General features: G+C 36.8%; 18 protein-coding genes, 1 long non-coding RNA gene and 1 pseudogene across 32 annotated transcripts in view; 13 read left to right on the forward strand and 7 right to left on the reverse strand.

Annotated features, from left to right (window-relative positions):
- Positions 1-11,164: 11,164 nt before the first annotated feature.
- LOC109181485 (myosin-1-like) lies at positions 11,165-23,654 on the forward strand. 5 transcript variants are annotated; one of them, XM_019331270.1, is made up of 23 exons: positions 11,165-12,350; positions 13,488-13,589; positions 13,683-13,826; positions 13,911-14,061; positions 14,153-14,180; positions 14,877-15,042; positions 15,165-15,228; positions 15,352-15,365; positions 15,458-15,542; positions 16,756-16,850; positions 17,073-17,211; positions 17,410-17,528; positions 17,637-17,789; positions 17,870-17,959; positions 18,994-19,071; positions 19,852-20,010; positions 20,361-20,567; positions 21,154-21,359; positions 21,447-21,582; positions 21,737-21,866; positions 21,959-22,105; positions 22,495-22,562; positions 22,794-23,615. In XM_019331270.1, exons 1-23 carry the CDS (start codon positions 12,009-12,011, stop codon positions 23,451-23,453), a joined length of 3,483 nt encoding a protein of 1,160 aa, XP_019186815.1. In that variant the 5' UTR covers positions 11,165-12,008; the 3' UTR covers positions 23,454-23,615. The 5 variants fall into 5 exon arrangements, with proteins under 5 accessions (XP_019186815.1, XP_019186814.1, XP_019186817.1 ...); XM_019331269.1 differs by having other exon boundaries at positions 11,166-12,350; positions 16,756-16,859; XM_019331274.1 differs by having other exon boundaries at positions 12,285-12,350; positions 13,475-13,589; positions 16,756-16,859; positions 22,794-23,654.
- Positions 23,655-29,272: 5,618 nt separating this feature from the next.
- On the forward strand, positions 29,273-32,786 carry LOC109181487 (transmembrane protein 53). Of its 3 annotated transcripts, XM_019331277.1 has the most exons (7): positions 29,273-29,444; positions 29,581-29,714; positions 30,100-30,223; positions 30,443-31,233; positions 31,351-31,456; positions 31,873-32,078; positions 32,326-32,786. In XM_019331277.1, the coding sequence occupies exons 4-7, from the start codon at positions 30,485-30,487 to the stop codon at positions 32,594-32,596; spliced, it is 1,332 nt and encodes a 443-aa protein (XP_019186822.1). In that variant the 5' UTR covers positions 29,273-29,444; positions 29,581-29,714; positions 30,100-30,223; positions 30,443-30,484; the 3' UTR covers positions 32,597-32,786. The 3 variants fall into 3 exon arrangements, with proteins under 3 accessions (XP_019186822.1, XP_019186821.1, XP_019186823.1); XM_019331276.1 differs by having other exon boundaries at positions 29,273-29,714; XM_019331278.1 differs by lacking the exon at positions 29,581-29,714.
- Positions 32,787-35,255: 2,469 nt separating this feature from the next.
- On the forward strand, positions 35,256-37,372 carry LOC109181488 (F-box/LRR-repeat protein 20). Its single transcript, XM_019331279.1, has 2 exons — positions 35,256-35,629; positions 36,324-37,372. Exons 1-2 carry the CDS (start codon positions 35,266-35,268, stop codon positions 37,214-37,216), a joined length of 1,257 nt encoding a protein of 418 aa, XP_019186824.1. The 5' UTR covers positions 35,256-35,265; the 3' UTR covers positions 37,217-37,372.
- Positions 37,373-38,349: 977 nt separating this feature from the next.
- On the forward strand, positions 38,350-41,896 carry LOC109181486 (probable RNA helicase SDE3). The gene is made up of 4 exons (XM_019331275.1): positions 38,350-38,392; positions 38,665-39,531; positions 39,746-39,967; positions 40,798-41,896. Exons 2-4 carry the CDS (start codon positions 38,704-38,706, stop codon positions 41,713-41,715), a joined length of 1,968 nt encoding a protein of 655 aa, XP_019186820.1. The 5' UTR covers positions 38,350-38,392; positions 38,665-38,703; the 3' UTR covers positions 41,716-41,896.
- An 89-nt stretch (positions 41,897-41,985) lies between these two features.
- Positions 41,986-44,312, reverse strand: LOC109181491 (serine/threonine-protein phosphatase 2A activator). The gene is made up of 3 exons (XM_019331280.1): positions 43,605-44,312; positions 42,409-42,904; positions 41,986-42,316 (listed from the first exon to the last, which is right to left on the reverse strand). Exons 1-3 carry the CDS (start codon positions 44,272-44,274, stop codon positions 42,310-42,312), a joined length of 1,173 nt encoding a protein of 390 aa, XP_019186825.1. The 5' UTR covers positions 44,275-44,312; the 3' UTR covers positions 41,986-42,309.
- A 968-nt stretch (positions 44,313-45,280) lies between these two features.
- Positions 45,281-49,051, reverse strand: LOC109182160 (E2F-associated phosphoprotein). The gene is made up of 4 exons (XM_019332245.1): positions 49,026-49,051; positions 47,037-47,238; positions 46,786-46,951; positions 45,281-45,766 (listed from the first exon to the last, which is right to left on the reverse strand). The coding sequence occupies exons 2-4, from the start codon at positions 47,086-47,088 to the stop codon at positions 45,523-45,525; spliced, it is 462 nt and encodes a 153-aa protein (XP_019187790.1). The 5' UTR covers positions 47,089-47,238; positions 49,026-49,051; the 3' UTR covers positions 45,281-45,522.
- Positions 49,052-52,023: 2,972 nt separating this feature from the next.
- Positions 52,024-54,822, forward strand: LOC109182159 (E3 ubiquitin-protein ligase RING1). Its single transcript, XM_019332244.1, has 2 exons — positions 52,024-53,160; positions 54,511-54,822. Exon 1 carries the CDS (start codon positions 52,098-52,100, stop codon positions 53,082-53,084), a length of 987 nt encoding a protein of 328 aa, XP_019187789.1. The 5' UTR covers positions 52,024-52,097; the 3' UTR covers positions 53,085-53,160; positions 54,511-54,822.
- Positions 54,823-58,032: 3,210 nt separating this feature from the next.
- On the forward strand, positions 58,033-59,102 carry LOC109180959 (thioredoxin X, chloroplastic). Of its 2 annotated transcripts, none has more exons than XM_019330688.1 (2): positions 58,033-58,529; positions 58,743-59,102. In XM_019330688.1, exons 1-2 carry the CDS (start codon positions 58,176-58,178, stop codon positions 58,893-58,895), a joined length of 507 nt encoding a protein of 168 aa, XP_019186233.1. In that variant the 5' UTR covers positions 58,033-58,175; the 3' UTR covers positions 58,896-59,102. The 2 variants fall into 2 exon arrangements, with proteins under 2 accessions (XP_019186233.1, XP_019186232.1); XM_019330687.1 differs by having other exon boundaries at positions 58,057-58,529; positions 58,683-59,102.
- Positions 59,103-62,502: 3,400 nt separating this feature from the next.
- LOC109182310 (transcription factor TCP7-like) lies at positions 62,503-63,958 on the forward strand. Its single transcript, XM_019332448.1, has one exon. The coding sequence runs from the start codon at positions 62,667-62,669 to the stop codon at positions 63,423-63,425; it is 759 nt and encodes a 252-aa protein (XP_019187993.1). The 5' UTR covers positions 62,503-62,666; the 3' UTR covers positions 63,426-63,958.
- Positions 63,959-65,866: 1,908 nt separating this feature from the next.
- Positions 65,867-70,626, forward strand: LOC109182139 (E3 ubiquitin ligase BIG BROTHER-related). Its single transcript, XM_019332212.1, has 8 exons — positions 65,867-65,992; positions 66,088-66,392; positions 67,460-67,772; positions 67,873-67,913; positions 69,534-69,575; positions 69,680-69,801; positions 69,873-69,981; positions 70,283-70,626. Exons 2-8 carry the CDS (start codon positions 66,111-66,113, stop codon positions 70,328-70,330), a joined length of 957 nt encoding a protein of 318 aa, XP_019187757.1. The 5' UTR covers positions 65,867-65,992; positions 66,088-66,110; the 3' UTR covers positions 70,331-70,626.
- A 1,837-nt stretch (positions 70,627-72,463) lies between these two features.
- Positions 72,464-78,240, reverse strand: LOC109182138 (annotated as a pseudogene).
- An 8,399-nt stretch (positions 78,241-86,639) lies between these two features.
- On the reverse strand, positions 86,640-88,395 carry LOC109182140 (60S ribosomal protein L44). The gene is made up of 4 exons (XM_019332213.1): positions 88,233-88,395; positions 87,237-87,416; positions 87,019-87,093; positions 86,640-86,929 (listed from the first exon to the last, which is right to left on the reverse strand). The coding sequence occupies exons 1-4, from the start codon at positions 88,233-88,235 to the stop codon at positions 86,870-86,872; spliced, it is 318 nt and encodes a 105-aa protein (XP_019187758.1). The 5' UTR covers positions 88,236-88,395; the 3' UTR covers positions 86,640-86,869.
- A 2,761-nt stretch (positions 88,396-91,156) lies between these two features.
- On the forward strand, positions 91,157-103,806 carry LOC109181841 (ENHANCER OF AG-4 protein 2-like). 4 transcript variants are annotated; one of them, XR_002054286.1, is made up of 13 exons: positions 91,157-91,674; positions 92,769-92,845; positions 94,569-96,434; positions 96,520-97,027; positions 97,572-97,680; positions 98,832-98,944; positions 99,051-99,241; positions 99,459-100,158; positions 100,257-100,731; positions 101,333-101,425; positions 101,532-101,621; positions 101,826-101,948; positions 103,464-103,806. XR_002054286.1 is itself a non-coding variant. In XM_019331773.1 (12 exons), the coding sequence occupies exons 1-11, from the start codon at positions 91,564-91,566 to the stop codon at positions 101,585-101,587; spliced, it is 4,299 nt and encodes a 1,432-aa protein (XP_019187318.1). In that variant the 5' UTR covers positions 91,157-91,563; the 3' UTR covers positions 101,588-101,621; positions 103,464-103,806. The 4 variants fall into 4 exon arrangements, 3 of the variants coding, with proteins under 3 accessions (XP_019187318.1, XP_019187321.1, XP_019187320.1); XM_019331773.1 differs by lacking the exon at positions 101,826-101,948; XM_019331776.1 differs by lacking the exon at positions 103,464-103,806 and having other exon boundaries at positions 101,803-102,248.
- LOC109181843 lies at positions 97,906-98,795 on the reverse strand. The gene is made up of 2 exons (XR_002054287.1): positions 98,496-98,795; positions 97,906-98,355 (listed from the first exon to the last, which is right to left on the reverse strand). It is a non-coding gene; the product is annotated as an uncharacterized LOC109181843 (long non-coding RNA).
- Positions 103,807-104,507: 701 nt separating the features above from the next.
- Positions 104,508-106,419, reverse strand: LOC109181842. Of its 2 annotated transcripts, none has more exons than XM_019331778.1 (3): positions 106,002-106,419; positions 105,379-105,509; positions 104,508-105,301 (listed from the first exon to the last, which is right to left on the reverse strand). In XM_019331778.1, the coding sequence occupies exons 1-3, from the start codon at positions 106,239-106,241 to the stop codon at positions 104,644-104,646; spliced, it is 1,029 nt and encodes a 342-aa protein (XP_019187323.1). In that variant the 5' UTR covers positions 106,242-106,419; the 3' UTR covers positions 104,508-104,643. The 2 variants fall into 2 exon arrangements, with proteins under 2 accessions (XP_019187323.1, XP_019187322.1); XM_019331777.1 differs by having other exon boundaries at positions 104,508-105,328.
- A 197-nt stretch (positions 106,420-106,616) lies between these two features.
- On the forward strand, positions 106,617-109,798 carry LOC109180870 (putative late blight resistance protein homolog R1A-3). The gene has a single exon (XM_019330569.1). It carries the CDS (start codon positions 106,787-106,789, stop codon positions 109,580-109,582), a length of 2,796 nt encoding a protein of 931 aa, XP_019186114.1. The 5' UTR covers positions 106,617-106,786; the 3' UTR covers positions 109,583-109,798.
- Positions 109,799-110,387: 589 nt separating this feature from the next.
- LOC109182233 (mitochondrial import inner membrane translocase subunit TIM17-2) lies at positions 110,388-113,649 on the forward strand. 2 transcript variants are annotated; one of them, XM_019332344.1, is made up of 3 exons: positions 110,388-110,490; positions 112,158-113,031; positions 113,288-113,649. In XM_019332344.1, exon 2 carries the CDS (start codon positions 112,298-112,300, stop codon positions 113,003-113,005), a length of 708 nt encoding a protein of 235 aa, XP_019187889.1. In that variant the 5' UTR covers positions 110,388-110,490; positions 112,158-112,297; the 3' UTR covers positions 113,006-113,031; positions 113,288-113,649. The 2 variants fall into 2 exon arrangements, with proteins under 2 accessions (XP_019187889.1, XP_019187890.1); XM_019332345.1 differs by lacking the exon at positions 110,388-110,490 and adding an exon at positions 110,501-110,525.
- Positions 113,650-115,535: 1,886 nt separating this feature from the next.
- Positions 115,536-118,138, forward strand: LOC109182232 (endoglucanase 5). The gene is made up of 4 exons (XM_019332343.1): positions 115,536-115,730; positions 115,834-116,046; positions 116,356-116,643; positions 116,830-118,138. Exons 1-4 carry the CDS (start codon positions 115,536-115,538, stop codon positions 118,024-118,026), a joined length of 1,893 nt encoding a protein of 630 aa, XP_019187888.1. The 3' UTR covers positions 118,027-118,138.
- Positions 118,139-129,931: 11,793 nt separating this feature from the next.
- On the forward strand, positions 129,932-133,342 carry LOC109181625 (phenylalanine ammonia-lyase). Its single transcript, XM_019331480.1, has 2 exons — positions 129,932-130,405; positions 131,395-133,342. Exons 1-2 carry the CDS (start codon positions 130,020-130,022, stop codon positions 133,142-133,144), a joined length of 2,136 nt encoding a protein of 711 aa, XP_019187025.1. The 5' UTR covers positions 129,932-130,019; the 3' UTR covers positions 133,145-133,342.
- A 52-nt stretch (positions 133,343-133,394) lies between these two features.
- Positions 133,395-139,345, reverse strand: part of LOC109181624 (chromodomain-helicase-DNA-binding protein Mi-2 homolog) — an 8,679-nt gene continuing 2,728 nt past the window's right edge. Inside the window, exons 6-16 of one of the 2 annotated variants that reach the window (XM_019331478.1) lie at positions 139,267-139,345; positions 139,015-139,157; positions 138,630-138,923; positions 138,092-138,232; positions 137,681-137,935; positions 137,279-137,419; positions 136,901-137,200; positions 136,565-136,738; positions 134,788-136,092; positions 134,470-134,683; positions 133,395-134,257 (exon numbers count right to left, since the gene is read on the reverse strand). The exon at positions 139,267-139,345 is cut by the window's right edge and continues 112 nt beyond it. In XM_019331478.1, the coding sequence (XP_019187023.1) occupies positions 133,590-134,257; positions 134,470-134,683; positions 134,788-136,092; positions 136,565-136,738; positions 136,901-137,200; positions 137,279-137,419; positions 137,681-137,935; positions 138,092-138,232; positions 138,630-138,923; positions 139,015-139,157; positions 139,267-139,345 (3,714 nt within the window). In that variant the 3' untranslated portion in view covers positions 133,395-133,589. The remainder of the gene's footprint in view (positions 134,258-134,469; positions 134,684-134,787; positions 136,093-136,564; positions 136,739-136,900; positions 137,201-137,278; positions 137,420-137,680; positions 137,936-138,091; positions 138,233-138,629; positions 138,924-139,014; positions 139,158-139,266) is intronic. The other variant, XM_019331479.1, reaches the window with a different exon arrangement.

The raw sequence follows: 139,345 nt of genomic DNA on the forward strand, positions 1-139,345 counted from the left end.
TGGTCTATAGGCTTTTGGTTCCGCCTTTGCAGGTGTCTTTGAGATAGACCAGGCCTCAACGTTGGTGCAAGCGGTAAGAAGTTGCATCCTGGCCCGGGCTGAACGGTGGCCGGGTAGGTGTTTCTCAAATCCGTTGGCAGAGTCCAAGCTTGCTGCTGGCCCATAGTAGCTAATCCCGTTAGGGTGTTGGTTCGTGCTGGCGCTGATCGGGGTTCGGTGCTATTGGCTGCTTCGTTCTATGATTGCCATATCTGCTGGCTTGTGTTTGCCTGTACTTCTATGTAATGTTTTGATTGAGGCCTGTGTGCCGACTTTAGCTTTGTCATTTCGTCATGTTGGTGCGAGTTGCTGCTTTAACAGGGCAGCCAATAGCACCTCAGGAGGTGGTGCGGTCATTGCTAGGTCTCCTCGACTACGATGGCCGTGAAGGCAGCTGGATTATACTTGCATTTATTCTCGGGCAGCTGTGTTTGTATTTAGTTATAGTCTTGGGTCTAGTGTTAGTTATCTAGCATGGGACTTGGGGAATGCATGTTATAGCCCCGGGGGCCTACTTTATGTTATCTCGTTTATTTTCTAGCTTAGTTTACTTAGTTTTATTTAGTGGGATTCTGGTCGGCTGGCCTAATCCCTTGGACTTTGTACTGGCTTTGGCCTTTCTTTATTAATAAAGTATCATTTACTTAAAAAAAAAAAAAAAAAAAAAACTCTAAACCCTAAACCCTAAACCCTAAACCCTAAACCCTAAACCCTAAACCCTAAACCCGAAACCCGAAACCCGAAACCCGAAACCCGGACCCCAAACCCTAAAACCCTAAAACCCTAAAACCCTAAAACCCTAAACCCTAAACCCTAAACCCTAAACCCTAAACCCTAAAATCCTAAACCCAAACCCCAAATTCCAAAGCAGCTCCGTCTTCCTCATCACTTCCTATGACCAACTTTCTCCATCGGCGAGATATGAACCAGCGGCAGTAGATGGAGTCAGCAGGTCGGCGTGACTGGCGGCAGAGCAACTTGGACCTCCTTAGGCGTGAACAGCATCGGCGTCCCTTGTTTTCGACAAGAGCAGAACATTCCGACGACCTCCTCCATCTTCTCCCTCCCTCTGTGCGTGACCAGCAGCGGTGGACCATCAAGAAGTCCAACGTAGCATCTCCACGACCCATGGACCTCCGGTGGCGACTCTGACGAACAGAACACCGGCTAGGCAGCAGCTGAACGAAGCAGTACCCATCGGCGGCATCCCCTGTTTCCAGCTAAGCTTGGCAGTTCGGTGGCTGATCAGTGTAGCTTGGTAGCCGGCGATACCCCTCTCCCGGTGAGCATGGTGTTAGTGCGTGTGTGGAGGCGTGGCTTTGAATCCATGGGTGAGACTCATTTCTCTATATTAAAGCTTGAGTATGATGAAGCTTATTATTTATGTGGATATTGATATTATGATAATGGTTAAAGATGAGATTAGCTATTAGAAAACCCCAAACCCTAAAACCCTAAACCCCAAACTCTAAAACCCTAAACCCCTCCCTAAAACCCTAAAACCCTAAAACCCTAAAACCCTAAAACCCTAAACCCCAAACCCCAAACCCCAAACCCCAAGCCCCAACTAACTTGCGCACTGCCCGAATTTTCTCTCTGGCGATTTGAGAGAAAAAAGGCGACAAGTCTCCCGAAAATAAAAAATTCCAATTTTCGACGCCGGCAAGCCCTTGATCGGCGATCTGGTTCGGTAGACGTCTCCGCCTCGTTGAGGCAGTCTCGGGAATGGCCTCCATGTGGCCTGAAGCTGTGGAGGAGACACGCCAACAGATCAAAAAGCTCACGGACAGTCTACGTCGCGAGGGCTTCGTTTTTCTCCGGCGGCGATTCGGTGTCTACAGAACGGCGATCCTCTCCCAAAGCCTGCCATGGCCTTCGTCAAGGCCCCAGCTATCTCCCGCACTAATGAGGTGGACCCCATTCTGGGGCATGATATCTCATGGCCAAGAGGATGAAGTGATGAAATGAGTGAACATTGAGCTCATGAGCAGAATAAGCAGGATGGGAAAATGGTTGAATCTGGTGGGAATTTTGTATATGGCATATGGCTGAGCTTATTATGTTGGGGCCTAAGGATATGAGGGCCGAATGGGCTTGTGTTGAAGTGAAATTTTGGGCCAGGGAAATATTTTGTTGAGATTGGGCCATTTGAAACTGGGCCTTTAAATTCTGTTGAGGGGCTGGATTGAGACTTGCAAGCTGAATTGGGAATTGATTTGTTGGGCCCTAAATGGGCATGAAAAGAATTCCACCTGCAGTTTTTGGATTGATTGGTTCTGGGAACCAATTCTGTGGGGTCGTATGGAATAAGATGGCAGATTGGGCCTGGTCTATAAATAAAATGATAAGATGATGGCTGATGGCCGATTGGAATGTTGAAAGTGGTATATGAGGGAGGCATAAGGATGGTCCACCAAAGGTGGTGGGCCAATGGACCATGGAGCTGTTGGAGTGGGATTTATTTCCCGCATGGACTTGTGGAAGTGGGCTTGAATGGGCCTGTAGGAATTGTGCTCTGAAATGGCAGTTTGGGCCGAATGGCCTATGAAGGCATAAGAGGCGTTGGGCCATTTATTTCTGGTGAGGGGCGTGAGAGATAAATGAGGTGCAGTAATCATGTAAAAATTAATATGCTAGCATAAACCTATGGGCCGATTGGGCTATGATGATTTTTGGATTTATGCCTTTGGGCTTGAGGAGCGGCAGAAATGTTACAGTTGGGTCTTTGGGCCCTTTGGGCGACATGGGCTTGAGCCCTTGTGGGCCATGACGAATGGGACAATGGGTCTAAGGGCTGGAATTTGCTGATGGCCGTGAGCTTGTGATAAATATTATTATGGTGAGGGCTTGCTTGTTTGATTTGAAGATGGGCCGAAAGGGATTTGCATTGGAGGGATAAGGGGGGTCCACCTTGTTAGGTGGACCTCTTTGGCATGGTGGTGCATTATTGAAGCAAAGCTTATTAAAGTGGAGCTTAATAATGCCATGGAATAGATTCCACTATGAAAAATGATATTCCATGTTTCTTTGGGGGAATAAGGGAGGTCCACAAGATGGGTGGACCTCATGAGATACATGGTTTTCTTAGGCGTGTTGCCTTTGGTTTTTTTAGGTCATTATGGCCCTTGTGCTTATTATACTATTTTGTGTAGTTTTTAGACCTTTTTGATCCTTGTGGAGTTTTTTAGACCATTAGACCACCCTAAACCCCAAACCCCAAACCCTAAACCCTACGGTTCATTAAGCAAAAGGAATTATTTTGTGGATGATAGAAGGTTCATGAAGCTGGATGCACTGTAATTCTATGATTTTCTAGGCAGAGTTAATTGTGGTCTAATAATATTGGTCCACCTAGCTTGGGGGTCAATGGAGCTTAATGCATTATTGAGCTTCTGGAATGGAGTTAAGTGGCTGCTAGACTCAAGAACAATCATTATTACATGGACCATGATCCACATTATTGTGGACCATAAATAAAAAGTATATTTTTAATATACTAAAAGTACATTATTTGTATACTAAAAGTACATTATTCGAGGGTACATGAGAGCATCCTTATCAGTGGGGAGAATGTAAGAGTGATTAAGAAAGAAAATGTGGGAGGGGAGAGAAAAAAAAATGAATTAAAAAAAAATATAAAATTAAAAAATTAAAAATTAAAAAAAAAAATCAAGGGCGTTTCTCTTTTTTTTTTTTTCTTTTTCTTTTAATTCTGACATTATTTTCTCATTTGCAGAAAAACTCTTTTTCCATTATCTCATCCGCACATCAAGTATGCTCCTTTGCTTGAGAGGTTTCATTCTGAAGAAACTTGAAAAAAGACACTACAGTGGATGCTCTTAGTTTATTACTAAAAGTACATTATTTTATATATATTATCAAATAATGTACATTCAATACATAAATAATGTACATTTAATATATTAAAAATTTACCCTATATTCATGATCACACAAGTTGTGTGGATCATGATCCATACAATAATTTGCCACTCAAGAAGGATTTGCTTGGTGGGATTTATTTCCGCTGGGCTGAATTAAAATGGTGACATAAGGATGGGCCGTTGCTGATGTTGGGCTGGGAAATAAAATGGTGACATTAGATCATGGCCTGGGCCGTGGTAAATAGCAGCTGGGCTGCTGTGGATTTGGACCTCCTGATTTGGGAATTATTTCCCAATTGTCATATGAAGACCGTATGGGCCTTTGGTTTATGAACCCTATTAGCCTTTAATTTTCAAATATTAGGCATTGTTGGCCCTTGTTGATTTTTGTCTAGGGCTTTTTAGCCCAAAATTTGTCTTAGCTTAGTGAGCCCATTTTGTATCAAGGCTTTGGCCTTGTTTTATTTTAGCTATGAGTCACTTTAGGGCTCTAGCTTGTAAATATTTTTGATAATTCAATAAAATTCCATAGTCACTTTAGGGCTCTAGCTTAGTGAGCCCGTTTTGTATTTATACTCAAATATGTAGTAAACAATTTATTATAAATATTAAGTCACCAACAAAAAAAAAATGTAAATTTGATAAGAATAATATATATGCCATTACTTAACACTAAAAAAAAAATTATTTTTGATGATAATGAAATCAGACACACAGAACAATTTTCAAAGTAAATCTACCAAATAATAAATTGCAACTTACTTGGATTAAGTGAAAACCATAATATTGACACCCATGAGGCACATATAATGAATCTCAAGTCATGAGTCACCCATGAGTCCACTAAATCTTTGTCCCACATCAAAAATCTGTAACATAATAACATGTTATTAGTGAAGTCATGTTCCAACCAAACAAACATTATTTTTAGAAATTAACATAAGTTATTCATTCTAATGATCATATGCTTTTATATTAAACTTGCAAATGCTGTCTACCTATAAGCTGTAATAATTAGTTAAGTTTCTATATGCTTTTATATATTAAAAAATTTTATATATCAAGATCGAGCTCGAGTTCGAACTCGAATAATCGAGCTGCTCGAGCAGCCCGAAAATTACCGAGCTCGAGCTAGAGCATCAGTTCTCGAGCTCGAACTCGAGCCGAGCCTCCATTAATGAGCTCGAGCTCGGCTCGGCTCGTTTACACCCCTACCCTTAAGTAATCCAACAACCCTTCACTAAGAAGCTGTCAAAAAAACATTTGTGTGGTCATAAACACTTTCCTAAAGTTAAGAGCTGATCAAACTAAAAAACATAAAGCATTTAGCTTTTGCCTTTGTTCTAACTGCTTACATTATCAGCTATAGGATAGACATTTGATATGTGATACATAGTCACAACAGTTAAAGATGGTGGGGTAGATACTAAGCTTGAAGAATTGTTGCTTCAAACAACTACAAATAACTTTATAGACTTAAAAAAAAATAAGAAATAAATTCGTGTAAAGGGTCTTTAGCCTTAAGATTTCAAGCACAAGAACCATATCATGCATTTTTTTTAACGTACTTTAAAAAAAACAAATTCATTCAAAGAGTTTAATCGTAGGAATGCAAGCACAAGGGACATATCATGCATTTTTTAATAGACAAAAAAAAAAAAAAAAAAAAAAAAAAAAAAGAGTTCAATCTTATGAATTCAAGCACAGGAACTGATCTTTATTGACTTACACCTAAAAAAGCTGTCAAATGGGTAGACAATTACAAGCAACACATGAAATGTAAAAAAACTAGTTGAATTTCAATATACATTAAAGAAAACCAGTATGCATATGTTAAAACTATAATATACACGCACAAATAAATCATGCAAACAGCACATACAAATGGCCAGATTCCTGGAAAACAGTGGCATCATATCATTTGCCCCAACCTACAATCAGATAATTATAAAAATGAATTTTTATAGTAAGGCATTAAATGAAGAAATAATGATTGATTAACATTACGAATGTGTACTTTTTTTTATTTTTTAATGACGATTTATAGTTGTGACCAGTTCACTGCAATCTAAAGGGCGCATGCATTTCTTAAAATGTTTATCCATTAATTCAATATTGAAATGTATATTAAAAAAAAAAAAAAACGACCAAAAGTTGTATTACTACCTAATATTATGTGTTACATAATGGGCTAACCCAAGGGTTACACCTAAGGTTACGCGCTAAGATTTCTATATTTGAATATTTTGAAGCTTCCCTCTTCTCTAGATTTCCCCAACAACACATAAGGGATAAATTAGAGAGAAATAAACATTTCTTCTTCCTATACCCCCCACCAAAGTGTGAAAAAGATGTTAGCCATTGAAGACATGTGAAATAGAGAGGATGTCACTTGCAAGTAGGGCTGCAATGCTAAAGCTATGTTGCAATAGTGAGAAACAACTAAATCCCCCCACCCCAAAAAAAGAATTCATTAGAGAGTATCTCTATATGAAGATATACTAATAACAGGAGTGATATTTTATTCTTGAATGACTATTATATTTCCCAAGATATCTAAACGTTACAAAAGATATAGTAGTCCTCAAAAGTTGAAAGTATATTCATAGTTTCCTACCATAAGTTCAAACTTAATTTACAAATCAGCAAAAGCAAACAGTATATTTTCTCATATTTAATTAACCCCTTAACTTTTTCATGGGAGTTTTTCTCATATTTGAAGTTTTTCTCAGACAAGAGCCATAATGTTTTCTCCATACACAGAACTACTAAACATGTTTAAAATGTTGGTAAATTAATTCAAGGAAAAATCAAAGAAAATAAACCTTGGATATGTAAGGTATGAGCTTGAACCTTGAATTTCTATATGCATTATCTCCTTCAATATTAAGGTATGAGTTTTTATTTCTGAATTATTTTGATTGAAACATATGCTAGGAAATTGAAAGAGCAGTTTTGAACATCTAATCATTAACAGAAGTAGGTGGAGATGGCTTACGGGATTAAGCGTGTTTTGTTCTTTGAAGCTTTATTCAAGAAAACCATAACGATCGAGACCGGCTATGGAATTTCTCTCTATCGCCGACGTTATCTCTCTTCCCCAGTAGCTGGTTTCTGAATATGGAAAAGTCCATCTTGAAGGACGCCACCGCATTGCTCAGAGACAAGAGCGTCATCGCGTGTTCGGCCTCCTCAGCCACGCCTACCGGTCGCCAGTTCATATCCAGGACCTTTACGCCCGGCCCGTTCGACAACCCCGGCTAGGTGCCCACTGTCGCAAAGAAACAAACCCACATCACATAAGAAAAACAACCAAAAAACATATCAGACCGTGGGCTCAAACAAATTAAAAACGAAAACCCTAACATGAGAATCAACTTCCTCCTAAGCTCAAAGCCAACACCGTGAACGACCGATCTAAAGAAGAAGAAGAAGAGCCTATTTAGGTCGTCGACTAGTGAGAGAGGAATCCAGACCGCCACCGTCGTCAATGGCAGAAGCTGTTTAGGTTGCGTTGAAGAGCTCGGCCGTCGGCCGTAGATGTTATTGGAGGCCAACATTTGGGAGGGGAGGGGAGGGGATACTTAGTAGATCTGATCATCTTACAACATGCACACCGACGACGACCAAGACACTGAACAAACACTTCAAAAACCCATCAGCACACAGGAAAGAAAAGGCCAAAAACCCATCGTCTACCCCCCAACCCCCACGGGAAAAAGACTAAAATGTGTAGAATGGGCTTCTAATTTGCCAAAATATGTGCTGACTTTTTTTTTGACAGAAATATGCAAAACTCTATTGCGAGTTGCGTTTTTGAAGGTATAGTATCCGTATTTTTTTTTTTCGTTAAATACGTAAAACGCAACTAGTAGTTGCGTTTTCCGTATTGAATACAAAAAACGCATCTCCCAGTTGCGTTTTCACAATACGTATGGAATACGTTAAAACGCAATTGGGAGATGCGTTTTACGTATTATACTTTTAAATACGTAAAACGCAAGACCCAATTGCGTTGTCTTTACCGGCGTATATCACCGGAGAATTTTACAAAAACGCAAGAACGAATTGCGTTTTTTGATCTTTTAATGGTACAGTGCACGCTCTTTCAATTTCCTCATTCAACTCTGCTTCTTCTTTTTGTTCTTCAATTTATTCTGTTTTTCTATCTTCGGTTGTGCTTTCAACAGGCCATGGAGGATCAAAACTGCAACGTCATATATGAAGAGGTAAAACTCTCACTCTTTCAGTTGTTCTGAAGTTATATATATATATATATATATATATATATATATATATATATATGTGTGTATGTATATAATCAGCTATATATGCATGATCAATTGAAAAAAAAATAATTAATTTGTTTAAGTTAAATCAGGAATTCGTGTTGAACTCGCGAGGAATGAAGCTTTTTACGTGTAGATGGCTGCCGGTGCAGTCGCGGCCGGAAATTTTTAACATTTCAAAAACGCATTTACAACTTGCGTTTTAACTATTCGCACCAAAAACTCCATTGCGAATTGCGTTTTGTGGTTCTCACCGGCCTTCAAATTCGCCGGAGCCGGCCGGTACAAAAAAATGACAAAAACGCAACTTGATTTTGCGTTTTACGTATAATACGTGAAACGCAAACGTAAGTTGCGTTTTGGGGGATACCGTATGCGCTGAAAAATGCAAGAGGCAGTTGCGTTTTACGTATACGACGTTTTACGTATCGTATACGTAAAACGCAACTGCCTCTTGCGTTTTACACAAATACATGAAAAATACAAAATACTCCAAAAACGCAACTCCGAAAGGAGTTTTGCATATTGTTGTCAAAAAAAAAATACGACACATTTTGAGAATTTCGCCTTGTTGACCGCACATTCTAGTCTTTTTCCCCAACCCCCACACCCCATTGCCATAAAATCTAGAGAAGCGCGCAGATACCAATATAAAGGGAGAGATTGTCAAAAGCTTAAATCGGAAGCTTCCACACACGAATAGGACTTCGTGCATGACTACGTTCAAACTTAAAACAAGTGAAACAACAAATCTCAGCCATCCAATCTCAAAAATCCAAAGACCAAAAAATGTCCCTATGTTTCTCAGCCATGCTTTTCCTTATATTTTTTTGTTTAAACTTTCCCTAATATAATTTTTAAACAATCAATTTCAACAGTAATATATAAATTTTATAATTCCAAATAAATGTACACTTTTAATATTATAATGGTTTATAATTTAATCATTAATTTTTTTATTTAAATATATAATAAAAAAATGTTATAACACGATTAATTTATTAGTTATTTTAAGAGTTAATGCCCATTTTGATCATCTTACTATTAGGTAATACTTGATTTAGTCTCAACTATTAAAAGTACTCAATTTCGTCCTTTAACTTTTAAAATCACACCCAAATAGGTCATTCGTTACAATTGTCATCTATCCATGGTTATTTTGAGGGCAAATAAGTCATTTTATTTGCTCCAAACCCGTTTATCATGTCTCCATTCTCAGCGCACAGCTTTCTTCGACATGGAACACTTCTTCCACTTCCTCCTTTCACTCATCTCCTTCCTATTCTTTGTCTTCTTCCTCGCTGCAAAACACCAGAAACCCACTAAACCCAGCTTCAAATTCTACCCACTAGTCGGAGCATTACCGAGATTCACACTTGGAGTGAAAGGTTCGCAGTTGTACTATGGTCAATCTAGAAATGACGCAACGGTCCTGTTCTCTGACAAAGAATGCCCAGTATGGACTAAAGACGTTATAATCAACCTGAGATGCATGGAGTATTACACCGCATTCCTCGAGAGAAAAATCGAGAACCCATTGGAGAGTCGCCAAGCAACCAAACTTTTGCGATGGTAAAAGCCTCATACTGGCTATGTGAAGATCAATACAGATGGTAGTGTGACACATGGAAACGGCAAAACAGTGTGTAGTGGTGTTTACGCGATGAGAAAAGAGACTTGATCCTGGGATTTTCAAGAAATCTTGGCAGATGCAGCCCATTCGAAGCAGAAGCACGGGGGTACTCACTAGCCTATTAGTAGCAGAGGAACTTGGCCTTGAATCTGTAATATTTGAATCGGATGCACTAAAAGTTTTGGGATGCATTCGCGGGCAAAGAATGGTCAAAGGAAATGGGAGAAACTTCATCAAGAACCGCCACCACTTTCTGGAATTGTCCACCGACGTCCTCGCCGCTTACCCCACCAACACCGCCGTCTTCTGCCGCCCCGGCAAGGTCCAGGATTTCCTCGGCGTCGGGATTTTCAACCGACGGCGACTAGTGGAAGACCCAGTGCGAAACTGCCAGCTACAAGTTCAGCACCAGATCACTCCGGAATTTCGCCATGGAAACGGCCAACACGAAGTTCCACACCCGCCTTGGTAATGGCTCCAATGCGTAACTCTCATGAGCTTCTCTTCGTTCTTCTGACCCACGAGAAGAAGGGACAGTCCCTTGCTATACCCAGAAGCTGAAGAAGAGAAGGAACCCCACCTTCTACTGCCAATAACATAAGTTCTTCTCATCTGGGCACCATCCAAAATTGTCGTATATATGCGTATCAGTGTATGAATAATATCATAAGGACGGTTTTGCCCCTCAAAATAACGGCGTATAGATGGAAATTGTAACGGAAGACCAATTTGTGTACCGTTTTAAAAGTTAGAGGACTAAATTGGGTACTTTTAATAGTCTGGGACTAAATCAAGTATTACGTAATAGTCGGAGGACTAAAATGTGTATTAACTCTTCTTTTAAAAAGTCAATAACCAGTACTCCTCATACATGTAATCATTAGTGTGTGGACCATGGTCCACATAAGTTGTGTGAACTATATTTTGTATACTGTAAAATAATGTATATTTAGTACAAAAAGAATGTACATTCAGTACAAAAATAATATACATTGTATTTAAGAGATGTACATTATTTTTGTACTGAGTGTATATTATATTGTATAATATACATATTACATACAGTACAAAAATAATGTACATTTAATATATTAAAAATGTACTTTTTTATTGCGATCCACATAACACTGTATGGATCATGATTCACGTAATAATTTGCCGCATACGTGAGAACCGGCCCAAAAACCGTAACCCAAAAATCGAGTCCCATTTCAGCATGCTTCCAGAAATAGGCCGAAATTCTAAAGCCCGTCTAGGGGAGGGGGACTGGGGGACTGGGGGAGGGAGGCCGAAATTCTAAGATTCTGTTACTTACTACTTACAGAGTGAAGAGAAGCAAATATCGGAAAAAGGTGCTCGCCTTCTCTACACGCTTTGTGATTCTGCCGGACGCTCTCTCTGAGCCTGCTGTTTCTCTAGGTCCGTCACTTCTCAAAGTCTTGCCGGTTGTTCTCAGGTACTTTTTGATCGGAGTTCTGATTGGAGAATTGAGTGCCGCCCTTCGACTTCATTTGATAATTTCTTCGTGTTTTCTACGAGATCAATGTTCTAGCACGCTGTTTCAGATGTCAGGTTTGAATTCTTAGTATTTATAAGGAGTTATTACTGCTGGCGAAGCATTATTGAAGCGGATTCAAGCTCGGGAGTGTTCGATTTTTTTGTTGTCTGATCAGTTGTTGTTAAGTCTGTTTACTGTTTTTGGAGAGATCCAAGTTGAAACCTTCGGATTCTGATCCGGAGATTCTCATCTGATTGAAATATTGAATGACTATTCATATCTGGTGACTTATTATTTAGTTTCATTGGAATTTGAGATTTTCTGTGTTTTGAATATTATACTTTGTTAATTCACCATTATAGTTTATAGTTTAGAGTCGATGTTGGTGTGGGGAATGACAATATGACATGATTGACTAGTGAGGAGCCACCATTTGGTGTTTGCTGTTGTTGGTGGTGTGTGTATAGCATGCTATATACTTGTATATTAGGTTCCCCCATTAAGTTAGGCAGAGATAGGCCTAGTGGGAACTTTGAGAAAGTTTGATTTGCTTTTTCTGAAGGAAAATAAAGCAGAAAAGGTTAGTTTTATCCAATTATTAGAACCTGGATCATCTTGATCTCTTTTTTTAAAAATAATTTCTTCAAAGGAGAAGTGGTTAGTAGAATGGCACAGAGAGGTAAAGGTCTTCATTCAATCAAATCTTTACCTGTGGATTTTGAATTTGTGAAGTCTGATTCTTCAGAGCAACTTGATGTGGGAAATGATACTGGTTATAGAATGACATCAAATAGTATACCAGAGAATGGGGAATTTTTGAGTAAGGTTAATGGCAATGTTAATAGGGATAATGATGAATCCCCTTATAGAAGTTTGAGCTTTCCTATGGATGAAAGGCCTTTTGCAGTTTTAGATGATCCGAATATTGCTACCTCTCATTTACTTTCATTTGCCCCCACTGCTGTTGAATCAAAGTGGAGTGACACCAGCTCATATGCCACCAAAAAGGTATCCCTTTAATATTACCTTTTGCTTCCACTTTTCATTATGTTCCATTCACTGATATTTTGTTTCAGACTGTATGTGACTTGATTATTTGATTTTCCGAAGTTGTAGAATCGTTCTTGTTCATTCTCTCTATTTGTATATTTGCAAACTTGTGTTGCTTCAGTACGAGAGCACATTAATCAATCTGCCTTTACTTGGCTCTTATGGTTGTTGAAGAATGCTTCTACAAAGCAGGCAGTCTCTTGTTTATCAGTTTGTATATTTGCAAACCTGTGTTGCTTCAGTACGAGAGCACATCAATCAATGTGCCTTTACTTGGCTGTGATTGCGATATCGCTCTATTTGGCGCACCTAGCTAGTTGTTAGAAGCTGAACACTGTTAAGATAAGTGATGAGATTAGAAATGTTTTCTAAAATTAGTTGTTGATTAAGTTGATATATGTAAAAAGACTCCAAATGACATCTTTATATTAAAAACACAAAATAACGAGCATAAAAAACAAAAATAAATTGAAAGTTGGGAGTTGTTTTTCTCCAAATGCTATGTGGGATAGTGTCTGAAATTAAGAGCTTTTTTATTTTTTAAACTATTATTTACCAAACACAATTAAAAGTTCAATTATAGTTTAAAATAAGCGATAAGCTCTTAAAATGTCATCGCCAAACAGAGTCCATACAAAAAACGTTGACTTAGATAATTTCATTCTTAGAGTCTTTTTTGGTATTGTAAGAAAGTGGCATATCATTTCTTCAACTCTGTTGAGCTGAAAAAACATTGAGAGCCTTTTATCCCCTGAAACATATTTGCTTTTATCCCTTGGCAATTGTCTACAATGGTGTTTGTAAGTCTTATTAACACCAGGGATTCCATTTTTAAAAAATTATTATTCATGTTAACGGTACTTCTTTCTTTCCTTTCCCCCCACTATCACAAAATATTCTCCCTATCAATTCTCTTTTTCAAAATAGAAGTTCCTCTTTTTAATATATTTAATTTAATTGTTGTTTATGTGAAGAAGCAGAGGATTTACGTGCTCAAATTCTTTGACATTATTTCTGCATATTGGTTTTTAGTCAGTAGAACCTGTCATATTTTTATTGATTGTGTCACCTATTTATTAAAGTTTCCCTTTTCAGAAGTCACATTCTTGGTTTCAACTTCCCAATGGGAAATGGGAGCTTGCGACGATCATTTCCACCTCTGGAACTGAGTCAGTGATATCATTTCCTGAGGGAAAAGTGAGTTTAACTAGTTAGGTTTTGTGTTTGGTCTATAGTAGTCAAGTTTATAATTATTGTCATTATTTTTTCTTTTTGGTGGCTTGATTGCAGGTGTTGAAAGTGAAATCTGAAAATCTGCTACCAGCTAATCCTGATATCCTTGATGGGGTTGATGATCTTATGCAACTAAGTTATCTAAATGAGCCATCAGTTTTGAACAATCTTCAGTATCGCTACAGTCAAGATATGATATATGTAAGCTAATATTTTCAAAGGGTGTATATGTTAGTCCTGCTTATTGAGTACTGTATTTCGCTAATAACATCATGTCTTTTCCAGACAAAAGCTGGACCAGTTCTTGTAGCCATTAATCCATTTAAGAAAGTTCCATTATATGAAAATGATCACATCGAAGCATATAGGCGTAAATCCATTGAGGGTCCACATGTATATGCTATAACAGATACAGCAATGAGGGAAATGGTGCGAGGTACTTTGACAATCTTCTCTGAGAATAAAATATTATAATGTCTAGTTTGGAAATAAATTCTTCAGAATTCTGACATTTTCTTTTGATGCAGATGAAGTAAATCAGTCTATCATTATAAGGTTAGCAAGTTGATATCATTTTGTTATTTTCTTGTAAATGTCAGGTTAGTTTGTTCATATCTCTCTAGCTTTAATGCCTCTATTGCTCGTATTAGTGTTCTTTTGTTCTCTATTAGTCAATTCACAGCGTTACCTGATTGAGCTCATTCCCATATGGGCATTCAACTTATTTAGATTGATGTTTTGGTGTAAATTACTAGTTTTTTAGTGAGTGACAAGTTATGTTCTCCCGTCACGGGCATGAAAACAGTCAAACATAAAAGAAAAGAACAAATAATGGAAATTGGGTAAAATCACTATAGTCGAAGACTAAATTGGGTATTAATAGTGGGGAAATTACCAAACTACAGTTGAAGAGGACTCAGTTAGGGAAAGCCATCGAAGCCGAGGACCCAATTAAGCACAAAAAGATGTTTAGGACTAAGTCAAGAAAAATCACTATAGTCGAGAACTAAATTGGGTTGGGTATTAACTCTTTTTCTTTTTCTGTAGTCAGCAGATCACCAAAGCCAAGCAGATGCCCTACAGCAGCATAATTTTAATCTTAATTTTTTAAGTCGTGGGAGTGGGGAGGAGTTTCACTAGATATCTATTGCACAAATTCACAAAATCATGCTTTGTTGTTTATGATAAAGTTTGTTGTTTTATTTTTTATTTTTTTTAAAAAAATCTATTCACTTTGTCTGATTGTCTCAGTGGGGAAAGTGGAGCAGGCAAAACAGAGACAGCAAAGATAGCAATGCAATACTTGGCTGCACTCGGAGGTGGCAGTGGAATTGAGTATGAGATTCTGAAAACAAATCCCATCTTGGAAGCCTTTGGTAATGCAAAAACATTAAGGAATGATAACTCAAGTCGATTTGTAAGTTAATTTTCATTGTTCTTACATGTTATAAAAAGCCTAATGAAATACTTAATGTAATCAATTAAAGCTCGGAAGTTCCCTTTGCTAGATTTTGACAAGGTACAAAAATTCATTGACAGGGAAAACTGATTGAGATTCACTTTAGTCAGACAGGAAAGATATCAGGGGCAAATATTCAAACTTGTAAGATCACATACTGTAAAGTTTCTTAAGTTGGATTTGCTATTTACTCTTATGAGGCCACTGGTGACTAACATATCTGATTCTTCTTTTTCTGGTCTGCAAATGTGACTCCTTAATTTGCAGTTCTACTTGAAAAGGTATTTATTTCTCCCATTTGTCGTAATTGGTATATTCATTTGTTTCTTACACAAATAAGTGAAATAGCTTACTCATAAGTTATTACTTGCAGTCAAGGGTTGTACAGTGTGCGGAGGGAGAAAGGTCATATCATATCTTTTATCAACTTTGTGCAGGAGCACCACCTCTGCTCAGAGGTATAAATCTATAATGCTACTGTTTATTTTATTTTTATTTTTATTAGATTTGGCCCAACACAAGCCCCCCACAAGCCAGCTGCAAAAGGTGTGTAGGTTTGTGTTATGAGATGTGATCAAATTTGGGTAAAGTCCCAAAGGCACAATGACCAATCGTCAATTTCCTTCACAGTTCATTAGTTCAATAAGTCAGTACAAATGTACAATGTCTTGTAGCTGGTTTGAGTACAACTTTTGCCAAAAGTATCCCCATAACAACATGCTTTATCCTATTTAAAGGTTTGACCCTTCACTTGTAACTGCCAATTCAACTGCCCATGACCTTGGGACTCGTTTGAGGACCCTTCACTTGTAACTGCTAATTCAACCTCCCATGACCTTGGGACTGGTTTGAAGACCCTTGACTTGTAACTACTAATTCAATCATCCATGACCTTGGGACTAGTGGGAAGTTAAGTCCAATCATTATCTTGACTGTAACTTCTGTGCCTTGTGGCCCTTGCCCATCATAACTTATGGGAACTGCTTCCATCAACCATGGGCCTTAACTGACAGAAAAGAAATGCTCAGTCACCCTACTTTGTCACTCAACAACCGAGTGCCTATTCAAAATTTGGGCCTCCAGGACACTACGGTTGGCACCGTCCTCCTGGACTGGGTTGGGACAGTACACATTGCCCCATCAATTGTTATTTCAATGAACATTGTATAAGTCTGGCAATCATGTTGTATACCTGGTAACTTGCTTTTGGTAGTTCAGGCACTTTTGTAATCTTGTATTATTAGAATAAGCTTCAAATCTGCCTTAAATGTTTTGGGAAAACATTTAAACTTAAACAGATTCTTTCCTAAACATTAACTACCAAACGTAAAGGATTGGCAGGAAGGAAATGCTTTGTGTTTTTCCTTCTGGATATGTACAAATCTATCTCCATTTGTTTTCTGTTACCTGCTCTTTTCTTATTATTTATCCCTTGTAAAATAAATATGAGCATGAGGTGAGGATGGAGAATTAACAAATGTAAAACATGTTGGAACTTGAAGATATTTGTATAAGGTTCTGGATGAAATACCATAAAATAAAAATTTAGTTCATAAGTGCATAGTGTTGCATCACATGTATTATGATTTAGAGCATTTGGCTTTGGCATTATGCTGCTGTTAAAAATGAAGTTTCTAATTCTTTGCTGTTATATGGGTGCCTTCTTTGCAGGGAAACTAAACTTGAAGGGGTTGAATGATTATAAGTATTTGAGGCAAAGCAATTGTCACTCCATATCTGGGGTTGATGATGCTGAACAATTTCAAGTTGTAGTGGTAATATATATATATATATATATATATATATATATATATATATATACTCTTTTTAAGTGTATTTTCATTCTTATATCACTGAAAAGGATATCCCTTTTGCAGCTGTTCAACTCTATTATCTACTTTATTTTCTTTTGATGTGAAGCCATATTGTATCGGAGGCTAAATTTACTCCTCTTTTTTTTTTTTTTTTTTTTTTTTTCTTTTTTCCAGGAAGCTCTTGATGTTGTCCATGTTAGCAAAGAGGACCAGGAGAGTGTATTCTCAATGCTAGCAGCTGTGTTGTGGCTAGGGAATATCTCTTTTACAGTTGTTGACAATGAGAACCATGTTGAACCTGTTGTTGATGAAGGTAAAATATTCAGGACCTTCTAAGCATTTTTGAGCTGCTTGAAAGTAAAAAATGGCTTGAGGGATTTAGTAAAAGCAAAATATCTTTGTAATAATGACTGTTAGTGTTGCTCTGGTGTTTCACTCGATTAGTATATACAGCTTTAAGGTGTTTATTGTGAACTCCAGTTCTTGAAGTGAACTTTTTCTAATGCTCCAGGGCTATCTACTGTTGCTAATTTACTGGGTTGTGATGTTGAGGCATTAAAGCTGGCTTTATCAACTCGAAAGATGAGGGTTGGAAATGATAATATAGTTCAAAAGCTAACTCTAATTCAGGTAAGGATATATTAATTCAAATTTTATTCAGTTCTACATGGTAATTGGTGACACTATGTTATAATGGTATGCTACACATTTATTGGTTGTCATGTTTCTATCATTCAGGCCATTGACACAAGAGATGCATTGGCAAAATCAGTTTACGCTTGTTTATTTGACTGGTTGGTTGAACAAATAAATAAGTCACTTGCAGTTGGCAAACGACGAACTGGGAGGTCTATTAGTATTCTTGATATTTATGGTTTTGAATCTTTTGAGGTTTGTTCTTCTGCTGTCTTTTCTTTATCTGTTTCTTGCTTTATTGTCTTCTAATTGCGTATTATTTTGCTCTCTTTCAGAGGAATAGCTTTGAGCAGTTCTGTATTAATTATGCCAATGAAAGGTTGCAGCAACACTTTAATCGTCACTTGTTTAAGTTGGAACAAGAGGTTACTTCAATTTCTTATATGTCCTATATTTAATAGATTCTATTCAAGCTTTACTGTTCAGCTGGTGGCATGCATGTCCTTTTTCTAGAATATCTACCTAAATCTCTAGTATAGGCATTGTACTTTTAAAGAATATATAATGGAAACACTACTGAGACATTTTTGGTGGAATATAGAGGTCAGATCAAGAATAAATGATTTTTTTAATTAGTAGTAGCAGCAGTAGGAAGCATGGGCATCAATTGCTTAGTAAATGCAGGGCCAGTATAATTCTCCCTCTGTCCCATTTTGTATGTAATATTTGGATAATGAGGTTTGATTTAAGTAATTTATATTTCAATCTTTTATAATGTATAATTTAGTATTAGTGAATAATATTTTAAAACTACAATAGAAGTTCTATTAAACAGAAAAGACAAAATTTGCAAATTATATAAAATTGTTAAAGAAAATAATCAAAGAAAAGGAATTGGTTTGACCAATGAGTACTGAGTAGTAAATAGGGCATATATAAAATGGGAAAGAGGGAGTCGACTTAAATCTGCAACTAGGGTTGCCTAATCCTTACATTCAACCTGAGAATAGAATCTTCAGTGCTGGTTGAGAATTTCTGTCAGTGCTGTTGTTAACCCTTTTTAATGGATGGTTTCACTGTAAGAAAATTTTGGATTACTTTTTTCCTTGGCGATATCATGGGTTTGCGGGTTTCCATTTTGTATGGCTGGTCCCCTACTGTTCTCTTGGAGCTTTACAAGTGCTTAAGGATTCTGCTTGCTCTGCATTAACTTTGGTGTATATAAATGCATTTTCACTCATGATAATTAATGAAGTATTCTTATTCATAAATGGCATTTAGATTCTTAGAGAATGCAAGAAGTTGAGGTGCATTCTCTGTGTTTTGTCTCAATATAATCAGTTGTAGACTTGTAGCAATGATTAGAAGTGCCTATGAAAGTTCTCCAAGGATTCGAGTTCGTTGCATATCCATATCTCCTCTTGATTTTGTTCTTTAAGCTTTGAATTATTTCCTCCAGGAATACATTCAAGATGGCATTGACTGGAAAAGAGTTGATTTTGAAGACAATACAAACTGTCTAAATCTTTTTGAGAAGGTAGGGAATTACATTTTATAACTAAGAATGTCCTCTGCATGGAGACAGAGTACCTAAAGCTATAAATTAATGATTACTGAAGGAAATTGTGATTTCCAGCCCCCCACCCCACCCCACCTTCTCCCAAGAGAGAGAGAGGAGAGGAGAAAGGAATGAGATTGTAGTAGTAGTAGTTAATATGCAACTTATATTCATAAAATTGCAGGGGCATTGGAACTTAGTGAAAGCTTTTCATTCGTTGTTTATCATAACCAATTTTTGCTGCAAGGTTATTCTAAGTGAAAATTAGCTACTCTGCCCAGTTATCTTCTTATGTTACCTACAACCTCTAATCAACAACTTACTCATTGTTACCATCCAACTGTCCCAATTTCTTTTTCCAATTTGGTTCTTTTTTCAACCCAACATACAAAGGTCAATGTTATCGACCACCATTTAGAAAACTGGCCACCATAACCACCTACTGAAATCATTCCTAGTATAATTATCATCTGCAACTGTCCCAAGTTCAAACAACTCTAGATATATGCTTATGATTGTGAATAATCAATTTCTAAAAATCATCTGGACTTCACATATGCAACTGTGGAAGGATGAGGAATAAGGCAAACAAGAACTGTATTGGGTTTGGGAATGTTTTCAAAGGGAATTATTAAGTAAAAGGGGTATTTGATGGCATTGCTATGGTGGCTGTTTATTCTTCTTTTTTTTTTTTCCTAGTCTAAAATAGTAAAATGATGTATGCAGCTCATCTTTTCAAAATTTCTACTCTATTGGCAGAAACCACTTGGATTGTTATCTCTTTTAGATGAGGAGTCAACCTTTCCTAATGGCACAGACTTGACATTTGCAAATAAACTCAAGCAACACTTAAATTCTAATCCTTGTTTCAAAGGCGATCGAGGCAAAGCTTTTACAGTATGCCATTATGCTGGCGAGGTATGCAGCTCAGTGATAAATCCTAATCTTTATTTAAACCTCCCAGACCTTGAAAGACAAGGGGAAAAATGATCCTGTTGTCCCTTCATCTCAATTATCTAATTTTATCTATATTATGGTATAGTCCTGGGTCAAAGATGATCAGAGTTGAGATTTAGATAGTAGTTGTGTAGCAAATAATCTGGCAGTGTTAAACCATTTTGCATTCTGACATGGTCATAATCGGGTAAAACAATTATGCAACGATCGTGACATGGTCAGAATGCGATGATGGTACTATTCTTTATCCCTTTTTTTTTTTTTTTTTTTTTTTCATTTTCAATTTACGAAACTTCTATTTTTATTCCCAGGTCACATATGATACATCTGGTTTTCTTGAGAAGAATCGTGATTTACTCCATCTGGATTCCATTCAACTTCTCTCTTCTTGCAAGTGCCACCTTCCCCAGATTTTTGCATCCAATATGTTATTTCAAACTGAGAAGATTGTTGTAGGCCCCTTGTATAAATCAGGTGGTGCTGATTCTCAGAAATTAAGCGTTGCCACAAAATTCAAGGTAATATTACACCTGGGTGATTCTTTGAAGTGATGTTTTTCCTCTACTTTTCTCTTTGGAATTGTATTAACTACCTGGTGCCAATATGCTTTGTGGGGTCCTGCCTTAATTGACTCTACCTGTTGCTCAAATTTTCCATTGAGTTGTTCTACAGTATTGGAAGGATTTGTGCATGATTTGCTCAACAATTGCATAATTCTTAGTGATTACTTAGCTCCTAAACACAAAATGTTCATGGAAGAATTAGAGTAAATTTCTCTTCCTTTCCATCTAATTCTTTAAAAGTTGTGCGATATCCAATGGTATAAAAACAACATTTCTTCTAATGGGGGTACTGGGAATGATTACACTGGCGAGTGATGGCACTTTGCCACACACCAGACCGTCCACTTCAATATTTCTAACAATTATTTTTTAACAGAAACAATGATGTCATTTATGTTAATAGGGGGGGAACTCGTTGTTCATGTTTTCCTTTTATACAAGAGCTTTGTCATCTTCTCCCATGTCTCTGAAACCTTTTCTTGGGGCAGAAGGTTAAGAATTAGCTTTTGTTCTAAATATATTTCTTTTTCCTTGCTTTTAGGGTCAACTATTCCAATTGATGCAACGGCTTGAGAGTACGACATCACATTTCATACGCTGTATCAAACCCAACAACTTTCAATCTCCTGGAAAGTACGACCAAGGACTTGTTTTGCAGCAGTTGCGATGTTGTGGTGTTTTAGAAGTAGTTCGAATATCCAGATCTGGATTTCCTGCAAGAATGTCCCATCAAAAATTTGCTAGAAGGTAAGTAGCAAATAGCAATGTTCTTTTCTGTGCCTTAAAGTTTTCTTTATATCTGCTCTGCAATTGATCATAATTGTTCTGCTTCAGATATGGGTTTCTGCTACTGGACCATGTTGCCTCGCAAGACCCACTAAGTGTTTCAGTTGCAATTCTTCATCAGTTCAATATTCTGCCTGATATGTATCAGGTTGGCTATACCAAGTTGTTCTTCCGAACTGGGCAGGTGAGATCAAAATAGCCAGGCATGTTTCTCGAAGGTGAACACTACATGCCTGGCTGAATACCATAAGAAAGAAGCTTTTGCCTCATGCTTTTATATGTGATATTTATTGCATATATTTTTTCATAACCGGTCATTACATAATCGCTCATTTCAGGTTGGGGTGCTTGAGGATACTAGAAATCGCACCCTCCATGGTATCTTAAGTGTTCAAAGCTGCTTTAGAGGTCACCAAGCTCGTAAATCCCTTAAAGAATTGAAGAGAGCAATTGTTACTCTCCAGTCATGTATGACTGCCTAAACTTAATTTTTCTAATTTGTCATCTACTCATCTTACTCTTTCTGGGTCTATTCTATTTGAAGATCTTTCCTTGTACAGTTGTTCATGGTGAAAAAAGCAGAAGAGATTATGCAATCTTGCTACAGAAATACAGATCAGCTGTGTGTATACAGAAGCATGTAAAGGAGAGGATTCATAGGAGAACTTACAGAAATGTGTGTAGTGCATCCATCCTGATACAATCAGGTTATTGTTTAAACTTCCCAAATATTTTTCTAGTCATTAGAAATTTTCATTTGATAGTTGGTATGCTCAAAATCCGTATCTAAAATGTCATGGCAATAAGATAATTTTTAACCGAAGGCTGTTATTTGGGTCTCTCTTTTTTTTTTTTTTTTTTTTTTTTTAAGGAACCCCAGTCACACCATGCTTATTAGGAAAAATATTTTTTGCTTTCGGCTTTAGTGTTCAGACTTCAGAGTTCAAATGCTTCAAAATAATCTCTAGAGAGTAATTTTATTGTATAGCTAGAATATTGTTCTGTCTGAACTTTGTAGTTCTAAGGTCATTTGGGTATCAGCTTTTACTTTAAAGATGCTAGTTAGTGATATGTCTCTTCTAATTTATTTCTCCAGCTATACGTGGATGGCTGGTAAGAAGATGCTCTGGAGACATAGGGCTTCTACAGTTTGGTAGCAAGCAGGTAATAGTGAACTCTAAGATCAATAGTTAAATGTTCTTTATCAATGTGGAATAATTTCCCCATATATGGAGTATCTATGTGGTAATTTGCCATTGGACCAAATGGAAAAGAACTCATGTTTAGTGAATTACGGTAGCCCCAATTCTTTTGCAGAAGTACAATAAAAATATTTGTTGCACTTTTATTTTATATGTGCACACGCACACATAATATTTACAAGCTTCTAAACAGGGTAACGAGTCTGAAGAGGTATTGGTGAAGTCTACATTCCTAGCTGAATTACAACGCAGAGTTCTAAGGGCTGAAGCTGCACTAAGAGAAAAAGATGAGGAGAATGACATCCTTCACCAACGGCTCCAGCAGTATGAAAACCGTTGGTCAGAATATGAGTTGAAAATGAAGTCTATGGAAGAAGTGTGGCAAAAACAAATGAGATCATTACAGTCAAGTCTATCTATTGCGAAGAAGAGCCTGGCTTTAGATGATTCTGCACGGAACTCAGATGCATCAGTGAATGCAAGTGACGACAAAGAGTCTACTTGGGATATAGGGAACAACAGGACCGCCCTCGAGAACAATGGAGTGAGGCCTGTGCGTGCAGGTCTAAGTGTTATTGGCCAATTAGCTGAAGAGTTTGAACAAAGGAGTCAAGTATTTGGTGACGATGCAAAGTTTTTGGTTGAGGTTAAATCTGGTCTGACCGAGGCCAACTTGAATCCTGATCATGAGCTTAGAAGACTGAAACATATGTTTGAATCTTGGAAAAAGGACTACGGAGTAAGGCTAAAGGAAACCAAGGTTATATTGCATAAACTGGGAAGTGAAGAAGGGGCTAGTGATAAAATGAAAAAGAAATGGTGGGGAAGGAGGAATAGTTCAAGGTTTAACTGAGTGATTTGTAAACGTAAATAAATTGTATTGTTTGCATTTTGAGTTGCATCACTACTCACTAGCAAGCTGGAGTAATTTTGTATAGAAGTGAAATGTTTAGTTGTGTAATTTAAATCCTTGATAGCCATTTGCATAATTTGTGAACAATGATTCATATATTTAGTGATGATTGCAAATACAACTTTTAAACTACAATTAGAATATGAAAATGTACATTTGCTACACTTTAGTCCTATCTTTGAGCTCTTGTTCTGCTATCTTAGTTTTTGTTTTTTTGTTTTTTCCTTTTTGTATATTAAACTATAGACCTTTTGCTGCTCAAGAGAGCTAATTGTAACGCGCGGGCAGCGTTACCACGCGGTTCCGGGGTTTGCTACGCATTTCCGGAATTTTCTAGCACTTATACGCAGCATCCCAAAGTTGGTGGAATGGTTTGGAGGTATATAGATAGCACTAGAAGAGGTAGGAGTGCTATAGAACATTCTAGAACATTATAGAGTATTCATAGTTGTGTAGGGATATATAGAATACTCTAGAATATTAGGGAATCCTCCCACTTGTGTAGGGAATTTTGGAGGATTCTAGAGGATTCCTCATGAGGAGGTGGAGTAGTATAAATACCCCACAAGGGGCTCATTTGTAAACCATCCAAGGGAATCCAAGAGGGAGGGATCCAAGAGGAATTCAAAGAGGGAATCAATTAAGCTCTCAAGTACTTTTGCGATATTCTTGCCAACTTGTTTTCCTAGCCATCCCACCAATTACGTAGCATACTTTCGAGGGTCGAAAGAGAGGCTGACTTGGCTATTTAGAGGGGAAAAATAGCTAAGGCCGCACGTGACTTAGTGGGGGAAAATAAGTCCGTGACAGTTGGTATCAGAGCCGCGTTCGTAATTGGGGTTGCTGGTTCGTTGCGATGGCTAACGTGGAGGATGTTCGTGTGTCGGACACGACCGAGGAACGAGGGAGGGAGCCCGTTCCTACCCAAGGCAAGAAGAGGCGCGACCAAAGCAAAGCGAGGGAGGTTGCTGCTTTGGAGCAAATCATTGGGGATAGACTCGAGAGGGTCGAGTTCAATTTCAAAGCACTTGAGGAGCATGTTATGGGGGAGTTCGATAGGGTCAAGGACGAGCGTCAAGCCATGGAGGATCGCCTTGACCAATTCGAGGAGAAAATGATGAGTATGTTCGAGCTGCTGCAAGCAAGCATCGAGTCTATACACGAGGATCTCGCACTGTGCAAGAGGGCCGTTGCGAGTGGAGAGGCGACCACTGCCACATCAAGTCCGAGGATTGAGGTCCCACGACCGACATGTTTCAAAGGCGTACGGGATGCCAAGGAGGTCGAGAATTTCCTTTGGAAAATGGAGCAATATTTCGAGAATATTGGCCTCACTGATGACGTGAAGAAAATCAAGGCTGCTACTCCTTATCTCACTGATACGGCTATGCTTTGGTGGAGACGCAAGCACGCCGATATCGAACGAGGAACCTGTCGCATAGACACATGGGACGAATTCAAGAAGGAGCTCAAGCGACATTTCTATCCGGAAAACGTGGTCTATGAGGCACGTAAACGACTTAGGGAATTGAGGCAACGAGGATCTATCCAAGACTATGTGCAAGAGTTCACAACACTTATGCTTCAAATTTCCAACTTGTCCGAGGAAGATTTATTATTCTACTTTGTCGACGGGTTGCAACAATGGGCGAGACAGGAGGTACAACGACGGAATGCTCGGTCAGTAGACGAAGCAATTGCCATTGCCGAGTCACTAACCGACTTTCGTCCCCAACACCACTTCGATCCGTCGAAGAGAAGGGACGCGAGTCCACCAATAGGTGGGGGAGAGCAGCATCATAACCGAGATGTGGATAGCCCGAGGAGGTCACCAACTCCAAAGAGGGACAGGGGCGTCGCACGAAGGGAGTACGAGGAAAAGAAGAATGCCTTCGTGCCAAAGTTTGCGTGCTACATATGCAAGGGGCCGCATCCAATGAGGGATTGTCCGAAACTTGGTTCACTTTCGGCTATGGTGGAACAACATGAGGCCAAAACCCATGAGGAAGAGGAGACAAGTAGGATGGGATCGCTCCAACTTCTCACTGCCCTTAACGCCAAAACAATGCCAACGACGACGAACAAGGGGTTGATGTACGTCGAAGCGTTGGTGAATGGGAAGCCAACACGAGCTTTAGTGGATACTGGTGCCACCCACAATTTTGTGACCGAGGATGAGGCTAGAAGACTCGGTCTTCGTTGGACAAAGGGGGAAGGTTGGCTCAAAGCTGCCAATGCGAGAGCCCAACCACTCAACGGCGTAGCACGAGGCGTGGAGCTACGCTTAGGCACTTGGAGGGGCCAAGTGAACTTTTCCGTGGCACCATTGGATGATTATAAAGTCGTGCTTGGGATGGACTTTTTCCGTCAAGCCACTGCCATCCCCATGCCATCCTTTAGCACAATATGCATCTTGGAGAAAGGCTCCATGTGTATGATCCCAACCATCGGAGGTCCCAAGAGGCAAGTGGAGGGGGCACAACGACTATCAACCTTGCAAGTCGTGGAAGGAGCCAAGGAAGGAAAAGCCAACACTGGGACCAACACTTGGGTGAAAAAGAGGAGGAAGCCACAAGAGGATAAGCCGCGCCATAAGACCATGGGAAGCCGGAGGAAGATTTATGGCAATCACAAGGCTTTTGGAAGCATACAAGGCGACGAGGGCGTCGCCAAATTAGGTGGGGGAGGATGTAACGCGCGGGCAGCGTTACCACGCGGTTCCGGGGTTTGCTACGCATTTCCGGAATTTTCTAGCACTTATACGCAGCATCCCAAAGTTGGTGGAATGGTTTGGAGGTATATAGATAGCACTAGAAGAGGTAGGAGTGCTATAGAACATTCTAGAACATTATAGAGTATTCATAGTTGTGTAGGGATATATAGAATACTCTAGAATATTAGGGAATCCTCCCACTTGTGTAGGGAATTTTGGAGGATTCTAGAGGATTCCTCATGAGGAGGTGGAGTAGTATAAATACCCCACAAGGGGCTCATTTGTAAACCATCCAAGGGAATCCAAGAGGGAGGGATCCAAGAGGAATTCAAAGAGGGAATCAATTAAGCTCTCAAGTACTTTTGCGATATTCTTGCCAACTTGTTTTCCTAGCCATCCCACCAATTACGTAGCATACTTTCGAGGGTCGAAAGAGAGGCTGACTTGGCTATTTAGAGGGGAAAAATAGCTAAGGCCGCACGTGACTTAGTGGGGGAAAATAAGTCCGTGACATAATTGATACATAGAGTCAGAAGAGCTTGAAGGAGACGAGATGGGGATTTCAAACTTTTGGACTGCCCAAGGTTACCCTCATCACAATGACAAAAACGATAACGGGAAGTGTTAAATGACAAAAGTGATAATTTGATATTAAATTTAAAATTGTCACAAAAAATAAGGAACTTATGTGGAAATTAACTATTTAAATTAATTATTTATGTGCATAAAATTCATTATGTGTATAAATGTGTATTATTTATGGGCATAAATTCATTTATGTGTAAATTTGTTTTGCCTTTTGATGCCGGTATACAGATAAAATTGAGTTAATTCCAGCAACGGTCCTTTGACTATTGTGATTTTTCAAAATTGGTTCTCGTCTTTTAATTTGGACGAAATAGACCCTTGATCATCACATTTGTTCTAGCATTGGTCTTTCCGTTAACCATCAGTTTATTAGGCGTTAGTGAATGGGGCTAAAATGGTCATTTCCTTGATTTCTTCTTCACTTCCATCGTAGCCGAAGCAAGTCTCCAGAGCCCGATTTTGCATCCTCATCCTCATTTCCATCGTTCTAAATGCTCCGTACAGCTTCGCGGGCCTTCTCAATCGTGATACTAGAGCTCAAAACCCTCCGGAGCCGCGATCCTCTACGATCAACCCTAGCAAAAGGTGCTCCATAAACACGGTGTCTTTCCCCAACGCCTTGGCTTCTTTCTGGGAGAACACCACCTTTTTGACAGCTCTCTCGGTGAACATCTCGAACACCCCGCAGACAATAGCAAGAGATCACCTCGCTTTACGTGGGAGCGCGCCGCAGGCCCTGGCCGAAACTAAAATTCCAAAAAGCGTCGAGGAGCTAGAGCTAGGGCTGCTTGCATACCAAGTATGCTTTCTGGAGCTGATGTGGTGGTTGCTGCAAAGACTGGTAGTGGCAAAACCCATGGGTACCTGGTTCCGTTGACTGATAAGGTATGCCAAAGTTCTGGTATATTGGGAGAAAGTGTTGTTGGCCGGGAAGCAAACAAGTCCAGTAAACTTTTTCTTGTTCTCTGTCCAAATGTCATGCTGTGTGAGCAAGTGGTTCGAATGGCTAATTGTCTTCGTAATGATGGTGGCGAACCTGTCATCAGGGTTGCTACTTTTGGTGGCCGACAGGTACTGATATTATCAAAATTATCCTTAACGGTCATGTGGTGAACTAAATGGCTAGTCATTCTTGCATAGCATCTTGCTCTTTTGATTGGAATCTCTTTTTACCATATGAACTGTTCCCCAAGGACTAAACTTTACCCCGCAGACTTGGCCAGTGAAAGAACCATATATAATGGTGTCAGCACCCGCTGCAACTTTGAATTATCTTTGTACAATTGAAGTTGGGAATCATGGCCGATCTAAATTTATACGTTGTGTGAAACATGTTGTAATTTTTCTTCCAATTGAAATGCATCATCAATCGCCTATTTGGCTTATTTCAAATTCATCATGCCTAAATATTAACAATTATTTTATTATAAATAAACACCAAATTTTTGATGAGGCAGACATGTTCCTTTGTGGCAGTTTCCAAAACCAAGTTATTCGGCTCTTGAATATGCTTCGTTTTTATGAAAAGCAATTATCCCTCTTAAGAAATTATAGAGTTGAGATAGTGACGGGCTCAATTCCTGATTTTCCTCTCGGTTCTGATCAGGAGCACAACAGGGACCTACTAACAGATTTCAGCAAAGAAGTAGATGATACTCGTGTAATGGACTCAAAAGTTAATAGCAAGGTTGCAAAGAGAACATATTGGCGAAGAGCGAGAAAAACATACGAGCAAGTAAGCAGTAATTTTTGTTGCTGCCGCGCTTCTTGTGAATGGAAAGAAAACTATCGGAGCAGTGTTAAAACGGATGTTTCCTGACGCAAGCTGGGCCAGTGGAAACTACCTCCATTGCCACAACCCAAGGTGTTAGGTTTTTTTTTTCCCTAGTTTCTGATCATCTTATAGCATGGTTTAGTGGAAACTACCTCCATTAAATGATGGGTTTGGAATACTTCGAACAATGGCGTTTGCAAACACTGTTGATGCAATGGAAGTTGTTGCTAAAGTCTTGACGGGAGCTGGAATTGAATGTTTCTGCTACCACAATAATAGCTCGTTGGAGGAGCGAACAAAAAATTTAATCAATTTCCAGAAAGGGGATATTTTTGTGTGCAGCGATGGTTGCATTAAAGTGAAGAAGAAAGTAATCACAAGAAATGACTATTTTAGCCTCTTCACTAATTCCTAACAAATTGATGGTTAACTGAATGATCAATGTGGGAACAAATTTGATAATCAAAGTCTATTTGATCAATTGAGGATTAATTTTGTCCAAGTGGCTTGTAGTCCACTGGTATCGGGTTGCTCCCCTGAGTGGGAGGTGTAAGATTCGAACCTCAGTTGAAGTAAATAGTGTCTATATGTAGAGTATTCCCTTCCTTAATAAATAAATAAAAGTCGAGGATTAATTTTAAAAAATCATAATAGTCGGGGATGCTGACTCGGGGAAAATTTGTCATGGCAGATTGCTTGTAATTTTAGACGTACGCGGTACGCCCGTAGTGGCACTCAACCTAAAAATCAATATCTCTCTCTCCAAGAAAACAGGACTTCTCCCTCCCGAGCAATCTCATTTCGCCGGCGACACAACAGCAATAATAAGCAAACACTCTCGGTTATTCTCCCTCAGGTTCGTTCTATCTGTTCACTCTATTCCCCTCCCTGTTTAAAACAAATTCAGATTTTCGATTGCTACCTTACACGCTATTTGATTTGTGATGCCATGTCGATCTCTTTCTCTTTGTGTGTGATTGAGGATTTTGAAGAGGCCAGTATGCGAATTTCATCCCTCAACTCTGGGCTGTGAGCCCGTGACCGTGTTTTGTTTCTGGTTGTAATCCTCGCGTCATGGTGGGTGGATCCCAGGCCCCATTCCTGGGAGGCGCCAATGTTGGAAGAGGTCAACACCGTTTTGTCCCATCACGTCTCTATCCTTTCCTGTTCCTTTGGGTCATTACCGGCCATTGCTCTATTACCGTCCACAATTTGTTTGTCGGCTACTAATTCTGCCCTTTAGTAGTCATAGTCATTCAAAATATAAGCATTTATTGTTTTCTTAATTTACAAATATGAACATCAATTTCATGTGTTAATAACATTGCTTTTCTTAGAACCGTGGCCGTCTAAAATTGTTTAAACCTAAATACGATTGCATAAACTCAGAATATACCCCTTTGCTGCAGTCACGTTTTATGTGTTCATACTTGATAGTTGATACAAACTATTTGTATATTTCACTTCTAATCTATACAAGCTTCAACTTTTATTTATTTATTTTATTGCAGAGCCCTTTTAGACTACGACAAGAGGTTTGCTGGGCTGTGATCGACGACCCGGGCTGTCAAATAGACAGCCCCATTTTCTCCACGGGAAACAACAGTCCAACAGCCTCTCGAAAAGAGGAATAAGGTTGTTGAGTCAAACCCATCATTGAATTAATTTTGAACACATGTTTGTGTTTTTTTTTTTTTTTTCGTGTTATTTGGGGGTTATTTTTATTACAGAGGAGCCTAATCCTGTCAGGGCTCATCAATCTTCCTGTACTAATATTATGCAAGTGCTCATATTTTAGAACCTCTTTGGACATTTACTTGAAGAATTTATTGGTATCTCTGTTGTTTATTTTAGGATCTTTTGATAGTCGTATGAAAGTAACTCTTGTAAGGTATCATGGGTTCCTTGTCTGGAATCCTTCAAAGGCCAGTACTTGCAGCCTCTGCAGTTGCCTTAGCTTCTGTTTCTGCCGATCTTCATGATAAATTGCAACCCTCCAAATCATCGGAAAGTTGTCTGTCATTGGAACAGCCAAGTTCTGTACACTCTGCAGCAATTGAAGAAAAGAAGAAATCATGGGTGCATCATATATCAGCTTCCAAGCTTGCTAGCGTGTCTTTTGTCACCAGAATACAAGTCCCAGTGTCACACATACAAAGCCCTATTTCTACCTCCAGTCAAAGCTCTTTTCCAAGTCATTTCACCTCTTCAGCTTCTTCCCCTGTTTTACTCAATTTGTATCGGACTGCAGCATTGGACAGGTCTGCAAATCCAGCTACATGTGTGCATCCTCTTCCTTCCTCACCTCACGAAGGATTATATATATGGCATTTGCCCAAGCCAAGTTCTATTGATGTATCCGGATGTTCTGACTGCTCATCATCAAAGTCAAGGACACTGGTTATATTGCTAGGATGGTTAGGGGCAAAGCAGAGGCATCTCAAGAGATATGCAGAGTGGTATAACTCCAAAGGCTTCCATGCTGTCACATATACATTTCCTTTGCCTGAGATTCTTAGCTATCAGGTTGGGGGGAAAACCGAGCACGATGTAGAATTGCTTGTAAATCATCTTGCTGATTGGTTGGAAGAAGAGCACGGAAAAAATTTGGTTTTCCACACTTTCAGCAACACTGGATGGTTAATGTGAGTCCTTCTCTCATTAGAAGCATCCCCCCCTTCCTCACCATGCAAGATATATGTCTTTTGTGGACCGCAGACCACTGCCTAATTGTTTTTCTTCTTTTACAATCCTTAAAACAGTTATGGAGTCATTTTGGAGAAGTTACAGAAACAGTATCCTACACTAAAGGAAAGGATAAAGGGTTGTATTGTGGATTCTGCTCCTGTGGCTGCTGCTGACCCACAGGTAATATTGTCTGCGGACATTTGTGATATAACCCTGCTTCATCACTTTTGTAAATACTGTGTCTCAAGTAATGCTGGTTAAATAAATATTGGTTTGGAGTACTTTTTCTTTCACAGACTTTTCTTCGTCAGTTGTATTGGATCTTGCTTTCTAATTTGCTTAATTAAAATGGCTATGAAGAACACTATGCTTAGCATTTCTGGAGGCTTCTGGATACAAATCTCCAAATTTATTCCATCTTTGCATTACTATGTTGTAAATCACGCATATGTATGGGGATTTTCAAATGTGTCCCTCTTCTGGATGTTTTCTTCCATTCATTTTCTTGTAATGTCATGCACGATATGCCTCAAGCAACTGTAAGCATTTGGATCGTTGCATTTCCTTTTGAATTTGATTGAGTTTGCCTTATCTAGGTTTGGGCTTCAGGATTCTCAGCTGCTTTTCTTAAAAAGAATAGTTTTGCAACCAAAGGTTTTGTAAACTTAAGTGAACCTCATTCAGAGACAACGGTTGCAGCAAGGACAGTTGTAGATGCCAGACCTGCAGTAACTGAAGCAGCATTGTTACTAGTGCTGGAGAAGTTCTTTGAGGTGGTTTTGAATCTTCCAACGGTAAACAGGTAAAGACTTTTTGCGTACATGAATTTTATTTAGGGATACAAAGAGAATTTCAGCTCTCAAGTATTCAAGCACTTGTTTGTGTATAAATTGGTTGAGTGAGAACTAATTCCGAAACTCAACTGAACTTGATGTAAGTGTCTTAATGGTCATATCAATGCCTATGATAATCTAACTAGATTGTGTAGTTCTTTTCTGAAATGAATTGTTTATATAGCTCCTTGTTAACTGTACTTTTTGAAATCTCAGGAGGCTCTCTGATGTTTTGAATCTACTGACATCCCAACAACCCAGCTGCCCACAGTTATACATTTACAGCACAGCGGACAAAGTTATTCCTGCAGGGTCTGTGGAATCCTTTATAGAGGGACAGCGACGGACTGGTCGTGAGGTTAGAGCTTGCAACTTCATATCTACCCCCCATGTTGACCATTTCCGGAATCATCCAGAACTGTATACTTCTGAGCTCGCTCAATTTTTGGAGGATTGTGTGCTGACCTGTTGCAGCCATTCATCTTAAATAACTGCTAACCAGCCTCAAATTCTTTTATATTCTTTCCGTGAAGATACATACATAACATGTACAATTCGTTGAAACAAAATAGAAGATACCCTTTTCCTGAGGTAAAGGTTAATAGAACCACATTGTTGAGTCTACATACTGACGGGAGATGCTGTTTTGACCATTTGCTCTAAATTCTTTTGCTGCTTGTTCTCTGCTTCATTTTTGACGTGTAAAGTATTGTTCAAAATGGAACATTTGCCCATTTCAGGCTATTTGGTTTTTTTCAGTTATTGATGTTCAAAATTTACGGTGACCGAATAATAGACAATATATATACTATTAATTAATTTTATATTTATACATATAATATATGTATATGTGTATGTATTTGTGGTTTAGCCTAATAGATGACCACTCCATAAGCAAAGCCAAATGCCTTAATATCAGCCAAATAGCCCAATGCTCATTGCAACGCAAATTATATCGTGCACCGCGGTGCATGATTGATCATGCACTGCACATCAAAACGATGTCGTTTTGTTTAATGAAAAGAAACTGAATCTTCGCAAAAAAATAACTCTGTTCTTCCGTTTCATTTTGTATACATTGCAGTTTCAGTTCAACACAACTACAGTTTCATTTTGATATAACTACAGTTTTATTCAATATTTATACACTCAAATATGTGAAAATCTTATTTAATTTTATTTTATATACACTATAGTTTCATTAAAACACAACTACATGATCATTTCAATATAATTACAGCTTCATTGTACAATATACACTCAAATATATGAAATGTTATTCAGTTTCATTTTATATATACTGTAGTTTCATTTCACCACAACAACAGTATTATTTTGATATAACTACAGTTTCATTTGATAATATAAAAATAATACGTGAGACAGTGTCGGTTTAGACACATTATAATGTCACTCCGTTATAACTGCAGAAACAGTGCCGTTTTGACGCGCGGTGCATAATCGATTATGCACCGCGGTGCATGATATAATGACGGTCATTGCAACCTACCCAACACCAGCAATATAAGAATCTAACACTATTGCACAAACCTACAAAAGCTCTAAATTCAGTCTCCTTCACCCGTTTTAAATCAGCGACTCAGTCCTCTCCACCCTTTCACTATCTCAGGTATGAAATCACTTATTCACACAAAATGTAGTGGTAGGGAATATCCCGACCGACATAAGCTCCACCCCGACCCCAGTACCTTTGTCTTTGTCTTTCTGTCTTTGTAGGTAACAGGTCGGGTATTTATGAAGAACCCGGTCGGGAAGCGACCGGGAGTTGCCCGAGCATCGTTGTCGACCGCCGAGCGGTAGCCCTTTGGCAAGAGAGCTGACAACAGGACACGTGGCGGCTCTCTACGACGACAGATAGGGCACCCGGGAGGATGACACGTGGTGGCTACGTGGAGGACATGCCGAACGGCTGGAAACCTGTCCCCGGCATAGCGGCTATAAATACCCACAGTAGCTACAGTGGAAAGGACTTTTGGACGATCGATAGGTTGTTACTAGAGAATCCCGACCGCAGTCAGTCGGTACTCAGAGCAACCAAGTAGATTGTACTTAGGGCCTTTACCGTGATCAATAAAATCTTTTACTTGCTTTATTTGGTCTCGGGTTTGTTTTATATTGCTTGCGTAGAATTAACAGTATCATGTAGTATCGCATTTTACTTATTAATTGTTCTGAAGACAAATTATATCAGGTATGAATTTACTTTTAAAGTATATTCTTAATGTGCTATATATTTCATATTAGTGAATTCATTATATTTTAATTAATATGAGTATGTATTTATTTTTATTACATGCTCATTTTTTATATATTACAAATTCAAATTCATATGAATTTATAATATACTAAAAATTAACATACAATATACTAAAATGAATTCGATTCATCTTGTTCAAGGCCTTGGGTATAAGCATTGTGTTCCAAAATATATTAATGTTATTCCAATTTCCAACTTAACATAATGTCAAAGTCCAATCATTTGATATTAATATAGTAGATGACAAGTCTTACTTAAGATTTATTTTTAAGTGTGTAGTGGGATTTAATTATTGTCAAGAACAAGATAATTTATCATGATTTTTGAAAAATTAAAAAATTAGAAGATAGAAAATAAAAAACATGTGTAGTATCACAGTTTTTCATTTTAAAAATAAAAAATATTTTTTTTTTTTGAATGCTACTCGCTCTACACAAAGAGCTAATAACGCCTCCACAGAGGCTCAAACTCACAATCTTCCAAATGGAAGTCCAACCCAGGTACCATTGGACCACATAGTCCTAGTATAAAAAAAAATTATATAGTTTTCTATAAATCTTTTTTTCCTTTTGATTATATATCACTATATAAAAGAAAAAAAATTATTTATATATTTTCACAATTATCTACTTATATATTTATACACTAATATTAAATTTATTATCAAATTCTTTTACTTGTCACAATTTTTATCTTTTATACTCACATTTGGTAAAAGTTATACGTTATTTATATTATCACATCACATCACAGTTAATATAAATCCAAAAACTTGGATTAAATTAAAAAAAAAAAAAAAGAAGAAGAAGCTTCCAGAGTCTCTCCTTGTCAATAAAAATAAATAAATAGTCTAATAGGCTGGTTTTCTTCCTGTCTCCATGGCCTGTGAATCAGACTCCAAAATCGGCGCCGTAATCTATAATCCCTGCATTAACGACAGCCTGGGAGATGACGAGCTTCGTGCCGTGCTGGCAAGACTGGGGAGCGATAAGGACAAGGAAAACTTCGGGTTGGTCTGCAAGCGGTGGCTCCGCCTCCAGAGCACTGAGAGGAAGAAGCTCTGCGCCAGGGCTGGCCCCTTCATGCTCTGCCGACTCGCCGCACGCTTCACCCGCCTTCGCGAGCTGGATCTCTCCCAGTCTGTCTCGAGGTCCTTCTTCCCTGGCGTCACTGACGACGATCTCTCCGTCATCGCCACTGCTTTCTCTTGCTTGCAAATTCTCAATCTTCAAAACTGCAAAGGTCAGCCCTTCTACTTTTTTTTTTTTTTTTTTTTTCAATAGTTTTGGGTTATATTTTTGATCGATTAACTAACTGCAAATCGTATTCTTTTTCATTCGCTGGGGTGGAATTATCACAACAATTTCAAGTTCATTTGTTAATTAATAGGTCTGAATTTGAAAATAAAATAAAATAATTATTGAGAACTCCCAAGGTTCTTAATAATAATTACTAATGAGAAACGTTTGTTAATATGGAGTGTATTGGGTTCATTAGTTAATTTAGTTTAACTTCAAAAAAACATCAAAATTGCAAGGATCAATTCTTGGTCTTCCCTTTCTATGAATAAATGTGGTAAATTTTGAGCGTTTCTGTTTTATTTTTTAGGCTAAATGTTTCATGGATATAGGTACCAACAATGAATACTATTGTATGGACTATCAAGATCTGTAGTTTTCATATGTTGAACTGGCATAAAGTATGGTCTTATTCTTATTATCATACCACTTGTGTATTTAGAATTGGTGGCTTTTGCCAAAGCCTTACCATTTTTCACTTGTTAAGTAAATAATTGCTGAAAACAGATAAGCATTTTTACTAGTATAAGTGTTTTGAACTGCTAATATATGTTTAATTTCAATTTCCCTCTTTCTTTATGAATATGTAAATTGAGATATGAGCTTAGCTATTTTGTGTCCTGTTTGAGGATTTACAGGCATAACAGATGTTGGAATGAGAGCCATTGGTTCTGGTCTCAGCTCTCTACAGTCCTTAGATGTATCTTACTGCAGAAAACTAACAGATAAGGGGCTATCAGCTGTTGCTGGAGGTTGTCATGACCTGAGGGCCTTGCATCTTGCTGGCTGTAGATTTGTGTCAGACGCATTATTGAAAGCTCTCTCGGAGAAGTGTCATAATCTAGAAGAATTGGGTTTACAAGGATGCACCAACATTACTGATTCTGGTATCACTGTTCTTGTTGAAGGTTGTCATAGAATGAAACACTTAGATATCAACAAATGCAGCAATATTGGAAATACTGGTATTTTTGATGTATCCAGAGTATGTTCAGCAACATTGGAAACATTGAAGATGTTAGACTGTTATAGAGTTGGTGACGAGTCAATCTCCAACGTGGCCAAATACTGTAAAAATTTGGAGACGCTTATAATTGGTGGCTGCCGGGACATATCTGATGAGTCTATGATATTACTGGCTGATGCTTGTAACAATAGTTTGAGGAGACTACGAATGGATTGGTGTTTAAATATTTCAGACGCTTCACTGGACAGCATTCTAATGCGGTGCAGAAAGCTTGAGGTTCTTGACATTGGTTGCTGCGAAGAGGTAACAGATGCTGCATTTCGGCAATTAGGAAATGAAGGGTGCAAGTTGGCTTTGAAGATTTTGAAAGTAAGTAATTGTTCAAAAATCACTGTTGCAGGAATAGACAAGCTTTTGAAGTCGTGTAATTCTCTTGAATATCTAGATGTCCGGTCCTGCCCACATATCACTAAAGCTGAGTGTGAGGAGGCAGGGTTGCAGTTTCCTGAATGTTGTAGCGTAATTTTTAATGGGAACTTGGGAGAACAAGATGTTTTAATTTGATATATAATATTTGAGATTGAAAAGCTGAGGATTCTGTGAGTTGCTTCTGATGCAAAGGTAAGCCAGCAAGCTATCTTTGAAGATCAATGGGGGGATATTTCCCTTATAAACAAGGAGCTATCTCTGAAGATCAATGGGGGATATTTCCCTTATAATCTATCTTTGAAGATCAATGGGGGGTTATTTCCCTTATAAACAAGTGTCTTCTCTTTATTCTTTATCCTGTATTATTTGATTTGATACTAAAATTGTCCTCTCTATGTCTTCTCTCTTTCATCTGTCAGAAAATTTGTATATTATGGATGACAATTGCTTAACTACCACTGGTATGTAGTTAGGTTTAGGGTTGAAGATTGTTCTGGGTTTGGGTTTGGATGAGGCTGTGAATCCTGTGATTGATAAACTATGTTGTGATGATCTTGTTTTGAGATTGACTCCCTAGATCGTATGTTTTTTTATTTTATTTTATGTAGAGTGTATATATGTGATTATGTGGTTGATTTTTTGTACTATAAATGAACTGGGTTTATCCCGTTTGTGTACTTCACGTGTATGTATACAAAATTTGGAGGAAAAAATTAAACATAAAAATAGATAAATATAAGAATTGGAAAAAACAAGAAGAAGAAGAAAACAGAATTGAAACTATATATATATGAAACTGCAACAACAACAAAAAACCATAATAAATATATAATGAACATAATCTGACAAATTAACATGAAATTTAAATTTATACTACTTACAAATTTTTATTTTTTTTTCCTCTAATCCCTCATTCCAATCAAAATTATAATTACTTCTGAGGCATAATGATGTGATTGGAGGATTGAAACTTGAACAGTGGCTCCTTTGACTATCGTGGCTTTTTCATTTTTAACTAGCGGCGGCTGCACCAAGTTTTGTTTTAGACTTGCATAGTAGTAGTTTATAATAAACAAGGAAATTAAACATCATAATCTTTTAGGCATGCAAGTGGATTAAACTTTACTTTTAAGTAAAGGAATACACTGCTAGCTAGTGCTGATTACAGATTACTTTGTCTAATTAGATTCGATCTCAAGTCGCTTCTTCTTGCTCTTTGACCTTCGTAATTTGATCGAATGGCAGGCTACAGTTATTAAACTGATCCTCATCAGCTTTATTAGTTTTCATAGTTCATCCATCAAATTGAAGGTGAGTCATCCGTACGTCCTTGATATATATAAATATATGAATTTCTCAATCTCAAGGATGGCGTGCTTACCAGTGTTTGTTTGTTCGTTCTTCACTCTCTGTCTAATTCAGCAAGCTGTAGTATGATTTTATAGCTACTGGTAATACAAATTGGAATGGATATGTATTATGTACAACTAATTTAACATATATTCATAAAAGAAAGAATATACTACATGTGATCGATTATCAGCTATGATATGACGTTTTCCTTTCCCCTTCCTTGATAACAGTTGAACCCTAGCTAACGCGCGAGCGTACGTGAATAATAGATGATGGATCTAATTTGCCGTTGCGTCGAAATTTTTCAAGTTGTTCTTTGTTGTGGAAGCGGGAAGGAGGATGGAGCAGAAACCGGATGGGGTCAGCATTACAGTTACTCTCAAGTTATAAATGATTATGGTTCCTTGTCAGAGGGGAGAGTCACCTCCGATCCAAGTACTAAACTTCCTTTCACAACCCAACCAAATGAGAATAGGCTGCGACGGCAATGCGGCTTTCAGGCAGAATTAGAAATAGAGAAGAAGCAAAAAGCTTTGGCTGAGTTTCCAGCTTCTTTCTCTTCCACCAAACTTTCTTCTTCTTCTTCATCATTGTCGTCTGCGAAACCGCCACCTGCCTTTTCACAGAAGCTGCTAAGTCAGGTTTCTCAACACCCTTATTCATCCTTGACTTCTTCTTCTTCTTCTTCTTCTTCTTCACACAAGGACAAGGTGGTAACTCAAGTTTCTCCAAACCGGCCAAGAGATTTCCTTTCTTCCTCATCTATTTCACACAAGCAAAGTGAAGTTTCGATAAAGCCAAGAGATTTCCTTTCTTCCTCTTCTGTTAATACAACTTCATCATCACCATCTCCTGTTCCAAAAAAGCCTGACTTTTCCACCAAACCTACCTTATTTAAGGATTCAACAAATCATAATGCAAAAACTAAATACCATTGGGTTGATGGGGCTGCATCACCTACATTTTCAACTCCTGATGATATAAAAGGACTAATTGAGAAGGATATTGTGCCACGAGTTCTCAACAACCCTTTGTCTATCTCAACTTACAAGGATTACTTCCGTGCCTTACTGTATGCTGAGGACTGCTATCTGGAGGTAATTATATTAGAGGCTTCCATTTTTATTTATTACTACTTTAATTTGAGCATATTATTATTAGTACTTGGAGCTGGAGATTTCATATGACTTATCAAGGAACTCTGGAGGGTGTTGCATCAGATACCAATTTACTTCTTCATTCAAATATTTAGTTTCACTTTATCATCATTCATCACAAAGAAACTACTTACACCTTTTTATTTTTGTTTAGAAATGGGATCATTTTGAAATGAAGAATGTCACCTTGGAGTTGCACTATGCAGCAACTTACAAAAGAAGTAGACTCAACAGCTTAGATGAGGATGATAAAAAAGATGAAAAGACATTTGTAGCATTTGAGATTGACAAAGTTCCAGAGAAAAGGCCTTTCCTGTTATCTAGGGATTTCGTCTCACTGCGTCGACCATCAAAGAAGAATTTCCTGCTCTTTGAGGTTAGCACTGAACTTGTAATTTATAATAAACAATTTAGTACTTTTGAAGCATTTATGTTCCCTATTGCACTGACTATAACTGATTCCAATCTTCTCTGCCAATATCACTTGCCTGAGTTCTAGCTTTTAAACAGCACTTTGATACAAGTGTTCTGCAGTTATTATTTGGGGGGATCGTGTTCTGCAGTTATTATTATTATTATTATTATTATTATTATTATTATTATTATTATTATTATTATTGTAGTAGTAGTGGTGGGATGACCACTATTGTAATAGTAGTAGTGGGATGACCACTTCCTAGGTAGTTAGAGGTAGTGGGTAGTTTTTATCTTCTATAAATAGATGCCTAGGTAAGAAAACATCTTGGAAATTTATATTTTTGGGCTTCCTATTGAAGGGAAGATTGGGGGAGAAGAAGCACTCCACAAAAACGCTTCATTTGGGGGAGAAGAAGCACTCCACAAAAACGCTTCATTTGGGGAGAAGAAGCACTCCAGAAAAGCTTCATTTTTATTCCTAAGTTTCTAAGCCTGTGACGCGATCCTAGATATCCTGGCCTATAACACACTTCATCAGCATATGTGTTATAGTTTTTATAGATGTAGTACAAGGGCCAAGTATTGAACCAAGGACTTCTGTTAGCATTTCATATTCTATGATCTCTTCATTAATGTTTCAGATAATTTGTGGAAACCGCTCAACTTATCTATCATAATGCCAAAAATCCATGGCAACATATTGCTTTTTTGTCTGGGATATTTAACTGGTAACAACTGAAGTTCTTCTTTTTATTTTAACTTGTACCTTTGTGCTTCTATTTACAACAGGGCCTTGTCTACCGTGTGGTGAAAAGCAATCTATTACTAGCAGAATTTGGAGAAGACTTTCACTCTCAGCATTGTCCAGACTACAAATATGAAGTCAAGTTCTCATTCAACAGAGTTTGTTTGAAACGTGCTCACCAGGCAATTGAGTCCGCATCAGGTCCCTTGTTCAGGAACTTCCTATTCCCTGAATTCCTTCCAGAAAATAGACTTCTCTCCAAGCATTTCTTTGCTTATAACACACTTGACTCAGAGCAATCCTCTGCCCTTGATAAGATTTTGAGACTCCAGGCTTCACCTCCTTACCTTGTGAAGGGACCAATATCTGTTACAGAAAATCTGATTGTTGCAGCAGTAGTGGAACTTTGCCGAGCATCTCCGCTGAACCGGGTTCTTTTGTGTGCACCTTCAAACAAAACATGTGACTTAATCATGAGAGCACTCAAGAAGCAGGTTCCTGAGCATGACATGTTTCGGGCCAATGCAGCATTCCGAGAACGGGATGGAGTGCCTCTAGACATCCTTCCTTCTTGCCTATATGAAGATAAAACAGAGTGTTTTTCTTGTCCTTTGCTGAACGAACTCTGTAGATATAAGGTAATTTTATCCACTTTTATGAGTAGCTACCGACTGCACAATGTGGGAATAAAGGCTGGGCATTTCAGTCATATCTTTTTAGTGGATGCCTCATCTGCCACTGAACCGGAGACACTAGTCCCATTGGCTAACTTTGCCACGGAGGGGACAGTAACTTTAGTCACCGGTGAACCAAGAAATCATTCAGGCTGGGTAAGGTCCCCTATGGCACGGAAGTTTGGTTTGGCACGTTCTTACTTTGAGAGACTCTGTGGTAGCAAGCTATATATGAGCCTTGATCCAAATGCCATTACAGTTCTGAGAGATGAGTATCAAAGTTGTTAAGGTGATGCATGACATTTATATTTGATGATGAAGCCAAGCGAGCTCTTTGTTTTGTTACGTTAAGACTCAGTATTTCCTTCTTGTATAAGTCTGTCTGTCTCTATTGCATGGTTATATGCCAATTCTGTGTACGTACGTGGTTGCAGTGAATATAACATATGAGTTATCACTGATTGATTAATTTCTCCATGGTGCACTGTTATATTGCAATCCTAAACCCAAAAACCAAAAAGCACTATTTTTCATCCGGCAGGGAAAAACAAAAACAAAAAAAAAAAAACAAGTTTAATGGACCTGATTAGTTCAACATATAAGCTGGTGGTATGCGACACTGAACAAATGAAAATACATTGCAGGCAGGAGCAGGACACTGAACAATGACAAGCAACTTTGTACTCAGAGTACAAACTATAAATTAATAAAAGACCTGTTGCACAATACACATCTGCACATCATCTCATCATTGATAATGCAAAGTAAAACAGAGGTGTTGATAGGAATAAACTGCGAAAAGGCTGCAAAACCTATTTCTTCCTATTGATGGATGATACTTTAGTTTATCCAAATCCAGATGGCATATCATATTCCTCCTTTTCATTCCCTGTGAATAAGAACACAAGCAATTAAATACTAAGTTATTACTTCAATGGTTCATTATTAAATTTAAAAACATAAAGAGGATAAGAAACATACCATCTGATTATGGAACCAAAAAGAAAATGCTGCATGATAGGAACCTTCTGCAAAACTTCAATTTTATACATCTTAAGCAAACCACTATTAACCTTACTCCAATTTGGCACCCCACTTATATCATCCAACATTGGAGAATGTTCTGCAAACAACCCCTTCTTCACCTTCTTTATGAAAGCAATGCATGAGAGATACAAGTATTCGTTCGAAAAGTTCTCCAAGATATCTTGATTATGAATTGATTTTGGCTTCATGTACTTGTGATCAATTAACTGTGAGGACCCAAAAATAAATGGCAAAAAGTGATAGTCATCTAGTCCCCACACCCCATGGGAACCTGCAGGTTCAAGATTATAGGTCAATTGCAATTTCCTCATCAGCTCCAAGTATTTTAGAAAAACCCTAGCAACAAGAGCTTGATAATCATCTTCTTTCACAACTCCTAATCTTGCTAAACAATACAACCAGGCAGCAAAATTTGTTTCATGGCCTGTTCCTATATAAATAAAGATTTAAAAAAAAAAAAGGGTTATAACAGTACAAATGAGTATATGTAAGAAACAGCAATATTAACAAACCAAGCAGGACCAAATGAGCATTTAAGATCTTTTGAAAAAAAAAAAAAAATCCTTGAAATGCTAATCAATTCAAGGCAATGACAAAATTGCAAGTTTCACTCCCTTAATTATCTTAGAACAGATCTAGTGTGGGGTAAAAAATCAGGATGCTTTAATGATTGTTCACTTAAATTCTGGTTCATTCTAGTAATCAGATTTGCATATGAGAACATTACATTTAAACTGCATCTGAAATACAAAATCAGACAGTAATATCACCTAACAGACATAAGAGTTTCAATTGTGCATCATAAGACTGGATTATCCCAGAAACTAATCCTTGTTTTGCTACCAATATCATTTAAAACATCAAGCAAACTGCACTAAGATATCGATACTTGATTACTTAAAATTAGGCCCAACCGCAACTGAAATTCATTTATTTTTTTTTAAATCAAAACTTGTGCCAGCCTATTCTTTGTTGCGGTAATAAAATTTCTATTTTTTTTTTTTTTAACAACAACAACAACATCAATAATAATAATAATAATAATAACAACAACAATAATAAAACTTGTAACACAATAATTCATACAAAAATTACTTGCAGATAATCATAAACTCGGTAAAATTCCACACCATAGTCGATTCGGCTAGCGTTGCCAAAACTATCAGTGAAGTAGGGAACAAGCTCCACAGTAGCCGAATGGAGCTCCTTTGGAAGGAATTGAATCATGAAAGATTCAGCGCCGGAGCACATTCGCTCGTGCCAGGTCCTATAAGCTACGTTCCCGTATCGGGAGGATTGAGGCGCCGGAGGGATCTCATCGGCGTAGGAAATCAAGCTTTGGAGGACTGAAACCAGAGCGGAGACAGCGGAGGAGACATGGCATGGATCGGAGAGCTTGTGGGAGCGAATAGACTCGGAGAGGGCGACAACGAAGCCGAGGAAGTTCTGGCAAACAGCGGAGGAGTGGAAGCGATCGACGTCGATTTGAGACTGGATTTTCTTTGTCGGATACTGAAATTGGTAGGGAGGGGAAAGAGGGGTCACCTTTTGGGACTGCGGGACAGGCGTACGGATGATGATTTCCTTAGTGTTGGCAGGGGGGAGGTTCACAGCCGGAGCACGGATGGGGATGTAGGTAGGGTTCGCGGAGGGAGGTGGACAGGGATAGGAGGTGGGGCCGCCGCAGTTCGCGCAGGCTCCCGCGGCGGCGTGTTGGTGAGGGTAGGCGGTTGGCGGTGGTGGAAATGGTTGATCTTGCTGTTGATGCGGTGAAGGTGAAGCGCTGTGGTGGGATTCCATTTTGGGTTATGCTCATGTGGTTAGAAGAATGAATGAATGAATGAAGAATGGAAATTTATACTGGGCCTTGCCAACAGTGGATTATGAGGATAGTTATGCCATGGATCACGGTTCACATTGCAAACTGAACATGAATTATATTCATAATTTTTTAACTCTATATTCACAATTTTAGAATTGCATATTCACAATCAATAATTTTTTTAAAAAAATTTTATTAAAAATAACCCAGTGAATATTTAATTCTGTAATTGTGAATATAGAGTTATGAAATTGTGAATATAGAGTTTTATAATTGTGGATATAAAGTTCAAAAATTGTGAATATTGAGTTCTGTAATTGTGTATTGAGATCTAAAATTGTGAATATAGAGTTCAAAAATTGTGAATATGCAGTTCAAAAATTGTGAATATAACACGGATCCACCTTGCAAGGTGAACTCGGATGATGATGAGTTGATGGCAATTTGGCAAATTATACTATGTGGTCTATCTTGCATTGTGTATCCTTATTCAAAAATAATTTTTAAATTTTGTAAAAATTAACCATTTCTGTACTTGTAAACAAATTGAAGACACATCACATAATAATTATGTATATATAATTACCATGTTATGTGCAGAGATTGTTAACTATAAGTACAAAATATGTTAATTGACACACAATTTTTAGATCAAGATTCACAAAAATATATTAATTGACACATAATTTTTAGATCATAATTGACAATGTAATTTTTGGATCATGATTCAAAATGCAATATGAACTCTGGTCCATAGTATAACAACTGTGGCAACTCCACTTATTAGAATATTAATTAGTGAGAAATAAATTATTGATAATAATTAGTACAAATGCGAGAGTAATATTATCTGAATTCAGTGAATTGTAAAGTTGAATAATTGTGAACACGACACCCTGGATTGGCATTCAAAAGAAGAGGCGAGGCAGAACTCCTCCTGAGTCCTGCCTGAGTAGTGAGTAGTGAGTCCCAACATGTGTCTCATTTAATTCCACCACAGCCAGAACTCATTGTGAGAATTTTGGTCATTACAAACAATTTGAAGAACAAGAAGCAGCAGAATACTAGTTTCCTCAGCACAACATGGCAAACAAAATCATAGCAGCTGCTTCCAACACAAAATCTATTATACATACTTATACCCGAACAACACTTGTAGGCATTAGTTTAACACAAACATTTAGGACAGTAGTAGATTAGTTAGCATGAAGTTATAGACTAAAGAGTCAACACTCGCTGGGAAGAACATTCAAGAAATGATAGACCTCCTCCTCATCGATGACTCCAACTTTCGTTAAACATACTGCACAACACACATGTTTAAAAGTTCCACTGTTATCAGAAGCTGCCTCTGCTTCACCATTCCTTCTGCCCCACTTTCGTTTACTTCCAAGCTGTGTCATCACTTCATCATTGATCTTACAATTCACCACAAAAATGGCTCGATACTGTGTTACATTCTTTTCATGCCTGCAAGATCCCAGATTATTTGGCATTATTAGATTACATTAACAATACAAGGGAAGCAAGCTTTGGCACTAAAAATCAGATGAACAAGTCATTTTCAAATTTAAAATGATTCTGGCAATGGAGACCGTCTAGAATGCATAGCATCAATATGGTCACAGATTGTTGTATATAGCCCATATGCAATCAAGAGATGACAGATGCTCAAGTGAAATGTGAGTACTTGTCTCCAAGTATGGGGTTTCGGTTAGATGGGTTGGTACAAACAAATACTAATACTGTCACTCTAGAGATGTATTCTTAATCATAACAAAAGAGCTGCTTCGCTCCTATGGACATAAGCGTATTGAAACCTGTGTATTCTTCTTATCTCTTTGCTTTCAATCTTTAATCTTGCCTAGATTTTTCAACAAAAATGTTCTGATGTGCCAAGAGCATGAGTTATAACTCACCACCTTAGATCCAGATAGGATGTGAGATATGACTTCTGGTGTCAAACTCAAAAACATTTTCACTCTGTGCATAAGTACCTGACCATGATATTGTTATTTTTACAATACAAAAATTGTAGTAAGTAGTAACTAATACTACTAGCTGAAGATTTATTAATAGTAGTAACTATATATTTTCTTTTTAAAATCAAAACAAGCCTAAACAAGAGATTGCTCTGAGGAAGTAGTTCACTTGACCTTAAAAAAAAAAAAATATATATATATATATATATATATATATATATATCAAATATTGGCATCTGAGGAAACCTCTCCATCACTAACAACAGCTCTTAAGTCTTAACTCTACCTATGTATTTTAACTTTCAGCTAATCGCATTTTAATGGCTTGAGCATTGCAGCCTTCTTTCCAAATGAATACATTAACAAAGCTCAATTCAAACCGGTACCCAATCTATGAATTGATAGGGACTCATTCCTAAATGTCAGTTAAACGAATAACAACACACCAATCAGAGATATCTCAACTAACACAGAAGCTTGAGGAGAGAATATAACCACACTGCATACCTCTGGCAATCAAGACAGAGCGTGGTGAAGCAAGCCGGGCAACTGAGTATGGCATCAGAAGTACGGCCACCCCTTTTCTTTCGAACCCATGATTCGTCCTTGTCGTCGAGGTCGGAGTCGTAAAACTCTGGCTTGATGGAGTAGTCTATCTCATCATCATCAGAAACTGAGAAAAATAGAAACAATTAAATGTCAACCACAACTAGAAACTTAGTCCTGAAAGAATCATCGAATTGAACGAAATGCTTTACCAGATTTCTGCGAAACAGATGGCGACGCTTCTCTCTGCTTTCCATCATTCATTTCTTTCTTTATGTGAGACAACCGCCTCTCAGTTGAGACGAGAGCAGCACTGATGGACCCGATACCGATTAGCCCGAAATTTGGCGTGTCAATTGGGTCTCCGAACAGGGTTGTCACGCGGGCGAATAAAAGGGAAAAGGGAAGAAGAATTTTGTTGGAAAACTAACATAAAATGACATGAGAGTGGTTATTTTAAATATATGTGAGGTCAATTTTTGATTTGTCATGGGTTAAATTAGATTTAAGGTCTTTGTATTGATATATTATATCTCAAAATAGATAATAGATGAATGAAAAATTGATTTTTAAATATACTCATTTGAGGTGAAAAATAAATGCGTAAAGACTTTAAATAGTCTTTGTCCAACATTGAGAAAACAAAAGAATTTGCACCACTATATATACAATAGCGTATATTGAATTCTCTTTTGCACGTAGGGAGATTACAAATCAAATCTAAAAATGAGTCTGAAAAGACTTGACTTGTGTTATGCCAACTTTTTGTAAATATTTTCCAACATTTTTAGTCATTGTCCGAGTAGTAACCATTCGAACCTTGACTGTCTGAATCGGTAACCTTTCGGAGAAGTTACCATTTGAACTATTCACGATTCGAACCACTCTTCGGAGTACCGTTCTAAGTATTAGTTCATATGTTATGGAATTAATTATGAATTAATTCAAATTTTGAATTTCATAATTAATTCTCATGTTAATGGTCGTTTGTTATGAAGGTTACAATGACTGATTTTGCACACTGAAAATATAAGTTTTTCTCTTCTTGAAACTCTGTTCAACTTCCTCCTCAAACCTCATGTGATCATCTCATGCTCTAGTTCGTGAGCAAATTACACTTTTGGTCCTATGACTATGGGGCGTGTTAATTTCGGTACGTGACTTTTAAAACTAACAATTTAGTCCTTTAACTATGTTTTTTTAGCAGATTTGGTCCTCCCAGCCAAATTTCGCCGGAAAAAGGTAACCCATTTTAAATTATTTATAATTGGGGGCAAAATGGTCCTTCCACATCATTTCTTCATCAGTCGTAGTGAAATAGTTTTCGTATTCTTTTAATATCGATTTTTTTATACTCCAAAACTTAGCTTCAATGGCGGATTCCGACAACAAATCAAGAGGGCACAGGGACGGCCACGGCGGCGACAACTCACAACGGGAGCAAGACTGTTTCCTCCCGATTGTGAACGTGAGCCGTATTATGAAGAAGGCGCTGCCTGCGAACGCGAAGATTTCCAAGGACGCGAAGGAGACGGTCCAGGAGTGTGTGTCGGAGTTCATAAGCTTCATCACCGGAGAGGCGTCGGACAAGTTCCAGAGGGAGAAGCGGAAGATGATCAACGTCGACGACCTGCTATGGGCAATGACGACGCTGGGGTTCAAAGAGTACGTGGAGCCATTGAAGGTATACTTGCAGAGGTTCAGGGACATGGAGGGGGAGAAGAACGCCATGGCGGGGCGACAGGAAAAGGACGGCGGTGGTAATGGAAGAAGAAGAACTGACGTGAAAGGACCATTTTACCCCCAATTATAAATACTTTAAAATGTGTTACTTTTTTTGGGCCAATTTTCACCGGTGATTTAGCCGGGATGATCAAATATGCTAAAAAGAACATAGTTAAAGGACTAAATTGTTAGCTTTAAAAATTGTCACGAACCGAAATTAACACGCCCCTTATAGTCATAGGACCAAAAATATAATTTACTCTCTAATTCGTTGGGTTTAAATATTTGAGTGCTCAAACATTAAACCGTAGTACGTTTTATCATGAGAAACATAGGCTATGACGCTCCTAACACATTTGGGAGGTAGCAAATAAGGTTTTAGGGATAATGTAGGTATCACATGACTCATACTAACACCCGAAACCTTTTTTCGTTGCTTGTAGTTGTTATTTTCGTAGTAATATTTCTTAACAAATTTCACCCAAACTTCTTAGTTTAGGTGAAATTATGGGGTGATTACATAGTAGACGATAATAGATTTGGGCGAATTCGCATTCAATTTATTCAAAATGAGTTTGAAACTCTTCATTTAATGTATGTTTGATTCACATAATGAATTATGAAAGAATAAGGATGCTATTCCATAATGAATGGAATAGATATATATATATATATAAATAAAGAATATAAATTATATTCCATTGTTTGATTCACTATAAAGGAATAAACTTCATGAATTGTATTCCAATGTTTGGTTAGTTTAAGGAATAAAACTGAAATAATTATTAAAATGACATAAATATCCTTTATACTGGATGTTATATTTATTTATTTATATTTTTGTATATACATGTATATGTGTGAGAGAAAGAAAGAAATAGAATAACAACAATAATAATTATTACTCCATAATATAATACAAATACATATTTATATTAAAGAGTTACTCCGTATTAATTAAGCACAACCCATATATAAACAAAGATATATGTGTGCCCCAAAAAAAAAAAAAAAAAGATACATGTGTGTGTGTATGCATACTAATAATAATAATAATAATAATAATAATAATAATAATAATAATAATAATAATAATAATAATAATAATAGAAGTTAAAGTTTGAAAAAATAACCAGGGATCGAGTCTCATCAGTGGCAGTGTGGGAGCAACCTCTCAAAATGAGGAGGACTCCTTGTGCGCAGTAAGCAAATGTCTAACCTAGTTCATGTTCAGTTGAATTACCATGATTTATATTCTCTCAGATGCTCTGTCGGAGCGGGGTGTGGGGGACCTTAGGGTGGAGGTTCAACCTTTTTGGAAAGAATAATAATAACAACAACAACAATAACAAGTCAACAACAATAATAATAATAATAATAATACTAATTATTATTATTATTATTATTATTATTATTATTATATAGGTTTAAGTTTCAGTCGGCTGTGCAGGTGATTAATGTGCGTGAGTTTTGTACTTAATGTGCGTGAGTCTTGTGCTTAAGGTGTATGAGGTTTGTACTTAATGTGCGTGAGTCTTGTGCTTAAGGTGTTTGAGGTTTGTACTTAATGTGCGTGAGTGTGTAATGCTTAATGTGCGTGAGTTTTGTACTTAAGGTGTGTGAGTCTTGTGCCTAAGGTACGTGAGTTGTGTGCTTAATGTGCGTGAGTTTTGTGCTTAAGGTGCGTGAATTTTGTACTTAATGTGCGTGAATGTGTACTTAATGTGAGTTGTTGTTAAAACTTAAGGTGCGTAAGTTTTGTGCTTAAGGTGCGTGAGGGTTGTGCTTAAGATGCGTGGGTTTTGTGCTTAAGGTGCGTGAGTTTGTGTTCTGAATATATTTTGTTTGTGTTTAATGTGCGTCTGTTGTGTATTTAAAGTGCGCCAGTGTATGTATGTATATATATATATATATATATATATATATATATATATATATATATATATATATATATATATATATATATATATATATATATATATGTGTGTGTGTGTGTGTGTGTGTGTGTGTGTGTGTGTGTGTGTGTGTGTGTGTGTGTGTGTGTGTGTGTGTGTGTGTGTGTGTGTGTGTGTGTGTGTGTGTGTGTGTGTGTGTGTAGTGAAAGGTTCCAGTGCGATTGGGTGCTTTCCGTGCGGTTGTGCAGTTGATTGATGTGTGTGAGCTTTGTACTTAATGTGCGTGAGTCTTGTGCTTAATGTGCTTGAGCTTTGTATTTAATGTGCGTGAGTGTGTAATGTTAATGTACGTGAGTTTTGTACTTAATGTGCCTGAGATTTGTACTTGTGAGTGTGTAATGTTAATGTGCTCCTGTACATATACGTCTTCGTCTTCTCTTCCTCTCTTTTCCATTAATCCTCTCTTCCTCTCTCTCTCTCTGTGTTCTTCATCATATACGTCTTCGTCTTTTATTCCTATTCCCTTAATTGATGTGCGTGAGCTTTGTACTTAATGTGCGTAAGTCTTGTGGTTAATGTGCGTGAGTGTGTAATGTTAATGTACGTGAGTTTTGTACTTAATGTGTCTGAGATTTGTACTTAATATGCGTGAGTGTGTAATGTTAATGTGCTCCTGTACATATACGTCTTCGTCTTCGTCTTCTCTTCCTCTCTTTTCCATTAATCCTCTCTTCCTCTCTCTCTGTGTTTTTCATCATATACGTATTCGTCTTCTATTCCTATTCCCTTAATTATCTCTTCCCCTCTCTCTGTTCTTCATCATATACGTCTTCGTCTTCGTCTGACTTTTGTGTTTAATGTGTATGAGTTTGTGGTCTGAATGTATTTTGTTTATAGCTTCATGTGCGATTGTGTTAAAAGTCACGCACATTAATTAAGCACAAACCTCTCACACATTAAGCACAAAGGCACATTAAGTACAAGACTCACGCACATTAACATTACACACTTACGCACATTAAGTATAAATCTCAGGCACATTACGCACAAGATTCACGCACATTAAGTATAAATCTCACGCACATTAGTCAACCGCACAACTGCACAGGAAGCAACAAATGTACATGATCCCTTCCATATATATATATATATATATATATATATATATGATATTTTTGATATTTGTAATATAAAAGTTATTTCAAGAGCATGAGAATAGGCGAATAGCAAATATCAAAGTTCTCTAAAAATGAGTTTTATCTTTTGCAAAGGGAATAGTTGATTCTGAATTCCATCACAAAATGATCAAAATAAATAATGAAATAGATCTATTCATAATGATAGTATTTCATCCTTGACATATTTCATGAACCTATTTGTCTATCTACGCATCCATTTGGAAATTGGGATGCAATTCGATTCACTAGAGGTGATGGTTTTTAAACTGAAAATGCTACTTCGACTCCATAATTCTACTCCCTAACTGAAAATGCTAATTTTCTGTTTATTATTAAAAAACAAAAACAAAATCAAAAAAAAAAAAAAAAACGAAAAAAAAAAAACTGTATTGGATAGTCCTCGCTGTTTTTGACCTTTCACCGACTCCCCTGTTCCGGTTCCTCTCTCTCTCTCTCTCTCTAAAAATACAGAGATATGTCCTCCGCCGGAGTCACTGTCGCCGACGTGGGGCCGCAAATGTATTTCTGCCATCAATGCAACCGCACCGTCGACATTACCCCCTCTTCAACCGACGAGCTCCTGTGTCCAACGTGCAATTCTGGTTTCGTGGAAAAGTTTGAAAACCCTAACCCTGACCCTTACCCGACATTTTCCGATGCGTTCCACTCCCTGTTCAGCAGCTTGTTATTCCCTTCGCACTCTCATTCTTCTTCGTCGGTCGCCTCCTCTCTCTTCACCCCCTCCGACCTTCAAAATCCCAGAATCTACTCCTCTCGCCATAGCCGTCGCTCTAATCGGGAACATGAATCTCCTGTCAGGGGCGAGCGTGAAGAGTTCAACCCATATGATTTTCTGTTCAGCTACCTAACTTCTCGCCAAGCAGACGGTGTTAATTTCGAGTTTGTATTTGAGGGAAGCCCATTTGGAGGGGAAGGGAGTTCCCTACTTCCTGGAAATATTGGGGACTATTTCATTGGTGCGGGATTTGAAGATTTAATCCAACAACTTGCAGAGAATGATCCGAACCGATATGGAACACCGCCAGCATCCAAGTCTGCAGTGGCAGCACTGCCAACCATTAAAGCAAATAAAGATTTACTCAGCTCAGAGTTGGCACAATGCGCTGTCTGTAAGGATGATTTTGAGCTCGGAATGGAGGTTAAACAGATGCCTTGCAAGCATGTCTACCACAATGACTGTATCCTGCCATGGCTTGAGTTGCATAACTCGTGCCCTGTCTGTCGCTATGAGTTGCCTACTGATGACCCTGACTATGAGAGCAGGGCTAGGGAAAATGGAGGGGGATCGGCCGCAGGCAGTTCTGGTAACAGTTCCCAGGGGCAGAGGACCTTAGAGAGGAGGTTCACAATATCATTGCCACGGCCCCCAACGGATTTTGGACGGTCACCTGATGGTGGAGATTCAGAGTCTGGTTGGCAGCAGAATAGGGACTCAAATTAGTTAAACAACATTTGATTCTTTCCTTGCTCTTACTATGAATATATAATATATATGGCTGGAATTCTCTAAAGTGCTGGTAAGTGACAATAGTAAGTGATTCAGAATTTCAGACACAAGGTTACAATTTTCTTATGTCAAAAGCCTATTTTGGATATCCATACTGTTCTGTGCTGACTGAATAGATCTGTTCTGCATAATACTTTCTCCTAGACGAAGAAAAAAGGCAGTTGCTTATGCAATATTCCACTCACATAATATATGGTTCCTGTGTTTATGTGGCTTTATAGATTTTTATGTAGTTATAAACTGACTGGTGGTGATAGTCTAATTTGTCACATGGTGGTTACCATTTATATTAACACTTGGAGAAAGGTCTACAATTTATAACTCAAGGAACTCCAAATGTGTTTATGATGTTAACAACACATTGTTCCTAGGATAAAGGTTCCTAGTTCTATGATTTCATCAGCATATTGTACTATCCTGGAATATTTATGGTCTCACAAGCATAATCTTACCCTACTCTTGCTCCTTTATAGATTTCAGATGGCATTTGTTGTCCATTTCTCCTATTTCATGAGATGTTAAACATTAAATTGTTCTAATTTCTATTTATCATCTTTGCTAATTTCATGAATGGTTACACATTTCCCCCCTTTTTCTCTTACTCATCTTTGCTGATTGTATTTGGTTTGTATTGTTTATGGCAAAAACTTTCCTAGTCTGGAAGTGCCTTGTAATCATTATAATAATCCTTTAGTCTTCATGACCTGGGATTTTGAAACACCCTGGATGGAAATTGGAACCAAGTGGAAACTATCCAAAGGCTAATGTGAATTTCCTATTATATAGTGATGATAGGAAAGGAGTGATTTGGAAGATGTATTTATAGAGAGCTGGTTTTGAGGTTAATGAGTTCAAATTATTCCGTCAGTGTTGTTGCAGATCAGAAAATGCAATTAGAAGCTTTGAATTGAAACATCTGCCCTTAACACGGTCTTTATTGATGCTAGAGAAGTAGAAAGTAGAAACCATTATAATGTTGCCCCTTAATAGTGTACTGATGCAAGAAACCACAGGTTTTGCTCAAATCTTCTCTATACTTATCACTAGCCCATAAAACATAGGAAATTTGTATCTTTTAAATACTCAACCAATATGATGTTTTTCTAGTTTAGTGTATTGGTATAAAACTGCTTTCAAAATGATGTGCCTACATTTTTTTTTTAATGTAGTTGCTAAGTATTCCTTTTTTTCCCCCCTCAATTCATGTGTTCAGTATTGGATTTTTGGGGGGGTTCTGTATCTGTGTTTAAGATTTGGGACTCTGGTATTGCTGCAACATTTTATGCTTGTAATATCCAAATGTTCTCTTTGTTGATTGTTTATATTCTTATGTTTTCTAATGAGAGATCATGAATTGCAGGCTATGTCATGTGTGGCAGAGTGAAAGTTTACAGTCATGATAAGTAGAAATGGTAAATTGCTTCTTGGGCTGGAGAGAACCTTTTTTAGAGATGCAAGGCAAGATATACAAATATGATGTTTTTGTTGGAGCAGGCAGTCAATGACTTGGTCAAGTTTCAATTTATTTTCATCTCTCCTGTGGTTAGTGAAGATTGGATCATTCTCTCTTGTGCACACTTGATCTGGAATTTTGGCACATGAATTTGATCTTTATGCGGCTAATGAATTGCTTTGAATGCACATTTTGGCTGAAATGCACTAGATATTTTTTAATATATATTTCAATACATTTTGGCCGTTTGGTAAAATAGTTAGCTTATCAGTCAATTTTTGCTTATTTGACCACTATTAGCGGTTTGACTTTTTTTTTTTTTTTTTTTTTTTTTGGAAATAAAGTCTTTTATTAATAAGCAGAAAGGGAAATACATGCCAAGCCCAAAAGTGACCAAGGCTACAAACAGTACAAGAGAAATGAAAGCAAGCCCAAAAGTGACCAAGGCTACAAATAGTACAAGAGAAACGAAAGCAGAAAAGCCTAAGAGTTAAAAAAGTAAAGGAGACAAACTCTAAAATGCAAAGTGGGCCCGGAGCCCATACTACAAACCGTCTGCAACCCCATGCCAAGCTATACAATTCTCAAGCGTCATGCCCTACACAAAGGGTGGGAACAATGCTCCAAGCCAGAACCAATACCACCCTCAAGCGTCAGGTCAAGAGCTCTGCATTTATCCGAGGGGACCTGTATGATCATCCATCCACAAGAGCAATGATACAGGCCACACCACATGTCCGAGGGGACCTGGATGACCATCCACAGGAGCAATGGTACAGGCCACACCACATGTATACCCAAACTACCCTTATGCGTTGGACAGATCCCCTCCGGTACAGATATCTGCATTTTTTTCCGAGGGGACCGTCACAGTCCGCCACATAAGCAATGATTTTCACCTCCACCACCCTTGGAACCAAGGCCACCCTCGTACGTACAGATCTCTGCATTTTATCGCAGAGGGCGTCAGCGGCTTAAAACCCCAAGCGATAGCTCCCTAACCACCCGTGCCAACATATATACCACCCTTAAGCGTTAGACCAGCTCCCTTGGTATAGCGTACTGTATTTTGACCCGGAGAACCTATACGACTATCCACAGAAGCAACAGTATATATGCTAAGCACCAGAAGCCCCACACTCAACCACCCAACCCTTATAAAACAGCCAGCCTTTTTACCAACCACCAAACAATATATACAAGCAACTGAAACTAACGGAGCACTCCCACCTCAGAGTGTTTGCTATGCATGAAACACAATAATCAAATCCTGCCCAACACACAGCCACAAACAGAAGCAGAACAGGCAAAGAGAGCACAGAGCAGAAAAGAAAAAACCCCCAATACTGGAAAGCCCCCATACGCTCTATGCCAGCAAAGCCAACTACTCAACTAGCTCAACAATAAAGAAAAATAAATTCTGAAGTGAAAGTGCAAAGAAAACAAAAAAACCAAAGAAAACAATACAACAAGCGCCCTCACAGTGGATCCTCAAAGTCGAAAAAGACATAGGGCACATCATCATGAACGAGAAGAGTGCGCACCCTAGGTGGTAGATCAGCAAGTGTGGAAAAGATAGTCTCCCCAGGCTTATCAAGAACCCAATCTGCAAGAGCTTGGGCTGGAAGATTCGCCTGAAAAGAACATAGCATGAAAGAGATAGATCCGCAGGAACATAGGAAACGCAGCCTGGTAGCAACATCATCCATATACCAAGGTGTGTTGGCAGCAGTATCAAAGTAATCCCCCAGCTCTCGGATAGAGGTCTCAACCACAAGATCCCGATGACCTCCAGCAAGACAGCAATCTAGACAAGAGAAGAGAACCCGGAAAAGGCCTCGGATAGACTCCCCAAGTCTCGACCACGCCACCCCAAAGCAAAGTCCACCTCCCTGGTTGCGAACCAAAGCGGCAACCCCCTCCCCCCCCCCCCCCCCCCCCCCCCTTCAGAAACCGAAAGTGACAGATTAATCTCTTTAGGGACCCCGTCCTGGGAGGGGACCACCGAACAGAACGGACCATTCGTCTAGGCACATGTGCCTCCTGATAAGACACAATAATCCTCCAATTAGAAGGAAGGATATGCTGTCCCGGCCACCGTCTGAATAAGCACTCGACCACGCCCTGGCCACCCCAAACATCACTCATGCAACACTCGGGGTGTCCCGACCGTGCAAGCACCCATTACGGTGCTTCCAAAGCTCCCACAAAACCAAGTAAGGTAACCTGCAAACAATGAAAGAACGAAGAGGATTATGCGAACCACTTCGCCCCCAGCCAGCGAGCAAAGTCCTAAGACTCCTGTGCCGCGACTGAAGGCCAAGGGACGCAATCACAAGATGCCACACAGCTCTCACTGTATCTCCTGAGTAGAAAATATGAGCAATAGAATCCAAAGTAGGAGTCGGACAACACCAATACCTCGAAACAACCACATGGCCGAAACGAGATAGGACATCGTCCGTAGGCAGGCGACCCAGAAGCACTCTCCAAGCCAAGAAGGACACCTTAAAAGGAAGGTGCTTATGCCGACATTTAGCAAGGAAGGGGTCTGGGTCAACCAGCCTAGCAGGTCACATAAAGGCTTTCACCGAGGAGAAAGAGAACATACCATCAGATGTCGGACGCCAGATCGGAATATCGCGCAGGCCCTGCCCCAAACGAGACAGGTCCGCCTCTAACCCAGCCAAAGCCAAGTCCCCATGACCAGAAAGGTCTAGTGTACCAATCAAAATGTTAAACAATCAATATGAGTGTTTGATTAATTAATTTTTTGGAACAACTTATTGCTCTAAAATGCTAAAATTCAAAAAAAAATGTTCAAAGTAGTTTTTTTCGATCATTTTGTATGTAATCAACTAACAGTTGAAAACTAATTTATCAAATATTTTTCTACAATCAGCTTGTCTATGTATGAGTATTAGCTAGGAAGTTTGGATTCTGTGACTAATCGTATTGTCTGGTTTAACGATCCTCTTTCTTTTATCGTAAGCAATTTGGCTTTTGATAATGAAAATTAGTTTCGTTTGTTTTCACAAAAAAAAAAAAAAAAAAAAAAAAAAAAAAAAAAAAAAAAAAAACACTACCCAATGGATGTTTAAGGATTTGAAAAAGATATGTAATGCCTTAACTAGGGTTATAAGATGACATGTAGTGGCCTTTTCTATGTGGGAGATCATGAGATTGAGCCTCAATGGAGACGTTGTTGACTCTGTGTGCTTCATTAGGTTGAGAAAGTGTGTTTGAACAAATACTACAATGTAATAGATTCGGTAGCATTCAAAAAAAAAAAAAAAAAAAAAAAAAAAAAAAAAAAAAAACCAGGGTTATAAAATTAGACTTGTTTTGAGAAGCAAAATCTTGGCATGTTTAATCATTGCAATTTTCGAACACGGGGGGTTCCTGGCGTCGGGTCTGGATAATGTGTTTGGGAATAAAAATAAAATTTTATAGTCCGTAGAAAAAGCCAAGTGGCAAGCAAGCAAGCATCGTATTTAAGCTACGTAGAGCCATACTCGCCACACAAAAGTGAGCAGTGTTTGAGTCGCAGAGCAGTTGCTCAACAAATAACAATGGGAGTCTTGGGCGCCTCAACTTCAAGCTGGCAGATTCCGGCGGGTTTGCCCCTCCCTCCGACTCGTACGGTCTCCTTCTCACCACCACCCCGCAACTATAAAGCATCCTCATTTCTTTCTCCCATCTCCACCACAAATCTGAGGTGCGGGCGGTTAGGAAAGTGTTCCTCTATCTCCAAGTCCAGGCTCAGGCTCAGGCTCAGGGTGAGCTGCGGAGCAGTAAGGGAGATAACGCAGGAGGAGTTCTCCGACGTAGTTTTGAAGTCCGATCGACCCGTTTTAGTGGAGTTCGTCGCCACTTGGTGCGGCCCCTGCCGCTTGATTGCTCCTGCTATAGAATCCATCGCTCAGGTACGTATTAGCTGCTGCTGCTGCTGTCTTCTTTTCATTCAATTAAAATTAAAATTTGTTGAAGCATGTATATATACTTGAGATGAGATCGAATTTGGAGTTTGTGTTTTACTGCTAGTATTCTTGTTTTGTTTGAATTGAATTGAATTCCAGGAACAAGAGTATAGGGAAAAGATAACAGTGGTTAAGATTGATCATGATTCAAATCCTCAGCTGATCGAAGAGTACAAAGTTTACGGATTGCCAACTTTGATTCTCTTCAAAGATGGAAAGGTAGTAGAAGAGAGCAGAAGGGAAGGCGCAATAACAAAAGTTAAGCTCAAGAAGCATCTTGACGGTCTTCTGGAGAGTATCTGTGCTGTGTAATCTTCAGCTACCAGATTTTGCTTTTTAGCTATTTCATTTCATTATATCATACCACTGAAAATGTAATTTGGAAATCATGTTTTTGTGCCCATATTAATTTCTGATAAAGCCAAGCCTGTAATTTATGTTCTCGTTTCATTAAGCCATGCCAGTGCATATATAGTTTCAAATATTCATATATGCAATAACGTTTACTTGTCCCTTTTAGTTGCAGGAGCAAGTTTTCTTCCCAGGACACCATGACTAATTTGTTTCATACTTTCATCAGGTACATACTCTTAAGACACAGAATTTGATAACACCTGACGCAAAAACTTACGACATACAACACATATACATGTATCAAAGTCCACAGTGCATTGTAAACCTGGTCCTTGGTATAAGGATTGCTCAACTGCAAGATGTGATTTTGTTTTAGGGTACACTCCTCTTCTTTATAAAATAAATAAATTGTCAAAGTAAATATTTAGAACTAAATGATTTAGTAATATTGAAACCATTATTGTGTGGACCATGGTCTATACAAGTTGTGTATATCATATTTTGTATATTATAGTACATTCGACACAAAAATAATATAAATTTAATATATTAAAAATGTACTTTTTGTTATGGTCTACATAACACTGCGTGGACCATGATTCACCCAATAATTTGCCATGGGGTTTTAAAACTGGCCAGGATTCACAGAATAATTTGGGCTTCCGGCATTAAATTTCCCCTTGATAAAAGTTGGTAGGACACGGTACAATAGTGGCCCATACAACACTCCCATCACTTCAGAATCTAGTTCATAGATTTCCTTCCATAAATTCGAAGAGGCAAGTATGCATTACAAGAAGTCCGATGAGTGATTGGCAAGATAATAATAATAATAATAATAATAATAATAATAATAATAATAATAGGGTAATTCTACATATACTCTTATTTCTTACTCTCTATGATGTGACAAACTTTGATTGCTTAATATAATAGGGGATCATGATGTTTTTCAATTCATCATTTTTTTTTATCCAATAAAATTTAAACACAAATAAGAGTGAAAGTTGGAAATAAATTTTTAGAATCCAAGTAATATTTTTAATAATAGTAATAATAATGGTAATATTTTTAATAATAATAATAATAATAATAATAATAATAATAATAATAATAATAATGGTAAAGAGAGGGAGTGAGAGACGTGATGATAATCAATAAATTGAGGATGGGGATTAGCGAGCTGAGCTGAGCTGAGGGTGGTCCCATAATTTCAGTATTAGAGTAGTAATGTAATGATCAACACTAACAAATTAAAAGCAGAATCAATATCCGTGGCAAAGATTTCCCCTTGTCGTTTGTCGAAACGACAATTATCGTTATCGTAGTAGTTGGAGAAGGAAAAATGATTAAATTATTTAAATAATAATGAGGATTAAGCAATTGTGAGTGTGGAATATTTGCACCCGTGTGCCTTTAATTAAAATCACAACCGTATCACACGGAGATGAGATGTAATCGGTACTCCTTCGCCCATAATCATGAAGAAAATATTATATGTATTCCTTTTTCTCTCGATTTCTATTTTTATTTTTAACTAATATAACACCTGCGCGATGCATGAATAATAACATATATTCAATAATTATATTATTTATTATTAAATTTAAATAATGTAAATAAATAAATACTTAAAATATCATATAATATTATAACAATGTCTTATTATAATAAAGTATGTATAGTACCTCATATCAAATTTTACTTTATAATGAGTTAGTGTTGGATTATATATATATATATATATATATTTTTAAAAGGACCATATACCTATCATTTGTCAAATTACAAGAATACCATGACTATACAAAGAGAACTATACCCAAAAAAAAAAAATTAATTAATTTGTAAGTATTTATAAGCATGTTAAAAATTAAAGGGCAAAGTGACTTTGCTAGACATAAATTTTGAATTTAAAAATTTTAATTAAATGTAGTAATTATTTTTGGAATTCACTTAATAACCTATCATTATTAACATATTATGAAGTAAAATGAAAAGATAGAATTTAGAAGTATTAGAACTCTAATCATTAAAAGCTACTCCAATACCATTTCTCATGCACCGCACGCACTCAAATCATTCATTTTTAGTTGTTTTTTTTTTTTTTTTTGAGAATTCATTCTTAGTTTCTTACTACTCCTAGTAATGCCACTATGCAGCCTGGGCTGTATTGGAAGTTGGAACCCATGGGTCGGAGTGGCATTTTGACGTAATTTTGAGGATTGTTGGGGGTAGACTCCCATTCACTCGCTACGGACTACTCCACTGAATAAAGCCAGAACGGTAACAATTGTACGTGAATATTCTACACGATAGGTGAACCGCGCGTGGACCACACTCACTCAGGGAGGAAACAACTCATTGACGTGCAATTTTTATTATTATATTAGAAACTACACCAATCTCATTCTTAAATTTTACTGTACAAAATAAAAGAAATTTATATCTTTAAATCTTTAATGCTCCCCCCTCGGCCCTCCCCCTTTAATAATTGTTGTTTTTTAAAATAAAATAAAATGAGGGAAACTAGCTGGTGGGCCCAATCTTAGATTGCTAGGCTAGCTCATCAGTCATCAGTGAGGAACAATCTCAACCAGGGAAAGTTTTTTCTAAAAAGTACGGATTTTTATTGTGGGCCCCAATTCTGACAACCCCTACTTAATTCTCTGTTCTCATTTTGGACCCAAAATCCTGCTTATCTGTGCATAGGCCAACGCCAACCCAACAAACACGACCCTAGGCTGCCTCGAAACAATTCTACTTGCTAAATACTTCTCTCGTTTCAAAATGTCTATTTTTAATTAAAAAAAGAGTTAAATAAATTTTTAAATTTTATCTAAAAAGTCAATTAGACTTACTTTTTAAATTTTGATACTCGATTATCAAAATATTTCTAATATTGGTCCTTCCGTCACCTAATTATTATTTGGACGTCAAAGTAAAAGGTAAAATCATCATTTTATTTGTTTAGTATCTTCTTCCTCTTTGTTACCTTTATATACTTGACATATATCAAAATCTGGAGTATTCGACGATGAACCCGGTCTGCATTCATGGGTGTTTTACAAACTAGAAAACCGTATAGATAAGGGAACGAAGAGGAAGAAAACACTCAGCAAATGACATGACGATTTTACCCCTGATTTTGACGTCTAAATAACGATAAGATGACAGAAAGATCAGTATTGAAAATTTTTTATTAATTAAGTGTCAAATTAAAAAGCGAGAACTAAATGTGGAAAAACAATATAATCATAGGAACTTTGCGGGAACTAACTCTATTCTTGTATTTATTACTCCATGACATGCAATGTAAAATAAGGTTGTAAATTTGGATAGTTTTGTAAGGGAAGTGGTAAGTTGGAAGTTGGAAGATGGTGGAAGTGAAAGAGGGCGCGTGGAGTGTGAGTGAGTGAGCGTAAGGAAGGGGCGTGAGCTGTGTGTGTTTGTAGTATACCGTATACGTAGAGAAGTGGAGCCCACCACCCATGTGCCCTCCTCCTGTCTCCACCAGCCGCTGCCGCTCAATGATTAGAGCCCTGTTCCCTCCTTCCTCTCTTCTTCCCCCCATTCCCATTACTCACCAATTTTACTCTCTAATCTTCATCTTCATCTCCTGCTGCTGCTGCTGCTGCTGCTGCTGCTGTACCATTCTTTCAGTATTTTTCTCAAACACCTACTCGGGTGTATTGCTATTTGCTAGCAGACCCATCCATTGGCGGCGCTATGTCCACGTCGGCGGAAGCTAATGGTGCGATTATTGACCCAAAGCAGAGGCAGCAGCAGCCGCCGCCCTCCAATGGAGCCTTAGTTGTCAAGAAGCCGCCCGCCAAGGACCGCCATAGCAAGGTTGATGGCCGAGGCAGACGCATACGCATGCCGATTGTGTGCGCCGCCAGAGTATTTCAGCTCACAAGGGAGCTCGGCCACAAATCCGATGGCCAGACTATTGAGTGGCTCCTCCGCCAGGCCGAGCCATCTATTATAGCCGCCACTGGTACTGGCACCATCCCTGCTAGCTTCTCTACTGTCTCTGTCTCGGTCAGGAACTCCTCCTCCACCACCAGCCCTTCTATCTCCGCGCCGCTCGATCAGAAGCCGTCCCACTCCTTGATTTCATCCGCTCCCTTCATTCTCGGGAAGCGCCTCCGCTCAGAGGAAGATGGTCTCGACGGAGGTGGGAACAAGGACGACGTCGCCGGCACAGCCACTGTCGTGGGTCCCACTGCTGGATTTTGGGCTATCCCTCCCAGGCCGGACTTCGGCCAGGTGTGGAGCTTTGCGGCGGCTCCTCATGAGATGGTGGTACCCACACCCGCATTGAATTCCCACCCTTCCCGGTTTCTACAGCAACAGATGGGCGAGGCGTCGGCAGCTAGGGTTGGGAATTACTTGCCCATAGCACAAGGCCACCTCAATTTGCTAGCTTCTCTATCAGGTCCTCCACCTCCTTCATCCGGCCGAAGAGATGACGACGGACGTTAAAGCTATGGCTATTATCTTACTGTTAATATGGCGATATATATATATATATGTGTGTGTGTGTGTGTGGGGCTGTTGCTGTCTGTTATTGTTGTTGTGTAGATGAAAAATTGTTGTTAATTTTAGGGTTTAGGGTTTAGCGAGTGAAGAATGAAAGTAGGGTTGCGCACTTGATGAATTAAACTTAGGCGGTTTGCTTCATTCCATTTCTTAGTCTTTCAATTTCTCCAGTTTTGGGTGTTTGGTGATGAATTGGTGGTGGGAAGTCCTCCACCTTGGGCACAACACAATGCTCATAATAAATTCAATTGTTCACCTGGGTCATTAGAAGATATACTAGGGTCTGCTTTGTGGACTATGAAGAAATGTAGTTCCACACGTGTTCATGAATGTTTTGTAATGAAGCCAAGGAGGTTTCAAGTCAATAACATTTCTGTAATTTGTTGCTCAGCTAGCTAGCTAGCTTGCTAAAATATGAGATGAGTGATTTGGACTTCATTACTGTGCAAATATATATATATGTTTGTGTTCCATTGTTAAAGATACAGATTTCACATGTTAAATGTTTGGGTGTGATAGATGGTAATTTTTACTGTCATTTTCTGCTCATACTGCAGAAGGCTTTCACTGTGTGATGCAGAAGACTATATGTCAAAATTAATGTTTTGGATTGGATTGAATTGTTTTATGAGTGAGTGGTACAGTACATGGTAATTCTGAATGAACAGGAACCTGAAAAGGGAAAAGCCAAAACTTGCAATTCATTACTTTCTCCAGATAAGATAATGATGTTCTTCCTAGCTAGTTTCAGTATAACTTTTTGCAGGCTAATTATAAAGTTGCAAGGAGTGAGCCTCCAGCAGGTTTGGAGCAGATTTGTGAATGCATAATTTTGTGTCTCATCCTTGACCTTGGTAAGAGTATGTGATCATATCCGGCTGCTCTGCTGAAGATGAAGTGCATCCATCTTTCAAGCAATACTCTGGTGTGTGTCTGGGAAACTTACTTCCATTTAAAATATGGGTTGGAGAGAAGTCATGAAGGAGGGAGATTCAAGATTATTGTGTGAAGGACTAGGGACTAAGGACTAGGGAGCTGTCAGCTGAGACTGTAGTGTTCAGGAACAAAGGCTGTATTGTTTTGTTGTCAATAAAACATAATTGAATTGAATGGAAGATGCAGGCTGCAACAGAGGTTATTGTAAAAATTGGGTCCATGAAATGGGGAACCAAATCTTGCTACATGCTCATTTCTCTACCACAAGTCGCAACATTTGACGCCAAATGAATTTATGCTTTCGGCCTGCCCTCCTCTACATTTGTTTCTAATTTCACCCACTTAATCTTCATTGTTTTATCATACATATACATATACATTGGACATTCAAATGCTTTACTCATTTCTTATGCTAAGCCTTTGATAAATACTAAGGCCCTGTTTGGTAAAATGACTGTTAGCTGTTAGCTGATTGTGTTAATTAGAGGGTATAAATAGTTGATAACATTAGCTGATTGTAGAAAAGTGTTTGGTAAATTAGCTATTTGGGTATAATTTTTTTCTCAAAAAACTAATTGAAAAAGTTGCTTAGAGTAGCTTTTTGAATTTTTGTCTTGGAGTTGCAAAAAGCTAATTAACCAAACATTTATATTGATATTTTAACTAAATCAAACAATGAGTAGTGGTCAAATAAGCCAAAATTGGTCTATAGGCCAATTTTTTACTAAACAGGGCCTTAATACTTTCCAATTTAGCCTTTCATAAATAATACCTTCGTTGTCTTTGGGGGTCATTTAGGCTTCAAAACTAAGTTATTGTCAAAGCCCGCCATGGCAGCGTGAGTTAAACAAGCTGTCAATTTAACGAGTCATAAATTAAATTTTTTTAGAGCTTGTACCTTCTTTGTGTGACAGGGCGGATTATCTCCGCAGGATTAATTATGGCCCTATTCAAAACTCCCAACTTATTTTTGCAAAATATTAAATTATGTGTTTTTTTTTTATTATTATTTATAAGGAAAATGAGATACCTACATATACAACCTATTAAACTGAATAGGGTCTCTATTAAGGCTCAAACCATCCCACATAGGAAACAATCGAGTACCAGTGGACCACAAGATCCTTGGTTATTGTGAAGTTTATTTGGTAAACCTTGGTCGGCCTCTCAAAGTACACTCAAAAAAAAAAGTAAACATTTTTATTTACTATATAATCAAAATTTGCCATAAATTATTGGTTGGATTCAAATTAATATGTTGCGTTAAAAACAAATGGGCACAATCAAATTTCCCATGGCAAATGGCAAGGGGAATAGTATAGTCTATAGAGTATAGATAGGAAAAGTGGAAATTGGAAAACCAAAAGGGGCACATTGGTGATATCTCAAAAACTTTGGGAGTCATTTAAAATTACGGAGACTTGGTGGGTGAAACAGCATATCTTGGGGCAAGAGTATATTTGAAATTTCTCTGAAAACAAAATCTCAAGTACTGCAATACCCTAACACCGCACCGCAGTACTCCACCCACAATCGACTTATATTGGAATCACTTTCTTCAGACTTCTCATCTGGTAATTCCAATATGCGATTCATATTTATTGTTTAAAAAAAAAATGTTATTGCTCTGTATTTGTCACAATTTCATCATCTTTTCATTTGTCTCTAGGTTCTATCTTTAATTGTCAAGAAATGGAGAACGCCAAAGCTAATAATGGAACCAACAACGGCGGCGAAGTGGCTAAAACCACCGCCGACGACCACCAGGAAAACCCTATTAATAATTTGCCAACTAATAACACTAGTGCTATACCTGCGCCAGTAGCGGAGGAGAGCCGCGAGGGTGAATTTGGTGCTAGTACAAATGTAAATCAAGGCGCCCAAGGAGGGCGCCAGCCTTCTAGGAGAACTCCCTTCACCGACCTCAGCCAAATCGATGCTGATCTCGCCCTTGCCCGCACCTTACAGGAGCAGGTAGCTCTTTGCTCCCGGCTAATTTCTCTGGATTTACATTTTTATGCTTTTCTTTGCATCTTTTCCAAGGAAGATGTTACGGGTTTTGTCTCCCTCAGTTACTTGCTTATCTGGCTTGTCCTTTTCTTGTTTTAGTTGCTTTTAATTACAATTTATGGTTTTCATATCTGAAAATTCTTGAAACCACTGGAGTCCTTGATCAAAATCATTACATCCAATTGTTTTCTCATCTTTATATAAATTATGTATTAAAATATGAACTTGAATGTGGACCATGTGCTTAAAGATGTGTTATTTAGCAAAATATTGGCAGTGTGTCAACTAATTTTCTTGTTCCAGTCCTAATTCTTATCAAGAATCTTGTTAAAGATGTCAATATCCTTATGATACTTTGTTGCTTGGCTTTAGTTAATCAGAGTTGTAGGGATTCACTTCTCTCGCCTGTATTTTTCATATGTCTCTATACCTGTATCCGTTATATGTGTATTTGTGAGGTAGGAGATTATATCTGCAAAACATTTATTTCCTTTACTTTTAGATGGCAGGAGATGCAGGTCTTTGTTTTATGTATTGTAATTCTATGTACATAGAGCTATTATTAGCTGAGTGTAGCTTCTGGAATCTGGACTTTGTATTTCATTCATCTTCTGTTATTGTGATTATGAGATAATGATCTAAATAAGTTTAGGTCCACAAATATTGGAAGTGTAAATGTTTGCTTGTCTTGTGTGGTCTTCCAGTTCTGTACTGAATTTAATCCATCAATTACAAAATAATAATTATAATTAAAATTAAAGCCACACACTTGACTAATATATTTCAACTTAAGCTGTCTTATCTACTGGAAAACAAAATCGTTAAGTTTGCAGTTTCTCTTTTCCGAGTTTGAAATTCCGAATGTTGTGAAATGAAAGCTTAGTTTTTAGAAATACTTCATTTGGATTTAAAGGATGATTGGGAATGTATAATTCAAGTATCTTTCCATCCTTTCCAATTCATCTATACTTGAATTCTGAATGACTTTGTCTTCTTCCTTTTTTGTTTCTTCTTCTTCTTCTTCTGAAAAGGAAAGAGCATATATGATGCTTACAATGAATGGTGATGCGAGTGATTATGTCAGTGAAGATGAATATGGATATGATTATGATGATGATGATAATTTCGATGATCCTAGTGAAGAAGATGGCAGCCATGTAGATGAGGAGGATGAAGATGCCTTTGATGTTCATGCTCATGATGAAGCAAGTGAGGATGAGAACTTAGGTATTGAGCTGGACCCATCTGCTTTTCCAAGTGATGAGGCTTATGCTAGAGCACTACAAGAAGCTGAAGAGAGGGAAATGGCAGCCAGATTGCTGGCCCTTGCTGGGATAAATGAAGGCATGCATACTAGTTGAAAATTATTATCAACAGTTTTGTATCTTCTTTCTTTCTTTTACTATTATAGTATTATGCTTGATAACATTTTTATGTTATGTAGGCCAAGCTCTAAGTGAAGAAGATCATGGCCAAAATTCCCAGGTAGAATTCTGGTTTGAATTCGTTGCATATAGTATTATCATTTCAAGATTAAATGTGTTAGGTTATTATGCATTTACCAATTAACTTTGGGTTTTAATTTCATTTTTTTTTTTTTTTGTTTGGTTCATTTCCTTGATGATCTTCCTAGATGCTGCTAGTTTCTAGATTTATGCTAGTCTAGTGTATTCCACTACTCAAGGTTTTAATTAAAGATATCAAATCATATTGAATGAAGTTAATGGACACCTCCATATATGTGTATATGTGTGGGTTTTTTGACTGAAATAGGAATGGGTCATGGGTGATTGACAAGAATAGGCATGAGACTTTTTTTGGACAGTCAAGGGAAAACCGAGTTTAGGAAATGCTGTTGTGCTGAAAACCGCATTTCCCAAATGCGGCTGTAGTATAATATACCACAACCGCATTTCCCAAATGCGGATTTGCTACTGACGGGACGCGTCAGTCAGTATTTGACTGACGTGACCGGTCACTGCTTGATGTGCCGGTCACGTCAATCATATTTATTTTTAGTCACCCCCCTCTCCCCCACCTATCCCTACCAGGGAAAAAGACTCTTTTTACTTTTAAGAAACGAAATCGGCATTCAAAGAAAGAAAAGAAAAGCCACCTTTTCTCCAGATTAATGATGAAACAAATGAAGAGGGTAGAACGGTGGCGCTAAAGATCAGATTTTTATTTTAAATTAAAAATTTTGAGACCGGAGATCCACCATATCCAAGTAAGTTTTTTCCAAATCAAAAAGCCCAGAAATTATAGCTGGAAAATCTGTAAATATAACTGTAGAAGCCACATTCACATTAAGAGGTGCAATGAGCTTTAAATAAAATGCAGAGATTTTAAGCTCAAAAAAGGAAAGAAATTTTGGAAAAAGGAAATAGCTAGCAGAGCAGAGCAGACCCCATGATGTTGACTCGGAGATTAGCTTTAAGCTGAAGAAACAAGTCATAAAGCTGGCCCAGATCAGAGGCATTGCCATGAGAATACAGCACAGTAAGCCTAGCATAAGGGTTCTTCAGGAAAAAAGCTATGATCTTGTTGCCTCGCTTAGTGTCCACCAGTCGCACATCCAGAGAAGGGTCATCGGCGGCGCAGGAAATATGATTGCCGTGACCGGTCACGTCAGTCATATACCGACTGACGCGGCCAGTCAGTAGCAAATCCGTATTTGGAAAATGCATTTCTCGTATAATAAGAGAAACGCATTTCCCAAATGCGGATTTGCTTTATACTACAACATTTGGGAAAATGCGGTTGTGGTATATTATACTACAGCCGCATTTGGGAAATGCGGCTGTAGTTGACCTTGGCATTTAATAAAACCGAGTTTGGGAAATGCGGTTTTCAGCACAAACGCATTTCCCAAACTCGGTTTTCCCTTGACTGTCCAAAAAAAGTCTCATGCCTATTCTTGTCAATCACCCATGGCCCATTCCTATTTCAGTCAAAAACCCATATGTGTGTGCATGTTCATATATGCATTCCTGTGGCAAAGGGAAAGTATGACTTTCTGTTTATCACTGCAATTGTTTTCCAATGTCAGTGTAGCACTATGTGTTGAGTGAATTCACAAAATGTTTCTTATATTGGACTTTGCAGGATGCCTGGGAGGAAGTTGATCCAGATGAACTCTCTTATGAGGTGAATTTGGAATATTTTGTAATTTTATTTTTTTTCAATATATAATTTTCTCAAGTCTAATGAAGTTCTAATTTCCTCTTTTTTTTTTTTTTTTTTAACTGCAGGAATTATTAGCGTTGGGTGAAGTAGTTGGAACTGAGAGCAGGGGACTTTCTGCAGATACAATTGCCTCTTTACCTTCAATGAACTACAAATCACAAAATACTCAGGATGGAGCAAATGATTCGTGAGCACAATAAACCCATATTTTACTCTTTAAGTTAAGATATTGTTTTAAAATTCTTGCTTTTGTGTTAGATGTGTCATCTGTAGATTGGATTATGAAGATGGCGAGACCTTGACCGTGCTTTCCTGCAAACATTCTTACCATTCTGAATGTATAAATAACTGGCTAAGAATAAACAAGGTATGGGATGTTTGTATCATCTCTGTTGTCGTGTTCCATTAATCCCTGTCCTCCATTTCCAATATTGCGTCCATATATGATCTTGCTTTTGAATTACCCCACATCCATTGCCTCCTTTGTTTGTGTATTATTATTCCATGCACCTCTTTTGTTCTAAAGGAACAGAAAATGTGAGAATCAATCACTGTGTTAAGTGTTAACCAACCCAAAATAATTTTTGTTGTGGTAGTCTGAAGCAACTTGTGAAAAGTAATGCTTATTGTTTGCATTGACTTTGGGCTTATGATTTTCATGCATGCAGGTGTGTCCTGTCTGTAGTGCTGAAGTCTCCACTTCTGGTAACAGTTAGCAGATATAGATAGTGAATGCCCCTGAGGCTGAGGGAGGAGGATGCAGGATTTCTTAGGAATCAAGCATGAAACACCAATCCTGTATGCCAATGTCTTTGGTTCCTACCCAAAAACAGTGTCTGCTCAACATTGTGCCATTATTTTATATACTATCACATATAACTTGAGAATTTTAGTGGTTTTATATTGGTCGCTATACTTTGTCATAATTCCTTTTCGGGTGGAAGTCTGCCTTTACATGTCACAAGATTGTTGAAGGTCTGAAAATATCATATAAATGTCATAGTACTAAATAGATGAAGATGTCAATTTTCATTTCCCGCAAATTAACTATAGGAAATAATTCCTCTACGTGAAAACAGACAGACTGAAAAAGGAGGGGGGGGGGGGGAGGTATTTTGGAATACCTCTTTATTCTTTCTCTTTCTTCCAGTTTCGATCTCTTGACCTATGAGTTGGAATTATCATTCTCCAACCACCAGTGTCAAGAAGAACTGGTGTCTTATGATCGTCAAATTTCTTTTTAATACCATCAAATTTTATAGAATAATTTAATTTCAGTTTCGGTCACTCAAAATTAACCACATTTTTTGTGTATTACTGTTATACTAGGATTACAAATTTCTTGAATATTGTTTATATATATATATATATATAAGGAAAATCATGCATCTTAAAAAGGAAAATAACGCACTTAAGAAAAAAAAAAAAAAAAAACGCACCTTAAGCACACAGACCATACACCTTAAGAAGGAAAATCACGAACTTAAAGTTTTAGACCGACACATCTTAAGTTTCAACAACTGACGCACATTAAGGATACATTACAGAAATCACGCACCTTAAACACAAAAATCATGCACCTTAAATTTGATCGGTTATATCAAGGGTTGATATTAAACCTCATCTTTCACAAAAGCTGATCACCGCACCTGATCCCATATATAATACGGAGTAGACTAAAAAAGGTAGAGGGGGGAGGTATTTTAGAATACCTCTACTCTCTTTTCTCTTCCTTCCCCCCTAGTACTAGTTTTGAACTCTTGACCTATCTGATAGAATTGTCTTACTCTAACCACCAGTGTCAAGAGGAACTAGTGTCCTCTGATCCTCATATTCTATTTTTGATAATTTAATTTCAGTTTCGGTCACTCAAAATTGACCAGATTTTGTCGATCAAAGTACTTACGAAGTTCCTGTACTATAGCATTTTATTCAATTTAGCCTCTCTATTTTAAAAAGTGGTGAAATTAAGGACAATAGTTAACGGTGTTAATATTACCGTTAACTTAAGTTACGTGGCACTGACATCATCATTGTCACATCATGATGTTCATATTTCTACTTATTTATTACTTTATAAATATTTAAAATTAATTATTTTTTACTACCAATATATTAAATTAGTATTCACAAAATAAATAATTACAATCATGTTCCTAATGAGATTTGGACACTTGATGTCAGCATCCTTGTAATTATTATTTTTTTGTACATATTAATGTAATATATTAGTGGTAAAAATAATTAATTTTAAATATTTATAAAATAATATATGAGTTGAAATATAAATAACATGATGTGACAGTAATGATGTCAGTACCACATAAGTTAAGTTAACAATAATATTAACACCGTTGACTATCGTCTTTAATTTGATCACTTTTTAAAGTAGGGGACTAAAGGACTAAATTGAATAAAATACTATAATATAGGGACTTCATAGAATGGTAAATTAATTAATACGAAATAGTAAAATAATGATTATTATATATATAAATATAAATTTGAAACTTTGGAAGAATGGTAAAATATTGAATATTTGCCCGCATGGGTAGCTCAACTGGTCATAGAGGTGAAACTTTGGAAGAATGACCAGGGATCGAGTCTCACCAGCGGCAGTGTGAGAGCAACCTCTTAAAATGAGAGGGCGGCAGTGTGAGAGCAACCTCTTAAAATGAGAGGAACCTCTTAAAATGAGAGGAGGGGCTCTTGTGCGCAGTCACTGCTCTGTCGGGCCGGGGTGTGGGGTTCAGTCTTTTGGAAGAATAAATTGAGAGGGGCTCCTTGTGCGCAGTCACCGGGGTGTGGGGTTCAGCCTTTTGAAAGAATAAATTTGATGCCTGATTTATTTATTAAATTACATTCAAGTAGTTGGCAACAAAACAAATAATAGTCCGATATGATACGTAATTATTTTATATATATTTATATAAAATTGATTGGTTTGGGTAAATGCAAATTAATTATAAGGTGAAGATGGCAAAGTGTGGTTGGCCAAGAAGTGGGTGAGTAACTGAAGTGCTTGCTTTGGCTTGAAGGTGGGAACTTGATGCCCAGCTCCTCTTACTGTCACAAATACAAATCCTTCATATTCTATACTCCACCCTCCAACCTGAAACAACAAACATACGTACCCATTAATTAATTAATTAATTATAGCTGCGCTATCAAGTACTGTAATAAATAAACGAATTGAATATAATATTGTGGTTAAGTTGGAATTGAAATTAACCTTAGCTTGTTTTTCTTCTTCTCCCAAGTCCCAACAAATTGAATTTGAAATTAACCTACCTGTTTGTTGTCAGTGTACCAAGGAGTCCAATCTTGGATGATGTTCAATCCCAGTTTTTTCAACGTATACCTTGTTGCAGTCACTGGAATTCTTCCATCAGTATCTCCACTGTACGTTAATGAATAATTAAAAAGTTAAGAGATAAATAGATAGATTTGTAGATTAATGATCAAATGAGAACCTGCGAATCGACATAAATGCACAAAAATTATTTCAGGGGTAAATTGTGCACTGAAATATGATATTGATGTACTAATTCGCAAATTCTCATGAGATGCATGCTGGCCGGAGGCCGGATTCTCATTTGAACATCACCCTAGATTTGTAAATAAATATATCAATTCAAAATTGGTGAAGATCCAACCTGACTAAGGTAACTCCTACTTAATTAATGGGGCATATATAATTACATGCAGCATATATATATATATATATATATATATATATATATATATATATATATATACATAATAAAGTCGTTACCTGTATACCCAAACACGGACACCACCAGCTATTAGTTTGTTGATTGTAGGCAGCATAGAAGCTGGTGCGTCGCCCCACGATGTGGTGTTGTCACTGATCGAGTGAGCTAGTGAGTACCCATTATATTCATACATCCATCATATATATATATATATATATATATATATATATATATATATATATATATATCAAATTTTAGAATTCAGACGTAATTAATTACATATTTACATATACATACAGTATTAATTAAATTAAATTAAAGGTGCGTGATATATTATATTTTACTAGCTTAGCTAAGCTAAGCTAAGCTATCATAATATATTATGTATACCTCCTGCAGTGAGTCCATGGGTAGGGAATTCCAGTGGTATTGGCATGAAGAGCTTTCTGAACATCAGGACGATTCATATACACCTCTGTATAGTCCGACGCACATGGGTCATAGCCCGTTGGTCTCTTGTGCCACCCATCCTACGTACATTATATTTTATTATTATTGGCATATATAATTGCATATACATAATATGTATATAATACATGCATGGTACATACGAAATAGGAAAACAGTAGAGGAGCGAGGCCTCGTATAATAGGAACAGGAACATGATGCGCAGGTGTGGTGCTAAAGTTGGAGTCTGGGCAGGTGGAAGTGTACAAGCTGTACATGTCAATGATGTCATAAACGTGGAAGTAGTTATTAAGGAAGGTGTTGCATGAATTTGAAGGCTTTGAAACACTGAAATTGCATGTGGCTTTTATGTCACGGTATAGACCATCTGAAATCACCGCATGATCCCATGCATAGTCTATCATTCCTGTCTGATCTGTCTCATCGTCCATCAGGGCATTCCCTATCTGCATATATTATTACTTAATTAATACTCCCATCCGTAAAAGCAAAGGACTATCTTAATCTTATATATGCATGCTACTCTTAATAATTACATACATACAAACATACCATGAATCCCTTGAAATTTATATAATCCTCTTTCTAGACAAGTTTGTTGTTGTCAAAGATGAGCTCTGACAGCTGTGGAACATAATGCCCTGACGTAGTGAATTGAATTTTTATTATATATATAAGATCGAGTAGCTAGTATATATGAACAACAAAATTAATTCAGATGATTGAGATGAGATGTTGTATGTGGTGTACATATATATTCATACATACCTGCATAACTTTCTCCAGCAATGTAGAAATCATGGGACTTGAATTGTGGGAACCTTTTAAACCAGTTCACTAGAAACACGTACGAATCCTTGGCTGATCCAACACGGTACGGTACAATTCAAATTTTAATTAATTGCATGCCACATCCAGCTACCATATATATTCGTAATTAATTACCAGTAATGCTGTCGCCCAGCTCCTTGAGATCACGACTAGTATTTGTGTATGAGAATCCCACACCCACAGGGGACTCCACAAACAGCAAGTTCGCAGCTGCACCAACACATAATTATTATACATTATATTAATTAGCTAAACTCTACATATATATGTATATATATATACCTTTGTTCCAAGTGTGAGGATTGAACTTGAGCTCAGGCTTTCCTTTTTGTGGGAAGAATGGCCCTAACTCCTCTGCTTCGCCGTACCCTACTGATGAACACCCTGGCCCTGCACATATATATATATATACACACACACACACACATATATATATATATATATATATATATATATATATATATATATATATATATATCATTATTATTTAATTTACAAACAATCCTTTTCATATATAATTAATTAGCTAGTATAGGGGGCAAACTATATATCTAGCTACCTCGTTCAATTTTATCCGGTAAGTTGACTTAATTTATATTATATGTTGTTTTAATTTTTTTAATGATTTAGAAAAATGAATAGACTAACTAGCTAGGAATCGAATTTAAAAGATTGTTTAATGCATGCATGTGTATAAATTAAAAGTTAAAACTAATTATTAAAGACAAATACTATATAGTTTTAGTGTCAAAAATGAATGATGAGTTTATTGTTTGACCACTAGGCCACCTAGAGATATTGTTATTATTATTATTATTATTATTATTATTATTGTGGACTGTAGAGTCAAATATATAGTTCAGTATGTAAAATTGACAGCAAGCTAAGCTAGAGACAGAAATTCAATTGTTTGACACTTCGACACAGATGTTCCACAACTATTTAATATTATTAATTGTGCGTGGATTGAATTATTAATGTTGATTAGTCAAATGTGGTCCAACTATAACTAACATATGTCTACAAATTGATGGGCATGGGTCCATGGGAGTCCATCTTATTGAAAAAATCATGGCCCAAGTGAGGGACTCATTTTTATTGCAAGCGGTGAATAATGAAGTATGGAGCAAAATATTAAAGGATGTGCTATCAAGGGGTATCAAACTTACAACTTCCACAAAGCAACACACACCCCAACTCACCAAGCTACTATTTATCTTGTGCATTAAAGGACAAGAAACTTTAGTTATGTATAGGAAGTGTGCAGGAAGCAAAGTTAGTTGTGAGGAGACACAAGTGTGGCCAAGAATGAATACTAATCGATGACGTACATTTGTCAACCATCTGGAAGGTCTCTACTCTATATAAGGCACCATTAATTCATCCTAAGACAGCATCCCTTAGATCATAATAACCTCCCTAATTTGTTGGTTTGTGGTCCTAACCTTTAACCCATACACCAGGGTATAGTACGATATTATTCACCATTAATTCCTCTTAAGTCATCATCCCTTAGATCATAATAACCTCTCTAGCTTAGTGGTTTGTGGTCCTAACCTTTAACCCATACACCAGGGTAGGATATTATTCTTAGTCTATTATTATTATGGTTATAACTTGTATTATTTATTTATTATTTTGTCCCATATCTCGGACTTTGTACATACCATTTTGGGCTTAGCGCCCCAAGCAATAAAACTACTATTTTTCTACTTCTGTTCTATAGTATTATACCCGTTTTATGGTGGACCCGATTTCGTTAAAACCATAAAAAAAAAATTAATGCTTTTCTTTTTGTTTCTTTCTTTCCATACGAAAAGGGATTTGAACTTCCGACCTCTCTGAAGGGACAAGAGTGCACCGCCATTCATATCACCCAAACTAGTAATTAAATGATATACATTAGTTGTATTTTTTATTTTTTTTTGAAAACATATACATTAGTTGTATTATTCAAACTCTTTTTTTTTTTTAACACATGATTCTTTACAAAGCAAAGTTCTATACTTTCTCAAACATTCTCAATCCAAAGAATCTATATCCCTCTCACCAGATTTATCTTATGACCACCCATTTAGAATAGTAACAAATGTGACTTCACATTAAAGAGTTTTTTGCACTTTTAGTCCCACGACTATAGTGGCACTGGCAGAATTGATCCACGACTTTTGAACCTTGCAATTTTAGTCCACGACTATTGATTTTTTTACAAAAGTGGTCCTTCCGGCCACTTTTCCGTCAAAATTTCACCGGAAAAAAAAAAATCTCTATTTTTAGTCGGGTTAAAATTGACATTTTACTTATCTCAAAAAATTAAAAGAAAAAAATTGATATTTGACTACATCCAATATTACTGGGCTACATACTACTGCCCCAGGCAGCGGAGTACATGTACGACTCCAATGTTGCTGCCGGATAACCCAACTAGCCCGGGGAACGCCACGGCCGCTCCGCCGCTTACTGACAGCCCTGCCTGCTCCAGGAACTCCGCCGCCTGGGATAGTAGTATGTAGCCCAGTAATATTGGATGTAGTCAAATATCAATTTTTTTCTTTTAATTTTTTGAGATAAGTAAAATGTCAATTTTAACCCGGCTAAAAATGGAGAATTTTTTTTTCCTGTGAAATTTTGACGGAAAAGTGGCCGGAAGGACCATTTTTGCAAAAAAATCAATAGTCGTGGACTAAAATTGCAAGGTCCAAAAGTCGTGGATCAATTCTGCCAATGCCACTATAGTCGTGGGACTAAAAGTGCAAAAAACTCTCACATTAAATAATAATTGACTTTGGATGACATCCTTAATTACAATTGTCTGTCTCCCTGCATGTGGCCTGGGAGGGACTATACATGTTGAATCTGACGTTACAATCATAACTACAATTCTTCATCCGCTCCGCTATATATATATATATATATATATATATATATATTAAAATAAAAAATAAAATTATAAGAACAATTATGATATATATGGGTATGTTATTAATTCGATATGACGATTATATTTTATTTTGACATAATTAATTTCAATTCCTTATAGTAGATGAAATTGCAGGCTGATCAGGTTTTCAATTTCATTAAAAAAATGATCGAAGGATAATTTAAAGGTGGGGCCGGTGGCGGGAACTAGCTAGCTATGTTTGTATAGCGGGGAATACGTATATACATACATATAGATAGATAGATAGATAGATAGATAGATATATACCTCCATTAAGCCACAAGAGGAGAGGTTTATTGTGGGGGGTTTTGGTGGCTTCGAAGAACCAATAGAATAGAGCCCTTCCATGCGTCTCGTTCACTGTCACGTATCCCGCGTACTGCTTGAATTCCACCGGCGGTTGTCCAGGAAGTCCCGTAACCCGGTCCGCCTCCCTTTCTCGTCTACTCATCTCTATCCTTAAGCTTGCACCCTCTCCACCTACTCCCAAAATCATCAATGCAACAATCAAATACAACAACAACAACAACAACTCTATTTTAGCCATCCTAGCAGAGCAGCTTAGCTTTCAACGTAACTCTACTCTGTGCACTGCCGCCCGGCCGGACTCCTTTTTCACTTATCTCACCTCCCCCTCTTTAATTTGATCGAATTGGCATGAATTGAATTATATATAGGCGGCCGTGGATATATTTAATAATATATATGTCTTCGTATACATACTAATCAAATTCAGGCCGCATACTAATAGCTTAGGTTTTAACCAATACTTTATTTTTTCCTTAATTTTAAAATTGTAATGAGCTGTTGACCGATATTATTGTTTTTTTTTTTTTTTTTTTGTCTTGGAATGAAGGCAACAACTTGCATACGGATGCAAAAACGACGTCGTTTTATTAAAAACGCGTGTCTCCCCTTAAAAAAATATTCAGGTTCGATTCTCAGCAACAGCATTATGTTGGTCATTCATTCTGGAATTTTAGTTCATAGATTATGGAATTTTAGTTCATTGATTCTGGAATTATAGTTCATCAATTCTAGAATTGTAGTTCATCGGTTCTGAAATTTTAGTTCATAGATTCTGAAAATTTTAGTTCATTCATTCTGAAATTTTTAGTTCATAGATTAGATTATGGAATTTTAGTTCATAGATTCTGAAATTATAGTTCATCAATTCTGGAATTATAGTTCATTGATTCTGAAATTTTAGTTTATATGCAGATGGATCAGATTTTCTAAAACACCCACTGCACCCAGATCAGATCGAGTCATTAGCTATGTATGTATTGCATTGCATGTATAAATATCCAATCCCCTTACTTTCTTACTTGCAATAATAATAATAATAATAATAATAATAATAATAATAATAATAATAATAATAATAATAATAATAATATCGATATATAATCCAAATTAAAGAAGCCAAATAAACCCGAATATGGTGTACCCTAGCCCTAGCTTCCACTTGTAATTTTTTGACTACTGCAAGTCTGCAATAACTCGATAGATCATGAAGATCGATCTTCTTCTCCTGCCTTTGCATGCTTGTGATGATAATATATAATTACCCAATTAACTTAATTCATTCATTCGGCCCATCATATCACTACTAGTGCGGTCTAGCGCTTTGAATATCTTAATTGATGTTGAGATTCGATCACCTATTAAATCTTTAAGGATATATAAATCAATTTTCATGTCATGATCGTCATGATCATCATGATCAATGAGTAATCACCTAACATACAAGCTAAGTGATTCTATTTGTAATTTATTTTTATCATTACATACTATACTTTTAATCACTCATTTTATAGCCTGCTTTTAATTTAAATAATGTTATGCATGCGCCGAATTTAATTTTAGGGTATATATGCATTAGCTATTAAAATTTCAATACATTAAAATTATATTACCATTATACCTTTGGGAATGAGAACGTGGATGGAGTATCACAATCTCTAACTTAAGGTAAAGGTTTAGGGTGGTTAGACAAATAAATAAATAAATAATTTTGTTTAAAAATTAAAATAAAGCATCAATATGCACGGGTTGCTTAGATGAAGAAAAGAAGTTCAATTCCTAGCATCATCATCATTTAACACCTAACTACTAAAGAAATAACTTCTTCCCCTTCCTTTTTACTTTAAGCTAGCGTAAGACTTTAGTTATCACTTTAGCTTCATTCTTTTAATTAATTAATAGGAGACAAATCAAATATAATGATGCCCATCATATATATTGTTAGGAATATAGCGGAATAATGCGGAAGCGAAGAATCGAAAATTGAGAATTATAGAAATTAAATAATAGGGAAAATAATATAAATGACAGAATAAGGCAATTGCTAATTTGGGAGATTATAAAATATATATATTAATCTCTAAATAGAGAATACAAAGAAAATATATATATTAAATATATACTCTACGTGAGAGAAGATAAAGAATTGAATGAATTAAAATTGATGCCTGATTACAAAGGAATTCTAGCCTATTTATACATTTCAAACTAGAGACAAATGTGGTGATTGTAAGAAGACCCAAGAAATTAGGTGAAGATGTGAAACATGGATGCTAGTTTCATGGTGAGTGGTCTTCATGATTTTGAGCCACACAATTTGAGCCACATATTATATCTAACAATCTCCACCTTGGATCAAATTCATTGTGAGAATTAACAATTGGAACAACCGACTAAACTCAAGCACTACTTGAACTTAGCAACAGGAAGAGCCTCATAATAGCAGGATGGATCATCATCAACCTCCTGTGCGACTGAAAGAGCATAAGCAACCAAGTTGGTTTCATCATCACTAGCATACCTAGCAGGTTTTTTAATTGTCCTCCTAGGACGATCCATAGCAATGGAATACTCTCGTTGTGGCTCGACGAAAGGTGCGGTGCTAGTAGATGCATCATCTTTAGTATTACCATCAGCAGTAGTAACACTATCAATAGGCCTGAACTCAAACTCCACCTTCTCACCAGTACTTTGCGTCTCATCTGTACTGGGAACTTTTCCAGAAGAATGTAGTGCATTTTCATCAAAAGTGATATCTCGACTCAGAATGATTTTCCGAGAATCAGGAGACCATAGACGATACCCTTTTGACTCAGAGGCATAACCAAGGAAAATGCATTTGACAGCTCTCGGGTCAATTTACCCGTACTGGAATGAGCATAAGCAGGACATCCAAAAACTCTTAAGATAGAGTAGTCAACAGGATTACCTGACCAAACTTCCTCTGGAATTTTGAAATCAAGGGATGAATGTGGAGATCTATTTACCAAATAGCAAGCAGTAGAAACGGCCTCGGCCCAAAAATCACGTCGTTTCCATAACCCAGCATTAGAGAGCATACAACGAGCTCTTTCCAATAGAGTCCTGTTCAAACGTTCGGCAACACCATTCTGCTGGGGTTTACCAGGCAAGGTCTTGTGCCTGGCAATTCCATTTGCCGCACAAAAGTCATTGAAATCTGACTCACAGAACTCCAAGCCATTGTCTGTCCTGAGCTTCTTGACTTTTTTACCTGTCTGAGTCTCAACAAGTATTTTCCATTTCTTGAAAATAGAAAATGCTTGATTTTTATGTTTCAGGAAATAGACCCAGACTTTACGAGAAAAGTCATCAATAATAGACATAAAATATCTACAGCCTCCCATAGACTGGAATTTAGTCGGTCCCCATAAATCGGAATGTATATATTCCAATACATCTTTGGTACGGTGTGTAGCAGTAGAGAAACTAACCTCTTTTGTTTCCCAAAAATACAATGCTCACAAAATTGTAATTTACCCGTACCTGAACCACCAAGGAGGCCTTTTTTGCTCAGGAGATGCATGCCTTTCTCACTCATATGCCCCAGACGCATATGCCATAATTGAGTGAGATCCGCATCAGACATCGATGAGGATACCGCTACTGAACCCGTCACAGTACTGCCATGCAAGACGTACACGCTTCCAGAACGAGAAGCTTTCATGAGAACAACAGAGCCTTTTATGACCTTCAAAACTCCACCTTCAGTTATGTACTTGTGCCCCAGAGATTCCAAGGTGCCCAACGATATCAGATTGCGTTTCAAATCAGGAATATACCGCACATTGGTAAGAGTCCTGATAATGTTATCATGAGTTTTAATCTGCACACTTCCAATTCCACTAACCTTGCATTGGGTATCATCACCTATCAAGACAACTCCACCATCAACCGGTTCCAGAGAGACGAACCAGTCTTTGTGAGGACACATGTGGAATGTACAACCAGAGTCCAGAATCCACTCGGTTTCGCTCCGTTTGCAACCGGAGCTAACAGATAACAAAACATCGCCTTCTGAATCACTTTCAACAACACTAGCTTCAGCGGACTTCTTTTCTCTCTCTTGCTTGTTTTTCAACTTGAAGCATTCAGTCACATCATGACCATGCTTCTTGCAGTACTTACAGGATTTGTTGGACTTATGTCCTTTGGACTTGGATCTAGAATTTTTATTGCTACTCCCTGATTCAAGTGAACGACCCCTTACAGTCAAGCCTTCACCTTTGTCCTCAGACTTAATTTCAAAGTCAAACTTTTCTTTGGACAATAGGTTTGACTTAACACTGTCGAAAGTAAGGGTATCACTACTATTACCATACAGCATAATTTCTTTGAAATGCGTGTATGATCTAGGGAGAGAGACAAGCAATAAAACAGCGCGATCCTCATCTTCAATTATAACATCAATATTTTCCAAGTCCAATAAAATAGAATTGAATTCATCCAAGTGAGATTTAATAGAAGTACCTTCCGTCATACGGATTGTGTACAGACGCTCCTTCAGGCGTAGCGTGTTCGCCAGAGTTTTGGCCATGTAAAGCGTATCCAGCTTGGACCATAAATCTGACGCAGTCGTCTCACTTAACACCTCACGTAGAACCTCTTTAGACAGGCACAAAAGAATGGTTGAACGTGCCTTGTCATCCAGATCTTCCCAATCTACATCTGTCATTGTAGCCGATTTCTTCTTCTTCTTCCCAGCTAGCGCTTTCTTCAAACCGTTCTGGGTTAGAACGGCTTCCATCTGAACCTTCCAGATAGAAAAGCTAATTTTCCCGTCGAACTTCTCGATATCGAACTTGGTAACAGTTGACATCTTTGAAAATAACTCTCAATTAAACCGCTCTGATACCACTTGTTAGGAATATAGCGGAATAATGCGGAAGCGAAGAATCGAAAATTGAGAACTATAGAAATTAAATAATAGGGAAAATAATATAAATGACAGAATAAGACAATTGCTAATTTGGGAGATTATAAAATATATATATTAATCTCTAAATAGAGAATACAAAGAAAATATATATATTAAATATATACTCTACGTGAGAGAAGATAAAGAATTGAATGAATTAAAATTGATGCCTGATTACAAAGGAATTCTAGCCTATTTATACATTTCAAACTAGAGACAAATGTGGTGATTGTAAGAAGACCCAAGAAATTAGGTGAAGATGTGAAACATGGATGCTAGTTTCATGGTGAGTGGTCTTCATGATTTTGAGCCACACAATTTGAGCCACATATTATATCTAACACACATATATATATACTAGTTTTTTACGCGCATTGCGCGATTGGGATAATGCCCAATGTTTTTTTTTTTAATAAGTACTTTAAAGTATTTTAAGGCAAGATTATATTGAAATTGTTCATGCATAGATAATTGAAGGTTGAATTTGCGTATTTAAATAGGTAATTCTTCTCCAAAAGGTTGAGTCCCCTACGCCAAGGGCCCCCCACACTCTGACCCGACAGAGCATTGTAGGAAGTTGTAAATCACGGTGACTCAATGGTTCAGACAGGACCAAATGCCGGTGCGAACAAGGAATCTACCCACTTTGGACATAATTCCCGCACTGCCGTCGCCGAAGTTTAAACCTTGGTCTCTTCTCCCAAATACTGCCCACTAAATCATTGAGCTAAGCCCGTGCGGGTTAAATAGGTAATTCTAAGTTTACAAATGCAAGATAATATAGTCAAGATTGATTATAATTAATTATCAATAAAATAATTGTATAGGTATGGTTGAAACCAAATACGAGACATAAGGGAGAACAAATAAAAATTAGGGCATAAAATATTAAATATATATTAATATTGTTTGAGGAGATTTCGACATTAGGATTTGTGGTTCTATTAAGACTTTAATATTAGAATTAGATTAATGGTGTAATTATAATTCTATATTAGACGTTAATATTATAATTAGACTAACAGTGAATTAACGGTATTTAACGAAAAAGTTAAATGGATAATCATATAATTAAGGATAAATTAGAAAAATTTTAAAAAAAATTAAAACCTGAACAATTTGAACCATTAATTTGATTTAATAATTTGGCGGTTATTTTTTTCTACCCAATGTTAATAATTAAATAAATTCGTTGGTCAAATCCGCTAATATAATTTGCTCGCTAACTGCTGATTGTCAAACAAGGACATTGCAAGGTAGTTCTCACTTCAATTTGTTGTGTGATTTGAATACTCTCTTTGTCACAAAATCTTTCAAGTAGTTAATATGGTTGGCTTTATTAATTATATAGTTTTTTTAATTTTTTCATGGTATTAATAAAATACTTGGTAAATAAATATATAATATTATTTTGTATTATAACTTTGATATTTAATTAGAAAAATAGTGCAAAAAAAAAAAACGATAATAGACAATGTAGTGAATATAATCAATTGATGAATTTGAATGTAAAAATTTTTACATTTGAGAAAAATAAAGACAATATAACTAATGAAAATATTTCTTTTAATTAATTTATTGATAATGAATAATTTTTTTTTCACTGATAAGACATTGTAAGGACAATGTAGCGAATATAATCAATTAATAAATTTGAATATAAAGAATTTTTATATTGTAGAAAAATAAAGACAATATAACTAATACAATTATTTCTCTTATTTAATTTATTGATAATGAATAATTTCTTTTTGAATAAAAGCATTGTGGACACATAATTCTAAATTAAAGAAATGCATATCTATAATTTTTTGTTGTAGCTACTAAATTATTATTTATATAATTTAATAAGAGTAAAATAGAGTACTAATTATGCCAACTTTGATTGGGATGAGGTTCGAACCTAAGACATTTTTTTTTTATTGAAATCAATGAGTAAGTTAAAACTAACGGCAATTCTTAAAATTTTAACGGAATTAGTAACGGTGTGTGGGTATTTTAAGAAATTTTAGTGTAAAATTTAAATCTTATCAATCTTTTAATCAATCTGAGCCATTCATTTGATTAAAATCTGTGACCGCCATTTTTTCTACCCATTATAGGCCTAACTCTTTTGGGCTCTTATTAGTATAGTAGATATATATGGGAGAGATCATGTGCGAAGGAGCACCCTGGTGAAAGATGGGATAAGATTTGAGCCGTTGATCAAATTTAGATCAACAGTTTAAATATAATATAAAAAAAAAATGTGTCTCCTAAAAGTAGAAGCAAAGTCAAAAAATGGCACACATTAAGTCTTAACACCGTGCACCTTCAGTTTTTAAAATGTCGCACCTTAAGTGTTACAAAGACGCACCTTAAGTAGTAAAATCACGCACCTTAAACATTAAAATGACGCACCTTAACTGTAATACGTATGCACCTTAAGTGACTAAGTGTATAACTCACGCACCTTAAATATTAAAATGGCGAACCTTAACTGTTAAAAGGACACACCTTAAGCTTTGAAACGACGTGCCTTAAACTTTAAAATGAAGCACCTTAAGTTTCAACAAAAAAGGCTTCTTAAGTTCTAAACTCAATGCATTCAAAAAAAAAGTTCTAAACTCAATAATTGACGCACCTTAAGCACAAAAACCACGCACCTTAAGAAAGAACACACCTTAAGTTTGACTAATACATAAAAAGACCAAATTACCACCATATTTTTTAAATTTGTGTTCAATCTAGACGGTAATTTTAGCAAGATCAATGACTATCATTTAACCGCATCTTTCACCTACATTTTTTTAATCTATATTCAATCTGAACGATTAATTTTAGCGAGATCAATAACTATCATTTAATTGCATATTTCACCTAGACACATCCACCGCATTTAATCTCTAACATATATATATATATATAAAAGAGGGATCAAGTGAGAATTACAAATACAAAACGAAATAAGACTATCCATATCCACTCCAACTTATCAGTTATCATGTTGTCCCCGGCCATTCAATTCAATTTGTAAATATCGTCATATTATAGAAAGTGAAAAATATATTTAAGTTGAAACAAGTATTGCTTTCGACCCAAAATCGTTTAAAACTTCATTAATGGAAAAAGGCCTCGTTAAATTTGTTCAAATACATTGATGGAATTAATGTCCGGTAGAGACAAAAGAAAAATAGAGAGAAAGAGAACGTCGACGATCCCACTCCTTTATTCCTTAGTCTCCGGCAGAGACAAAAGAAGAATAGAGAGAAAGAGAACGTCGACGACCCCACCCCCCTTATTCCTTCGTCTCAGACAGACACAGATGAGGAGGGGTGAGGTGGCTGTCGTTTTTTAATTTTTTTTTTAATTTTGTTTATTTTTAAATTTTTTATTTTAAAAATTATTAAAATAATTTTAAAATAAAAATTAAATAAATTAACCCGTCACCGGTGACTTGGCCGGAATTTTGACCGAAAAATTTAACGACAGGACCAAATGTGATACAAGTTGAATAGTCATGCACCTAATTTGAAAATGTAAAAAGTCAAGGACCAAATGTAATACAAATTGAATAGTCATGCACCAAAATTAAAAATCTTAATAATCAAGAACTAAAACTGATATATATATTATAGTGATATTTTCTCATTAATAAATTACTAATATTTGGTGACAACTAATATAGTCTATAGTTGAAGTGTGTGCTGTGAACCAAATAACATATACAGTTATACACACAAAGAGTGGTTCATCAATCATCACTAACAACTGCATGTGCCTAAACACTTGCAATTCATATGTTTTGGAAAAGGAACTCCATCGCAATTGCATAAAACCATGTCGTCGAAAGAAAATATAGCAGCAATGGAATGAATGATCAAACAGCTTTGAATCATAAAACTCCACAACTTCTTAAGAATTATACAATTCCAACCACTCACTCAGAATTTAGACCTCAAAACACATATATACTATGCATTTTTCAAAATAATCCAGGAGAATATGCCAATAAGCATAGTTTTGTGGGCATACACTTGAAAACATTTGATACCATTTCATTTCACTGATGTCAATCTTAAAATAGAGATGTGCCCTTTCCTTTCTTGTCACCGCCAATCTCAAAATGCTTACACCTCTGCACAAACAATTGCAGTCATCAAAATAGACAAGACAAACATGCAAGACGTTAAATTTTTAAAAAGTACATAAATTTTAACAACCAACCTTGATCGCATGTTGTGAAACATGTTTGCAGCCTTGGCACTGCAACCTCAACACAATCTTCTTGGTTGTTTTTGCCTGGTTTAAGGCAGATAAATCATCATTAGCAAACTGTATTGCCACAAAGACAATGCTATATATTCCCCTTACATTATACTAAACCAATTTTCAATATTTGCCCGTTTCTAGAGACAATAGATTAGAAATGTTTCAGTTCATACTTTCTTGTGGAATACAGGTTTGGTCTGTCCTCCATAACCTGACTGTTTGCGATCATAACGGCGCTTCCCCTGAGCAGCAAGGCTATCTTTCCCCTTCTTGTATTGGGTGACCTTGTGCAATGTGTGCTTTCTGCACTCCTTGGATTTGCAATATGTCTTTTTTGTTTTCGGAACATTCACCTGTAAGATTCAGGCAACTGGTCAGGCTTTTGTACAGTAGACAACTAATAACTGAGTGCAAAACAGAAAATGGGACAGAAGGTAAATAAATAGGCCAGATATTAGTATGAAAAAGTGCTACTGTGACTGGAGAATTTGCAATCCCTGGGTCAATTTAAGTCTTCAAGATAACAATAGCAGAACTTGTAGAGTTTCTGTTTCTTGCACTTGTAGAAGAACATAGCAGCACTTCATATCCATCAAATATTATCACTAGCTAAATAGTGGAGAAAACTAATAAACCCGTTTATAGGAAAGAATCCCACTAATATATACCACAACACAAAATATAGACAACAGAAGGATGAGACATGAGTAGATATAAACAACCATTAGCAGAAAAAACTAAGAGATCATGACTATGCTAATATTCAACAAATGCAACCCAACACATGTCTAAGATAATGATTCTACATTTGGTAGGCACTTAGGCGAACCAAACTAGCTCCCATCTACAGAATAATAAGAATACCACAAGAAAACAATAGTTTGCTTTTGTCCATGAAACCATAGCACTTGCTGAGGTACAAAAAAGCACTATAAATTCAAAATTCAAAATTCTACAAGAAGCTCAGGAAATTCACAAAATCTAAACACAAATGGGGACTCGTCTGAGCATCCAGTACATATCAATACACCTCATTATTTACTTCATAAATTTATCAAAAGAGGTATGTTAAAATTATCAGTTCTCCTTGTACGTAGAAAAGTTACAAGACTAGTTGAGCAGTTCAAACAAACGTATAACGCAATAAGGAAGAGAGACAGAGGGGGAACCATTTTTGCCGACTTGAAGGTGAGAAAAACACTTGTATCAAAGTTGAGCTGCACAAACTGAAAACTCCCACAGTGTAGCTTTTGCAAGCATAAAACAGTAGGGTTTCGGCCTTGTAGCTCAAGATGAAGAAATTGGGCCTGATGTTCTTTAGTACTCCGGCAGTTGGGCAAATTATGGAGTGGACTTGGGTCGCAATGTGAAACCGGGTTATATTAATAATTTTTAAATTTTATATTTACAATTTTTGAACTCTATATTTTGAATTTTTAGATGAAGATTCTAAAAGTTTAGGGGGGAGAGAAAAAGTGGTAGAATTTAGGTATGAGGGAAATATAGGATAATAAAGAAAAAAATAATTTTATTGAATTTAGATAGGTTTATAGAGTTTAAATAGAGAGAAAAAATAGAGTTTAAATAGAGAGAGAAAACATTCAAAGTTGATAGAAAGAAAATTTAAAATCTTGGGGTTGATGGTTGGATTTCAACTATTTATATTTGAGAAGGAAAAGTCTACAAAAGTTTTAAAATTAAAAAGTCTACAAAAGTTCATAACTTTTTGAATACCACATGACTTTTAAAGACTCCTTAAAAGTCTTAATCGACTACCACACGACTTTTAAAGACTCTTTAACAATCATGATTGAATACCGCCTGACTATTCACGAACATGTTGTTTTAAGTGCACTTTAGAGACTTTGATTTTGTGTTAATTTTAAAATCTTTTGAAAAAATGGTCAAATAGATCTTTAAACTTTAGGCAAAAGATCAATTAAACCCTCGAATATTAAAAAGGTTCAATTAGACCCTTCAACTTGTTATTTTGGTGCGTTTAAGTCCAATAGCAAGTTATTCACTTGGAATAACCGATCAAAAAATTATGACAACATTTTCGACGAAAAAAATCCGATGACAACAAATTTATTTATTTATTTATTTTAAAAAAAAACTCCCGGATAAGACAACCGTTCAGTCGTCTTCTCCGGTGGAGAAGGCGACCAGATATGGTTCCCTTCTCCATTGGACATTGGAGAGGACGACCATATCTAGTCGCGTTTCTCCAAGTGAATGAGGCAACAGCCTTCAGCCTCAAATATAGAAGGAGGCGGATGCTGCCTCCTTCTAGTCTGGAAGGAGGCAGCTGTTGCCTCTTTCCAGACTGGAAGGAGGTGACGGCTGTCACCTCCATCCAGACTGGAAGGAAGCAGTTGCCTCCTTCAAGTTTGGAAAGATGCGACCGTTGCCTCCTTCCAGACTGGAAGGAGGTGATGGCTGCCACCTCTTTCCGGACTGGAAGGAGGCAGCATCCGCCTCCTTCCAGATCGGAAGGAAGCTGGACTCTGGAGGCGACAAAGTTCAACCTCCTTCTAAATTGGAAGGAGGCTGCCGTCGGTCAAAATACAAAAAATAATAATAATTTTTAATTTTTTTTTTTTACCGGTAACTTGTTGGTTACATATAAATTAGGTCTAATTGCACAATTTTAAAAAGTTCAAGTGTGTAATTGAACCTTTTAAATGTTTGATGACCTATTGCTCTTTTGCATAAAGTTTAAGGGTCTATTTGATCATTTTCCACAAATTTTAATTATATTTTACACCACTCATATCAAATTACAAATTATATTAGTATCATTCAGTGTTTGTGGCGAGAAAAAAAAGACCCAAAATCACTACAATTCCCCATCACTCAAAACCTCCCAATCCACCATATTCGTTGTTGTCATAACTTATCTATCACGGAGAATAGTTGACTAAACGAGATACGCTGTAAACATTTATCATACTGGACTGGAAGGAAGTGATGGCTGTCACCTCCTTCCGGATTGGAATGAGGCATCATCCGCCTCCTTCCGAATCGGAAGGAGGCAGCATCCGCCTCCTTCCAGATCGGAAGGAAGCTGGACTCTGGAGGCGGCAAAGTTAAGCCTCCTTCCAAATTGGAAGGAGGCTGTCGCCGGTCAAAATGAAAAAAAAAAAAATAATTTTTTAATTTTTTTTTTTTACCGGTAAGTTGTTGGTTACATATAAATTAGATCTAATTGCACAATTTTAAAGAGTTCAGGTGTGTAATTGAACCTTTTTAATGTTTGATGGCCTAATTGTCCTTTTGCCTAAAGTTTAAAGGTCTATTTGACCATTTTCCACAATTTTTAATTATATTTTACACCACTCATACCAAATTACCAATTATGTTAGTATCATCCAGTCATTACTATTGTTCAGTGTTTGTAGGGAGAAAAAAAAAAAGGGGACCCAAAATCACTACAATTGCCCATCACACAAAATCTCCCAATCCACCATATTCGTTGTTGTCATAACTTATCTATCACGGAGAATAGTTGACTAAACGAGATACGCTGCAGACATTTATCATACTGGACAATCGCCACTGGGTTAAGGTAGCTATTGCTAAAATCGGAAATCACCATTAAACGTAAAGAGCGGAAGAACACCAAGATCGAGCAAATGTTAATGAACAAATTTGCGAACATGTTCGTCAACATTAATGAATTCTTAACAAATGAACAAGAACATAATTTGCGAAAATGAGCACTTTGCCTTCGCCGGAGAAGGCAACCAAACAACTCCGACGACTGTATCACTGATGATATTTGCCGGAATATGGTCAGAAATTCACCGGAGGTTCATCGGAACCTAAGTGACATGTAATTATAGATTACCAATCGGTTTTTGGGTCTCATGCTCTAAAATGAAATATTTTAAGACTTAATTACAACATTTGAAAGTTTAAGGGTCTAAATGACTTATTGAGTAATGTTAAATGGACTATTTGACCCTTTCCCCCCAAAAAAATAACATGCAAACCATGGTTAGATTTACGTAGTTGATAAAACAAGAGTGGTTATATGTGTATGTGTCTAAAATTACCATCCTACCCTATCCTCCGTCAGCCATCTTCATTTCCCTCATCACGTACTATTACTCCCTTTGCCTTCTTTCTCTCTCCGCCCACTGTCCATCCACCGCCCCTCTCTCTCTCTCTCTGTATCGAATGCAAATTTCGAATGCTGGCCGCGAAGCCTCCGCTGGCTATTCCGACGCTGCACCGCCGTCCTCCACCACTTCCCATAGCCATCTCTGTATTCTAGGGTTTTTGGCATTCCACTTTCTCACGTGACCATATTTTCAATCAGATTCTGAAGGAGGCGGAGAAGGGAAATTTAGGACGCGCTGTTTTGGGAATTACAACTCCGGTGTTGATTCTTGCCTTCTATTGCGATCGGAAGTTGAAGAAGGGAAAGGGGATAGAAGGGACTGCCACAGACACACATATACATATTAGGGTTTCTGGGAGAAGAAGAATAACGCCATGGCTCCAGGGCGTAAACGTGGAGCTAAAGGAGTGAAGACGATGAGTGACTTGAGTATCGGCGATCTCGTTCTCGCCAAGGTTAAGGGTTTCCCTGCCTGGCCTGCAAAGGTATGGTCTCTGCTACCTTTAATTTTTTTTTTTTTTTTTTTTTTTTTTAAAGACATAAGTGGTTAAGAATTTAAATGAAATATGCCAATGCTTATAGTTGTTGTTATTCTTGTTTGTTATCTTTCTTCATCTTGGAACAACGTGGTACATCAACCTATTTCTCTGGTTTTTAGATGTGTTTGCATTGGGTGAAGTAGTTGAATGTCAGTATTTCTACTGTTCCAGTCGTAAAGAAGACATGATAAGTACATCTCAAGCTCTTAAGCTAAATATTTTGTGTGAATCTCTTGAAATATCAAAATGAGGATATTTCTATTGTGCCATATGGAAATAAACATGGTTGAAAGTCAAGGCTAGATGTGAAAACTTGTATATATATATTTTTAATTATTTGATTAAAGTTAGACTAATGATATTGCCCTGTTTGTGAAAATCTATTAGTGCAAATTTTTGATTTAATCTATTATGATTGAAGTGAAAATAGATCAGAAGCTAACCATATAGAACATGGTGGCATGCTCAGTGCCCTGTATAAATTACATAGTATAGGAGGATATTATTCCCACTGGGGGAAGGTTGGATGGTTTGATATCACTACTATTCACCTACAATGGTACATAAACATGTTTCGATATTTCGCCCTTTGCTCTCTTTCATAATGCACCTTAGTTACAATTTTCTAGGTTGTCATGCTGTTTTCTTAGGGTATTATTTCTGGGTGTATAATGTGTTAAAGTATAGCCGAATTCATGGGCTTGGTTGTCCACTCTCGTGTTCTTAAAAAATTAAGTGGAGTTATGGGTAATGGTATTGCATTCATCAGTGTGTTTATTACCTTGCCGGTGGTTTTCTTACTGTACTCATGCCTTTTCATTTGTCCCTATCTTGATGTGTAATTCTGACTCAATGACAGACATGTTCAGTGTTATTTTCGTACCTTTTTAAACTTTGGGTTTTTGTTTTGATATTAAGGACACTGGAAATGAATATTTCTCAGTCTCTTGGTGCCCACAGTGCTTTGTTGCCTTGTACTCCTTTTGATGTTCATCCGAGATAATTAATGCATATTGTCTTTTTTTATTTGAAATTTCCAGATTAGTAGACCTGAGGAATGGGATAAACCTCCTGATCCTAAAAAGTATTTTGTGCAGTTCTTCGGTACAGGAGAAATGTGAGTGCATCTAATGCTCTAATTTTTCATGATTGTTGGTGTGCTGCAGGTGTTTCTGTTTGAGGTTGCAGTTCATATTGGCTAGTCTTAATATTAGTGTTTGTGTTCTTTTGTTTTGTTTGTTTGTTTGTTTTGTTTTTTTTTTTTTTTTTTTGTTTTTTTTTTTTGTTTTTTGTTTTTTTAGTTCCTTTTGATTGGGAAGATGAGAAGCAATATCTACTTTTGACAGACTTGGCATTTTTTGAATTCAGCTTTTCTTTTTGAGGGTATGCATTGTGCAATGGTGAATACTATAGATGTATATATGGTGCTACTGAGCTTGCATTTTTTGTTTTGTTCTGTCCTGTCATGCTTTTTGTTTTCGGGGTGAAATCTAATGGAAAAAGGAAGTACATATTGTTTTCTCCAAAAAATACAAGTACGATAAATTATTGTGTAGTATGCAAGGTGGTTTTGTTGTGAATCTATATTTTTCTTCTATTTGTAGAAATGCTGATTATTTGCCTGCTGGAGCGTGCTAAAAGGCGTTAAATCTGTGTTTTGTACCCTTTAGAGTAACTTTGTTCTAGTTTAGCATTTCAATGTGTAATTAGCTATTATCTATCTTATAGTATTTTGCCTCCATTCATTAATTAAACTCTTTGAGGAGAATCTTATTTTTATATCACTTCTTGGAAATAGAAAATGTATTTATGTACAAAACATGATCTGTCACTTTTTCAGTTCAATGCAAATGTATGTTTTTCTTTTAGGATCCTAAGTTCAACTGAAGACTGAAGAGGAAGACCAAGTATGATGGTCTTCTGCTCTTGTTGTTGGTCCTTTTTCTCGGTTGATTTAGACTTCCAGAGAAACGTGTGTTTGTTTAACAGTACAAGGGGTGTGGGATAGATATAAAGCTCTTATGTAATGTAAAAACAGATTAGGATTTCTTACTAAATGAGTATATACATAATCTCAATCAAAGGAGAAATCATAGTCATAATGCACTGATACTAGCATATAGAGGTGCTCCCATCATGTTTCTCAAGTTCAGAGAGTTTTTGGGTTGATATAATGTCTATGAAATGTGAAAACAGATTTGAGGTTTCTTAGTGAATGATTATGTACACAAATGAACAAAAGGAGACATCAGTCACTTAAAACAATACTAGCCTACATAGCATCTGATTCTACGTACTTTATGTCCTTTAGTTTGAAGAGTTCAGAAGATATTTATGCTCTTTTTATTGGACATGCCTGTGCTAGGCTCTAATCATGTGTTTTTTATGCCTTTGAGTTTGGAGAGTAACAGTGGCTGGTTATGCTATTTTATTAGACTTACCAACGCCTTGGATTTATAGTGCAGCTGATAAGTCATAAGTGCCGTTTCAATATTTAAATGGGGTCCTTTAGTGTCTTTCCAGTTGTTCTACCAATGACTAGTGAGCCGGCTACATTGGAGCTGCACAATTTCAATATTTCCATGATTCCATCTTTTTAGTAGAGCATGCGAATTTTAACTTGTTTTAAAAGTTTCTATGTGGATTTCTTAATTGGAATGGTTATTTATGGAATTATATTTGTATACAAGAGTTAATCATGACACTTTTAATATTCATGAATGTATAAGCAATATAGTAGTTAACTCAATTCTTTTGTCTGCTGTTGAAAATTAGATGTATAATTATAACCTATCATTTGTGGGATTGAAGAAATGATGATCTTGTTGTGGTTTGTTCAGAGCTTTTGTTACCCCAGCAGATATTCAGGCGTTTACAAGTGAAGCGAAGAACAAGTTGTCAGCTCGATGCCAGGGGAAAGGATATTTTGCGCAAGCAGTAAAGGATATTTGTGCTGAATTTGAAGAGTTGCAGCAGAAAAATTCTTGTCCTTTGGGATATGACAAAAATAATGAAGCTCCAGTCACTGATGCTGTAGATGGTTCAGTAAAGGTAGAACAAACAGATAGGACTGAATATGGTGAAACCGAGCAAGAAATGGATTCTGAAAGTCTGGGTGAGGGGTCTGGTTTGGAACGCTGCTCAAAGGTTAAAACTGAGCAAGATAATCAAAGTTGCAAGCCACTTGTTTTAGATTCTGCCAACGTCTCTCCAACTATTTCATCTAAAAAGGGAAGTAAAATTTCCAATAGTACTAACTCAGTGAAGGAATTGACATCAGCATCTTCTCAAGGATGCCATTCTGTAGGTGAGGAAAGCCCTCAAAATAAAACTATTCAAGATAAACTTACTTCTGGGGATCACTCTGTGCATCCTGGTACTGGACGTAAGCAACTAGCAAATGGACAGAAAGTAAAATTATCAAAGAGGAAACTGGAGGGTGGAGAAGAAGTGCAAAATGTTACTACCTTGGCTGGTGATGCTTCTGCAGAGCCTATTATAGTTGGTTTGAAAAGTGATGTTGTGTCTGGTGAAAGTAAAAAGAAGCCATCCTTGGATTTGAAGTCAGAAGCTAATGGTAAAAAGAAAGCAAAAAAGTTGCGCAGAGATAAAAGACATCTTGAAATATCTGATTCTGAAAATGAAATTGAGGAGGATAACAAGCTTGAGAGTTCTAGCGGGAAACCCAAAATTGAACCTGGATGTATACGGAAAACTTCACATGGCACTGAAGGAGTGCAACCTTTCAAAAGGTCAAAATGTGCAGATGGGGCTGCTGATGTAAACAAGGTAGTCCAAGCTAGCAGGAATAAAGATAGTCGGAATTCTGGTGTTGATGTTAAATTGGGTAATTCAGAGGTTAAAGGATCAAAGCCAGTGGGGAAAGTGGAGAACCGCGCAACACTGAAAGCACAGGCAGATGTTGCTGGTTCAAATGTTCCAGGGGAGGAGGATGTTCCTCCCCCATCGAAACGCAGTCGACGTGCATTGGAGGCTATGCCCAGTTCCTCACCTATTCCTCAACAGACAACAAAACGGAGAGCTGTTCGGCTTTGTGATGATGATGATAATGAGGAGCCCAAAACTCCTGTTCATGGGGGATCTATTAAAAAGGATACTAATCTGTCACACATCACAGATTCTTTGAAAAAATCTGATGCACCTAATGTCACCCCTATACCTGCTCAGCAGGGTATGCGTGCCTCAGGAAGAGGTCAGAGTGGTTCTTCAAAGGAATTGAAATCATCTATCAAACCAAATGATGACACTTCTTTTCATAATTCTCAAAAGTTATTAGAGAAAAGGGCCAGAATTGTAACCACTCCGAACCTTTCCTGTAGTCCTGGGAAACCAGAACCTGAAAAAGTACCTTCAAGAGATATTAAACCAATTCTTGGTTCCCCTAAGAGGTCCCCTGTGGTTGTCACAGTTCCCAGGCCGATCTCGGAGCCCCAGAAACCAAGTAAACAATCTGATAAAGTATTAGATGATGTTCCACAAGGTAAAGTGGTAGCTAGCTCTATTCCAGCCCTTGTTGCTGCTTCCGATAACCTGAAGTCTTCTCTGGATCAACCTAATAGTGAAAGAGGCAAGACAGATTCTTCCGGAGAAAGGAAAAAAGCAACCCCTAAGTCAACTTCTCGGATAAATGATCATGCTTTTTCAGCAGGACATCCAATGGAAACCGTTTCGGTTCCTTCTGAAAGGTATCATGATGTTTGGTTCTCTAACATTTGATATTTATAGCAAGTTCGTTTTGGACTGATCTTCTGTCATTGCAATAATGACTAGGGTGGAAGCAGGTAGAGATGATCGACCACTTTCTTTGACTGATTTGAAAGTGTTGGACCCTGATATGTCGATGAAGGAGCTTATAGCAGCTGCTCAGGCTAAAAAGAGGCAAGCTCACTTACTGAATGCTCATGGGAATTTACATCCTGTTTTTGCCACCTATGTTGATATTCAAGGTGGGAGTCCAAACCCTGGCCTTCCCTCTCATGCCTCTGTTCATGGCAAGACTCTGCATTCTGATGCACAAGGACTCTGTCCTCGTGCATCTCCATCCTCAGAGGTTCGTCAATTTACATCAATTGATCCACCTGAGTGTGAAGAACACGAAGAAAGGAGAGTGAGTTCAGAACACTGGACCACCGGTGGCTCACTTAGTGGTGGCACTGAGGCAGCTGTGGCCCGTGATGCCTTTGAGGGAATGATAGAAACTTTGTCTAGGACCAAAGAGAGCATAGGGCGTGCAACACGACTTGCAATTGACTGTGCAAAGTATGGGATTGCTAATGAGGTAGCTATCAGATCTCTCGCCCTTCCTCTGGCCTACTGGATATGAACTATGGCTTTCTTTAGTTCTGGCTATGGTTTGCTTGCTTTGACATGATCATATTTTCTTCTGCACAGGATAATGACATGCAAACTGCATGGAGTGTTATTGTTTTTAAACAAAACTAGTATGCTTTAGTATTGGAATTTATGAATGTTTAATTGTTGCTGGTTTCTGCCTTCCAAAAGAGAAGGACAGAAAAAGAATAGGTGGTATAAGCAGACTTAGAAATTCAAGCAGACTCTCATAGCATTTGACATCCTCCACCCCCCTCCCCCCCCCCCCCCCCCCCAATTAGTTGTTATGTAATTTTATTTTTCTTTGTTTCTTACATGCGCTTATGGATGTTTTTCTTTTTCTTTTCTTGAGGTGGGTTGAATTATTCCATTTGGTATGTAAAGAGTTTCTGTGCTTTGGTTGTTTTATTGGATTGCAGAGAACTTTAATCAATCTGCAGGTTATATAGAGATTTAATGCAGAACTGAACTACATCCTCACTTTTGTGCAGGTTGTGGAACTTCTCATCCACAAATTGGAAAATGAACCTAGCTATCATCGCAGAGTGGATTTATTTTTCCTTGTGGATTCAATAACTCAATGTTCTCATAGTCATAAAGGTAATGATAACTCAAATCACATTACTAATTGTCAACCTTATTTTTATTTTAATTCTCTTCCCCATCAGATGACTTTGTTTGTATGAGTTTTTTTTTTTTTTTTTTTTTTTACAAGGGTATTTCCTTCTATAGTCTCTTGGTTGCTTAGGGATGGACTTGAGTGTGTTTGATGCGTAGTGTCATGGTTTTTTTTTTTTTTTAATATTTTTTTATTTTTTTTTATTTAATAGAAGACAGGAGAAAAATTTTTGACGGGTGAGAATGCTGTGCCTAAGAATAATAGATCTGCCTGCATACTGAGATAAGATAAGAGGAAATAAAATAAAATAAACAATAGGATTTCTGACGATGTCATGTACAGTGTTGTAGAAATTGCTAGGCACTCATTGGATGTTTGATGAGTGCCTAACTAAAAAAAAAATCTGGTTTGTTTGGACTTCCAGGCTTCTAGCATGTATTCCTTCCATAAAATACAAATGTTCAATAGCATATAGTACTCTAGAAACACATAATAATCCCTACCATAACACATACAATCCATCAAAGTAGTAAATACAGTAATACAAACACGCACATAGCGAAACAAACGAAAAAAAAGTTGGCTGACTAGGGAGGCTAGTTGGCCAAGAGCATAATATAGTGACTTTCCCATTCTTCCCTTTGGCCTAGGGGCGCCTAGCTGCATAGGCTGATTTTTACAACAATGTTCATGAAAATCCTGAGTTCTAGTGCAACAGTTTTGTGTGGGACTGATAGGAACTAGGAAGAGTCCATAGTTATTGATTCCAGATCTAGACAGGATGGAGATTCCAGACCTAGCTGCATAGGCTGATTTTTACAACAATGTTCATGAAAATCCTGAGTTCTAGTGCAACAGTTTTGTGTGGGACTGATAGGAACTAGGAAGAGTCCATAGTTATTGATTCCAGATCTAGACAGGATGGATGAGACTGCAGCTCTCATCTACGCTAATGGAGCTCACTTTTCTTATTATTAGTTTATTTTGGTGATGCATTTAGCTACTGGTCCCACTTGATGGAATAACAAGTATAGTATCTGCCTTTGATATTACGTTTAATTACCAGATGTAATTTTTCATAGATATTGTACAAAACTTTTATCTTGATTTACTTTTTGTTACGTGTCTTTAGGCATTGCAAGTGCATCATATATTCCTGCTGTTCAAGAAGCATTATCACGACTTTTGGGGGCTGCTGCTCCGCAGGGAGCAGGGGCTCGAGAAAATCGTCGACAGTGTCTTAAGGTACCTCTATATGAATGTGTGAAGTTTTTCAAGATATTCTGAGTTTCCTCTGCTTTTTCTTGAGTAATGTAATCCTCTAAGTGCTGGCTCAACATTCTCTATCCAGGTCTTGCGATTGTGGCTTGAGAGGAAAATCTTACCAGAATCTCTACTTCGTCGCCATATTGACGAAATTGGTACTGCAAATGATGATGTTACTGCTGGTGGGCACTCCTTTAGAAGGCCTTCTCGAGCTGAGCGTGCTTTAGATGATCCAATTAGAGAAATGGAAGGCATGCTTGTTGATGAGTACGGGAGGTATGTATAACTTTTAGTTCAGAAACTAAAGTGCTGACTATGCCCTATACTGTATCATTTTATATTTCATGTTTCATAGACTGAAGTTTTACCCTTCAATTTTGCATTCGGTGCCAAATTCAATGGCTTTGTTTTGCCTTTCTTCACATGGTTTTTGGTTGTTGATATATTCACTCTAATGATATACTGTGTTTTCTATTTGTTTATTTCTTTTCAGTAACGCAACATTTCAGTTACCTGGCTTTCTATCTTCTAATGTGTTTGAGGAGGAGGAGGAAGAGGAAGAAATTCTAAACAATCCTCACCAAGAAGATAGTGAGGTATCACCAGTGGATGGTACTCCTGCCACAGGAGACAATACTGAACAATATACAGTCACTCCAAAAGATAGGCGCAGCCGCATATTGGAGGATGTCGATGGTGAGCTTGAAATGGAAGATGTGTCTGGACACCAGAAAGATGAAAGTCCATTGTTTACTGATGTTCCTCACCGAAGTGCTTCAAACCAGTCTGGTTCTGATAGAGTCCCGGAAGCTGCTTCAAACAGTCCCTTTGAATTGCCTCCACCTGAGGGGTGGTCTCCGCCTTTGCCACTTGGTTCGCCTCCAGAGACCCCACCTTTGCCTTCTTCACCTCCTCCACCTACACCCCCGCCGCCACCTCCATCGTCTCCTTTGCCACCTCCACCTCCAACACCACCTCCTCCTTCACTACCCCCACCACCCCCCACACAGCCACACCCCTTTCCGTCAATGCCTGCCGGACCACCTCCCCTCTTATTTACTCAACCTTCTTTGCCACCTCAACCCTCAATGCCATTGCAACATTTGGCAGTTGCATCATCAATACCATCTTCTTCACCCATGGTTGGATATCAGCAACCTCTGGCTCCACATGAAGTTGGTAGCATGCCAAATGTAAGACTTCTTCCTGTGGGATATTTATTTATTTATTTATTTTATCTTATTCTATTTATTTGAGGATTTCCAATGGTTTTCATGGTCTTCTTTTTCAGGGACATCGATTACCCCAGATGTCTGTAAATGCTCCTCATGGGCCTCCTCCACCACAACCACAACCTCGCTTTGTTCCTGTAGGTGTCTGTAACTCGCGTGAACCTTCTGGATATAATTCCAGACCTTTAGATTATAACCATAATGATGCATATTTAAACCTTCAGCCTCCACAATCCAGCCAACAATTTCAACCCACTAATGCACCCTTTTCCCAAATGCCTATGCATCCTAATCCCCCACCTCAAATCCCATCCAATAATTTTTCATATCCAAGGCCAGCAGTGCAGCAACAATCTCAGCATCCATATCCACCAGGACCACCGCCGTATGCATTGCCAAATCGCCCTGATGGGCAAAGGCGATATGTGGGTGATGAACAATGGAGGGTGCAGTCAAATGAATTTAGTGCTGATCAACGTGGCATGTGGATGGGAGGAGGAAGATCATCTGCTGGCCCAACCTTTCCTCCTGAAGGTTCATGCTCCTTCATCTGGTTCTGACATGATATTTACATTACAGTTGATGGACTGTTGAGGCATTATTGAACACTGTTTATCTAATGTAGTTACTATTATCCATAACTTCTACCATTTATACAAATCATTCATGGGGCAAGACATCTTCAAAAACAAAATAAATGGAATAACAATGACAATAAGCTAAAAAATAAATAAATCTTTTTAGAAGGGTCCACAATATTGCTGCATATCTTTTTGGAAAGTCTCCCAAATGGTTACCTGAAGGTCTGCTCAAATTTTGTATGCCTTTTATTCACCTATTCCATTTTCCTTTGAATTCTTGCCTTACCCCAACCTCAATTTCTAAGACAGGTGTTTCCTCTAAAAGCTTTTTCCTGTATTTTCACTAAAATTTGTACGGTCACATTTTGCATTCTACACATGTGAAATTGCCAATGGAGTATTATATGATGCATCTGATCATGAATAATAATGGTAAAAGTTCTAGTTAAATATTGATTAGGTTTTGTATAAGAAGCTAGAGTTGGTTGTTATGCACTCCTGGGTGGTGGTTTGTGACCCATGGTTTTGATTTCTAGTGGTGTTGATGGTGGCAGGTTATTTGAGACCTCATGATAGGCCACCTATGAACAATATTGGGTTTCAGCCACCTGCACCAAATGCTCTTCCAACTGGTGGCCCAATTTCAGGTGATATTTCTTTTGGGTATGCTACTTCTATATCATAGAAGTATATGAGCTCGTGCCCAAACCTTTCTGCTTTGCAGAAATTGTAACTTTGTTATGGCTTTTTCAGGTCATGGGATGCCTTGTAGGCCAGATGTGACTGCTCTCAATTGGAGACCAGCTTAAGAAATCTTGAATTCTAATGGATTTTGGACTTTTGGTAAGTCTTTGCTTTTTATGACTTTAATGTCTGACTTTGAAATTGAAGTACCACATTTTATTTATTTATTTTTATTTGTTTATTTTGTGCATGTGTTTTCCATTTTCTTTATTATTTTAAGAAATGGGTGCATGCATTATTTTTTAATTGTATGTCACATCATGTTAATTGCGGGGATAAGGTGTACCTTTCCTCTGTGTTCAGGCTCTGATGGGGAACTCAAATAGGAGAAAGGGTTGACCTCTAAACGAAAATCAGATGGCAAACTGTTCTGAAGTTGAGGGTGACTTACCAAGATTTTGTTTATTGTAACTTTTCCTGAGAAATGTGAGATGCACCTCGCAGATTTTACTTTAAAAAGTGTAAGCCTGATGTAGGCCATGAAGAGATGAAACATAGTCACACTAGAATTCAGCAGTTATATTCCCAAGTGCTGTAGTATTAGTTTTATTTTGCAGTTGCATTTGGGATGAACATGTTTTTATTTTTTAACTTGTAGCAGTAGGATTGGTTTACTTTGCATACCCTAGGTATTACATTCCGAATTGTTTCACAGTAGTAGTGCTCTGTGTCTGAATACAATTATATTTAATCAATATATACCCTTGTAAGTACATAGTTAATTCATCCATTTTAGAATCAATTATATTATAACTTTTCAGTTAGAACTACATCTACTTTTTCCTTAACCAGAGGATCCTCTTTTTATGTCATGGGATATTTCAAGAGCCAGATGAGATAACTAATAGAACATTTGGGTGGGAGTGAGTTAGCTGTAGGGATGAGTGAGGTTGTACACCAGTTGGGATAAATTTGAGAGTTTGTTGATGCTGGGCCGCAACCAAATTATGAACTCGGTGGGATAAGGGGGTGATTGCAACTCACAATCTCCTCCAACCAAACTACCCTAGACATTGAATTTCTTATATATGTGTGTGCACTTGTAAGCGTAAATGACAGATTGAGTTTACAATCAAATACATCCCCATGAGATTGCCATTTATTCATCACCTTTTGTTGTATGCACGTTTTTCTTAGTATTCTTGCTGAAAGAGTGATATGGAGAACATGATATAGAACTATATTTTGTTTGTAAATGTTATCCCTATCTTAATGCTTTGTAAGAAGCATCAGAAGCTAAGGTGGTTGTTTGTTTAGCCAAAAGAGTAGAACCATTTCGGTTTATATTATCATAGTAGAAACTGATGATATGCATGTTTTTTTTTTTGGAAATATGCCATAACTTACCTGTCCACTTTTTAGTCTCCATACCTCTTCTTCCACTTGCTCTCCTCCTGGTTGCAAAGTGTTTTCTTTGTCTTTTCTCCTGGAAATTGTAGGAATTTAAGATTGAGATGTGAATAGGGGAATCAGAGTAGACCAATAAACACTTGCTGGCTAGTTAGTTTGTAAAATGTACTTAGAAGTGTATAATGTGTACAAAAGGCATCTCTATATTATCATAAGTTTCTTTCAATGAATTTCAATAATGTATTATTTTGTAAAGAAAGTACTCTGTGTTATGTACTAAGTGCTACAGCAGGAGCTAGTTTTAAATTAGAGGTTTTAAATCTTATACTGTCAGATTGATTTTAGAGAAAAGATTATTGGGAGCTGTTATTTCAATTAGGTGCTATACAACATGTATGGTTGACAAAGCTTATTTAATTACATAATTAAAATAAGGATCAAGGATTCATAGTTTTTGACTTCTGTAAGCCATCCATAATTAACTTGGTGCAATATTCATCATAATTAACCATCATAAACGTAGCTACCTTTTGGAATTAGTATTTCAAAATTCCATGTTTTTATATTAATAACTATTTGCCATTCTTCCAGGACTACAGGCATTGGAGAATGTTCTAACCTCAACTGCAACTGATTTACTGGTTGGTGATTGTCAAATAAGATGTATGCCCTGGTAGATTATTCTGCTTCAAAATTTTGAGGTAATTATGTAATTACAGATCCCTGAGCTGTAACAGTTCCCCACTATTTTTTTTTTTTTTTTTTCCTTTGATCAAATAGTCATAGTTTACATGCAAACACTTTTACGGTTCATATGCTAGCAATCATAGGCATTTAGAACTGTAGAAGGATTCTTAGTTTAAGTGTACAGATGAATTTTGATGGTGTATTTATCATTGAATTAATTCCAGTTTTGTTCTTATTATTGTTCGAATAGGGTGTATTGTTGTCTGTCTTATGATTCAAAACTGTTCCTCTAGAGCTGATACTCTGATTTGTTGTTTTGAATGTTTCTAGATGAGTGTGAAAATGGTTCTCATATAGTTGTTTGGTTTTAGTCTTGATATGTTTGTAATAAAGTATGTGGAAGAATGAAATATTGTTAAAAACTTAAAATGCATGTTTTCTGAAAATTTCTGGTGTAATATTGACCCATTACTTATCGAAATAAATAAATAATCAATCTGGTATTCTTAGCGACTAATTATGATGGATTTTTTAGAAGCTCATTTTTAGAACTAGTATACACATGGATTTCTCCTTCTCTGGCAGTCCTTGTTACAAACTATTTGTTATTTATTTATTTAAATTGTAAATCACTGCTATTGCAATGTTGTAGGCAGGAAGATATTTGTTTGACATGCCATGAAATATTATGGTATCTTGTACAAGTGGTATTGGAAATTAAAGCATTGATTTGAGTTTGAGTATCATAATGTGAATGTGCAAATTAATGTTTACAAAAATTGTGCATAATTAACTGCTGTGAGTTGGAGGAGCACATATGAACTAAACAAGTGTCTTGATTTACATCATTTTCAAATGCAAAAGTTGTACGAGCTGTCTATGGTACTATAATGTTGTTTTTATGTAATTTATATTGGGGTCCAATTGAATATTTGACACAACAAAGAATTTTAAGAAGCATGAATAAAGAATGTGTGTGTATATGGGAGATGTTAACATTCTGCCTCTACCAGAGCTAAAAATGTATTTTTATTTTTATTCCCAAAGAAACCGCTACATGAAGTAAGATATATATGGGGAGGAACTAATCCAGTGCAGCCTTGTTGCTTCGACCGGTTATTGGTATAGGTAGGCCATCAAAGATTGGTTTTGTAATTGGCCACAAGGATGTAAACGTGCTAGTATCTGAATATTTCAAATTTGATGTGCTGGATGACCTCCTAACTCTGGTGAGATTGAGATTGTTGGCACAAACTGAATTGCCCGACTCAATAGCAATAGGAGGAGGCTCGGCAACGGCAATGGTTCGACTAGCTGCTGCTGCCGCCGCCTTAGGTCTCAAAGCCAGGCCTTTGGTGGTTCCAACAGCTGAGAATCTGCCACTGCTGCACTCGTCTTGCTTGAGCAACATTTCTGGGATGCGCAAGAAGTCAGACTCAGACTTCTGACGTCTCCTCATGAAATTTTCACCCCTGCTGCTGTCTGAGGAGTCACTATTATATATTGATTTTGATTCCGATTCTTGGGGAGTGAATGCTTCATCCTCCTCCACATTCATAAAAACTACGCTTCTGCATTTCCTGCGGGGGTTTAGAGGTGGGTTTGAGGATTTGCTATACAGGAACAGCTTGTCACTCTCTACAGCTACAGAATGATGAGATCCTCCTCCCTCCCCATGTTCCAAACCTTTCAAGGGCGACCCTTCTTCATCTCCCGATTTTATACCATAGTAACCTTGTAAACTGCAAATTGCTGGAGAAAGTTTCAATCACTTGTGTATATAAATAAATAAATTCTAAAAGTAAAGCAAGAACAATACCCATGTGAATCAAAACCTTCTGCCATGGTGGGAGATGGTGGATGTCTTCCTGGTAAAGGAATCTGAAGTGTCTTTAGGGCGAACATTTGAAAATCAGAAACCAGCCCATTTATTCGCTTAATATCACTCACCTGTCAAATATATCTAAAGAATGATCCGTCATTCAAAGCAATTTTTCATTTTTTTTTTAAATATATATTGAAACTGGAAGAGGAAATGTACTGGGAATGGACGGCAATGATTCACAAGACATTAAAATGTTTTCTTCAAAACCCAAAAGACAACATTAAAACAAGAATACTACGGAGTATTTTTTTTTTTTTTTTGAGGTCGCCAAGTTTAACATTTACTCTCTGAAGTGCCCGAGTTCTAAATTCTCAGGTTCTATATAAGAATCTATCTATCTATCCAAATCACTTGTCGTTCTTAGCACCACATTCAATTCAATACCAAAAAAAAAAAACAAAAAACAGAAGGTCTTTGATTAGACAATATATCCAATTTCCACAAATCTTTTAGGAGAAGGTAGAAAAATCAAATACCAACCCACCAGGCTAATACTGGCAACATAAATAAATGAATCAGAAAATGAGAATAAAAAAAATGTTGTTGTTTTTCATCACCTCAACGCCATATCTGATAGCTACACCGGCAAGGGTATCCATCTTAGATACAGGGTGCTCGATATAATTCATCCCACCGGCACCGGCACCGGCACTTGCGTCACCCACAGCGGCGATGGCGAAACTAGCTGCCGGAAAGCGCAAGGCTGAAGAAGATGGCACAGACACTTGTGTGGAGCGATCATCATCCTCCTCCTGATAACAGCAATCTCCACCATTCACTCGAACGCCTCTCCTCATTTCATTTCATCCAAAAACAAAACTAAATAAATTAAATTATTTGAGCTTTTGTAGTTTGACCATCCCTGCCTCACATTTGACCCGTGTTACCTGAAGCTAGCTGCACAAACCCTGATCCTAATATCCCGATAGAAATTTACTCCCAACTTCAAAAATTAACTAATAAGAAATTTGGACTTTGTATGATAAAAAAGTAATCATACCCGAATTAAATGGGGACAAAAAACTCACAACACTGTTCACTTCATTCCACATAATTGCTTTTTATTATTCCGTATTGTATTAATTATATAGGAAAATGTTATGTGACACATAATCTTGATCTTGATAGAAAAAATAGCTTGTAGAGTAGAATTAAGGGAGTTTTTATTATATATATACACTCCCTGCGTCCGTAGTATATTCATATCTGTGGCTGTGGGCAGACTGAGAGAGTGTGAGGGTTAGGTAGGTGGAAGATACCTTCAAATTAAATTCATGAGAGAGAAGTAGAAGCCAATTGCAAGTGTGAAAAGTCACAGCCGAGCTGAGCAAGACAGACAGATATGGCTTATGCTGCCGTGACTTCCATCTTGAACACCCTGGATCAGTTCTTGAATTATAGTCCGAATCTGTTCCTAGAAGAGATCAAGTCCCTGCATAAAAGGATGTATTCCTTGCAGGAATTTCTGGAGTCCAGGGCCATGGGAGGAAGGAATATCCAAAAGCTCAAAGTAGTCCACCAGGAAATGGAATCAATCATCAGAGATGCAGCATACAGAGCAGAAGATATCGTTGACTCCAAAGTAAGGGAATTTCATCAATCAATAACTGGAGAAGAGCAGAATAAAGCTTGTGAAGATCTTTGCCGGATGCTACAACTAGTGATAAAAGAGATGGAATCCACCAAAGATGATATTTTGAACAAGATTTCCCAAGGTCAAACCAATGGCAACGGAATCAATCACAACTCCTCCGTACCGGTTTCTTTGATCAGTAATGGACTATCCATTCCAGATCTGGATGCTAGTAACTTAGTGGGCTTCAACCAGGAATGGAAAAGAATCATGGATAGGCTAACTGGCCACAAGAAGTCTAATCTTGATGTGGTCGCCATTATTGGCATGGGTGGAGTTGGTAAAACCACCCTTGCTAGAAGAGCTTATAATGAACCTCTGCTCAAGGATCATTTTGATTGCAGGGCATGGACTACAGCATCTCAACAGCATAATGTGAGAGGTATGCTGCTTCACCTTTTATTTTCCTTCATGCCTCCATCCGAGTCGCTTTACAGAATTAGCAATGGAGACTTAGCTTTTAAACTGTATCAGCAATTGAAAGGTATGAGATATCTGATTGTTATAGATGATGTATGGAGCCCTGATGCCTGGGATGCTGTGTTTAGATCATTTCCGGATGATAAAAACCAAAGTCGCATTATCTTAACTAGTAGATATACTGAGATAGGAGCTTATGTTAACCCTCAGAGCCAACCCCACCTGTTGAATTTGTTTGACAAAGATGAAAGTTGGAAACTGCTTTGCAAGAAAGTATTTGGAAAAGGAAGATGTCCTGATGAACTGGTGAGTATAGGGAAGGACATTGCAGAAAAATGCCGAGGCTTACCACTAGCAATTGTTGTAGTTGCAGGGCACCTCTCTAAGATCAGCAAGACAATACAAGGATGGGAGAGCGTTGCCAGAAACATAGGCCAAATTTTGAGTGAAGACCCGAAGCAGTGCTTGGATGTACTTGCTTTGAGTTACAAACACTTGCCTCAACATTTGAAACCTTGCTTTCTCTATTTGGGAGCCTTTGCAGAAGACTCTGAGATTCCTTTGAGGCGGCTGATTAGGTTGTGGATGGCGGAGGGGTTTCTCAAGGGCTCAAAAGAAAAGAGCTTGGAAGAGGTAGCAGAGGACTGCTTGGAGGATCTTATTCAAAGGAGTTTGGTTATGGTTGGAAGGATAATCAATGGAAGAATCAAGACTTGTCGCATCCATGATGTCCTGCGTGATTTGTGTCTCAAAGAGTCTCAAAAAGACAACTTTCTTCACGTGCTTGTGGAACAGCATCTAGAAATTGCTCCTCAAGATATACTTACTCAACGTCGTGTTAGTTCCCACTGTCAAAACATTTCCACAAAACCTTCTTCTGATCATGTTGTTTCACTTTCCCGTTCCTTTCTTGCCTTCAAGGTTTCAGCTGGTTCCTTCCTTCCCAGTATGAATTTCAAGTTGCTGAGAGTGCTAGACATCATGTCATTGCATCATATTAGTTTTCCAGATGAGATAGTACACCTCATCAACCTCAGGTACCTTGCACTAACCCCTTGTGATACTGAAATTCCAGCATCAATATCCAATCTTTGGAGCCTACAATGTTTGGTTCTTTGTTTTGAATCTGATGGACCAGCTTTACCGCCAGAAATTTGGAAGTTACAACAGCTTAGGCATCTTCATGTTAATACTTGGGTTTCTCTTCCCCAGCCTACATCTAAGTCCTCACATTTACCAAATTTGCAAACACTTTCTAAAATAAGCCTTTCCAGTTGCACCAAGGACGTTTTTTCTTCCACTTCAAATCTAAAAAAACTGGCCATTTCTGAAATAGTCGACACTTTGAGTTCCCCAACACAGAGCCACTGGCCTGAAACATTTCAAAGTTCAGCCTCGCAGAAATTTTATGAGACCGAGAGCCTCTGGCCTGAAACATTTCAAAGTTCAGCCTCCCAGAATTGTAACCAAACTGAGAGTCTCTGGTCTGAGTGTTTCAACAATTTTGTTCACTTGCGTCAGCTTGAGAGACTGAAACTGGTCTGCTCAAGCCAATCATTCACTGGAGAGCCACCATTGTTACACCATCTAAAAGCTTTTCCAACAACTCTCAAGAAGTTAAGTTTGAGCTTCAGCCGTCTTCCATGGGAACATTTTAGGCTTCTTGGTGAGCTACCCAATCTTGAGGTGCTAAAACTCACCAGCTATGCCTTTACCGGACGAAAGTGGGAACTTGTTGACGGTCATGAATTCAGGCAACTCAGGTTCCTACTACTAGGGCTTACAGATTTAGTGGAATGGGAAACCGATAGTTGTCTCTTTCCAAAACTGGAACACCTTGCTTTGAAGCAATGCTATGCGCTGAGTAGCATACCTTATGCCATTGGGGAATTTCCAAATCTGAAAAAGTTGGAGCTACATGAATGCTGCCCTGATGCAGAGAGTTGTGCAAGAGAAATTCAACAAGACCAGATTGATTTGGGGAATGATCATCTTGATGTTATCATTGTTGATAGACAATATCAGATAACACTACTGCAAAGTACAGAAAATTATGCCACTGCTGTGCAGAATTATGGAAAATGATTCTCTGTACGTGTGTTGGGTGCATAAGCATTTGTTTTTGATCTTATGTTGTCATTCTGTATTGTGTGTAGGATGCATAAGCATTTGTTTTTGATCTTATGTTGTCATTAACTCATTACAGTTGTCTCTGCATATTACAACTGTCTTCAACCACAGTCCACGTATGCAGTAGTAGCCATTAATATTCATAGATCATAGAAACCTGGTTTATCGCTTTATTGTATCCAATATGATCTCACTTAGACTTAGCTGTAAGCCCATCCAATTCTGGAAGCAGTGTCCACTGACAAAAGAGAACACTAACCGATAAAAAAACTATAAAAGGTAAAATTAACTTTAACTTACTTTCCAAACAAGTAGTTGAACTTGTAACCTTATAGTTATCAAATAATATGACCAAATTAGTTGAAGTTGTCATCTTTATTCTTTATTAGGCGTTATATAACGTGGTTGTAGCTAATATATCTATTAGTGTTGATTAAAATGAATATAAATTTTTATAATTTAATACACTTTACGGGTTCCACGAGTAATGTAGGACTAACCTCTCAAAATATGTGAGCTCTTTGTACATAATGAGCAAAAATTTAACTTCTATTAATCAACTGAGTTATCATAATTTATTTCTCCACAAATTGTTAAATTGGGATATGAGAATGCTTAAGGTGGACGATTCCACCTTTGTCACAAAATAAAAGCGGGTTCATAAATAAAGTTATTTGTCCTAATTTTTAGGCATTATTATTCAATGATATTATACGATTATTAAATGAAACCGGGTAGCGAATCGAGCTACCGACTTAAAAACGACCTAAATGGGCCGTCCTACGGGTTTTACCATACAAATAACAAATTACGAATCTCCTCTGCCTCTAGGTTTTCCTCTTCAGCTCTCACCTTCTGGGCAGGTATCCTCTCGCTCCATCTCTCCCTGAAAATATGCGTATATCTCTCTCTTTTCTGTTTGTCTGGATCTTCAATGCTTTTCCATTACTCTGCTATGCGATTTCCGTTGTCAGGTTTTATGAATTGATTATTCAGATTTTGATTTCTTCTTCCGATATAGATATGTCTTCTACGCAGATTAGTTCGAGTAAGAGACAGAACATTTTGATTTTGTTTTTCTCCCGATATAGTTATTTCTTATATTCAGATTAGTTCGAGAAAGAGAAAGACACAGATCTTTAATTTCTTCAATTGCCTCGGAATGAGCTGGTTATCCAAAATCAGAGCTGAATAACGAAGTCCTATCTTTGGGCATAGGATGTTTCTAACTGTGAGATGCTTGATTTGTTTATTAGTTCTCTGTAGAATGTGTAGCTAATCTTAGAAAATTTTGTTTTGCATGGGGAAATTGGAGCTTTAGCCTTTAGTTGCTTGGTTGAATTTTTGAAGACATGGTTGTGAATATAGAGCTGAATAAGTCAGTCACTTTAAAAAAGTGGTGCTGCAGTTTATCCTTAGGCCAAAATCCAGATGTTGTAGGATGTTAAATGTAAGAGATATTGTGGGAACTAAGGGAGAAAATAAGTATATAATTGGAAAGAAGAAACTAAGAAAGATAATTGCAATAATATTTTTGCACTCTCTCAAAGTGGTATGTAATACATTGTGGGGAATGATTGAATTTAATAATGTAAATCAGTTTTTGAAGAATTTTGTTAGTTTCATTTGATATTATTCAAGGATTTCAAGCTGCAAGCTCCTTTCTCTTATTTTTATTTTTTAATACATGTGATATCTGGAACCTATGGCTTGACTGCTTGAGCAATCCTCACATGTATGTGAAGTGTTCACTCAACATACACTATGCTCAACTTGACACTTAAAGCAGTGTGTATGAAAAAATCCCCCATTTATGATATAGTATATTCAGAAATTTGACTTGGGATGGAGTGAATATAGCATATTATATGAAAAAGATTGGGGAAATTGCCTAATTTAAAAATAAAAAGAAAAAAAACTGCATTGGATGGTGAAATTTTGACTTGAAACAAGATAAAGAAAGGATAGTGGAGATTTGATATCATTAACCTTAAGAATGAAGTAGCAAAAATTTTGACTTAAAAAAAAACAATATCTAGAAAAGAAAGGATATTTATGTACCTATTGCAATTAGAAATGGGAGAATTCTGTAATTAAGCTAGAAAGAACATCTAAGAAAATTTCCTATTAGATTGTTTTGCTAAAAGCTGCTGGTTTTAACTGGCCAGTTATTATTATTATTATTTATTATTCTTCTTATTATTATTATTATTATTATTATTATTATTATTATTATTATATATAGTTATATATTGAGAGGGTTAATTATCACATCTAAGTGATTGAGCAGGCACCACTTAGATAAATCATATTTGGGGTGGCTATTTTGTCATTTTGTGCATAATTGTTAGATCAAAATAGTTGCCTTATATTCCTTTGCCTTTTGTTTTTAAATCCTAATTTTAGTGATTGCAATTATTTATTTATTTTTATGTGCTTTGAAGTTCATCAAACAGCCTTGTCATTTCTTCCTTTAATTACCAGATTTTGGTTTGGCAACTTTTGAATATTTATGGAATTTGTTTTGCAGGTGGAAGTTCTGCACTCTGATATACTATTTACTGCCAGAGACAATAGTCTGGTGAACCTCTTCTTAGAAAATAGGCCTATTTTCTTAAGCAGTTTGATTATTGTGCCTGTAGCTTTTTTCTACAGTATTTTTTTGTTCTCATGGGGACTCCTGAGACCTCTCGTGAACCTTGCCCTGACCGAATCCTTGATGATGTTGGTGGAGCTTTTGGTATGGGTGCTGTAGGAGGTGCAGCCTTCCACTTCTTGAAAGGAATATATAACTCTCCTAAAGGTGAGCGTCTGGTTGGTGCTACTCAAGCAGTGCGCATGAACGCTCCTCGTGTTGGTGGTAGTTTTGCTGTGTGGGGTGGACTGTTTTCCACCTTTGACTGTACAATGGTTTATGTCCGGCAGAAAGAGGATCCATGGAACTCAATTATTGCCGGTGCAGCTACTGGTGGGTTTCTTTCAATGCGCCAGGGTTTAGGTCCTGCTTCTAGATCAGCTTTATTTGGTGGTGTATTACTTGCATTGATTGAAGGAGCTGGAATAATGTTGAATAAAATGATGAGTGTACCACAGAATCTACCTCCAATGGAGGAACCTTTACCAAATATGGCTGGTGCACCTGGATATCCAATGGGTCAACTCCCTGGTCAGCAAATTGGTCAGTTGCCTGGACAGCCTCCAGTAAGTATGGAGGGTATTGGTGCTGGATCCTCTGCATCATCTTCATCATCTTCATCATGGTTTGGAGGGTTTTTTGGTGGTGGAAATAAGCAGGAGACTGATTCAGACAGTGGGAGCAAGACAAAGGTTTTGGAAAGTTTCGATGCTCCAAACGCTCCTACTTTCGAGTATAAATGACCTTAGGAAGTTGATATTCTTGTTAGGTAAGTTCATTTAATTTTATTTGTATGCATTGCCTTCTGATTCAATAGTTTGAATGAGTCCTTTTATGCTTTATGTTTCTCATTCTTCTTCTAGCACTAAATGAAGTGCCAACATATGCAATGTTCTTAGTTCTTAATTGTTTGCCATCATTTTATACTTAAGTCACTGCCTTTGTTAGTTTATTGTTTGTCATTGATTCACTTAGACACACCAAAAAAGACCGGTCTGAGCTCATATCATTGATTTATTATGCAGAATGCCACATGGTTAGTGGAGATATGCTGTTCATCTTGATCTGCAGAAGTTGCTAAGAGGTCAACGGAAATAATGCCATGACTTTGTTTATTAGTACTAGGTGATGATGCAGAAGATTATATTCATTGTGTTGAATCATCTTAGACATGGGAGCTCATCATACCCGGTTTTATAATCACGGAGTTTGGTGCTTTACATAAAAGAGTAAAGACAGATATTTTCATTTTGTATCTGCACCAAATGCACTTGGATCTCTTGTTTATTGTGCGTGTAAGCTTGTAGTGCCTTTTCAATATGGGTAAAATTAGGCAATTTATATCATGCACTAAGTTACACATAGCATTATGTACCATGGATTGAAACAATGAGTCAATGAGGTATAGAATTTATATTGTAAGGTACAAAATTTCATTACACAAAACACAAAAAATCATAATATAAGACATAACTTGGCATTATGGATTGAAAAGATATAGCATTTATACTCGTAAGGTATAGAATTTCATAATACAAGATATAGAAAATCTTAATGTAAAATACATACACATTATATTTTTACCACATAATTTGTGTATATAGGCACGAAGTTTTACTAACGTAAGATACATAAATTCATAATATTTGTGTTCATAAGCACGAAGTTTTGTTAAAACAAGACACATAAATTCATAACATGACTGGGCCCAGTGCATGTTAGCCACATGCTCCTCATGCCGGAAGCCTAGAGCGTCTCCCCTACTGTCCTCTATAAATATCACGTTTATTGCTGTGAGGAGGGACTTTTGGAACGATTTGACACATAGACTATTTGACCGGAGACTCCCGACCCATTGTCGGAGGATCCAGAGCTCGAATACTCAACACTCAATACCGTACTGGTCGGTTTACCCGTGTTTACGGTATCAATAATGTTAATTAAGAAATGTTAGTGATGACGAATTGTCCTACTCGTTTTTCACTGAAAACATTTTCCATGAATACAAAATATCGCGGGGAGGGGGGGGGGGGGGGGGGGGGAGTGGGGTGCATGGAAAATGTTTTCCTTATTCTTGAGGAAAATGTTTCCATGAACGAAACAAAGGAAAAATCAGTTTTGTCTCAAATTTAAAAAAAAAAAAAAAAACATTTTCCAGCGAACCAAACATGGGCTTAGGGTGCTGAAAAGGTGGAGTTAAAGTAATTTGTGATGAGTGTTTTTGCTCAAAAGCATTGGATTGCTGCTCATGTACTTGATACTTCATTTTATGCTTTATGCTCAGATAGCACTTATGTGGCTTTTCTTGAGTAAATGGTCACAGAATTGAACTCCGGTGATGGGGTATCGATTCTTTGAATTGCAACAAATAGAGAAAGTATAGAACAAATACTACCTTGTAGCACTAAAAAAAAAAAAAAAAAAAAAGAAAAAAAGAAGCCCGAACAGGAGTTGCAATCGTTATACTATGGAACCGTGATTTTATGTTAATAATTACTGAACTATATGATCATAATTATAAAGCTATATATTCATAATTTTTGAACTTCATATTCACAATTATTGAATCTCTATATTCATAATTACAGGACTATATATTCATAATTATGTTCACAATTTTATGTTCATAATTATAGAACTATATGTTCATAATTTTTGAATTATATATTCATAATTACGAACAATTTTGAAACCGTGTTCATTTTACAAGATGGACACGATTCCACAACATAATTATGTTCACAATTTTATGTTCATAATTATAGAACTATATGTTCATAATTTTTGAAATTATATATTCATAATTACAAATAATTTTGAAACCGTGTTCATTTTACAAGATGGACACGGTTCCACAACATAATTTGCCCAGGAGTTGGTCTTGGTTCTCCAACTTAGAGGCCCATCCAAATTAAATTCTAGAACCATTAAATAAATAATATAATATTTTAATTCATAAACGAAACGAACGGGCAGCACAACGTGGGGAGCTCAACGTTAAGTTTGGTTCACCAACGTACGTAACGTGACTACCACCCTCTGGCCTCTGGCCAGCCTTTAATCTTAATTCCCACAATAATTAATTAATTGTAGAAGTAGCTAAGCTAAGCGTGGTGTATATATATATATATATATATATACCAATACCATGCAACATCGATTCTATCCATCTTCATATATAGTATAGCAGTTTTAATACATATATAATCCGGGCGAGAGAGCAGAGCAGAGCAAAATTGAAGTAAAATAGTAAAGATGAGATCAGACATGGTGATGGGGAGAGTTGCATTATTATTGTTGTTGTTAGTTTGTGTTGTGGGTGTGGAGGCCGGCGGCGGCTTCAACTACAGTGATGGCTTAGACAAGGCTTTGCTGTTCTTGGAGGCCCAAAGGTCCGGCAAATTGCCACCCGACCAACGCGTCAACTGGCGCTCCCATTCTGGACTCAAAGATGGTTTTAGTGAAGGAGTAAGTTAATTCATTTTATGTGGTATTTAATTAATTTTATTTTCCCTTCAATTCTCTCTCAGCTGGATCAAAATTAATTAATACATCATATATATGCATGTAGGTGAACTTGGTGGGAGGATATTACGATGCAGGAGACCATGTGAAGTTTGGGCTGCCAATGGCCTTCGCTGTGACTATGCTTTCATGGGGAGCTGTAGACTTCAGAAAGGAGACTGTTCATCTCAACCAGATGTCCAATACTTTGGCTGCCATTAAATGGGCTACCGATTACTTCATCAAAGCTCACACTCAACCTAATCTTCTCTGGGCACAGGTACGTACCCTACCCCTAGCTAGCTGCTTTAATTTAATTATATATATTAATTATTCACTTTCTTCCCCACCCCACCAGCAATATAATGTTACATTTATTGAATAAATATAAATTCAATGGTTTGGCCACCTGCATTCATCATTAGACCACGGAATATTAATATACAAACTACATACGTTATCTCAGGCCTATATATATATATATATATATATATATATATATATATATATGATGGAGAACGTATATATGTAGCTAGCTAGCTTTGACTAATATATATTGATTAGCTAGAATGGTATGTATGTAATGTAGGTGGGAGATGGGGAATCTGATCACTATTGTTGGGAGCGTGCAGAAGATATGACAACCCCTAGGACTGCATACAAGCTTGATCCCAAGAATCCAGGATCGGACCTAGCCGCCGAAACTGCAGCTGCCATGGCTGCTGCTTCTCTAGCATTCCAACCTTATGATTCTGCCTACTCTTATCTCCTCTTAGTCCATGCAAAACAGCTTTTCTCGTTTGCTGATAGATTCAGGGGACTGTATGATGATGCAATCCCAAGTGCCACTCAATTCTACACATCTTCTGGCTATTCGGTTAGTTATTTATTTAGTTAGTTAATTAGTTCATATATATATATATATATATATATATATATATATATATATATATATATATATATATATATATATATATATACTTGAAGAAGAGAAGATCAGATCAGATCAGATCGAAGAATTCAATTCAATTCAATTCATATATGCATGCATATATGTATGTAGGATGAACTGCTATGGGCAGCGGCCTGGCTGTATCGTGCAACAAAGGACGACTACTACCTTAAATATGTAGTCGAAAATGGTGGGTCATTGGGCGGAACTGGATGGGCAGTGAGGGAGTTTTCTTGGGACAACAAATATGCGGGCGTTCAAGTCCTTCTCTCCAAGATTTCATTGCATATGCAGCAGCAGCTGGAGCTCCATAGCGAAGAAACTGCAACAGTACTGAAGCAATATCAGGCGAAAGCAGACTACTTCACCTGTGCTTGCCTGCAGAAGAATGGTAATGACAATAATAATGTAGACCTCACTCCCGCTGGCCTCATCTATGTTCGTGAATGGAACAACATGCAATACGTTTCTTCTGCCGCATTTCTCCTCGCTGTCTACTCTCAATATCTATCTGAGGCTAAAGCTGTTGTAAAATGCCCTCAAGCCCCTCAACTCTATCCTCAACACATTCTCAACTTCGCTAAATCACAGGCTGACTACATTCTGGGTAACAATCCAAAATCCATTAGTTACCTGGTCGGATATGGCGATCACTATCCCGCCCACGTTCACCATAGAGGTGCCTCCATTTCACCCATCACTGTTCTCCGCTCCACAGTTGGATGCGTGGAGGGGTTCGAGAAATGGTACCGCCGCCCTCAACCAAATCCTAATGTCATATACGGTGCTCTTGTCGGCGGTCCAACCAACCAGGATGACTTTACAGATGATCGCTCCAACTATGAACAAACTGAGCCAACATTGTCCGCCGCTGCACCACTCATTGGACTCTTCTCCAAATTGCACTACTCCTACTCTCTCTCTGCACCTGCACCAGCACCAGCACCAGCACCGCCCGCCCCTTATCATCCTACACCATCGCCAAACCCGCCGGTGCAGGCTTCTGATACCAAAGATGTAGTTAAGTTAATGCACTCCATCGCTTCTACATGGACGGTGGGAAAGGAAACCTATTACAAGCACAAGGTTGTGATCAAGAACGTCTCCTTCAAGCCAATCACCGACTTGAAACTCAGGATTGAAAACCTTTCTGGGTCTATATGGGGGCTCAGTCCGTGCCAGCACCTCAACAACACCTACCAGCTTCCCCAATGGTTAAAAACACTCAAACCTGCTTCAGAACTCACTTTCTTTTATATCCAAGGTGGTGCTCAAGCCAAGATTTCCGTTTTAAGCTACCATATCTAATTTACTCCATCTACTCACCCCCATTCTATACTCACCATTTTGCTCAAGTCTCTTGTTTGATTTCTTTAATCAACACAAATCTTTATTGTCATTATTATTATTTTTAAATACTATTCCCTCTGTTATAATGTAGTATCTGTTACATACTTTCTCAATCTGTGATCTCGCAACAGCTACGGGAATAAAAAGAAGCTAATGCAACGTACATTTGCAGATGGAAGTAGCTAGCTGCAAATCAGTTGTTTTTAATTCTTTTATTAATTAGTTTGGACATTAAATAATTAAGCTCGATTGTTAACGTGAGAGGGATTGTCGTTGTTTGTTTCATCGTGCTCATGATTATATTGCATCATGCACACATGCACGCGGCGAATTGAAGGATGAAGAAAAATGTGAGAAACGAGGCTGCAAGGGCAACGGCAGCCGGCGCGGCCTTAAGGGGCGGCGGTTTCTTAGAATGCATCATTTAAACTCTTAAGAAGCGGTTTCTTAGAATGCATCATTTAAATTCTTAAGAAAATATATTTGATGTGAATACCTCGGTAAAAAAAAATTAATATGTTTGGTGTTTGTCTTTTTTTTTTTTTTGAATGCTAAGACCCAATAATGCCTCAACTGAAGTTCGAACTCACAACCTTTCAAATGAAAATCCAATTTAGGTACCATTAAACATTTAAACCATATAATTAATATGTTTGGTGTTATTACTTACAAACAAATATAAAAATTAAATTATTGAAAAATTAATTAAGATGTATGGTCGATTTAATCTTTCTTAAGATTTTTAATTTTTTTTTCTAATATATCCTTGATATATAAAAACATAACAAATAATTGTTATACACACACCTACTTGGATGCAATGAATCAAATTACAACAAGACCAGACATGAAAACTCTATTAGAATTATAGTAAATGATTTTTTTTTTTAAAGAAGAGACATTGCATGCAACACTTTTGAAGATTGTATTTGAGATAGAAAACTAGTTAAGAATATTGACTAAGTACCTGCGTCTTTTTTTGGGATAAACAGTATTGTTATCTTTGTAATAGTAAAAAAAAAGATAAATTTCTAATATAAGAAACTTTTAGTCTAGCACAAAAGAAAAAAAAAAAAAAAAACAGGTAATAAAAATACGTAATTGAATAAATTTAAAAGTTTCGCACTGAGCTTGGAAAAAAAATCTTACTCCCTCTTAGGTAAGATTTACTTTTCTTGATATCATGAAATTAGATTTCTATCGACCCCAAATTTCCCTAAGTAAAAAATTACATAAACATGTCGCATGGGCATCTCAACTGGTCATAGAGGTGAAGTTTGAGAAGAATGACCAGTGATTGAGTCTCACCAGCCACAGTATGGGAGTAACCTCTCAAAGTGAGGGCTCCTTGTGCGCAGTAAGCAAAGATCTAGCCTCTATGATTCAATTGATGTACCATGATTTACATCCTTCCAACTATTTTGTCGGGTCGAGGTGTGAAGGTCCTTAGGGTTGAGATTCAACCTTTTGGAAAAAAAAAAATTACATAAACATATGATTCTGGGTTAGCAGGCATGGCACTACCTTCGATGAGAGTAGTTGTATTCAATATTAATCAAGAGGGGATAACTATTCAATATTATAGCAGGCATGGCACTACCTTCGATGAGAGTAGTTGTATTCAGTATTAGTCAAGAGGAGATAACTATTCAATAATATTAATCAAGAGGAGATAATACAAACGATATATATAATAAGTAGAGCTAGAAACCTAGTCTATTATGTACAAGAATATATAGAGTTTTAGTTTATCATAAATACAAGTCCTAATACTCTCCCTCAAGAGTAAGGTTAATTGATAACCAACAACATGAAACCGTTTTTCTGTCAAAGGCTTTAATTGATAATAACCAACAACATGAGCTGAAACCGTTTGCATGTCAAAGGCTTTAGTAGAGATGAAATTAACTTGTATTTCTTCCTTTGAAATTTTGTCACGAACAAAGTGATAGTCAATCTCGACATGCTTAGTCCGAGCATGAAATATGAGATTAGCACATAAATAAGCGGCACCTACATTATCACACCAAAGTTATGGCGGAGTTGTAAAGGAAATCCGTAACTCACGTAGTAGGTGGGTTTGTGCTTGGCAAAGCTTGTTAATTGCAAAAGACAGATCAGGTTATAAGATACTAAAAAGTCCCAACCAAACTATGATATTGTGTCTCACCCTCTCTGCCGCGCATCACTTTGTTTCGATCAAGCTCACAACCCGCAACTTCTACCTAGTACCTACCTCTTCTTACTCATTCATGAATAATGAGTAATATATATATATATATATATATATATATATATATATATATATATATATATATATATATATATATATATATATATATATATATATATATATATATATATAGGGAAGGGTTCATGGGCGGGTATAGCTTCTCGTGCGGTTGTACGGTTAGATTTGAGTCGTTGATCAAATCTAGATCAACGGCTCAAATCAATGAAAATTAAAAAAAAAAAAAAAAAACGTGTGTCTGGAAGAAAGCCACGCACCTTTAAGTGTTAGATCTTAAGCACAAACTCACGCACATTAAGTACAAAACCCACGCACATTAAGCATAATCTCACACACATTAAACACAAAACCCACGCATTTAAGTATTAACTCACAGAACTCAAGTTTCAACAACTACTGACATTAAGCACAAATTCACGCACATTAAGTACAAAACCAACGCACACCTGCACAATCTCACGCACATTAAGCACAAAACCCACACACTTTAAGTATTAACTCACAGACTTTAAGTTTCAACAATTACTGATATTAATCACTAACCTCACACACATTAAGCACAAACCTACGCAAATTAAGCACAAACTCCACCCACATTAAGAACAAATCTCTAGCACCTTAAACACAAAAACCCACAATTTAAGTTTTACTAACACTCACATTAAGCACAACCCCACGCACATTAAGCACAAAACTCATGCACCTTATGCACAAGACTCACGCATCTTATATACAAAACTCACGCACATCAATCACAGAACCGTTCACATTAATTTTGACCTAGACACAAAAATTACAAAATTGCTACCATATTTTTTTTTTAAATTTTGATAATCCTGGACGTTGATTTAAGCGAGATGAATGGCCCAGATTAAATCGCACAACCGCACCTGAGCACTCTAACCACACCAGAACCTAATTATATATATTTATATATATATATATTGAAAAAACCTATAATATAATATAATATAACATGAATATAAATTGTTCTATTTAATCGCCTAAACTTTGATTTGTTTATGAGTACTTTAGTAAAAATGTAAAATACGCAGCCGGCCACTAGCTAGCTAGCTGTGAAGCATCGATCTCTAAATTTTATTCACCTCCAAATCTCTCATGCATGTGCCAATAACATGTTGCTTCACATAATCACATATGCTGTTATGCACCCATAAGATTACTCTTTGGGATTAGTGCTTTAATTTTTTATTTTTTTTTTTAAAATTGCCTTCACGCAGATATTGGGTGCATATCAAGCAACATATTCAACATGAATTTTTTTCTTTGATTCTTTTAAATAAGGTAAAAGATGACTAAACTTGCTAGTTATATATTAAACATAAAATACCATTTGTACATTTTTATAAGTATTTTGATAACGATTAATGAATAAAATTTATCATTAATGGTCTTAATTAAATAATTATTTTAAAAAATGAAGCATTATAAAGTATATATGAGTGGGCGATGTTGTCGTGGTAATTATAGTAGTTTGATTTTTTGAATGTCCAACCACTTGTGCAGTGCTCCAAATAATGGCACACGGCTGCCAACTACTCCACAGTTTGAGGTGGCATCTTTGTAACAAAATAAAAAAATAAAATGGAATATTATAATTATATAAATACATACTTGTAATTTGATAGCATCACTGTACTAATTCAAAACTTAAGGTCACAGGTTTAAATCACATCCTAATTCATATTATAGATAGAATTATATTGTAGTCATAAAAAAAACAAAAAAAATAAAAAATAAATAAAATAAAATAAAATAAAAAAACACTTAGCAAATATATCTGCAAACATACTTAGCAAATATATGCAACTTTACCAACCCAAACTAATGTCAAAATTTTGACAAACTACTATTGACAATTTCAACACAGCTGACTGAAAATATACATACATGAAATTCTTACTACATTTCAAAACAAGATAAACGCTACTCCGTATTAATAATAAACTATGTATAGTTTTTTATTATTACGATTCCTTGAATTGAGCTCATATAAGTCATCATCAACTACAAAATAAAATGTTAAGTAAATTTCCTGTTACATATTTTTTCTGAATCAATTAATATGCACCGTATTAAAAAATAAAAAAATAAATAAATAAAAAGAGAGCTCTGATATGTTTGGCATGCGTAGTTGAAAAATTAGCTGAAAACTAAAAGTTGAAAAATTAGTAGTTAATAAACTAACTAGGGAAAATGGCACTTTTTCCCCTTAAGTTATATACTTATAGCACTTTTTTCCCCTCAATTATTTAAGTGGCTCTTTTTCCCCCTGAAATGTTAAATCGACATATTTACCCTTAAAATAAATATTTCATTTATTTTTATTCTCCAACAAATTATTACTATAATTTGGTTCAAACCATACAGATACTATAGCAACCGAACCAAAATATTCCAATTACAATTTATAATCAAAACGCGATATTTAGAATTTATTAAAATCGCGAACCGGAATGACCGGTTCATGTTCCGAACTGAAAAAATAAAATACATTTATTGTTGCATTTAGACTATTTTAAAATAAAAAATAAAATTTTAAAATAAAGACGGTTCAAAATCGCTAACTGGATCCGGAACCGCCAATTCACGGTTCATGATCCAGTTTTTTTTTTTTTTTTTTTTTTTTTTTTTTTTTATTCTTAAATTTAATAAATTAAAATCCAAATATTGGGTTCTAGATCTGAATCATAATTGAAAACTTTTAATTCGATTGCTATAGTGTCTGGTTCAGTTCAAATCGAACCGTGATAATCGCTACATATACGCAATAATTTGTTGGAGAAGTAAAAAAATAAATAAAATGTTTACTTTAAGGGTAGAAATGTCAATTTAATATATTTGGGGGAAAAACCACCACTTTTAAAATAATTGAGGGGGCTAATGTACTTACATAAATAATTGAGGGGGAAAAAGTGCTATAAGTATATAACTTAGGGGGAAAAAGTGCCATTTTCCCAACTAACTAATTAAAATTAAAATATTTGATAAAATTAATTATTGAATTAGCTATTAAGTGTAAAAGACATAAATGGATAAAATAAGATATTAAGATTTTGATTAATGAATAGTAGATGATGTCATTTTTGTAAATTAATAAAAAAATAAAATAAAATTAAAAAGTCAGTTTATTTTAAAACATTATTTGGAATAGCATTTCAAAATAAGTTATTACTCCGTATTTTAAACTTTTAATGTTTTCCAAATAGAGCTTATAACTTTATAACTTTTTTTTTCTAAACAAAGATTATAATTATTTGTAGCTTAAAATAAACAATAATAAATTTTAAAATAAGCTTTATTAGACATACCCTAAGCATGAAATATATTGGCCTGGAATGTAGGTGTATACGTAAGATGCATAATATATGCACAAGTGTATGTGGTATGTATTGGGACAACAGACAACAGCAGATGCAGCGAGCAGTACTGGCAATTTGGCAATTAAGGACATCAAATTATCAAAAATACTACTTGAAATTTCAAAATTTACGCTCATCTTATACTCCGGCCCATTAAATGTTTAAATTTTATTGAGACAAAAATTAATAATAGATAAAAACTATGACCCCCTTATTAAGCAATCAAAGTATATCACATATTAAAAAGTATATAAAAAAAATAGAAGTACATGTAAAATTATGCGTAAATTTACCCCTCTCTTGACACAGGAGTTGACCCAATTTTATATATATATATATATATATATATATATATTGAAAGGCAATTATATTATTTATAAACATCGAATTGGGCATCAAATGCATCTCCATATATAATATAAACGTATTTTTCATTTTTTTAATACATTAAATTTATCATCTTACGCTATAAAACACAAAGAGTCTTTATCACATTTGATTGATTGTTTTTTGAGTGTCTTTCATTAACCCCCATGCTTTTAGTAAGAATCGAATCCCCACTCTATAGAGCAAGATTCTAGGGTTATTCTTGAATCATTGAGTTTGTCATTTTTATTTTTCAAATGTTAGTTTAATCTTTTTACTTTTCTGAATTTTGAGATCTAATTCAAATAGTATAGGTAATAATATTAAATGTATCATTTCTCAATGTCTAAGTAATATTTAAAAATAAAACTAATAATCATAATAATTGATGCTAACATTTAAGTTAATTAAAATTCCCTCACCAAAAAAAGTGAATTAAAATTCAAGCAAATTTATCATTAAAATATTAAATGAGAAATTCATTAGTTGGATTTAACTATTGTTTTAACACGTTTCCAAAAATACAAAAAAAAAAATACAAAAAAACAAAAAAAAAATACAAAAAACTATTGTTTTAACACACATATATTTGACTAGTATCTTCTATTGTTCGTGATGTGCAAGAATAGATGTCCATTATATTAAAATATTACATTTTAGATATTTATATTATTGTATAATAAGTAATAACAACAACAACAACAATAATAATAGTAATAATGTAAACCATTTTTATAAATTTATATTTATATTTATATTTAAATAAATAACTTATATAGTACTCCAATATATATATATATATATATATAATGTCGATATATTATTAACAATGAAGAAGATAAGAAAATATATGGTGAATGTATATGCATGGTAACAATAGTTGAAAAAGATAACGGATTATTGTATAGTACAACTTTTATAGCATAATGTATAAAAAAAATAACTGAAAAAACAGACATAAATATTATATCATTCATTCACACTTATCAATTTTTAGATTAGAAAAGAAGTTTTGTAATTATTCATGAAATTGAATTTAAACATTAATATAGTCAAGTGGTGAAATTAACAGGAAGAACATAGGAAAAGACCAAATTTCAAAGGTCGTCGTCTGCAAACTTTTCCTAAATGTAAATGAAAATTATTAGAAGTTTCAAATGTATCATCATTATTTTACACCGACTGATGTTTGGTAGTATATACAAGTGATGGGCCGGGGAAAAAATAAGAAGAAGAAGACATCAACAACCAACTAACTGTTATATATATATCACACTAAATTTTGCAAAATTATTAATTAGTAAAGCTAACAAGTAGCCTCAGCTTAGCTTGCACTGTTCCCTGGCCTTCAAGATTGAGTTTTTAAGTTATGATAGATCCAGCTGGTGGTTGGCACATGTAGTTTAATCATGATTACACATTCAACTATCCCACAACACATAATGCATGTGAGAGGTGCATAGTGTTGATTTATAATCATAGTTTAACTAAAAAATATTACACGTAAAATGATCATATACAATATTTATTCAATTAAAATAAAGTATATAAAATGAATAAGAACAAGACCAAATTTCAAAGTCAGTTGCTTGGTCAATTTCTACAAAATTTCCCTAAATGTAAATGGAAAATGTTTTGAAGTTTCTTATGCATCATGGTATGCATGTGTTTCTTTATTCTCTATTTTCTTAAAAATGCAAAAACTGTTATGTTAAATATATGTTTAATATGTATTAATTTCTTAAAAATAAAGATACTTTAAAAAAAAAAGAAATTAGGTGATCCTAATTTTACCAGATTAATCTTCCTAAGTCCATGATACCGATCCCGGTCTCGGCCCGCCTCTAGAGTCACTGTGAATGTAAATCGCGAGTCACGCAATAATCCAGACCTTCCGACATACTTGAACCATTTTTTTCAAGATTTAGAGAACTTTGCAGTTAGTGGTGGAGGATGTATTATGGAATGGCATGGCCTGTGTCTCTCTATTCCCTACATAAATAAATAAAATGAGATGAACATGCGAATATATTTATTTATATTAAATTTAGTTTTGTGCGAAAATGAGATAAATGGAGTATTGAGAGGGAGGGTTGTTGGAAGTTTGAAGGGTGTATATAAGTTGACTAGCATGGGGCATGGATGATTGGATGGGTAGTTATCGTCCATTATTGCTTCTTTTTTATATTTTCTTATTTCTTTTTTTTTAAAAAAATTTAAAAAATCCAAATTATATTTAATTTTAAAATTTTACAAAATATGAGTAAAATAAACGCATTCACCGGTCACTTTTACAAATTAATGTAGTTTAATTAGTCTTTTTTTTTTTTTTTTTTTTTTTTTTTTGTGACTGAAGAAACTTATAATCAATACCTAATAATGTGTACAAAGTAACTATAGAGAGAATTAGTACGTATTATATGTGAGAGATTTAAATGGGAGATATGTGATGTTTGAGTGAAAAGGGCTCGATCGAGTTTCATAGCAATTGCCATGGAAGCCTCCAGGAATTGCATAGCAAATAGCAATTGCGGGCCAAGTCAAATGGGGACTGCATCAGCCTCTGCCATATTCAACTAAGAATAATATGTGATATGTGCATGTGCTGATGTGCATGCATCATATATCCCTCTCACTAATATAATGCCTATTGGTTTCCGCCTCCATTGTGGATATCTAATTTGTCTCCTACCACTCTAAGTTTCTCTCCCACAAACTACTCCATCTCCATTTTCATTCTATTTTCTAAATGTTTACACTATTTACATATTCATATCTATCTATCTCATTAAATACATCATCTATAATTCATACTAATTTATATTTATTGACTTTTCATCAATATAACTGATTTGTTATACTACATGCTAATGTCATTACATAAAATTTATAAAAAATGATACGGTACAAAATTTGATGCGTACTACAATATATATATATATATATATATATATATATATATATATATATATATATATATATATATATATATATATATATATAATGAACTAGTTAACTAAAATAAATTTAATAAATTACTCATTTATTTTGGAAGACTTGATCAATATAATAATAACATATTTTAGTATAAACATAGATATGTAAATTTACCCTAGAGCAACACTATAACTTTTTAAAATATATATATATTTTTCATGTTCTTTGTTTTTTAATTAAATGTGACAACCATTTTTTGAGGTCATCTTTGTGCACTTGCAAAAGTTCTCGTGACTCTATTTAATAATGATTAACTATTAACTAATGGTAAAATTTACCACATTATATTGTATTTTACTATATTTTAGAAATAAAAATAAAGTGCGGTATCGTCAATTTTTTCATCTTTTAATATTGGGACGTCAAAATATTTACTAGTACATATATGTATAAAGTATTTATGACCATATATGAAGTGATTATTAATTAACCCTGTAATTGTTATATACCATATATGGACCAGTATCCATATTGTGGACCCTAATTTAAAAATTATGTATTCAGAATTATTAAGTCATGTCAATAAAATAATAAATAAAAATTGTGAAAAATACGTAATTTTAATTACCTATTAAGGGAGTTGAAGAACTTGAAAGTTTGTGTGATCAAGAAATTTCTTGAAGAATCAGTTGAGCTGCACTCTGCGATCTGCCCAATTTATTAGGGTACTGATACATAGTTTATAGGGCTTCGAATTGTCAAATTGCGAAATTGGAAATATCTTTAAGAGTTTTTTCCACTTTTGGTCCCTTGACTTTACTTGTGCTGACAAATGTGATTCATGACTTTTATTTCAGACAAAATTAGTGCCTAACTTCAATTTCATTTCCATATTTGGTCCCATCCGACCAAGAATCTGGCCAACCCACCGGAAATTTACACATCTCTTGTTTTTCTAAGGGTAAATTAATATTTTCTTGCCATGTAAAATAATAAAAGATATATTTAATTGCTTCATTGTTGTCTTTGCTCGGCGGCGGCCTCTGAGCTTTGAACTTTTTGCAGAACGTCGTGTGGCTGTTCAGAGCCTCTTCACTGCCAATATGTTGCTCCGACCTCGCGCACAACCCGCATATCCACCGCCCTTGGTTCCGCTCTCGGACCTTCACTACGTACACCTCTGTGCACTCTTCCGTCAGTCCGCAGCACTCGCATTACGCGAACAACATCACTTCGTTCATCTTCGCCGCCGTCGCTGTCGTCGCCGCTCCGTTTCCCTACGTTGTCGCCTCCTTCCTCATCATCATCGTCTTCGCAGCCATTCTCGGTGAATTCCAAATCCAAACCGCTCTTTCGAAATTTACGCACTGCATAAGAGCACAGTGTATTCAAAAATCAAACACAAAATCAGAATCCTCTGATAAATTCCATGAATCAAATATATATCCCGTAAACCTACACTATAAACTTCTCAAATCTACATGCAAGTTTATACTATATCTACAAAATTACATTATACATACATTTAACAGACAATCTGGAGAGAGTTTGCAGCAACGATCCTGGTTTTCTGTTTGAAAATTATCTTCTTTTTTTTTTCTCCCACTCGCCTTCTTCTTCAACAATCTCGCCGTCGATGATCAGGAGCTTGAAGATCATATACATTTCAGAGAGCCATGTATGGCTTCTCGCGATGACTCTACTCCACTGAACAAAGCTTTTTTCTATCACCATCGTCGAGCAGACGCAAATATCAGTTAGCAGAGAAGCTTCGGGAAGAAACTGGCAGTGACATTGATTTATAGGATGAGGATGGAGGTATAAATAAATAATAATAATAGGAAGCAACTTTAATTTGACGAGAATGAAGCAATTAACAATTTCTTAGTTTTTACTACATATTATTTTACAAGGGCAAGAAAAGACTAATTTACCCTTAGAAAAACAAGAGATGTGCAAATTTCCGGTGTGTTGGCCGAATTCTTGGTTGGATGGGACCAAATGTGGAAAAGAAATTGAAGTTAGGCACTAATTTTGTCTGAAATAAAAGTCATGAATCACATTTGTCAGCGCAAGTAAAGTCAAGGGACCAAAAGTGGAAAAAAATCATATCTTTAATTCCTTATACTCTGAACATGCTATTGCCTAATTGGGATTTGAGAATTTGTTAATTGAGATTTCGGATTAGGAAATTTAATTGCCCGAATTGCAGTTTTGGTAATGTCCTTATAGTCTGACCTAATTGTCCTTATATATATATATAACTTTTGTTAGGTTTTTAAAGCAATTTGGGCTCAATTTTCTTTTTATAAAATAAATAATATATATACATATAGTTTTATTTTTAAAATATGGGGCCTCCAAAAATTGGGGGCCCTATGCAATCGCTCATGTTAGACATGCTCAGAACCGGTCCTGCCTGTAAACACATATTATGTTGTTAAAATATTATGTATATACGTTAACAATTTATGTGTTTGTAGTTAACATATATATTATGTGCTTTTAAATATATCAACTACGAATACATAATCTAAAAATTATTTAGACCAGAATCTACAATGTAAAGTAGACACACTAGTCAACGGTATAAATTGCCCTACCTTACCTTGCCAACCCATTCATGCCTTTCCATTATAGTAAAGTTATTTTAACAACTACTCGTTATAAAAATAATATGTTACCAAAAATAAAAATAATACCATAGTAGTAGAGATGCAAATCCATATATATTATATAATATATGTTGCATGTGATGCCCACGTAAGGAAATCTGAGCCCTGAAATCCATATAAAATGAAGGGCTACGATTAAACAGCCACCAACCCCCAATTGGTCCGTCTGCTACCAATCTCCTTCTTCTCTCCCTCTACACCTACCTACCAAAAATTGCACCCATTCTTAGTATCTATTTATACCACACAGACACGCATTAGCTACCACAACCAAATTAACACATTTCTCAATAAAATTCTTTATTCGTCCCTTCCCGTCCCCCACGCCCAATAACTAATATGGACTCAGTGAAGCTGCAGAATAATGGCCACCAAAATGGCTTCTGCGTCAAGGTTGATCCTTTGAACTGGGAGGTGGCTGCCGACTCATTGAGGGGGAGCCACCTGGATGAAGTGAAACGCATGGTGGCCGAGTTTAGGAAGCCGGCGGTGAAGCTCGGCGGAGAGACGCTCACGGTGGCTCAGGTGGCAGCTATCGCCTCCCGCGACAATGCCGTCACGGTGGAGCTCTCCGAGGAGTCCCGCGCCGGCGTTAAGGCCAGCAGTGATTGGGTGATGGATAGCATGAACAAAGGGACTGATAGCTACGGCGTCACCACCGGCTTCGGCGCCACCTCTCACCGTAGAACCAAACAAGGTGGCGCTCTTCAGAAGGAGCTCATTAGGTAAAACCACAAAACTAACATCTATCTAACTTTCCTTTTCATTGTTTTGTTTATTTTATGTAAAAATGCCATTTTTATACACATATATGCTTAACTTGCATACACTATTTTTGGAAAAAGATTTTTTGGGTTGAGTTTTCTTCCCTTTTGTAGACCCACACAAAGATTTATTATTTCCACAACTTGTTCGTAATCTTTCCAAGACATAGGAATTAGCGTCACAAGATTGTCCTAATAATATGTATTATAGAGAGTAAAGACAAGCACAGTAACTTTACATCGGAAGGTGATTTTTTTTTTTTTTTTTTTTTTTTTGGTACAGAGTACTAGTTAACAATAACCAATAGGTAATACTAATATTAATTTGAAATTATTTTATTTTATTCCAAAAGTTAAATATAAATGTATTTAGATTTACAGTGAAAATTTAGTCAAACTAACCAATAAACAATTAAATTGAAGAAACACAATAGGACCAACTGCTAACTATTTTGAGTATGAAATCTTTTGTACCACATAATAATTAAATTTAAAACACTTAGCTTGTATTAAAAGAGATGGTAAATATTAGGTGGAAACTAAGAAGTGGTTATTTAGGTACAACAATTAATGGAATTATTGTATAGCAAGTGTTTATGGTTGGGACTTAGAAGTCAGCAGTGCAGTCCCCCATAGTGAATAAAGTAGTTAATTATTTTGTTTCATAATTATGATGTGACAAATAATATGTAAGTACATTTCAATTTATAAAAAGAGTTAAATTTCGTTACATGTACTCTTAATTTGATGGACACTGATAAACCATTTTGTTTTCAAGGGTCCTAGATTGAAAAAAGTGTTTACAAGTTTTTGAGTGTGAAAATAAAACTCAAAATTAGAGAATCTCATCATATTTGTTACCATAAAATTAAGATCACAAAAATATACAGTACTTCCTAGCAGTTTGATGATTTGATTTAGTGTAGTATTGACTGGAATTATATTTGCAGGTTTTTGAATGCTGGAATATTCGGCAATGGAACAGAATCATGTCACACTCTTCCCCATTCAGCAACAAGAGCCGCCATGCTTGTCAGAATCAACACCCTTCTTCAAGGATACTCTGGCATTAGATTTGAAATCTTGGAAGCAATCACTAAATTGCTGAACCACAACATTACCCCCTGCCTGCCCCTCCGTGGCACAATCACTGCCTCCGGTGACCTTGTCCCGTTATCCTACATTGCTGGCTTGATCACCGGCCGCCCCAACTCCAAGGCCGTCGGACCCAACGGGGAGACCCTCAACGCAGAGGAAGCTCTGCGGTTAGCCGGAGTGAACGGAGGATTTTTCGAGTTGCAGCCCAAGGAAGGACTTGCCCTCGTTAATGGGACCGCCGTTGGTTCTGGCATGGCCTCTATGGTTCTTTTCGAGGCTAACGTTCTTGCAGTGCTGTCTGAGGTTCTGTCGGCTATTTTTGCTGAAGTCATGAACGGGAAACCAGAATTTACCGACCATTTGACGCATAAGTTGAAGCATCACCCCGGGCAGATTGAAGCTGCTGCTATTATGGAACATATTTTGGACGGCAGCTCTTACGTGAAGGCGGCTCAGAAGATGCACGAAATGGATCCTTTGCAGAAACCCAAACAGGATCGCTATGCCCTCCGCACTTCGCCGCAATGGCTCGGCCCTCAGATTGAAGTCATTCGTGCTGCAACCAAAATGATTGAGAGGGAGATCAACTCTGTCAACGACAACCCTCTCATAGATGTTGCCAGAAGCAAGGCCTTGCACGGTGGCAACTTCCAGGGTACACCAATCGGTGTGTCTATGGACAACTCAAGATTAGCCCTTGCATCTATCGGCAAGTTGTTGTTTGCCCAGTTCTCTGAGCTTGTGAACGACTATTACAACAATGGGTTGCCTTCTAATCTCACAGCAGGGAGGAATCCAAGCTTGGATTATGGTTTCAAGGGCGCTGAAATCGCCATGGCTTCTTACTGCTCCGAGCTGCAATTCTTGGCTAATCCGGTTACTAACCATGTCCAGAGTGCTGAGCAGCACAACCAGGATGTGAACTCCTTGGGTTTGATCTCAGCTAGGAAGACTGCTGAAGCTGTGGACGTGTTGAAACTCATGTCATCCACTTATCTCGTGGCGCTTTGCCAAGCTATTGACTTGAGGTTCTTGGAGGAGAACTTGAGGAATGCTGTGAAGAATGCAGTTACACAGGTAGCTAAGAGGACTCTCACTATGGGTGCTAATGGAGAACTTCATCCCGCAAGGTTTTGCGAGAAAGACTTGCTCCGAGTGGTGGACCGCGAATATGTCTTTGCATATGCCGATGATCCCTGCAGTGCTAACTACCCACTGATGCAGAAACTCCGCCAAGCCCTGGTTGATCACGCCTTGCAGAACGGGGAAAGTGAGAAGAACACCGGCACTTCAATTTTCCTAAAGGTTGCAGCTTTTGAAGATGAATTGAAGGCTGTTCTGCCAAAAGAAGTTGAGGCTGCAAGGATCGCTGTAGAGAGTGGGAACCCGGCTATTCCAAACAGGATTAAGGAGTGCAGGTCTTACCCATTGTACAAGTTTGTTCGTGAAGGCCTGGGCACCGAGTTGCTGACCGGAGAGAAGGTCCGGTCACCGGGCGAAGAGTGTGACAAGGTGTTCACAGCTATGTGTGAGGGAAGTATCATAGATCCTTTGCTGGAATGTCTTAAGAGCTGGGATGGTGCTCCTCTTCCTATCTGTTAATTTATTTCAATTCATTGCTTATTTTCAATGTAATATATACATTTTATTTTATTTTTCTGGAGTTATGCTACTTGGACATGTTTTGGCTTTTGGTAAAATCCAGTTGTAATCTTTTCTGGAATGCTTCTCTCTGTAGGGATGTAGCTACATGTGCTTTTCTGTTCAGTAAAAGATAAATGAGTAGGCACTGTTGTGGAATAATCTGGAGATGAATGTTCTCTCATATTTACCATTCCGATTGCCATGTTTTCAGGCAAACAGACCATTCCCACATTTGCAGAGGTTGAAACACCACTTAAAGAATGCTTGCATCTGCAAAAGTTTGTGGTTGGCCAGCAAAACATTCCAAAATACTGAAAGATCATTCGTCTATATATGTCAAAGCAAAAGGACCCTTTGGTCTGCCTAAACTAACTCTTTTAGATGGTTTGATCATCCAATGACCCTACAAGTTGATACTGTCTGCGACTGATCTCAAAATAGCTGCAGTTGGTCTCAAGTGTCTTAGATGTGGAGCGGGGGCTCTGATTTCACAGCCTACTTGAAGGCTCCCCGAGAAACTCGTAGCTGTAATACAAGAAAATGGTCTGGGATAATATGATGTTGGTGTTACCAATTGTTCTGGCAGTGTTGAAGTCGCACATGGAGCATCTGTTCCCTGGCTGGCCAAAAGTAGTTCTGGTTGCAGGTTTGCAAATGACTCTATAGTGGCAGCCAATTCAGGATTTGGAGATGTTGCCCCAACCGCTGGCGAACTTACTGGTGTTACTTGAGGAGAAGTTTGAGGACCTGCAGATAACTCTGACATGACTGATAATAGAGGATTTTGCCCGCTAAATTGCAAGGATACTGACGATAATGGATGACCAGCTGTTTGAGGAACCACAGATTGTAACTCGGGCTGTAATATAGGATTACCAAACAATGTCCCACTCCTTGGCAAGCCCACAGATGATATTTGCAGATTGGCAGTATGCTGAACAGCTGATGGGTGATTCGTTGCATGATCCGAATTCACATGTTTTGGATTTGTAGTAGGAGCCCTCATTATATCTGATGATGGATTCAATGGTGAATCAATAACTGGTTGGCTTGCCAATGATTCTGTAGGAACTGCAATAGTTTGTTGAAAACAGAGTTGATATATCTGGTTAATGAAAGTAGATCCGCAGAGTAAATAATTAAATTCGTCAATAGTTCAGATTAGAATTAAAAAAAAAAAAAAAAAAAAAAAAAAACTGATTTAAAAAGCACAATGTTATATTTAGTTTCTTCAAATACGCTGTGCATTGCAATAATGAGATAATATAATCTATTTTGCGCACCTTTCTCTATCTCTTGTGAATTAGCTGTATCATTAGCATTTCTCTTCTCAATCATGAATTCAGCTAATAACTTGTTTAAATGTACCCTGTCATAACATCCATTACACTCCTTTAGCTTTTGTACAATTTCCATCTCCACATTTTGAAGCAGCAAGTCATACTTCTTCCTTATCTCCAGTAACTCTTTCTCAAACTCAGATCTCAGAAACAATTTCTACAAAACATATTCCTTAATACAATCAGTAACACTTTCCTCTTGGAAGATGACAAAAGAACATGATAAAGAAAAAGGGGGGAAAATTGTAAATGTAGACTTACCAAATCTTCATGCAATTTCATAGTTTGCTCTCTCTCTTTCTGTATCTTATCCATTTCTCTTTGAAGAGGGTCTAAGAAATGTGACTGTGGAACGTCAGCTATGCCTGAGGACTCAATAGGATTATTATTTCCAAAATCTTCTTGATTGTTTATGCTTCTTGGGGTAGTACCATTTGTCTCCATTCCATCTGCTTGCACAGCTGAGAGGGGTATTGATAAATTTCCTGCAGATTGTTGGACTGAAGAAGCCAGTGGTTGATTTGAATCTTCTAGGGGAAATGACTTTGGAGCTTGGAACTGACAAGAATGTGCATCTACACAATTTATTTGATCTTGTTCATTGTTTGTGATTGTCGTTTTAGTACCAGTAACATTTGCTTCAATTCCATCTGCTTGGAACTGACAAGAATCTGGAACTGTAACAGCATTTGCTTTCTGTATCCCTGCTTCATCCCTTTCGGAAGATTCATGCAAGCCATCCAGTAAACAATGTTGTTTTCTAACCCTCTGGGAGGGGTTAGACAAATATTTCCTCCTTGAGTGCCTCCCTTCTAACAAATTCATCCAGAACAAGGATGCATGTTCATTATCAAGTAATCCTGATATGATGGAGGAATCTTCCCTCGACTGCATTTCCAATTCACCAGGTAAAGTTATATTTTGAGGGTAGGCTCCTGCATTCTGCTGCACTTTCAAAATCCTGAAGCAGTTAGCAGAGCCACTGTTCTCACTGCTGCTGGGCAATAGGTTTAACAACTCAGAAAATACATCATCCAGAAGAGCTTTGGATGAAATATTGTGATGACAATCATCGTGCTTGTTGAATAGATAGGAGGCACCCCAAGCCAACAGTTCATGGCAAGTTGTCTGCTTTAATCTTTTGATGTTACTGTCAACACTTAAACCTCTCTTTGCAAGAATTAGTGTTTTTTCTTCTATAGTACAAGATGAATATAAACGAAAGACCTTCAACTGCTCAAATTTTGAATCAATGGTCATCTTCTGCAATGCTCTAAAATCATTCATTGGGTCCCAGTCACTGTCAAATAGAACCACAGTATCTATAGCTGAAAGCTTGATGCTAGGAACACAAGCTCTTGTTTCCATCAAAATGACAAATTTTCCGCTTTCTTTATTGTTGAACTTGTTCAGTATAGTTCGCCTCATTGGAGCAGAAACATTCCCACAAATGCGTGCATGAGAGTCTATTCCAAATTTTAGATGAATGAAGTCATCCAAAATGTCTCCAATAGAAATCCCCCCAGATGCAGCAAAGGACTGACAGGTGAAAAGCAATCCATCTTTCTATTAATATCCATCAAATAAATGAAAAGAACTGGTGATTAAGTAAAAAGTAAAGTGCATAATTTCCAATTTATTCTACTTCAAAAATATCATCTTGTAATGAGCTGTATGATATCTGAGGGTGGTCCAACAAAACAGTAAGATGGAATACTGGAACAGCTTCATATAAGCATAGTAAAGCAAAAAACTATGGATGTAATGAAATCTGGAAGGTTGATAGGGTTTGTAAATAATCAAAGGCACATGAGGAAGTAGAAGAAATGAAAGAGACTCTGAGAATTTATCCTCTGCTGGGCCTACCCTCAATATATTCCTGCTGCAAATCCAAGGGAATACCCATACATTTTCTACTCTAAGATGCTGTATTTTGAGAATAGAGATTACATTTTAAAATAAGGAAATAAATCAACTATAAGTATTAGAAATAAGAACAGGGATTGGAGGGAAAAGTAAACAAAGAGTTGAACCTTACCTGATAAAGAATTAGGACTCTTAGCCCTCGTTTCCTAATCTCGAAAAGGATCCTATTGAGGAGTTGTAATTTTCCACTAAGTTCAATCTCAACATCTAACTGATCATCTGCTGGAATGCCTTCTACCATGGATTTCCGCAGAGTACAATCTACCAGGTATGGGTGATCACAGCACTAGATGGTACAGAAAGTAAATTCCAGTTAGGAAGTTAGTGATATCAACTGTATTGCAGCAACTAGAAACCTTCAACTTAGTTGTTGAAAATTACTGAAAAACAGAACAGATGCACTCAAAAGTTTACTGGATCAAAAAGATGCACCAAAAGTTGGACAAACCTTTCTAGTTGACATTAGTAAGTCATGAAGGGAGCACTTCAAACTAGAGCAAAGCAAAGGTGAATTTGATAAAAGGCAATCACAATATTGTTCAGTTTGTACATCTGAGAGCCTGACCGGGACCCAGTACTCAACAAATTTGGACATGGAGGACTTGCACTCATATGCAATATACTTTGTGAACCGTTCTTTGAACTTGATATCTTCTGTGTAAGCTCCGCTCTCTGGGAAATCACTATTGGCATCTTCATATTCTGAATCAAGTAAAGAGAGAAATTTGCGGTAACTGAACCTTCTATCCTGATTAATTTAGGTAGCTTTCATTAGTTGTGAACATGTTAGAATATGGGAACTGATTAACAATTGGCGTATATTTACCTCTATTTGACGGAAAAGAAGCAGTTTCTTGTCAGTAGCAAGCACTTTGATGTGTTCAAAATAATTTCGCACAGAAGACGACTGTTGGCTAGTATCTATGATTATTGCTTCCCAACTTATAGATTTAAGCATTTCAATGTCCTGCAGAACGAGTGGAGAAATGTCAATGACTTTGAGTTTCTTGTTAAAATATTATTCAAATAATTCTTTCACAGAATCATAGTATTTGTGTTTCATTCAACCAGAAAGCACAATCTTAAGGAATTGCAGTGACAACTAATGGAACATCTTGATCAATAGTCAATACTATATAACTTAGGATGCTCAAGTGATAAATTAGTCATCTATCAGATGGAAAGGGGAAAAAAATTGAAGGATATAGCAACAAATGGGAAAAATTACCTCAACAACTGCATTACAATGTGAGATAAGAACTTGGAACATAATGGCACCTTGCACATTATAAAACTCAAGAGTCCTAATGACAGCACGGACGTCTTCATTCCCTTTGTATACAAGTGCATTGATAGACGATGCACAACGTGAGAACTCGTCTTCCCAATATGAGAGTGCAGGGCGAGTAGTGATTATCAAAAATGGCCGTCTCATATCTCTTGCAAAAGATGATATTAAAAGCACTATCTTCAGAATACGTTCCTGAAAATTCCAAACATTCAACTTCTTACTTCGAGTACAGCTTTGATAATACCCTTATCAGTTTATCAATTCAGGTAACAGGTCACACATATCAGGGCAAGGGGCAAAATTATATCGTGGACATGAAAACTGGACAAGGAACATTAATTAGTTAACCTGGCTGTCAATCACAACTGCATTTTCGCTAGTGCGCCAATATTTTAGAAGTTTGTTCACATAAATGAGATGATTGCTGTGCACTTGAGCTGTAAATTCAAATGGGAATGTCAATAGCTCAGGAAGAGGACTTCTACTTCCCTGCAGTAACATCAGAAAGAGACAATCATCCAGGTGCTAGTAAAAATATGCATGACAAATATCAGTAACTATTAGCTAGTATATAACCTTGCTAGTTTGTCTTTTCTACTCTGACTTTTTTGGGAATTGATTGGGGAAATAATATTTTATCACAACAAAGTTTCCCCATCTTATATACTCTTATATCATTCAACATTGAAAAACTTAGTAGTGCTTCATTCATTTTACTGCAATGGCAACTAATGTGCCATGCAACCTCCAATTTTAGTTCATGCATACAGTTATGATGGCATTAATTGAAAGACACTAGCAACAACATGAAACCAGGATTTTAGAAGCCTGCTGTCAACAAAGATATAATTAATCTTCATTGTATTGGTTTAATAGTTAGAAGTACCTTATCCTTATCATTCTTGGAAGGGTGCACCTCTGGGTTTGCCTTTTTATGATGACTTTCATAGTCACTGATCATTTTTAATGCCTTGGAGGAATTTAAACATGGAGCAGTGTCTAATTCCCAAGTAGCTTGATCATAATCAAGGCCTGTCCATTTCACAAGCCACTCATAACGGCAATTGGAACCATTATCATTATGCCCCAGAGAATCTGTTTCACTGGACTCCGGTAGTAACAACAACCTTTTCTCAAGCAAACGATGAGGCATAGTCCAATCTGTTTTCCAACTCACATTCTGAAGAAAGCATCTTAAAAATGTTAATGATCAATAAGCCCATAAAAGGAAAAAAAAATGAAAAATATATTAACACCTTTATCAATATCACCTTATTGTGTTTGTTAAATCTTGCAAGCAGTGTTGAAGCCTCTAGAGTCAATTCTGCCTCTGGAATCCAGCGGTTATGAATATGAGCAAGGCCTTTGTACTTTACCAAATATTCCTTCTGTATTTGCTTCTGTTTATGCATCACTAACACCAGGTCCCAAAGTTACAGTTACAACAATGCACTGTTAATATGTTTACAAAAAAATGCAAAACCAACTCACATGAAATAGAATAATATGCAGATGGCCAATACCTTCATTTTCACAATCAGCTCCTCTAGAATCCAAAATAGACTCTACTCCTTCAGACACAGCATGAACACCTAATTCCAT

Source organism: Ipomoea nil, unplaced genomic scaffold, assembly GCF_001879475.1.
Source record: "Ipomoea nil cultivar Tokyo-kokei standard unplaced genomic scaffold, Asagao_1.1 scaffold1043, whole genome shotgun sequence".
Lineage (NCBI taxonomy): Eukaryota > Viridiplantae > Streptophyta > Magnoliopsida > Solanales > Convolvulaceae > Ipomoea > Ipomoea nil.

What these genes read in the sequence shown, in the direction of transcription:
- LOC109180870 (XM_019330569.1), top strand. Translation starts at nt 106,787, where the DNA reads ATGGCTTATGCTGCCGTGACTTCCATCTTGAACACCCTGGATCAGTTC.
- LOC109180959 (XM_019330687.1), top strand. Translation starts at nt 58,176, where the DNA reads ATGGGAGTCTTGGGCGCCTCAACTTCAAGCTGGCAGATTCCGGCGGGT. An exon ending in CTATAGAATCCATCGCTCAG is followed by an intron (nt 58,530 to 58,682) that starts GTACGTATTAGC and finishes ATTGAATTCCAG; the next exon opens with GAACAAGAGTATAGGGAAAA.
- LOC109182139 (XM_019332212.1), top strand. Translation starts at nt 66,111, where the DNA reads ATGGAGAACGCCAAAGCTAATAATGGAACCAACAACGGCGGCGAAGTG. An exon ending in CCCGCACCTTACAGGAGCAG is followed by an intron (nt 66,393 to 67,459) that starts GTAGCTCTTTGC and finishes TCTTCTGAAAAG; the next exon opens with GAAAGAGCATATATGATGCT. An exon ending in CAGGATGGAGCAAATGATTC is followed by an intron (nt 69,802 to 69,872) that starts GTGAGCACAATA and finishes CTTTTGTGTTAG; the next exon opens with ATGTGTCATCTGTAGATTGG.
- LOC109181486 (XM_019331275.1), top strand. Translation starts at nt 38,704, where the DNA reads ATGATGGATCTAATTTGCCGTTGCGTCGAAATTTTTCAAGTTGTTCTT. An exon ending in CTGAGGACTGCTATCTGGAG is followed by an intron (nt 39,532 to 39,745) that starts GTAATTATATTA and finishes ATTTTTGTTTAG; the next exon opens with AAATGGGATCATTTTGAAAT. An exon ending in AGAATTTCCTGCTCTTTGAG is followed by an intron (nt 39,968 to 40,797) that starts GTTAGCACTGAA and finishes TATTTACAACAG; the next exon opens with GGCCTTGTCTACCGTGTGGT.
- LOC109182140 (XM_019332213.1), bottom strand. An exon ending in AACCTGTATTCCACAAGAAA is followed by an intron (nt 87,094 to 87,236) that starts GTATGAACTGAA and finishes GCCTTAAACCAG; the next exon opens with GCAAAAACAACCAAGAAGAT. An exon ending in TTTCACAACATGCGATCAAG is followed by an intron (nt 86,930 to 87,018) that starts GTTGGTTGTTAA and finishes TTGTTTGTGCAG; the next exon opens with AGGTGTAAGCATTTTGAGAT.
- LOC109181488 (XM_019331279.1), top strand. Translation starts at nt 35,266, where the DNA reads ATGGCCTGTGAATCAGACTCCAAAATCGGCGCCGTAATCTATAATCCC. An exon ending in CAATCTTCAAAACTGCAAAG is followed by an intron (nt 35,630 to 36,323) that starts GTCAGCCCTTCT and finishes GAGGATTTACAG; the next exon opens with GCATAACAGATGTTGGAATG.
- LOC109181491 (XM_019331280.1), bottom strand. Translation starts at nt 44,274, where the DNA reads ATGGAATCCCACCACAGCGCTTCACCTTCACCGCATCAACAGCAAGAT. An exon ending in CGCTAGCCGAATCGACTATG is followed by an intron (nt 42,905 to 43,604) that starts GTGTGGAATTTT and finishes TTATTTATATAG; the next exon opens with GAACAGGCCATGAAACAAAT.
- LOC109182160 (XM_019332245.1), bottom strand. Translation starts at nt 47,088, where the DNA reads ATGAATGATGGAAAGCAGAGAGAAGCGTCGCCATCTGTTTCGCAGAAA. An exon ending in ATCTGTTTCGCAGAAATCTG is followed by an intron (nt 46,952 to 47,036) that starts GTAAAGCATTTC and finishes TATTTTTCTCAG; the next exon opens with TTTCTGATGATGATGAGATA. An exon ending in CTCTGTCTTGATTGCCAGAG is followed by an intron (nt 45,767 to 46,785) that starts GTATGCAGTGTG and finishes GGGATCTTGCAG; the next exon opens with GCATGAAAAGAATGTAACAC.
- LOC109182159 (XM_019332244.1), top strand. Translation starts at nt 52,098, where the DNA reads ATGTCCTCCGCCGGAGTCACTGTCGCCGACGTGGGGCCGCAAATGTAT.
- LOC109182232 (XM_019332343.1), top strand. Translation starts at nt 115,536, where the DNA reads ATGGGGAGAGTTGCATTATTATTGTTGTTGTTAGTTTGTGTTGTGGGT. An exon ending in CTAATCTTCTCTGGGCACAG is followed by an intron (nt 116,047 to 116,355) that starts GTACGTACCCTA and finishes TATGTAATGTAG; the next exon opens with GTGGGAGATGGGGAATCTGA. An exon ending in ACACATCTTCTGGCTATTCG is followed by an intron (nt 116,644 to 116,829) that starts GTTAGTTATTTA and finishes ATATGTATGTAG; the next exon opens with GATGAACTGCTATGGGCAGC.
- LOC109182233 (XM_019332344.1), top strand. Translation starts at nt 112,298, where the DNA reads ATGGGGACTCCTGAGACCTCTCGTGAACCTTGCCCTGACCGAATCCTT.
- LOC109181625 (XM_019331480.1), top strand. Translation starts at nt 130,020, where the DNA reads ATGGACTCAGTGAAGCTGCAGAATAATGGCCACCAAAATGGCTTCTGC. An exon ending in CTTCAGAAGGAGCTCATTAG is followed by an intron (nt 130,406 to 131,394) that starts GTAAAACCACAA and finishes TTATATTTGCAG; the next exon opens with GTTTTTGAATGCTGGAATAT.
- LOC109181841 (XM_019331773.1), top strand. Translation starts at nt 91,564, where the DNA reads ATGGCTCCAGGGCGTAAACGTGGAGCTAAAGGAGTGAAGACGATGAGT. An exon ending in TTCTTCGGTACAGGAGAAAT is followed by an intron (nt 92,846 to 94,568) that starts GTGAGTGCATCT and finishes TGGTTTGTTCAG; the next exon opens with AGCTTTTGTTACCCCAGCAG. An exon ending in ATGTTCTCATAGTCATAAAG is followed by an intron (nt 97,681 to 98,831) that starts GTAATGATAACT and finishes ACGTGTCTTTAG; the next exon opens with GCATTGCAAGTGCATCATAT.
- LOC109181842 (XM_019331777.1), bottom strand. Translation starts at nt 106,241, where the DNA reads ATGAGGAGAGGCGTTCGAGTGAATGGTGGAGATTGCTGTTATCAGGAG. An exon ending in CTATCAGATATGGCGTTGAG is followed by an intron (nt 105,510 to 106,001) that starts GTGATGAAAAAC and finishes TATATTTGACAG; the next exon opens with GTGAGTGATATTAAGCGAAT. An exon ending in GAAGGTTTTGATTCACATGG is followed by an intron (nt 105,329 to 105,378) that starts GTATTGTTCTTG and finishes TATACACAAGTG; the next exon opens with ATTGAAACTTTCTCCAGCAA.
- LOC109181485 (XM_019331269.1), top strand. Translation starts at nt 12,009, where the DNA reads ATGGCACAGAGAGGTAAAGGTCTTCATTCAATCAAATCTTTACCTGTG. An exon ending in ATGGTTTTGAATCTTTTGAG is followed by an intron (nt 17,790 to 17,869) that starts GTTTGTTCTTCT and finishes GCTCTCTTTCAG; the next exon opens with AGGAATAGCTTTGAGCAGTT. An exon ending in TGTTTAAGTTGGAACAAGAG is followed by an intron (nt 17,960 to 18,993) that starts GTTACTTCAATT and finishes TATTTCCTCCAG; the next exon opens with GAATACATTCAAGATGGCAT.
- LOC109182310 (XM_019332448.1), top strand. Translation starts at nt 62,667, where the DNA reads ATGTCCACGTCGGCGGAAGCTAATGGTGCGATTATTGACCCAAAGCAG.
- LOC109181487 (XM_019331276.1), top strand. Translation starts at nt 30,485, where the DNA reads ATGGGTTCCTTGTCTGGAATCCTTCAAAGGCCAGTACTTGCAGCCTCT. An exon ending in AGCAACACTGGATGGTTAAT is followed by an intron (nt 31,234 to 31,350) that starts GTGAGTCCTTCT and finishes TCCTTAAAACAG; the next exon opens with TTATGGAGTCATTTTGGAGA. An exon ending in TGGCTGCTGCTGACCCACAG is followed by an intron (nt 31,457 to 31,872) that starts GTAATATTGTCT and finishes TGCCTTATCTAG; the next exon opens with GTTTGGGCTTCAGGATTCTC.